This window comes from Homarus americanus, unplaced genomic scaffold (genome assembly GCF_018991925.1).
Source record: "Homarus americanus isolate GMGI-L3 unplaced genomic scaffold, GMGI_Hamer_2.0 scaffold28, whole genome shotgun sequence".
NCBI lineage: Eukaryota > Metazoa > Arthropoda > Malacostraca > Decapoda > Nephropidae > Homarus > Homarus americanus.
Window position 1 is genome coordinate 5,062,435 of NW_024742238.1, and position 126,204 is coordinate 5,188,638.

At 40.8% G+C, this 126,204-nt stretch overlaps 1 protein-coding gene across 1 annotated transcript; it reads left to right on the forward strand.

The window, feature by feature from the left end:
* Nucleotides 1-35,972: 35,972 nt before the first annotated feature.
* On the forward strand, nt 35,973-120,892 carry LOC121876565 (neogenin-like). Its single transcript, XM_042381766.1, has 29 exons — nt 35,973-36,060; nt 67,764-67,926; nt 68,816-68,961; nt 70,957-70,974; nt 73,826-73,987; nt 75,122-75,392; nt 76,088-76,233; nt 76,578-76,726; nt 77,462-77,588; nt 78,472-78,528; nt 82,216-82,435; nt 82,627-82,930; nt 84,968-85,177; nt 85,641-85,826; nt 86,745-86,859; nt 87,284-87,442; nt 88,306-88,508; nt 89,042-89,203; nt 91,230-91,392; nt 91,951-92,136; nt 92,301-92,466; nt 92,953-93,095; nt 97,107-97,196; nt 101,774-101,869; nt 106,239-106,380; nt 108,865-108,987; nt 111,764-111,882; nt 114,537-114,685; nt 114,837-120,892. The coding sequence occupies exons 1-29, from the start codon at nt 35,973-35,975 to the stop codon at nt 114,954-114,956; spliced, it is 4,383 nt and encodes a 1,460-aa protein (XP_042237700.1). The 3' UTR covers nt 114,957-120,892.
* Nucleotides 120,893-126,204: the final 5,312 nt, after the last annotated feature.

The following is a 126,204-nucleotide window of genomic DNA, read 5'->3' on the forward strand; positions in this document are numbered from 1 at the left end:
CTTGTTTACTAAATTCACAACACCTAACGCGTATTGTCTATTAAAACACACATTCCCCTCCTTCTCCCCCTCGGTAAAACTTGTATGAGTGGGCTTTTCCCTCTTTTTTCCCCCACATACCCACGGCTATATTCATCACCTCCTCGCTACGTCTTGGGCGATTTTCACCCCACTCGTCAGCCAGCGTTTCCTGTTAGCGCGCGCGGCGGTCACGGTTGCCTCGCTTCCTATTTTCTTTATCACCCGACACTCGTGGTTCCCTCTGCTTGTTTTTGTTTCGTCTTCTGTCGTACGTCGCCGCTTTTTGTCGTCGTGTGCTGCTCCTAGCGGGACGTCACCCTGCCAGGTCATCAACACACAATGGTAAGATGGTTAAAACTTCAGGAGGATGGTTAAAACTTCAGGAGGATGGTTAAAACTTCGGGAGGATGGTTAAAACTTCAGTCGGGTGGTTAAAACTTCAGTAGGATGGTTAATTTGGGAGTTTAGTACATTTAGCACAGTACACAAGGAGCACATCCAGCTGTGGTGGTGGTGGTGAAGTAGTAGTGATGATGGTGTGAGGGAGGGAGGGAGGGAGGGAGGGAGGGAGAGAGACTACACTACACCCTCAGAATCTTCTTACTCAAAATCCCATCACCAGAGTAATAAAGTGGACAATATTACGTTAGGTTAATCTTTATTGGTGCTGGGATTTTGTCCAAGGAGGTGTTTGGTCCAGGGGGGTGTTTGGTCCAGGGGGGTGTTTGGTACAGAGTGGGTGTTTGGTACAGGAGTGGGTGTTTGGTCCAGGGGGTGTTTGGTCAGGAGTGGGTGTTTGGTCCAGGAGTGGGTGTTTGGTCAGGGGGTGTTTGGTCAGGAGTGGGTGTTTGGTCAGGAGTGGAGTGTTTGGTCCAGGAGTGGGTATTTATTGGTCCCAGGAGTGAGGTATTTGGTCAGGGGGTGTTTGGACCAGTGGAAGACAGGTAGGAGGGTGAGTGTTGGGCGGTAATCCAGAGACCTGTCACGGTGGCCCCTGTACCTCTTTCCGGGTGACCTACACACACACACACTACACACACACACATGCACACACACACACACACCTGGGGAGAGAGCAAGCAGTGTGGTGGCTCCCAATCTGGGGCCTGCAAGAATGTGTGAGGGATGTAGAATTGGTGGGGTGAAGAGGTGGTAATGGGGTGAGAGGTGGTGATAGGGGGTGACAGGTGGTGGGAGATTATGGGAGTGTGAGGTGATGGGATGATGATAGGTGATGGGAAGGTGGTGATGGGGGTGACAGGTGGTGGGAGATGATGGGAGTGTGAGGTGGTGGGATGATGATAGGTGATGGAAGGTGGTGATGGGGGTGACAGGTGGTGGGGGAATGATGGGAGTGTGGTGATGGGATGGTAGTGGTGGAGGAGGAGGGCTGGAAGAGGGAGGAAGGAGGGGAAGGAGGGGGCAGTTAGCGTTTTGTCACGGGTTGTCGTGGTGAAGGAGGGAGAGAGATGCTGCATGGCCCCAGGGGGGGTCATCTCCTTTCACCAGAACCGGTTTTATCTTCACAATGTTGATGGGGAGTGTGTTGGTGTGGGTGGGGTATCTGTCTCCCCCTCTCTCTACACACACACACACACACACACACACACACTATACCGAAAACAGCGTCCAGTTTACTTCGCTACTGTATTCCTCCAGCGATTATAAAATGCCTTTGGGGGGGGGGAGGTAAAGATTCCTCCAGCGATTATAAAATGCCTTTGGGGGGGGGGAGGTAAAGAGAGGGGGGAAGAGGAGAGACGTGGAGGATAAAGAGAAATAAGACAGGGTTGAGAGAGACAGTAGGTAGGTGGAGGAGTAGGTGGAGTTGGAGGAGGAGGTGGACAGGGCCGAGTAAGCTGGTAGAGGCTGGAGAAATTGGACCAGGATGGAGTCGGAGGATTAGAACTGATTAAGAGGGTCATGGCATTAGAGTGGAGACTGGAGAGATTGGGGCAGGATAGAATTAGAGGTGCAGGATAGAGTTAGAAGGGCCAGGATAGAGTTAGAAGGGCCAGGATAGAGTTAGAAGGGCCAGGATAGAGTTAGAAAGGCAGGATAGAGTTACAAGGGCAGGATAGAGATACAGGGGCAGGATAGATCTGGAGTGATTGTATTCAGTGGTGAGAACTCTTAAACATTGTCACAGTAAATAATATAATATTCCGGGTTATGCATCATATCATTAGACACTACAAGGTAACATTGATACTGTATGACCATTGTAAATTTCCCGAAGCTGTGTGTACTCTGTCTTGATCCTGGCTACCACCACATCACATAGGTGTAGGGGTAGGTGCAGGGTAGGGCGAGGGAGTAGGGGTAGGACAGAGCAGGGTAGTAGGGATTAGGTAAGGATCAGGTGTAAAGGAAGGTATTAGGGAGGAGGTGCAGGGTAGACGTGGGTAGGTGTAAGGTTAGAAAGGGTAGCAGGGTCTGATGGTGAGTGGGGCCGGGTAGAGAGAGAGAGAGAGAGCAAACAAGACAGGTTATGTATAGGTTCAGTGAGTGAATGGGTCAAGTAGGTGCAGGTGTGGTCTCTCTCTCTCGTGGTGAGGCTGTTGAATGAGAGACTAATGACTCAACAGCGCTGGGTTGACACGTGGACGAATGCTAATTACAAGACACCTGACACCAGTAGACCAATTAGCGGGGAGATGATTACTCTTGGCAGGGAAATTGACGTTGATATGTGATCGGTTTGAGGCAATACGATAGGGCGGCGGTCACCCTTACTGTCTAGTTAGTAGCGGCAACAAGCGATCTTCTTCACTACACACACACACGCACACACACACACACACACACACACACACACACACACACACACACACACATTTACGGTAGATCTGTAAAAGTTCACTTCAATTTATAAATCATTTTTTTGCCTACTGTGTATTTATCGTATCTAAAGTTATCTAGTTACATAGGTTAGTTACCAAGGTACTCGGTAGTTACATAGATACTCAGTAGTTACATAGGTACTCAGTAGTTACAAAGGTACTCGGTAGTTACATAGATACTCAGTAGTTACATAGGTACTCAGTAGTTACAAAGGTACTCGGTAGTTACATAGGTACTCGGTAGTTACATAGATACTCGGTAGTTACATAGATACTCAGTAGTTACATAGATACTCAGTAGTTACATAGGTACTCAGTAGTTACATAGATACTCAGTAGTTACATAGGTACTCAGGAGTTACAAAGGTACTCGGTAGTTACATAGATACTCAGTAGTTACAAAGGTACTCGGTAGTTACAAAGGTACTCGGTAGTTACATAGATACTCAGTAGTTACATAGATACTCAGTAGTTACATAGATACTCAGTAGTTACATAGATACTCAGTAGTTACATAGGTACTCAGTAGTTACATAGGTACTCAGTAGTTACATAGGTACTCAATAGTTACATAGATACTCAGTAGTTACATAGGTACTCAGTAGTTACATAGATACTCAGTAGTTACATAGGTACTCATTAGTTACATAGGTACTCAGTAGTTACATAGGTACTCAATAGTTACATAGATACTCAGTAGTTACATAGGTACTCAATAGTTACATAGATACTCAGTAGTTACATAGGTACTCAGTAGTTACATAGGTACTCAGTAGTTACATAGGTACTCAATAGTTACATAGATACTCAGTAGTTACATAGGTACTCAGTAGTTACATAGATACTCAGTAGTTACATAGGTACTCATTAGTTACATAGGTACTCAGTAGTTACATAGGTACTCAATAGTTACATAGATACTCAGTAGTTACATAGGTACTCAATAGTTACATAGATACTCAGTAGTTACATAGGTACTCAGTAGTTACATAGGTACTCAGTAGAAGGAATGTCGTCGTACTGGTCACAGGTTTAAGGCGTGGTTTACCGTCATGTAATCAAGGTAAGTGACGTCTAGTCTGGTTTAATCTAAGGATCAACCGTAAGTGTACCTTTGTAAATTAAACCTGGGAGTGTGGGGTTTTTTTGTGGCTCAGGCAGGAATGGCTAATGAGGGTAAGGCATGATGTAATGGCTGGTGAGGGTAAGGCATGATGTAATGTCTGACCAGGAAACCTTCGACCAGGATAGAGACAGGAAAGACGTCAAGATTTCCCCAGTTTTCCTTGAGCTTGCCCCTCCCCCCCACTTCATCTCAGATCATCCCCGGTTGATATCACTTCTTCATCTGAGGAGATCTGATTGGTTGTGGGAAGAGTCACAGGTGTAGGAACAACCCCCCCCCCCTTCTAAGAGTAGCCACCAGGTAGACGCCAGGTAAAGTGTGGACCAGTGAGCCAGCCTGTGATCGCTTCTGCAGTCATCAAAGGGCTATGCCATACTCTTTGGAATTAATTGATCATTGTATTTTCTATTATTGTATTGTATTATTGTATTGCATTTATTGTTATTATCCTCATTTTTATCTTCATTGTTTTATGATCGATTTTATCATCGTTACTCTCTCTCTCTCTCTCTCTCTCTCTCTCTCTCTCTCCGTCAAGTGCTAAAAGACTCCTCCGTGACCCTTGAGAGAGAGAGAGAGAGAGAGAGTCCGTCTGTGCGTGTCTCTCTTGATGCCAGATGTAATTTAACGTGTTATAATCAGTAGAGGTTGTATTTATGTGTCGTAAAATACCATGTACTGATCATACCTGTTAAGTGGTGGCATTGAGCAGTAATGAATACCTGCAACAGGAAAATAATACACTTACCTTGTGGCTAATATGTGTGTGTTTTGTTCCAGGTCAGTGCATGGTGGTGGCGGTGACCTCAGGAGACTAACTGTATACTGTAGGTCAGTGAATCGTCCCAAGGTCTTTCATTGGTCATTGAATCGTCCCTAGGTTATTGGTCATTATTTAATAGAACCTAAAGAGATGCTACATAGGGGTGAGTATCCTTGATTTTCTTCACTGCACTTTTATGATGATTAGTTTAGCGTTGTTTTGTTTTAGAAGTGTTGTTTTGACCTTTGAGCAACACAGCTTATTACCGGGTGTTGTTTGTATCTTAAATTGTAACGTGTTGGGTACTGGCTGAGGAAGGGTGTGAACACTACAGCCATTAATGTAGTCAGACATAACAAACTGTATTCAGACATAACTAACTGTGTTCGGACGTAACTAACTGTATTCAGACATAACTTACTGTATTCAGACATAACTAACTATATTCAGACATAACTAACTGTATTCAGACATAACTAACTGTATTCAGACATAACTAACTGTATTCAGACGTAACTAACTGTATTCAGACATAACTAACTGTATTCAGACATAACTAACTGTATTCAGACATAACTAACTGTATTCAGACATAACTAACTGTATTCAGACATAACTAACTGTATTCAGACATAACTAACTGTATTCAGACATAACTAACTGTATTCAGACATAACTAACTGTATTCAGACATAACTTACTGTATTCAGACATAACTAACTGTATTCAGACGTAACTAACTGTATTCAGACATAACTTACTGTATTCAGACATAACTAACTGTATTCAGACATAACTAACTGTATTCAGACGTAACTAACTGTATTCAGACATAACTGTATTCAGACATAACTAACTGTATTCAGACATAACTAACTGTATTCAGGCATAACTAACTGTATTCAGACATAACTTACTGTATTCAGACATAACTAACTGTATTCAGACATAACTAACTGTATTCAGACATAACTTACTGTATTCAGACATAACTAACTGTATTCAGACATAACTAACTGTATTCAGACATAACTTACTGTATTCAGACATAACTTACTGTATTCAGACATAACTAACTGTATTCAGACATAACTAACTGTATTCAGGCATAACTAACTGTATTCAGACATAACTAACTGTATTCAGACATAACTAACTGTATTCAGACATAACTAACTGTATTCAGACATAACTAACTGTATTCAGACATAACTAACTGTATTCAGACGTAACTAACTGTATTCAGACGTAACAAACTGTATTCAGACGTAACTAACTGTATTCAGATGTAACTAACTGTATTCAGACGTAACTAACTGTATTCAGACATAACTAACTGTATTCAGACATAAATAACTGTATTCAGACATAACTAACTGTATTCAGACATAACTAACTGTATTCAGACATAACTAACTGTATTCAGACATAACTAACTGTATTCAGACATAACTAACTGTATTCAGACATAACTAACTGTATTCAGACATAACTAACTGTATTCAGACGTAACTAACTGTATTCAGACCTAACTAACTGTATTCAGACATAACTAACTGTATTCAGACATAACTAACTGTATTCAGATATAACTAACTGTATTCAGACATAACTAACTGTATTCAGACATAACGGTATACACGGTGCTCAGGTACAGGGTTTCAACGTGTTATAATACCTACTTTATGCTCACCAGGTGCAGGGGTGTGCTCCAGGGTGTACCTCACATCACCTGTAACTTGCTCCTCCCACCCCCCTGGAGAGATGGGTTAATTCCTGAGAGACACACCTGAGAGATACACCTGAGAGATATACTGAGAGCTACACCTGGAAGATACACCTGAGAGATGCTAACGAGAGAAAACACCTGAGAGAGGCACTGAGATACACCTGAGAGATACACCTGAGAGATACACCTGAGAGATACAATCTGAGAGAGACATCTGAGAGAGACACCTGAAAGATACACTCTGAGGAGATTTTGTTAATAATAATAATAATCTGACACACACACCTGGGAATGGCTTAATTTATCTATTTTTTCGATCTTGAGACATAAATACAGCGAGCCTTTATCGTGTATATCTAGATAGTGTACAGCGCCATGTTTAATATATATCTTCAGTGTATTTAAATCGACTTCATTAACCTGGGGATTTTTTTTGGGTCATCCCACCCAACAAACAACAACAGGCATGAAGGTGGGAGGGCTTTAAGACATTCCACCAAGCCAACATTCCACCAACCCAAATTTGTGTATTATCCCCACAGGTCATCAACACTGCCCCCTCTGTGTGTGTGTGTGTGTGTGTGTGTTAGTGTGTTATGTGTGGGTGTGGGTGTGTGTGTGGGTGTGTGTGTGTGTGTGGGTGTGTGTGTGTGTGTGTGTGTGTGTGTGTTATGTGTGGGTGTGTGTGTGTGTGTGTGTGTTAGTGTGTGTGTGTGTGTGTGTGTGTGGGTGTGTGTTAGTGTGTGGGTGTGTGTGTTAGTGTGTGGGTGTGTGTTAGTGCGTGCATATTAGCTATACTAAAGGACGCCACGTTTCCTATACTCAATTACTGAACCATTTATACTAAAAGGGTTAAATAAAGATGTGAATTGGACCCGGGGACGTAAAGCAACAGAGAGATATAATATATATATTTTTTTATTCCTTCCGTAAAAGATCTTATATAACACGAAGCTACAGAGGCGAAATTACACTCGTGAGTTTAGTAGATTTTCGCACAAACGACACAAAAAATATCATTATATCAGGACACACACACACACACACACACACACACACACACACACACACACACCGCCGTGCTTCGCCTTCCGTTTATCACCTCTTTTTGTTTCTTCAGTCTTGCTTGGTGTTGCCTCCTGGTACCTCGTCCTTCCTGGAGATGGTGTGGCTGTCCAAGGGGGTGGTAGAGTGTGTAAGGTCGGGGTATGTGGTGGTGGTAGTGGTAGGGTACTTGGCCGGGGTATGTGGTGGTGGTTCATCACAGGCCATATGGTCCCTCGTCCTCACGCGCCCTCCATATGTTAATGATGCCCGAAATACTCTCCCTGTTACGTACTTCCGTCCCATCACTTCCTCCTCCCGTCCCATAACTTCCTCCTCCCGTCCCATAACTTCCTCCTTCCGTCCCATAACTTCCTCCTCCCGCCCTTCCACCTCCTCCTCCCTTCCTCTCACCTCAATTCCCACCCTCCCCCAATCCCTTCTTCCCCTCTTTCTTGTTCCTCCCCTCCCTTCGTCCAAGCCTTCACTGGTCCTTCCCTCCGTCCCGTCCCACATCCTTCCCCTCGTTCCATTTCCCCTCACGTGCCTCTCCCCTCCTGGTTCACTGGACTGGAGGGAGGGGAGGAGGGAGGTGTTGCAATGTAAGGTTGGGTATGTAAGGTTGGGTATGTAAGGTTGGGTATGGGTCCGGGTAGTTTTGTTGAGTGGGGTGAGGGTGATGGATAAGATGGGGGGTGTTGTCTGCTTGAGGAGAGAAGGATAGGTTAGGGTCCTGGGGGGAAGGGGGGGTAGGGTTTGATGCTGCGGGTAGTTGGGTTAGGGAAGAGGGAGGGGGAGGAGGAGGAGGAGGAGGAGGAGGAGGAGGAGGAGGAGGAGGCAAAGGGAGGTTATTGGAAGAGGGGGGTACCAGAGAGGAGGAGGAGGAAGGAAGAGGGATGGTACCGGAGGAGGAGGAGGAGGAGGAAGGAAGAGGGTATTGAAGGAGGAGGGAGGGTGGGAGGAGGGGAGGGGAGAAGAGAAGGAGAATACCAGAGGAGGAGGGAAGAGAGAGGGTACCAGAAGAGGTGGGAGGCGGGAAGAGAGAGGGTACTAGAAGAGGTGGAGGCGGGAAGAGAGATGAGGGGGGGAGAGGGAAGAGAGGGGTACGGAGGAGAAGGGAAGCGAGAGAGGAGTTAGGACACGCTAGTAATCCCCGGAACAGCGAGTTATCAGCGCGGCTTCTGTTGACCATCTGCAGGGCGCGCGGGCCAGCAGTGTAATCTTCCCTTGTCTAGCTTGTCGGAGGATCCCTTATATACCCGGCCACCCTCCCTCCCTCCCTCTTTCCCTCTACCTGGGCCACTCTCCCTCCCTATACCCGGCCACTCTCCCTCCCTGTACCCGGCCACTCTCCCTCCTTCCCTCCCTAGGCGAAGATAACCAAGTTTCGTAATATATAGATGGAGTTTTACTAATGTTCGCTACTCTTAGATGAAAAAGAATAGTGGTTTTGATCAACATTGTTTTTTCATTGTATTTTAGCGTTTGTTTCGCCAATTATTTTATCCCTCGGCAGATGTGATTATTTCAAACAACACATATGTGGTAATTGACTCTTGAAACATAGGATGAATTGATTGTTGAAGTGTATGTAATTAACGCTGGATTATCTGGATTTTTCACACTCATTTAGGTATATCCTGGACAGTGGTGCGAGGCCAGTGTGTCGGGATCATGTGATTGTTTGATTATAATAGGTATTAGCGATAAGGGTGGTGGGCCTGTGACCTGCTCCCACGTACAGCCTATTCTCTGGGCTTTGTTATTACACTCGAGATCTTGTTCTGTCTAATACCTGCCCCGTCGTTTCTCAGGGGTTATTACGTTTAGAAACTTGACCGCTTGCTGCCTAGATAAGCTGTCGTCTTCGTCTACAAAAATGCACCGGGAACTTGTTTGGTCTGAGCACCAGTCCTGTGCACCAGTCCTGAGCACCAGTCCTGAGCACCAGTCCTGTGCACCTTAAACCTGTGATGAAATAATACGGTTCTGTCTTAACTGAAATTACTGATTATTTGGGCTCTGATTTTCTCGGGCTTCTGATTTCCTGTTGTCTGGGTAAGGCTTTTGATATCCTGTATAGTGTATATAAGGCTTCTGATGCCATCTTCATTCTGTCTGGCGAGGAGAGACGAACCTCACATGGGTTCAGATAGTTAGTTTACCTTAGTTAAACACAGATTTGTTATTTTAAGGTGGAGCCGATTATCAGAGAATTCTCCCCCTCTACTTTAAGGTTGGCGACGGTGATAACACAAGAGGTGGTGGTGGTGGTGGTGGTGGTGTTGGCGATGGTGTTGTTGGTGGTGGTGATGGTGTTGTTGGTGGTGGTGGTGTTGGTGGTGGTGGTGGTGGTGGTGTTGCTGGCAGGTAAACACGACACATGAGTATTGAGTGACACGGCAGGGTGAAGCTTAAGCTGGTCAACCAGGATTATCCCCGACACACACACACACACACACACACACGAGAGTATTCTGTTACGACACTTGTGGATCCAGAGTCTCGTGAGTAGTCGTTACCTCAGTTCACTCTTACGATATACCCAGTCACACTATTTGGTCATGTGTGTGTGTGTTAAAATGTTGCTAGTGGATGATAAATTATATTAGTGGATGTTAGATTGATGTTAGTGGATGTTAGAATGTTGCTAGTGATTGTTAGAATGTCGTTACTTAAAACGTCATTACTGGACGTTAAACTCCCTGGCTGGTGTGTGTGTCTCAGCAACGACAGGCGGAGGAGAGAGAGAGAGAGAGAGAGAGAGAGAGAGAGAGAGAGAGAGAGAGAGAGAGACCCAGTAATACATTCATGTTTTTTTGTTTTGTTTTTTTGTTTTTTTCTCTCGTTAATCTCTCACATTAGCTCCGGGGTCCAGGGCTGAGAGTGAGGCAACTGTAGTGAGAGGTGAGAGACAGCGCCAGTGGTGTGTGTGTATATATATAAACTCAAACTATACACATCGAGCATTTTAGGAATGTCTTGTACGTGTGTGTGACGTGTGGTGAAATGGTGTCCAGTTTTCTGTGATTTGTTATTGTTGCTGTTATTGTTACCTTATTATTATTATCGTTGTTGTTTTTATTATCACATTATTGTTATTGTTATTATTTTTGTTCTTGTTGTTGCTGTTGTTATTACCGTATTATTATTGTTATTATTATTATTATTATTATTATTATTATTATTATTATTATTATTATTATTATTATTATTATTATTATCATCATCGTCTTCGTACATATTCTCTCAAGTATTTTTTTTCCTACATTATCCCCTACGTCAACATACGTCTCCAGTCTGTGTCCAGTACATTAGGAAGGTGTGTGTGTGTGTGTGTGTGTGTGTGTGTGTGTGTGTGTGTGTGTCGCGCGCCACCTGGGAGTTATGAAGTTTCTTCCCCGGACTCACATTACCCGAAACTTTGGCTCTGAACATTCGTCTCGGTCACTGCCTCTGCTCGATGGTGATTTGTGTACAGTAAATTCCCGGTGAGTCCATTAGCTGGTGAGAATTTGATCAACTTTTGCAGGTCAGGTTATGTTGATCATGTGAAGATTAGGCACCCCCCCAGGTTAATTCACCTTGAGATTGACCACACTGATGAAATGTAACCTAACCTTAACCTAACCTCACCTAGCTAAACTTAACTCTAACCTAACCCAACCCAAACCTAATCTCTCGAGGTAGCATTACGGGTATTTAATCATGAGGTGAAATAAGCTGGGTGGAGGGGCTAATCTTCACATGATCCTTTTATTTATGCAGGTAATATAATCTTATCCAACCTTTACCAACCAATCAAGTGGTGGGGTAAAGCGTGTCCTAATGGTGGCGGTGGTCCGGGAAATAATACAGTGAATCATTCAGTATTGTCGACTTGGCCTGAAACGAATTGGTAGCATCTGATTTATTTATTTATTTTTTTTTTTTTACTTTACTCTAAGGAATTATTGATGTAGTTAAGTTTTTAGAATGTGTGTGTGTGTGTGTGTGTGTGTGTGTGTGTGTGTGTGTGTGTGTGTGTGTGTGTGTGTGTGTGTGTGTGTGTGTGTGTGTGTGTGTGTGTGTGTGTGTGTGTGTGTGTGTGTGTGTGTGTGTGTGTGTGTGTGTGTGTGTGTGTGTGTGTGTGTGTGTGTGTGTGTGTGTGTGTGTGTGTGTGTGTGTGTGTGTGTGTGTGTGTGTGTGTGTGTGTGTGTGTGTGTGTGTGTGTGTGTGTGTGTGTGTGTGTGTGTGTGTGTGTGTGTGTGTGTGTGTGTGTGTGTGTGTGTGTGTGTGTGTGTGTGTGTGTGTGTGTGTGTGTGTGTGTGTGTGTGTGTGTGTGTGTGTGTGTGTGTGTGTGTGTGTGTGTGTGTGTGTGTGTGTGTGTGTGTGTGTGTGTGTGTGTGTGTGTGTGTGTGTGTGTGTGTGTGTGTGTGTGTGTGTGTGTGTGTGTGTGTGTGTGTGTGTGTGTGTGTGTGTGTGTGTGTGTGTGTGTGTGTGTGTGTGTGTGTGTGTGTGTGTGTGTGTGTGTGTGTTAAAAGTGAGGTCCCTGGCTCACTTGACTTAGCTTGTCAATATTGTTGTTATTGTTCCCTGCATGTGTGTGTGTGTGTGTGTGTGTGTGTGTGTGTGTGTGTGTGTGTGTGTGTAGTTTTCTGGCTAAATAAAGTGTTTCAATACCAGTCAGAGGTGAGAGAGAGTACCTGTATGTCTCTGGTCGGTTGGTTTAAGGTACATATTGTGTGTTGTTAAGTAAAGAAAGTGAGGAGATTTTATTTTTACATTTTATTTTTTCTGCTGAATTCTTGCGCCGCCTAAGTAGTTCGTGTACTGTCTTGTTGTACTAATGTAATGTATACTTTGAGTGTTATTTCTCTTTCACAAACTACTATTACTACTACTACTACTTCTACTACTACTACTTCTACTACTGCTTCTACTATACTTCTACCACCAGTGTTATCTTCTTTAGTCTCTACAGTACTACATGGTACTTCTAGTATTATTTTGAGGAATACCTTTATAGCGGATAACCTAAAGATTAGACACCCCAGAGAGGAGGATGAGGAAGGGGAGAGGAGGAAGAAGAGGCGAGGAGGAGGAAGAAGGGGAGAGGATGAGGAAGAAGAGGAGGGGGAGAGGAAGAAGAAGAGGAGGAGGAAAGAGGAAGAGGAAGGGGAGAAAAGGAGTAAGAAGTGGAAGAGAAAGAAGAGGAGAAAAGGGAGAAGAAGTGGAAGGGGAGAGAAGGAGGAAGAAGTGGAAGGGGAGAGAAGGAAGTGGAGGAGGAAAAAGGGGAGAGGAGTAGAAAGAAGGGTAGAGAAGACAAGAGAGGGAGAGGAAGAAGATGAAGGAGGAAGAAGGGGAGGAGGGGGGGAATCGTTGACGTGGTTGCCCCCATCGACGTGGTTGTGGTCCTCGCCGTTATTGGCCCTGACAGCAGCGCTCTTCATGACGTCTCTGGCCGCACTTGTTGTGACGTTTCGTTTGGTCTGGTTCTGGGTGTTATTCACTGGGGAACTCACTCAATTTGCTGTGTTTATCTAAGGGTGTGTGTGTGTGTGTGTATGTGTGGAGAGAGAGAGAGAGAGAGATGCCTGAGTTGTTACCTCAGTACCTTAGTCACGTGAGGTTGAGCCTCTGTAACCTGGCGAGATAGACTACACCTCTGGACCCACAAAGATTCCTACGGTTAATAGTCCTCGTAACTGACTAACCTAACCTAAAACACGAAGATTAACCACCCTTGCGCTGCTTGGGGTGTTATATTAGGCCAGGTCAGGTCAGGTCAGTTTGGAGGAATAGCCATGGTACGAACATAACAATCCGGACTCAGAAGATATTGACTCGCTCATGATGATGTCAACATGTGTTCGGGGATTACAGTGTGAAGACCTGGAGCACAAGACAGTGATATACCAAGAGGAAGTTAACTTTTAGGGTATTTTGTTAAACCCTGTTGACCCCACGATGGCTGGGTTATAACTGTGACTAATGCTGATAGGAGTAGAAAGTGTTGTATATGATAGTGATTTACAGTGGTGTGGGCATTCTTTGTTGTTGACGTGAATGTTTGTTTGAGATTAGGAGTTTTTTGTGGTGTGTGTAGTTTGTTGTGGCTGTGGTTCTTGTTTGTAAACACGGCGTGTCTCAGGCGCCTCTGGGGCTACACTGCACCCACTGTCGCCTCCTTATCACCTGCGACCCCGTAATAGAGGAGGTGTTTCCTGTGTTCTACCTGATGTGAGTTTGTAAGGAGTTTCTCGACCCCTGTGGTGCTCGAGTTGCCTCCAGTTCTCCCTATAGTGAGCTTTTGTTCCACCGCGCTTTTGCTTTCGACACTCTACAGGCTCTATATGTTCACTACAGGCGTAATTAACTTTGTAATATAGACTCGTTGAGCTCTCGTTAAAACAGTGAATTCTCTGTCCAATATACTTGATGGTACTTGTGTTCTCTGGGTTGTGTAGAACGACAGGGGTGAAGCAGATAAATATGTAGGGTCTTGTTGAGGGGGACGACCACAATGATGGCTGGCATCTGTTACTGCAGGACGAGTGTTAGAATACATGGAGAGAGAACCTTTGTGTGTGTGTGTGTTGTTGTTCCCGGCCACCCAGCAGTATATCAGGGGGGGGGGGGAGGCTTACAAGGGTGGAAGAATAAAAAAAATGCAGATACAATATTTTAAGAGTATCAGACCTTGGATACTAACACCTTGTAGTGTAGGTGTTGTTGTCCATCACGTCTCTCTGTTGTTCACCGGACCGTTATATTCTACACACAATAAAGTCTCACAACTCTAGTCAAGAATTATTCCCGTATGTAGATTAGGGACCAGAGCTTTCAGTATTTTCATGTTTATATTACGGTATACCGATCGCGGCTCCGTTCAGGTGAATGCAAATCTAGTGCTTGAAGGCGCTGGCTGTGGAGGAGGTGTTTAAAGGGAAGTCATTGGGAGGACAGTAAGTATTGTTTTTACATATTTTCTTGTTGGGGAAATTTCCGCTGCCTTTAAAGGTGATGTTAGAACACAGCAGTAGTGTAGGTGAGAGGCAGCCATTACCTAGTGGAGTTTATTTACCTGAACTGTTGTAAAAGGTCATCCTAGTTACGTGGGCCAACAACAGCGGCGGCAGGGACAGCGTCAGTAGCAGGGATATAAGAATGAGCTGAACACTGTTAACAGCAGCGTCAAGGAAAACATTAGAGATATTGGCAGCGCGAGGAACAGCAACACGGCAACAGCTTTAGTAACATTAACAGTGTGGGGGAACAGCAGTGGTCCAGGTAGTGGGAGGGGGGGGTAGACGAACACCCGGTAGTGAGTGTGACAGCAAGTTATTACTCCCGAGTGTGACCAACCAGGGGTCAGGGACGGGCAAGTCTAAAACCCCTCCCCCTTCCACCCACATCCCCTCTCTCCTCCTTCCACCACCACACACCCCTCTCTCCCTCTACCCCACACACCCTCCCTCTTCCACCCCCACACACCCACCGGGAGGATTCAGTGGTGGGGTTTCCGGCACTCACCACCAGAGAGGGAGGGAGGGAGGGACGCCGGTAAATCACCCTCCCTAACTCTCCCCACCGGCCCGGAATGTCATTATTGATGCATTAACGTAACTTTGGATTAAAACTCCTGAATTTGCATAAGAGGCAGAGCTTTTCCTGCAGTCGCTTTATTGAAGATTGTGCATTTAATTTCCTTGTTTCCTTATTTATATTTTTTTTATGCGCATCTGTCCCTTGATGGTGACTAAGAGTGTATGTATGTATGTATGTATGTATGTATGTATGTATGTATGTATCAAGATTAAATAGCAATTACCATAGGGTTTTGTGTGCTTCAAGGCGTCAACAATTAAGTGTGTGTGTGTGTGTGTGTGTGTGTGTGTGTGTGTGTGTGTGGTTCCGGTCATTTGCTCTCCTCCCATTCCCTTTTCTTTTTCATTTCTCTTTAATATTCTGGTTTTATTAAATTCTCTTGGATTCTCCCTCCTTAAAAAACCCCAAGAGATTGATGTGTCTCTCACGACCCTTAGGATGGGGTGATCTCGTCATGGTACCACGTTATGAAGAGGGGGTCCTTCTCCCCCCCCACGTTATCATTGTCCTTGTTCCGTTATCATTGTCCTTGTTCCGTTACCGTTGTCCTTGTTCCGTTATCATTGTCCTTGTTCCGTCACCGTTGTCCTTGTTCCGTTATCATTGTCCTTGTTCCGTCACCGTTGTCCTTGTTCCGTTATCATTGTCCTTGTTCCGTTACCGTTGTTCTTGTTCCGTTACCGTTGTTCTTGTTCCGTTATCATTGTTCTTGTCCCGCCATCATCATTCTTGTCCCATCACCAGAATTAATCGCCCCATCAATAAGATTCCTCATCCCCATCACTAGAACTCTCTTACCTCCCATCACTAGGAGTCTTACCCCCATCACTAAGACTCCTCTACCCCCCATCACCTCCCATCACAGTTTCACCTTATTGAAAAAAAAGCTTCCCATTACTGAATCATTTAACCAGGCACTCCCATCACCCACCTGCCAATATCATCACTACCACCATCAACCACAATCACTCCCACCCACTACCACCGTCAACCACCATCCACCACCACCAGGGTACACCATATGGTTATCCCTCTTTCCATCAGTTTATCACCAACCACCATCAATCACCATCACTAACCATCATCATGGCAGGGTTCGAATCCCTCTTGGGTCAGATGTGAGATGGGTGGTGTCCAGTATGACCTTCCCTACCACAATGTGACCTTCCCTACCACAATGTGACCCTCCCTACCATAATGTGACCCTCCCTACCATGATGTGACCCTCCCTACCACGGTGTGACCCTCCCTACCACGGTGTGACCCTCCCTACCACGGTGTGACCCTCCCTACCACAGTGTGTGACCTCCACCACGGTGTGACCCTCCCTACCACGGTGTGACCTCCCTACCTACGGTGTGACCCTACCACGGTGTGACCTTTAATGATGTGACCCTCCCTACCATGATGCACCCTCCCTACCATGATGCGACCCTCCTTACCACATGATGCGGCCCTCCCTACCATGATATGACCTTCCCTACCATGATATGACCTTCCCTACACAAAGTGACCTTCCCTACCATGATGTGACCTCCCTACCGAGACAGGTATACCCCAGGTACTATACTGTAACCTTTGAGGGGGGGTGGCCTCACTGAGCCTCCTCTATATTGGGATCCTTTAGTCATAATTGATTGATCTATTCATTAGAGATAAGGTCATCAATCATTCAGTTAGTGACGTGGCTCTCTCTCTCTCTCTCTCTCTCTCTCTCTCTCTCTCTCTCTCTCTCTCTCTCTCTCTCTCTCTCTCTCTCTCTCTCTCTCTCTCTCTCTCTCTCTCTCTCTCTCTCTCTCTCTCTCTCTCTCTCCCCCAATTGATGACTATTCAATATCGCGATCACCAACTATCATCACCACCAACCAGCATCATTAACACCATCACCATCACCACTATCACCACCACCATCATCATCACTACCACCACCATTATGTATCGTACAGTCATTTTCTCTCTATCACCAATTGATCACCTGTCACCATCACCAGGACACACCTTGTGGTCACCCCACCTCTACGTCACCAGTTGATCACCAAGGAATGTCAGCAAGTCACCAGGTTCATCCATCTCACCAGGTCATCAGGCTCATCCATCTCACCAGGTTACAAGGTTCATCCATCTCACCAGGCTCATCCATCTCACCAGGCTCATCCATCTCACCAGGCTCATCCATCTCACCAGGTCACCAGGCTCATCCATCTCACCAGGTCACCAGGCTCATCCATCTCACCAGGTTACAAGGTTCATCCATCTCACCAGGCTCATCCATGGCTCATCCATCTCACCAGGCTCATCCATCTCACCAGGCTCATCCATCTCACCAGGTCACCAGGCATTCCCAATCACCAGGCTCATCCATCTCACCAGGTCACCAGGCTCATCCATCTCACCAGGTCACCAGGCTCATCCATCTCCCAGGTTACAAAGGTTCATCCATCTCACCAGGCTCATCCATCTCACCAGGCTCATCCATCTCACCCACGTCACCAGGCTCATCCATCTCACCACGTCACCAGGTTCATCCATCTCACCAGGTCACCAGGCTCATCCATCTCACCAGGTCACCAGGTTCATCCATCTCACCAGGTCACCAGGTTCATCCATCTCACCAGGTCACCAGGCTCATCCATCTCACCAGGTCAGGCAACAGGTTCATAATCTGGAACTGTGAACTCAATCCTGCGTGTCAATATTTGTGGGGGGTGTGTGTGGGGGGAAGGGAGAGAGAGGAGAGGAGGGGGAGGAACAGGAAAGAGGGAGGTGGGAAAGGGGAGAGGGGGAAAGAGAGAAGGGAAGGAGGGAGAGGGAAAGGAAATGGGAGAATTGAGAGGCCGGGGAGGGAGGAGAGGGAGAAAGAGAAAAGAAAATGAAGGAGGTTGGGAAGGAGGGAGAGAGAAAGGAAGGGGAAAATTGGGTGGGAAGGAAAGGGGGGGTGAGAGGAAGGGGAGGGAGATTAGTGAGGAGAGGGTGAGTCGTGATGATGGTGGTGATGGTCGCCTCTCTGGCCTTTGTGGCTTGACTGGTTGTTGGCCCCAGGCGGAGGAGGGTACACTGACTGCCTAGTTGTCCTCCTCCTCCTCCTCCTCCTCCTTACCAAAAGAGGAAAGGAAGTCTTGATATTATCTCTCTGTCTCTCCCATCCTTCTTTCTCCCTCTCTCTGTCTGTCATCTATTTCTTCTTTCCCTCTGGTTCTCTTTCTCCTTCTGCTCTTCCTCTGTGTCTTTGTCTCTTTCTCCTCTTCCTTTCTTTATTCTATCCCCTTCTCTCCCTCTCTGTCAGTCTGTGTTTGTCTCAAGATTCAATGCGATTCTAATTTAGGGTCAACTGAAGATTAAGCACCCTAACGCTACCTGGTGGGGGGGGGGAGGTGTAACGTTAAGGTGTTTAATCATCAGGTGAAATAAATTGGGGTGTCTACTCTTCAGGTGATCCCATCAGTCTTATCCTTCAGGTGGTACACTTTGTAGGGTCCGCACCTTAAAAAACATAGCGCCAGCGTGAGCAATCAACAGTGCCTGGCGTTTCCTTGACAGACTTGTTTATGGTGAGAGAACGATAGACGATAGCCCACCCCTCCATGCCGGCAGTGGGCGCTCTTTTATGACACAAATCCTGAGTGCTCAAGGTCGATTTTGGCGCTCACATGACTCTCCACCACAGAAGGCAGGGTTGAGTAGGACCCATGTGGAGTACGTGCTCGACCCCCGGGACCAACACCACTCTTAGGAGGAGATCACCATGGAATTTATTTAGAACGAGGACTTGTTCCCGCTGATTTTCCGCTTCACTTGTACCTCATTACCCAGCGAGGATTATTATTATTAGCGTGTACCACCGAACTAGAGAACTTAGTCGTGTTAGACATAATTGCTGGGTCTGTTTTGGGGCGTCGTCTGTGCACTACGAGGTCACACACGGGTATATTTTACTCGTCTCAGAATTAAAACTCATCTGGCCTGTGTGTGTAAAAACCTAAGATTATTATTATTAATTATTAATGGGATGTGTAAGATATTTTTAGGTGATATTACAAGAGCCTGACCAGCTAGGAGCATGGCAACAACATGATGTGGTTCAGTAGGTTGGAAGAAAAAGATCCAACCCAACCTAACCCAATCCAACCCAACCTAACCCAACCCAACCCAACCCAACCCAACCCAACCCAACCCAACCCAACCTCGCCTCACCTCAAGTAGTCTGGCAATGTATCAAGACTTCCGAGAACCGGAGCTCACTGATCGTAGTGTACTTTATAATTTTGGTGGTATAGGGATATTGTCCATTAGCAAATTGTGTGGTGGGATTTTGGCCTCTTTTGGGGCTTAGGAACACGTACCAGTCTGGCCCATAACCTTGAGGGAGGGCGTGGAGTGGTGTGTGTGTGTGTGTGTGTGTGTGTGTGTGTGTGTGTGCCGGGTAGACAGACACATGGCACTAATACCCTGCTTGACGTTACTGCCAGGCGCCAAGACCATATCATCTTCAATAGGGACATTACCCGCCGGGAGCATCAGATAGGGACGAGGTTCACCCAACGTACCCCATCTGCCTATACCTGTTTTTATCCTTATCCTACGTGGCCTGGGTGACGTTACAGGATATAATTAGTCCACATCCTGTCAATCTTAATATAATCCTGACCTTGATGCTCAAAATTTAATGTTTATACTGTTAACTTCTGTCTTTAAATAGTAAGGCCTTCAACTAGCGGCTTTTACTTGATTCCTGGGTTAAATTTAGAGTTGGGGTAAAAAAAGGTAAAATATTATGCAGAACACATGGACGTGTGGACTTGAGGCGTGTTGCGTTCAGTGGCGAACGTTCACATAATTCTCGTTTATTCGACTTCCCAGATACTAAGACGCGACAGTTATTTATGTTGTAAAACTAAATCGGGAATTCATCATGTGGCCAGAAGTTACTGGTGAGCACTCCGATGGGTGAGTCACAGGCGTCAGTTTATAGAGTCGATCCCCCCACCCGCCAAGGTTAGCAGTAGTAGGGGTTAGTGGAAGCTGGGGTTAAGGAAAGCAGGGGTTAGGGGAAGCAGGTGCAAGCAGAAGAAGCTAGTGGGCCACACACACACACACATTCCCCTGAGTCATCGCTAAAGTGTTTCGTAAAGGAGGTTTTGTTGTGGTGAGCTGCTGTAGTCTCCACTCACCCCTTGTTATAATCCATCAGTTCTGACACACTGACTTTCAGCATCAAAACAGGAAAGTCACGACGATCCTTATTTGTGACACACACCCGCGCACCCGGACAGTCTGATGCAGGCGCCCGTCCTCAGCGGGTGTCAACACTCACCACTGCTCCTTCCTCTTGAATATCAAACCGTCTGCAACACGAACGTTTCTTCCCCACGAGTCGATTGTTGCTTCGTAATTGTGAGGAAACTTGTCACCGTGTTGTTTTTCTCGACTCAGAGATCTTGTTAACAACATGAGAGGTTTTGTTTCCCCCTGATGGTGGTGGAGACGTGTGGGTGTTAGTGCCGGGTGGTTGACGGCCGGGGCCCCGCCACCTTAAGCGGCAGTCTGGCTGGTGCCGCTGTCCATCATCTGCTGGCCCCACATAGTGCCTCTACAATTTTCTCTATGGGGAGTCAGGCTTTGTTGTAAGGTGACGTCTAAGGTTGCCGTCCAACTTACATTGTAACATTCTTTGTGTGTGTACTAAAATACAGTACAGTACACCTCCCACACACACACACACACACCTTGACAACATCTACTGCACCTGCCACTAGTGTGTCGTGAGGACCTACCCCCCCCCCCTCACCTAACTCACCCTAATCAATTTGGTCTCCTTGGCAGATTGATTTAAGTTTCATATAATTACACATTCCTCACTATCACGCCGTCCATACCCACACTGTGATTACCCCCACGTGATGCTATACTGTTGTGGTACATTAACATGATTGAAGTACCATTAGATGACAACACAATAAGACTAAACTGCATGATACTATGAGACTCATACGTATAGACATGATACCTTGTTGGTAATAATACTCACAAATCATACTAACAAGATGTCTCAAGTGGCCGCCATAACCGCCTTCCTTCCCTGCATTGGTGACGTCCTGTGTGTGTGTGTGTGTGTGTGTGTGTGTGTGTGTGTGTGTGTGTGTTTTGTTAGACTCGTATGATTTTTATTTATTTTGAAAGGAAATTGATGTGATTATACTTATTATTAGACTCAGGAATTATATATACTACCCGTTGCTTATTTCATATCCCGTATTTTGTATTCTGGTTAGGTGATTTTTTTTTTTATTTCCTGGGTTTTTTTTCAATACTCTTTCATTTTATTCCCTCTTCTTCTTCTCCCCTCTTCTTCTTCCCTCTTCTTCTCCTTTATTCTCGTCTCCTAATCTCATAATCTCCACGTTTCCTATCTTCTTCTCTTCTTTGTCTCCTACCCTCTTTTTCCCCTTCTTCTTCTGTCTTCTTCTCTCCTCTTCGACTCCTACCCTCTTCACCATCTCCTATCTTCTTCCCGTCTCCTACCCTCATCTCCTCCCCATCTCCGCATCTCCCAATATTCAAAGTGTCACTGCCAGAAGACCCTCCCTCCCCCCTCCTTCCTCCTCCCTCCTCCCTGCTTCTTCCCTCCTCACGTAAATCACCCGACCATCAATTTTTTCCCCTTTATTTCAGGTACGACACTTGTTATCCCCGTGCTGGAGTGACGAGCGCCTGGCGTAAGCACACAGAGCGAGTGAGTGCCGGAACGGTAGGAGGGCCAGAACTAAGGTCAACATGTTTAAACTGTGCCATGTTATTTGCTCGCTTTAATATCTCGGTTTGTCTTCACGAGTCGGGTTAAGAGTCTTGGTATTTCGGACTGTCTTCACGGGTATTTCGGACTGTCTTCACTTCACGAGTCGGGTTAAAAGCCTTGGTATTTCGGTTTGTCTTCACGAGTCGGGTTAAAAATAGGAAAATATACGACGTTATACAGTTATATTATAGAAGACAAGACTTAATATAGAGGTGACGTGTGTGTGTGTGTGTGTGTGTGTGTGTGTGTGTGATAATATTTACCTTCAGGACGTTTTAAAATTCACTATTACCCAGGAGGACCAAATTCACTCTTCCTGTCTGTCTGTCTGTCTGTCTGTCTTAGAGGTGGCGTTCGAGTGAGTATGAAATGTTGAGAAAAAGAAGAAATACTGTCTCTATCTGTCATTGTTCACTGTCTATCTCTATCTGTCATTCTTCTGTCTGTCTGTCTGTGAGTGGTAAATGTTGTGAGGAGGATGAAGAAATAAAACAAGACCGCCTCAGTTGATGTTGTTGGTCTGGTCTCTCCCTCTCCTGTTTTTAATCAAGATAAGAGTTGGCGCAGGATAATGTATTGCTGGGTTACATGTTGGTACGAGTTACTGAGTACTGTTTAGATTTGTGTAAAGTAATATGAAGGGATGGTGATGATGATGATGATGATGATGATGATGATGATGATAATAGTAATAATAATGATAATGATGATGATAATAATAGTAATAATAATAATGATGATGATGATGATGATGATGATGATGATAATAGTAATAATAATAATAGTGATGTTAATGATGATGATGATGATAATGTTGATGATAATGATGATATTTGTTCAGTAAAATTGCCATATACAGATTTACAATTGGTTAGATTAGGTCAGATTAGGTCAGGTCAGGTACCAACAGGTGAGTTTGGGCTTCTCTACACTTATCGCTCACTTTGTGTGTTTATTTTCTCACTTGAACGTCACCTGGGCATGGGGGCGTCAAAATCTTGTGGCTATATCTCCCACCTCCTCCACCTCCCCCTCCTCCAACCACACCCCCCACCACTCCCTTCAACAAAAACCACAGAGGGAGAGAGAGTTACTATGGGTTGTTTTTCCTATTTGGGTTTATGTTAATGTTGAGGATGATGGATAAATGAACTGTGAGATTTAGATGTTGTTTTTATAAGGTAGAAATTTGAGAGAGAGAGAGAGAGAGAGAGAGAGAGAGAGAGAGAGAGAGAGAGAGAGAGAGAGAGAGAGAGAGAGAGAGAGAGAGAGAGAGAGAGAGAGAGAGTGTTTGTTTTATAAAAAGCTTCAGATAAGTGGACAAATATAGAAGGCGTGGAGGGAGGAGTGTTTGTTTTATAAAAAGCTTCAGATAAGTGGACAAATATAGAAGGCGTGGAGGGAGGGTGTGGAGGGAGGGCGTGGAGAGAGGGCGTGTGGGGTAGGGGAAGGAAACCCACGAAATCGACGCCAGATAAATTAGAGTTGAGGCCAGGTGATAGAGTGGATGCCAAGGTGTGAGAAGAGTGTGGAGGCGGGCGTGTTGAGGTGAAGGCGTCGGCTGTAAACATATGTGGCTGGCTGGCTGTCTGGCTGACACACGTCGTCCTTGGCTAACCACTCCACCCATCATATGTAGTTTCCCTCAGATATCACATATTTACCATCATTATATATATATACAGGGTCACCAAAAAAGAATACCTCGATTTAATATGGTTATAGGTTAAAATCTGGGCATTCTTTTTCGATCACCCTGTATTTGTTGTGTGTTTTGAGTTGTATTTGTCGCTTATGACGATTTTTTGTGTTTGTCATTGCTCAAAAAAATGTTACATGTTTCCTCTTCTTGGTTGGTGGTGTTAGGAAAATTTAGTCGTTAAGGTGGGTAGCCCGGTCTTAAGGAGAGAGACTATAGGGCAGTTTCCATATATTTCACGGGTGATAAAGAGAATACTGGGGCGGGAGCCTTTCCAAAGTTTGTGTCGTAGTCGCCAAGTGGGCAATTCTAGAGAGAGGTTTTCGGTGTCAGGAAAAACATTAATGGACTCGGAACGTTCTCCTCTCGCTCACCGCCTGACTGAGTAGTGATGAACGTAAATTTCCAAGATGGTTGCAGGCCGCTGAGACGCGCTCTTGGTCTGGGTGTTGATGACCGGATGTGTGAGGACAGGAGGGGGGGGGGCTGTGTGTGTGTGAGGACATGTGTCATGGATGTGTGAGGACAGGAGGGGGGGGGGCTGTGTCATAGTTATGAGGAAGATTTAATTTATTCGTATGATGGCCGTCGTATTCCAGGGTAGTTAAAGGTTAATTACTATGCTTTTGTGTCAGTGTGTAATAGTGTCTTGAACAGCATGAGTGGTCAGACATTCTTAGACCATGCCAAGTGAGTCCTCGTAGTTGAATAATTTGTTAAGAAATTTATATCAGGCCGAGACGGTGCCTTCCTCTGTCGTCGAAATTAAGAAAGAATTTTAAGAAAAGAGAGAATAGCTGTTGTAAATTTATGTGAAAGATTGAGTGAAAACTGCAAAATTGCTTCTCCTGTTATTCCATTGAATAGAATTTACCTTTTCCTGGCCACATCGAGAGCGGAAATGGATTTATCAAAGTGGAAATGCCAGGGAGTCTGCGGATGGGGAGGATGACTCGACTAGTGGGTATTTTTGCACAAACTTCCATGACTGGATATTGAAGGTAATGGAGAGACCCCGGTCAGCCTTTGGTCTTAGAGAAGAAATGGATAAAATGAAAGTTCAACACTGGGATGAACACTACACTCTGTTAAGGACTCCGCTGTACCTGACAGACAAGGTCAAGGTGAGGCGATGGGCGTGACTCGGGTATAGGAGGAACGGGCGGTCTCACAGGGGCGTGCCGTGTATACATCTGTGGGCGTAAAGCTGGATGACAAACAACCTAAGCTGAACAAGTGAGCTTTTATACGACAGTTGAGCAACAGTTAAATGCTTAATGTACCATGAAGGTCAAGCAGCAGACGAGAACACTGGTGCTCTTATAGGCGCGTCTCGGTGTTACGTCTGGTGCTAAATGTTGTATTGTGGTCGTCGACTAGACACGGCTGCCACTCCATCAAAAACTCCACTTAATTATTTGTATTAAACATCGACACCTCCTCCTGCCTCTCCTTCTGCCACTCCTTCTGCCCCACCAGGACCGTCCCTTGTGCTGGATAAGATACGTCGGTCCATTCTACCATTGGACGAGGACATAAACTTGGAGCATAACTTGGTGGGCGAGTTAAGAGCTTCCTGGGGGCGAGAAACGTATGGTAGCTGCCGTAGATCCAGACCTTTGTCACCGAGATCGGCCCAAGGAACCTTAATGAACTGACTCTTGATGATCTGACTCTTGATGATCTGACTCTTGATGATCTGACTCTTGATGATCTGACTCTTGATGATCTGACTCTTGATGATCTGCCTCTTGATGATCTGACTTTTGATGATCTGACTTTTAATAATTGACTCTTAATGATCTGACTTTTAATAATTGACTCTTAATGATCTGACCTAGTGTAAATGTTAGGAGTAAATATTGCTTAATAAACCAAGGCTGAGATAGATAGATAGATAGATAGATATAGATAGATAGATAGATAGATAGATAGATAGATAGATAGATAGATAGACAGACAGACAGACAGACAGACAGATTGTTGTCATGGTTACAGCGAGATGCCTGATGGTGATTGGTGGAAAATACTGGTTGCTAATTGTTTCAAAGAGTCGAGTTATTGAACGGATTTGAGTGACGACGCGTTCTGAGTGAGCGGTGCTTTGAGTGGCAACTGTACTCTGAGTGACAACGATATTGAAGAAATGGAACGATATCTTAACTATTTCACTATTTCTCTATGACAAATAATTGCCATATTTTAGGGAAACCAATTAATATGTTATAATGAATTAGCAAATAATCGTTTATATATAATTTAGAGATTAATGAGAACGAGAGGACGATATAATTTGGTTTTATGAATTAGTGTTTAATATTAGAGTTTACCCTCACAGGCTATCATAGAAAACGACATTATGTGAGGATAAAGGCTTTTATTTATGTCTCGTAAGTTTTAATAAAATATAACCGTGAAGTAATTAATTATCTTGTGGAAGTAATCGTTATTGGTAATTAATTATATTGTTGGATTTCTGTCGTAATCGTAATCGTAATTTCAGAGGGTAATCGATTGTTGGGTTGTGTAATGACGCCTGGCTCTCTCTCTCTCTCGACTGTGTGTGTGTGTGGGGGTAGTGATGCTAAGCAGTGCTCGAAGACCACCATGGAGAGTTCATGAATATGGTAATTCTCTGCGGTTGTTAGGAGGGAGGAGAGGCCTAGGGGAGAGATAGATGGAGGGAGGGAGAGGCCTAGGGGAGAGATAGGTGGAGGGGGGGAGAGGCCTAGGGGAGAGATAGGTGGAGGGAGGGAGAGAGAGTGAGAGACTGGGAAGGAGAGAGGGGGAGAGGGAGTTAATGGGGGGCCTGGGAAGGAGAGTGGGAGAGAAGTGGAGGGAGGGTGAGTTGAGAGGTGAGGAAGGAGAGGGAGGGAGGAAAGGGAGAGTGAGTGAGAGGCGAAGGGAAGAAGGAAGGAAGGAGGGGGAGAGAAGATAGATGTACTGTAGGGGGTGTGGGATAAATGGGACTAGAGAGAGTGTGTGAGGGAAGATGGAGGGAGAGTGAGTGAGGGAGGAGCGGAGGTAGAAGGAAGAGTGAGGGAGTGAGTCAGGAAGGAAGAGGAGAGATAGACCGAATATGGGGAGAGGTACAGGGAAGAAAAGAAAGAGAGTGAGTGAGAGAGAAGGAAAGGGAGAGCAAGCGAGGGAGAGAGTGGCTTACGAAGGAGTGAGAGGCAACGAAAGAAGAAAGAGGAGATGAATCGAAAGAGTAAAAACAAAGGTAGATGTAGAGAGAGAGAGAGAGAGAGAGAGAGAGAGAGAGAGAGAGAGATTTATGATGTATTAGGTAGTAACTGACGTGTTTAGGTTTACACAAACAAATGGTCAGGTTGGTGTAGATACCTTGCTGGTTTACCTTGAGGGTAGTGTATGTGTTTGTGTGTGTGTGTGGGGAGGAGGGATGTGTGTGTGGGCAGAGGATGTGTGTGTGTGGGGGAGGGATGTGTGTGTGGGGAGGTGGGGAGAGGATGTGTGTGTGGGGTGTAGGTGGTTGTTACGCCTGTCAGGTAGCGTGGCCGCTATCGTGTAGGCCAGCATGATCGATGGTTTGGGCAGTAGTGCGTGTGGTAGTGTGTGTGTGGATGGGTGGGTGGTCGGTCAGTAGTGTGTGTGGGTATAGGTGATTGTGTGGTCAGTAGTGTGGGTGGCTGTGGGTGGCTGTGAGGTCAGTTGTGTGTGTGGATGTGGGTGGCTGTGAGGTCAGTAGTGTATGTGGGTGGCTGTGTGGTCAGTAGTGTGTGTGTGTGTGTGTGGTCGTATGAGAGTCGTGTGTGTGGTCGTATGAGAGTCGTGTGTGTGGTAGTCTTGGTCGTCCTGTGGGGTGGAAGATACAGGCAGCTCCCACCATAACACACTGTAGGTCGTGGACAGCTTGATGGGCCGTGGGATGTACTGTACTCACTGGCCGGACCTACGAAGAAAGAGGCTCAAGGTCCCCAGGTTCTCATTGTTGGTAACCGGAAGTTGTGTTATGGCTGAGACAGTCATTTGTTTGAGCTGAGTTGTCGTGCCTCGTGTATTCGGGTTAACCAGTGGCGGATAATCATTCATGTGCTGGACTTAATGGGTTGTTGCACTGTTTAAGGCATTTAGTTGTAAGATGCTTCACACATACGGGTCACTTAATAGATATCTCACTCGGGGACCGGACGTGGCTCGCGGGAACACTGCCAGAGAGACATGTACAATAGTGTGTGGAGGAGGACTGGCAGATCCTCGAGGTATTCACAGTCGAGCTGGGGATTTGTTGGTGTCACCGGGTGAGGCGTTTATGTTGGTGACAAGAATGGTGTGTGTGTGAACCTCGCTGACCCTGGCTGGTGACTGTCTAGTACTGTACCCAGGGGCACTATGTTCTTAGGAGCGAATCCGGGCTACCTGAAGCTGTTGATTACTGTACCGCCACCACTACTCTCTCTCTCTTCTCCTCCTGCTTCTCTTCCTCTGGTGTATAACCCGGTTTTATATAGTTATTTTAACATATTGGGAACTGAAGTGTGTTTTAGATTTTGTTGGTCATGTGATAGTGTACTTCCTACTAGTGGTTGGCTGAAGAAAACACCTTTAATGTGTTACTGACCTGGACGCCGGTATGAAATATCAGCGAGGCTCCACCATCTCCTCCTCGAAGAATATTTCAGAGTCTGTAACTTTCTGAAACTCGGGGCGTCAGGTCGTGATAATTTATGTAGCAAGTGAGAGGAACACGAGGGAGCGAGGGGGTTCTCATACAACATTGATGGCATTGACGGTGCCATTAGTACAGGGGTAATGGGGTGGGGATGAGGAGGTGGGGATGGGGATGAGCCAGGGATCTATGGGATGGGTCATAAAATTCTAAGAGGTTAATAGGTGAGTGGAGGTGGAGGGTACGGCATCAGGTGGGTGGGGGGGGGCAATGACGCTGGTGGTGGGGGAGGGGAGGTAGGATGATGAGGGTAGGTAGGTGGAAGGTGGGGAGAGAAGGTAGGTGAAAGAAGAGGGAGGTAGATGGTAGGAAGAGGAGGAGGGGGGTAATATTTCTGGTCAAGGGAGTGATGGGGACGTTGATGGGGAGGATTAGGTAATGGGGAGGATACGTGGCTCTATGTGTCGGACATTAAGGCGGTGGGACGGTACCTGAGGTAGGGGGAGGAAGATACGCTTACTAGGGGTGATGTATTGAGGGGAGGGTGGGTGGGAGAGGAGAGGTGGGAGAAGAGAGAGGGTGGGTGGTAGAGAAGGGAGAGGAGGGAGGGAGAGGGAGAAAGATGTCGGGAGTAGTCTGGGGGAATGAAAGATAACCTAAGGGTCGTTTGTTCAATCCCGGGGCTCTCCCAGTCCACCCAACTGTAAATGGGTCCCTGACTTTATAGATGAGGGGAAGTGAAGGCAGTCGAGTGCAGTGTCGGTCACTCGTACTCCTTGTGTACTGGAGGCTCTGTATGCTTCGTGATGTATCCTCACTTTCCCTCACCTCTCACCCCCTCCACCACCTCTCACCCACCACACCTCCCTCACCTCCTCCACCACCTCTCACCCCTCCACCACCTCCCTCACCTCATCCACCACCTCTCACCTCCTCCCACCCACCCCACCTCCCTCCTGGCACCACCTCCCTCACCTCCTCCACCACCTCTCACCTTCTCCACCACCTCTCACCCCTCCACCACCTCCTCAACCCCCCCTCCACCACCTCTCACCCCTCCCACCACCTCCTCACCCCCCTCCACCACCTCTCACCTCCTCCACCACCCTCCACCACCTCTCACCTCCCCTCCATCACCTCTCACCCCCCCCTCCACCACCCCTCACCTCCTCCACCACCTCTCACCCCCTCCACCACCTCTCACCCCCTCCACCACCTCTCACCTCCTCCACCACCTCTCACCTCCACTCAAGAACTAAGGTTTCAAATAAGAGGTTTCCAGGGCCCTTCTTCATATCTGTAGGTTTCCAAGTACCAAGGTTTCAGTCGTAGGTTTCCAAGCTCTGTATGCAAATCCTTCGATGTTCTCGGGTTTCTAAGTCCGCCGTGTTAAATTTTCCGGATAGTTGAGTCTTGGAGAGTCAAGTTCAAAAGTCTCACGGCTCCCCATCACCACTGCTGGGGAAATGTGTCGAAACTTTCACCAAAATCAGGATAATTTCCGTTAATATTTTCCTCATAATTACGAAAATCTTATATGAAATTTGCACCATGACTTCAACAACAACAACAACAACAACAACAACAACGAAAAAGAACTAGTGGAAAAATTTCGTCTCAAGTTGGGAAAATCAACAACTGAAATGTCACCACAGCCGTAAAAATTCTGTTGAAAATTTTCCTCGCCGTTATAGGAAAATCCCAAGTGAAAATTTTGTCAGCAGGAGGATGTAATAATGGCTGGACAACGGAATATGGCGGCCGTAAAAGATATATTAAAGCATAAAAATTGAGGTTATTAGACTGGGAAGGGGGGTAGGGAGGGAGAGGAGGTAGGGATGGAAAGGGAGGGTAGGTAGGGAGGGAGAGGGATGAAGGGAGAGCGAGAGGGAGGGAGAGAACCGGCAGTTATTTGTTTGTTTCCCCGTCACTACTTTCTTTTGAGGGAGAGAGGGAGGATGGTAGGTAGGTATACGAAAGTAACATTTATTTATTTAGGAAGGAAGGAAGGAAGGAAGTACTCTTAACTGGGGAAGAAAGTAGCCTGAAAGTTGGAAGATAAATCCCAATCAATGAAATGAAAGTAATCCTATTTGATGGAGAAAGTTAAGTTAGAAGGTTTTAATTTGATTTTTTTTTTAAGGAGGAAATTACATTGATGATTAGATAGTATTGGAAGAACCTCACTTCGTCTTCTTCTTCTTCTTCTTCTTCTGTCTTTACCATTCCTTTCTTCTTACTCCCCGTGTGTGTGTGTGTGTGTGTGTGTGTGTGTTTGTGTGTGTGTGTGTGTGTGTGTGTGTGTGTGTGTGTGTGTGTGTGTGTGTGTGTGTGTGTGTGTGTGTGTGTGTGTGTGTGTGTGTCCCTTTCTGCAGTCTCTATACCCCTCTCATTTTATTCTCCTCAACCTCTCAACCCCACCACCCGACCTCCACCAACCCCACCTCCACCCACCAACCCCACCTCCAACCCCACCTCCAACCCCACCTCCAGCATCAGAGACGGCAGGTGGGACAGACAGGCGGTCACACTCCCAACAAACTTAAAACCATTTTGCCGTGAACGCTGGGAATAGGCGTTACTTAGGACGAGAATAACACAGAGACAGACCAAAATAAACTCCAGGGTGTTTGGCTGTGTGAGTTTAGTGTTCACTGAAGGATTTGTTTGTGTGAGTGTTGTTGTTGTTGCTGCTGTTGTTATTGTCGTTGTTGTTGTTGGTGGTGGTGGTGGTGCTATTGTTGTTGGTGCTGCTGTTGTTGTTGTTGTTGATAATATTGTTATTTTTATTATAATTATTATCATTATCATTATCATCATCATTATTATTATTCCTCTTAGCATCATTGTTCATCTCTCGTACTTACACACCATCGAGTATTATCATCTCCCGGGTCCGTATTATCGTTGTCATTATGAAGGATGAACAACTAAACTGCTTCTGAATGGCGTTTTGCAGAGTCGCGTGCCATCTCTGCCTGCATATCGTTCCGGCGTTCTTTTTGATGGCCTGTGTTCGTTTAAATGGCCCTACATAAAAGGTTTGGGCTCTTGGGAAGGGGTACTCTGTGGGGATTGGTACTCTGTGGGGATTGGTACTCTGGGGGATTGGTATTCTGGAGGATTGGTAGTCAGGGTATTGGTACTAAGGGGGGGTTTGTACTCAGGGGGGATTGGTACTAAGGGGGATTGGTACTCAGATTGGTACTCTGGGATTGGTACTAAGGGGGTTTGTACCAGGGGGATTGGCACTAAGGGGATTGGCACCAGGGATTGGTATTCAGGGGTGTTAATCCAGCCACGTGAGTGTATAGTAAAGTGTGTTAATCCAGCCACGTGAGTGTATAGTAAAGTGTGTTAATCCAGCCACGTGAGTAAAGTGTGTTAATCCAGCCACATGAGTGCATAGTAAAGTGTGTTAATCCAGCCACGTGAGTGTATAGTAAAGTGTTAATCCAGCCACGTGAGTAAAGTGTGTTAATCCAGCCACGTGTCCTTAGTCTTGTCAACAAAACACATCTCTCCCCCGTCACATAACAGCCTGGCGTGTGTCTGTAAACTAAACGTGTATGTCTTGTCTCCCACACAACTTTATACTTTTTTGAGAGACAGAGAGAAATTTGTGACCCTTTTATTTCAGGGAACAAACTCCGTGTCTTCTGTCAAATAATTGTTGTCAGGAAGTGGGTCTCTCTGCCAACAAACTTTGAGTCGTTTTTATGAGTGATTTTTGTGTGAAACTGTTCTCTTTTTTTTGTGAGGTAATTTATGGTCTTCGGTTAGTTAATTATTGCTTGAGACTGTCCTTATGTGAACTGACCTCCTCTCTCACCTCTCTCTCTCGTTCGTTCGTCTGGTGATTAAATGCTGACGGAGATAAAATTCGTCTTGGGTCAAATAAATTAAGTCATTTCTGCTCTCAAACTTTTTTTTTATGAGGTACAAGATTACTATATGTTCCTCTAAAATATATATGTACCTTACTATATGTAATGTGTATATTGAGAACGAATTTGTGTTTATCTTTTGAAATATCTGTTGTTTTGAAACTTTTTTGGGGGGGGGGCGGAGACAAACTTTTGGTGTTGCGTCCAATAACTGTTGTCAGAAGTGTTTGTTTATTTTTCTGGTAACAAACTTAATGTCTTGTGTGTGTGTGTGGAGGTCCCAGCTGGTGTTCCTCCCTAGTTGAGAGAGAGTGAGGCATCTTTGTACCGGGAACTCAGAACACCATCAGGTTTTAATCCCCCAAGATCCAGAGTTGGTAAAGTTTCTGTGCGAACTACTTCAAGGAGTAAATATTAAGGGAGAGGCAGAGTTGTGGTGATGGTGGGGGGTTGTGGTGGGGGAGGAGGGGGTGTAGAGTTGTGGTGGGGGAGGAGGGGTTGTAGGATGGTGGTGGGGGGAGGGGGATATATAGCCTGACACTGCCAAATCCTCTTGTTTAGGATGTTTTTACTTTTGTTTTGTTTTCGTCGCGAAGTAAAACCCACACTGGATATTTTTCTTCCTCTGTGGCTGTACAGTTCCAGTTGGTTGGTTGGGGAAGTTTTGGTGAAGTTATATGTAAAGTTTGATTTTCTTATCACCTGAAGAATAGAAGAAGATTAGTTTTCCCTATGGTGAGTTACCTATGTAGGCAATAGCAGCTTGTAAACCTATAAAGAATTATTTCAGCAGTTCATGGGTGTTCGTGCCCCAGTACAGGAGCCTCTAGTGCAGCCGTGTCAAACTCAAAACCTTTCGAGGGCCAATTTTTATTTTAGTTACCCTCTTCAGGGACAACACAAGTGTTATATCACATATTTGCAGGATTGAAGTTTATAGCTTCACACATTGCCTTACCTGGCTTGCCAGGAGTACCTTTTGGGTTTGTCTGATCTTAAGTATGTCAAATTATTTTACTTAATAAACATGATTAACGATAATAATTAGATAGCAAAAGGCAGATATATATATATATATATATATATATATATATATATATATATATATATATATATATATATATATATATATATATATATATATATATATATATATATATATATATATATATATATATATATATGCATGCATGCATTATTTTGCGGCTACAATTTATTATAAAATTCCATTTGTGTTTTGAAACTTAAGAGCTCATATAAATTCAATTATTGCCACAATGGTGTAAAGATCATTTCTGAATTTACTGACTCAATCTTATCTGCATTTCTTCCTTCATATCTATTTCTATCAAATTTCGCGCGGGCCATGAGTTTGACACCCTGCGAGTCTAGTGGTTCTCCTGATCAGTCAACACATCCCAGTCTCTCATCTATGCTTAATATGGCTCCATTGACCTTTATCCTAAGAGTGATGGGATTTTAGGAAGAACAAGACTAAAAACAAGTCCTCTTCCAGTGTCGGGTTGAAATATTATTCTCTTCACGTTTGACTCGTTACTCATCTCTAGAGGTTGTGTCGATGGGGTGACGTAGGTAATTGTTCACTATGGGAGACTTCATCATACGCGTCTCTAGGGTATAGTGAGTAATTATGCCCAGGGATCTATCAGCCTTAGTCAAGCTTTAGACAGGATCTTGGCTGATATTGTCGGCCTTTGACAGTGCGACTTTAATTTGCCTGCTGGGTGTGAGTATATTATGTAGGTAATTAAGACTTCCGCTCTCATATCGTGGCGTGGTGATGGTGAGCTCTTGGTGTTCTATTGTTTGTTTGTACCGGGAATTTTAAGGGAGGGGGGAGGGGGGGGGGAGGGGGCATAGATAGGTACCCCAGTAATCAATGACATCAACACTACCATCGGGTTGTGACGCTACGGATTGAGGGCTCTTACGTTAGCGCTGGAGGCTGTCCAAGATTGGCTTTAATCCACACACACACACACATCCTCTCCTACCTCCCTTCCTTCCCCCTACTACCTCCTCCCCCCCTTTTCCCTACCTCCACCCTCCTTTCCGTACCTCCACCCCCTTCCCTTACCACTACCCCCCGTCCCCTACCTCCACCCCAGTCCCCTACCCCCTATCCCCTTCCTCCCTCCCCCTTCCCTCCTTTACACCCGACCCTGGCAAAATGGCAGTGCCCTTAAGATACTAATGAGGGAGGGTCCTCTGAGGGTGTAGGAGGGAGAAGAGGGTGTATCTGGCGGAGGGAGAAGAGGGTGTATCTGGCGGAGGGAGAAGAGGGTGTATCTGGCGGAGGGAGAAGAGGGTGTATCTGGCGGAGGGAGAAGAGGGTGTATCTGGCGGAGGGAAATGTTTGGAGTTGGCTCGGGTCCTTGTTATAGAAGACTCCATTAATGATAGTTACCTCGTCACTCTGCCGTTCGTCTTCATGTTGTGTTTTAAGTTAGTTCAGTCGTTGGAGGCTGCAGTCCCCGGGTCAGGCCTACAGGAGCCGTCTGAGGGTGAAAAATACTGGAGGAGGGGGAGGAGGAAGAAATAGAGGAGGAGGTGGAAGAAATAGAGGAGGAAGAAGAGGAAGAGTAAGAATATGAGGGCTGCAGTGCTGGCTGGGAAGAGAGAGTCAAATTAATGCGTATCTTACTTTCTCTCTCTACAATATATATCTTTTTCACTCTTCCATGTTTCCTCTTGCTGTATGGCGCTGTAGGATAGTGGTAGTGGTGGTGGCGGCTGTTCTTAGTGGTGGTAGTGTTGTTGTTGTGGCGGTAATGTGGCTCTTTGTGGTGGTGATGTTCTTAGTGTTAAGGGTGGTGAGGTTTTAATTGTTGTTGGTAATTGTGGTTGGGATGGTAGTGTTGTACTTGCTGGTGGTGGTGGTACTGATTGAGTTGTTGTTGGTGGTAGTGGTGATTGAGTTGTTGTTATTGTTGTTATGATGGTGGTAGTGATGATGGAAAAGGAGAGAGAGAGAGAGAGAGAGAGAGAGAGAGAGAGAGAGAGAGAGAGAGAGAGAGAGAGAGAGAGAGAGAGAGAGAGAGAGAGAGAGAGAGAGAGAGAGAGAGAGAGAGGAGAGAGAGAGAGAGAGAGAGAGAGAGAGAGAGAGAGAGAGAGAGAGAGAGAGAGAGAGAGAGAGAGAGAGAGAGAGAGAGAGAGAGAGAGAGAGAGAGAGAGAGAGAGAGAGAGAGAGAGAGAGAGAGAGAGAGAGAGAGAGAGAGAGAGAGAGAGAGAGAGAGAGAGAGAGAGAGAGAGAGAGAGAGAGAGAGAGAGAGAGCCGTGATCTTCTGGACAAGTTCTAAACTAGGAAACTTCCCATGGGCTGGCCCTCTAAAAGGTGGCCCTCCCTCCATTTTTCATCATGTCCGGCTCTTTGTGAAGTTTCCGGCGTCTGTGAGTCCTCGCGGCCTCCTGCGGCTCTGTACTGCCTCTGGTGGATTCATTATGGAGCTCTGTACTTAGTCTGATGGATCCACTTTGCTACTTGCGGCTACATATTGCCTCCTGCGGCTACATATTGCCTCCTGTGGCTACAAGCTGCTTCCTGCGGCTACATATGGCCTCCTGTGGCTACATGCTACTTCCTACACCGACATACTGCCTCCTACGGCTCTGTATTTCCTCTTATGAATCAATTATGTGGCTCTGTACTTCCTCCTGCACACACACACACACACACACACACACAGACACACACACACACACACACACACACACACACACACGATAAAGAACTGTAGTGAAGTGTAAGGAGCCATGGCTAGAGCAGAGAGCTGTCAACACCAGACTGCTCACGTCACGTCCTTCATCTGAATACTGGGAGGGAAAAATGACGCGTACACTAGACCAATTAGTGGAGGTCCTCTTGAACGATCTTGAAAAGTCCTACGAAGATCACCTGCTGAGGGGAACAACAGGTGCTGCACAGTCTGACAGCTACCAACACCCTCACACAACTGTCTCATGGTGCTGGTTGGGGGCGGTAGTGGTGGTAGTAGTGGTGTTGGGGGTGGTAGTAGTGGTGTTGGGGGCGGTAGTGGTGGTGGGGGTGGTATTAGTAGTCCTGCTGTTCGTGATGGTAGTAGTGGTGGTTGTGGTGATAGTAGTAGTGGTGATGGTGCTAAAAGTCGCTTGATGTTTCTGGTCTTAAGTTTTTCGTTTGCATGTTATGTTATGTTATGTTATGTTATGTTATGTTATGTTATGTTATCAAGTCAAGGACAACAGTACAACCACCGGAACAAGTCGAGGTACTGAGACTTTTAACACAACACAACACGAGTATAATACAGGATAGATGTATTATTTTATACACGTAGGCAACAGTATCAAGCCATGTGTTTATTTTACCATTCTACACATAAAACAGTACCGTGTGTGTGTGTGTGTAGCGGCGGCCTTGTTGGTGCCTGGTGGAGGGGCAGTAGAAGGCCCCGACGACGCTGAGGGGGCCGCCGGGACCCTAGGCATACCAGGAATCAATACTAAGGACGTCACCTACCAGGAAAAGGATAACCGGAGGAAATGGGATGAGGGGGGAAGTAGCAGTAGTAGGGAGGAGAGGGAGGGAGAGAAGAGGGAAGGAGAGAGGGAGGGAGGCGTGGGTGATGGAAGGGATACACGGCCCTAACCCGGTGGTGGGCCTCAGGCGGCGACCATACTCCTGCTGGGGTAATATTCGCCCACCAGAGCCCTCCACCGCACCACCAGGCCCTCCACCACACCACCCAGGCCCTCCACCACACTACCAGGCCTCCATCACACCACCCCCTCCACCACACCACCCCACCTCCACCTCCCCTCCACCACACCACCCTACCCTCCACCACACCACCCTACCCTACCACACCACCCCACCTCCACCACCCCACCCCTCCACCACACCACCACACCACCTACCTCCACCACACCACTCTACCCTCCACCACACCACCCCTAGGCCCTCCACCACACCACCCTACCCTCCACCACACCACCCTACCCTCTACCACACCACCTCAACCCTTCTTACCATACAGAAGCCTCAACTAAAGATGAGACGCAAGATAGAGATTCCAATACCCTAGAAGGAACATGGCTACTGAAATCAGACTCCCTCACTCTAAGATCCCAACGCCTTAAATAACAAATGACTGTCTACGAATGAACTTAACTGCGCTCGGTGTCTGAACTTGGGACGTAGTCTGTTGAAACGGCCACAGAAAATTTTCTCGGCTGGGTTAAAGATCATTTGACGGTCAGCCAAGTTTGAGTTAGATCACTTTAAAACGACTCCCAAGATCCTGCAGTCTGTTAACCGCTGATGAAGAACTATATGGTAATGCGGACGGTCTTACTGCCTTCAGAATCAAAATAAACAATTTTCCAACGCGAACGAGATGGTTTTAAATGAAGACGAGTCACAGTTCACACAAGATGCAGATTAGTGCCCTTGACTTAGGACATTCATAAGGGTGGGCAGCTGGGGGCGGTGGGAGGGAGAGGTGAGAGATGAAACAGTATCACATATCGTTTAAGTCAATTAGGGAGCATAATTCACGTTATGAATGAATACAAGAGACGTACTATACCCAACCACACCCTCACCCAACCACACCCTCATCCAACCACACCCTCACCCAAAGAGATGTGTGGAGCCCTTGAGAGTGTATTGGTGCGGTGCGGTGCTGTGCTGTGCTGTGCTGGAGTAAACCTTCTGTACATATAGTGTGTGTGTGTCTTAACTCATCATATGATTTACTGTTTATTTTGTATCTCATCAAATATTCATCATAGTTTCTGGGACTCATATAAATGTATCTATATGTTGTGTCATATCCAAGTAAAAGAAACGATAATATTTACTAACTGAACACAAGAGAGGACTTTGTTCATATCCTCCAAAAATATACCGTAAATATTCAAGATCAAAGAGTTTATTTTTTTCCGAGGATGGTAGTCGATAGAGTCGTTTTAAGAGTGTGTACATGACTGACTTCACCCTCACTGCGAATGGAAACAACTTAGTGTGAAACAGAGGCACCACGAAGACCTGCCTGCTGGTGGAGTGACTCAGGGGGGGGGGGGCACCGGAGACTATCACGCCATCTTCTACAATCAATTCCGACTTAACTGAGAAGGACAAGTTTAGGAACAAGTTACATAACCTACTCAGAATTCGTCCTATTTTTTGGGTTTTGTTTACAACTCTCGCGCCGAATTAACTCTACAATCTGTAACTCATCCACGACTAATAACAAACATCTTCACCCAACCCAACTAACTCATCTGGCACGGCACAGTTTTTTTCTTTAACTCATTCAGGATCAATTATACATCCTCCAACTAATCCTGGATTAATTATACGTCGTGTAGTGTAGCCGAGAGTTTGGGAGGAGAGGCGAGGAGAGGCGAGGTGAGGTGAGGTGGTGTAACCTAGTTCTCGGTGTTGAGGAGATGGAGGAGGTGTAGGATGAAGAGGAGGTGGGGGAGGAAAGAGGGTATTAGACGAAGAGGAGGTGTAGGAGGAAGAGGTGGTGTAAGAGGGAGAATTGGACAAAGTGGAGGTGTAGGCAAAAGAGGAGGTGTAAGTGGAAGCGAAGGTGAGTGTAGGAGGGATAGAAGGAAGATGGGTGTAGGAAAGAGGGAAGGGAGATATAGAGGAAGGAGGGAAGGTGTAGGGGGATGAGGGAGGGAGGAAAGGAAGGTGTAGGAAGAGAGAGGGAGGGAGGGAGGGGGGAGGGAAAGAAGGAGGGAAGGTGTAGGGAGGGAAAGAAGGAGGGAAGGTGTAGAGAGGGAGGGAGGGAGAGAAAGTGTAGGGAGAGAGGAGTAATTTAACAGTGATCGTAACTTCACACGAGGGAGACTGAGGAGGGCGTCAATATCCCTGGTGCCCACTACACCTTCCCTCTCCCTAGCGCCCAGGAGGTGGCCCGAGAGGTGTGAGAGGGAGAGAAGTGGACGAGGGGAGTGGGAAAGAGAGGGAAGGAGGAGAGGGGAAAGGATGGGAGGAGATGGGAGAGGGAGAAAGAAAGAGGGAAAGAAGGGAGAGGGGAGAAGATGAAAGAAGGAAAAGATGGGGGAAGGGAGAAGATGTGATAGGCAAAAGGTGAGAGAGGGAGAAGAGGGGAGAGGGAAAGAGACAAACGAGGGGAGAGAGAGCAAGGCAGAATGTGAGGATTCGGGAAATGTGAAATGGAATTGGTAAGGGGAAAGATATAGAGAGTGAGAAAGAAATGGGATAGAGAGGGAGGGAAGGGGGAAGAGAGAGAAAGAAATATGTGAAATTATTCAAAGCGACGTAAAAGAAGGAATAGAAGAGGAAGAGGAGTGTGGAAAAGAGGGTGGGTACTGGACACCTGTTTCAGTTATATATTTAATTTAGTCTCCGCTCTCTCTTCCTCCTCCTCCTCCTCCTCTGATCGTTTTCTTTACCGAATCCATTTGAAATCTGTTGTTTTTTGATACTGTATTTTGTTTTTGTTTTTTTGTTACTGTATTTTGTTTCTTGATGCTGTATTTTTTATAATGTATTCTGTATTTGTTTTTTGTTACTGTATATGCTATTATTTTTGTTTTTTGTTAATTTTGAATTGGATTTTTTTTAATATATATAGTTTCTTTACACGACGTTGTATTATTGGCATCTTGAGGGTTAACCTTTGAGTCATGATATTAGAAAATGACGATAAACAGTTGAACATTTTCGACCAGATGAGAAAATATGAATTGGAGAAAATGAAAAATAAAATGAAAATAATAATAAAAATGTTTCGCTTTTTCTTTCTGATAGATGGATAGTAATATTAGGAAGAAGGAGGAGGAAGGCAGTAGGAGAAGGGGGGGACAAGGAAGGTAGAAGCAGAAGTAGGAAGATAGGAGGGGAAGGAGGAGATAAGAGGAGGAAGAAGGAAGGTAGGAGGAGCTTCTACATTCAACACTAAGTTAATACGAGGTTAACTCTCGTCAGGCTGTGTGTGTGTGTGTGTGTGCGCGTGCGCGTGTGTGTGCGTGTGTGTGTGTGTGTGCGTGTGTGCGTGTGTGACGTGTTTAATCATCAGGTGAAATAATCTTGGGTGTCTATTCTTCAGGTGATTGTGTAACTAAAGTGGAAGAAACTATTAGTGATGAGGGAGGGAGAGAGGGAGGGAGGGAGGGAGGGAGAGAGAGAGAGAGAGAGGGAGGGTGGATCACTTGAACTCTGAGCTAAGATGGAGGCAGCCTAACCTGTCACCACCAGCCCTCTACAACCTCCACCAACCACACCCTCCTTCCCCCCCTCTCTATTCCTCTCTCTCTCTCTCTCTCTCTCCACGTTTAAACAATCCTGTCAACATCATTCACGTCTATTTCCATTCTCCCTTTCTTTGGTTTTCCCCTCTTCCCCCTTTTACCTCTCACCATTTGCTTTTATCTTCTCCTCTTCTTCCCTTACCCCTCCTCCTGATATTTGGTTTGTCTATTTTTTGTGTAATTCCCAGCTTTATCCCTCACTTCCCTGTTTTCTCTTCTCACACTCCTTTTCTTTCTATCTCGTATCCTTTCGTTATTTTCGTTTTCTCTTTCTTCATGCCCTTGTTTTCAATATCTTATTCTCTAGTTTCGTCTTACTCTGATTCTCTCACTCTCCGATTCTTTTCCCTCTTATCTCTTCCCCCTTCCTCTTTACTATGACTTCCCACATCTCATTCTCCTGTCCTTCCTTCTTCCTCTTCCTTCCTTCACCCTCCCTCCCTCCCCCTCCCTCCCCTCCCCTCCCTCCTCATCTTCCCTTCCTTCCTTCCGTCCGTCCTTCCTTCCTCCCTCCCTCCTCCCCTCCTCCCCCCTCCCTCCCTCCCTCCCTCCCTCTCCCTCCTCCCTCCCTCCCTTCCTTCCTTCCTTCCTTCCTTCCTTCCTTCCTTCCTTCCCTTCCTTCCTCCCTCCTCCCTCCCTCCTCCTCCCTCCCTCCCTCCCTCCCTCCCTCCCTCCTCCCTCCTCCTCCCTCCTCTTTCCTTCCTTCCTTCCTTCCTTCACCCCCCTCCCTCCCTCCCTCCCTCCCTCTTCCTTCCTTCCTTCCTTCCTTCCTTCCTTCCTTCCTCCCCTTCCTTCCTCCCTCCTCCTTCCTTCCTTCCTTCTTCCTTCCTTCCTTCCTTCCTTCCTCCCCCTTCCGTCCTTCCTTCCTCACTCTCCTTCCTTCCTTCCTCTTCTCCCCCACCCTCCTCACCCCGCCCAGGCTAGGAGGCCCCCAAGGCTTGAACCAATTGAACCTGACATGGACCATAGACACTAAATGGCCTCCAGGTTCCAACTGGTCTTCAATTTAACCTAGTTTGATTCCAGCTCGGTTGTGGAGGGAGGAGGGAGGTTGTGGAGGGAGGAGGGGAGTGTTGTGGTTGTGGAGGGAGGAGGGGTGGGAGGAGGAGGTGTGGTTGTGGGGAGGGTGTGGAAGGAGGGGGGAGGAGGTTAGAGGGAGGAGGAGTGTTAGAGCTGAGGATGACGATCTTGGTGGAAGAGGGTGAAGGAAGAGGAGGCGGTGGTGGAAGAGGATATTGTAGATGGTGATGGAAAAGGGTGTTGTATATGGTGGTGGTGGAGGATGTTGTGTAGATGGTGATGGAAGAGGGTGTTGTGATGGTGGTGGTGGAAGAGGGTGTTGTAGATGGTGGTAGTGGTGAAGAGGGTGGAGATGTAGTGGTAGGTGGAAGAGGGTGGAGATGGTGGTAGTGGTGGAAGAGGGTGGAGATGGTAGTGGTGGAAGAGTGTGGAGATGGTGGTGGTGGAAGAGGGTGTAAATGGTTGTGGTGGTGGTGGAAGAGGCAGGTGGTAATGGTCACACAGGGCAGGAGGCGGGTCATGAATTATCCACCTCTCCAGCGCCACCTTCCCTCCGGACACGAAATATTGGTGGGCCGTTCACCAAATATGTAGACACGCCGTAGAAATTATTTTCCTTTTACACCAGTTACAAGTTTTATACGTGTGTTCAGGGGCTCCATATTTATTTCTTACCTATTACTCCAACAGCCTCCTCCAGCCTCTTCCTCTTCCTCCTCCTCTTCCTCCTTCTCTTCCTGTCCTTTCTCCTCTTCCTCATCCTTCTTCTCTTCCCCCTGTTACTCCTCCCTCCTCCCCCAGCATCAATGGCCCGGTAGAGAGGGAATGAAATTTGGGGGTGGCGGATAAAAATATCGCGACAGAGGAAGTAATTTGGTGGAGGTGGAGCGAGGAGAGAGAGGGAGGCTGTGTGAGCGTCTTGGGATGGGCCCGGACGCTGCTCCATCCGTAGGGGAAGAACCCTGGCCGGGGTTTCCTGCCTCCGTTTCTTACAGATTTTTACGTTACTCCCCACCTCTTCCCCCTTCCCTTCCAGTCCTCCCCCCTCCTTTCCCTTTCCATCCCCTGCCCTCCCGCTTCTTTCCCTCCGCCTCTCCCTCCCACATCCAGTTACGAAAGAGTTTCAGGGTGATTTCGACGCCATATTTTTGTTGTGATTGAGTGGACTAATTAGAGGTAAAATTTCGTCTTGAAAATATTTTGAGAGTTTGTCCCTGGTTGACGCTCCGACACAGTAAAGAAAGGGGTGGGTTTAGGTTAGGTTAGGTTTGGTTTGGTTTGGTTAGGTTGAGTTGGGTTAAATTAGGTTTGGGGTGAAGGGAAAGAAGGTGTTGTGTAGGATGAAAGGGTAAGGGGAGTGTGTGTGGTGGGGCCGCTTGTCAGTTTTGTGTGTGTATTATGGAGTGGTCGACGTGGTGGCTCCATTACCCTGTCACCCTGTCTGTCGTAGTCCAGTGCCGACCTCGCCACCTCCTACCCTGGGCATGGCGTTGCCCACCTCTGTTTGCTACATTGTGTGTGTCTATGTGGGGGTCGTAATAGATGAGGTCAGGCGCTTTGATACGCCTATAGGTGAATATTATAACATCACAGAGGACAATAACCAGTTTATTTGATGTCAGTTGTCAGCATACGATGGCTAGCACTGCTCCCCTCAGTACCTGGTCTATACTTGGCCCTTTTTACACACCAGGTGTTCGTCAGGTGTGTCTGGGTGAGCAGGAGACGACAACCCACAGGAATGGTGGGAATCCCAACCCCTGTAGTAATGTCCCACAGCTGCTGTTACTGCCTCCTGGAGCTTCACCCAGCACGGTCTGTCTGGCCTCTTTTGAGCAGCAAACTGTGAATTACTGAACATATTTATAACGGTAAACGCACTCATACTCCTGGTACTTCTAGAGCACCGCTATGTGTCACAAACCCGGCCTGCTGCTTTATTGATGTGGTCTTAGTTATAAACATTAACCCGGCCCGAGTGAAGATTTCAAGGTTGGCCTGGGGCGGCCGTCGACCTCAGTAAGCACCAAGGGTCACCGGGGGGCGCTACATACATTACTACGCTGACAGTGTCATTTGAATTCCATTAATATCATGTGTCGTGGTTTATTAATAGTTGGTAGACTTGGGTCATTAATATTTTGTGAAGGTCCCGTTAGTTATGATAACTGGCAGTGATCGCGACTGTCGGATCAATGATGTATTGCGAGGTGTGTGTTGTGTCGCTCCCAGCCTGGCGCGACGGTCACCACTGGTGGCACTACACCTGTGTCGCCCATCCTCCTGCCGCGCCGCTACACACACACACACACACACACACACACCCATTGTAAAATGTTACGGTGATAATCTTAGTGTGAAATAAGGTGTGTAGATATAGTTAGGTTAGGGTGGTTAACTTTAAGGTGAATAAAGGTGGGCTAATCTCCAGGTGAGTCACAAAACCCAACGAGGTCACGGCCCCAGGTGTAGGTATGGAGGGTTGTAGTGTAATAACAGCCGGGTGGAGTGAGGGAGAGGGAGAGTAATGTTATGGGTGTAATAATTAGTTCATCTGTTGCCTTCCGTCCAACTGATGACTCGTTATCACTGTGTTTATAATGTGGTAAATATTCTCTCCCACACACACCATCCTCTCTTCCCCCTTAACCATCACCTCTCTCCCCTCCCTACCCCCTCACCACCCACTCTCCTCCCCTCACCATCCTTCCTGCACCCCTCATTATCTCCCCTCTCACCTCTTGGCTCCCTCTCACCCCCCCCCTCCCCTCGATCGCCAAGTGCAGGTTTCCGTGTGCTTTGTCTTAGCCAGTTGGATCGTTAGCCACCGCTCGATATTGTGTACTGGAGGTTGTATACACCTTCAGGAGGGGCGGTGATGAGTCGTGGGGGGAGGAGGGGGTGTCTGGAGGTTGGGGGTCCATGGGGAAGGGATGGGGTCCTTAGTGAGGGGGTTTGAGGTCCTTGGGAGGAGGGCTTGGGGAGGTCCTTGGGGAGGGTGGTGAGAGTCCTTAGGAGAGGGGGGTATCTGGGGTTGGGGTCCTTGGGGGGGTTTGGGGGTCCTTGGGGAGGGGGGTTTGGGGGTCCTTGAGGAGGGGGGTTGAGTTTGAGTAAGGCAGTAACAAGGGTGGGTTACTGGATGGATGGGCTTTGAGTTTTATAAAGGGTGGGTTTGGTGGGTGGGTGGGTTTGGTGGGCCTTGAGTGGTTAACATAGTGGGTTGATGGGTTGGAGGGACAGAGGGGGAGGGGTATCGTGGGTGATGGGTATAATGAGTTGTTTGTGTCCTGCAGGTGTTCAGGCATGGTGGGTGGGGGTGTGAGTACATCTTGGAGGGGGTGAGTACATCAGGGGGAGGTTTGAGTACATCATGTGTGTAGTTAAATGAAGATGTTAAAGTGAGTACAATAGCCTGGTTGATCTTGATAACCTCACCTAAGCTCCCGGAATCGACTCGAGAATGCACAGGTGTGAGAAGGCGCCAGTCCAGCCAGCCAGGTGGTGGTCAGCGACTCGCAGTGGTCTCCTCGTGATCAATGCTCTTAGTCACCTGCCATCCACCATCATTGCTTCAACCTCAACCACCTCTCCTCCTTGATCTCTCCTCTCTCTCCTCTCTCTCTCTCCTCTCTCTCTCTCTCTCTCTCATCTTTGCATTATCCAGTGTTAGTATTTCCTATTTCTTTTGCCATTCTCTTCCTCCTTAGCCATTAACCAGTGATGATATTTTATGTTGGCTCTCTCTCTCTCTCTCTCTCTCTCTCTCTCTCTCTCTCTCTCTCTCTCTCTCTCTCTCTCTCTCCTCTCTCTCTCTCTCTCTCTCTCTCTCTCTCTCTCTCTTCATTATCAGTGTAGCTATTCCTTCCTTTAGTCACCAGGTGGGGGTTGTTGATGGACGTGTGGGCCACGTCACCACACCTATTACGTCACCACACCTGGCCACGTCACCCACACCTGGCCACGTCACCACTCACCTGATTGTTGGGTGTAATATTGGCAGGGGTGGGGTGTATCTTAACCGCGCACTGCATTATGGTGAGCAACATGCCATCGCCCACCTGCCTGCCTACCTCACCACACGCATTATATGTTCTCACTTCAACCTCACCTCACTCCTCACCTCTTCTTTCTTCGTTATCTCCCCTTATCTCCCCCACCTCACCTCACTCCCCTTACCTGTATTAGTTTCCCTCTCCTCCTACCCTCCCCTCCACACTACCCCTTCTCCACTACCCCTCACTACCCCTTCCTCACACTACCCCCTCACTACCCCTTCCCCTCACACTACCCCTTCTCCTCACTACCCCCTCCCCTCACACTACCCCTTCCCCTCACTATTAGTTCCTCCACCCCTCCTCTGTTTGTCCCCACCCCCGTAGGCCCGCCAGTTTTAGCCCACAGTTCACTGCCTATCAGAAGGACAATTCAATTTGGTTTCCCATAACGTTTGTTGGGGGGAGCCGTAGGCCTAATGGGGGAAAGGTTCAGTGATTCTTGCTGCAGTTCTCTGGGTCCTGAGGGGTGTGTGTGTGTGTGTGTGTGTGTGTGTGTGTGTGTGTGTGTGTGTGTGTGTGTGTGCGCGCGCGCGCCTGGGCTTGCTTAAATATTGGAAAGTGTGTGCGTATATACTGTATGTGGGCACTACTCGCACTATGCATTAGTTAACACACACACACACACACACACACACACACATCTTGTAATAGAGACATTATCAGAAAAACACTTGTTAGAAAAGTGAAGACTAGACCGCCTGAGAGATGAAATACATTCTAGTTGGTCAATATTGGTAGACTTATGTGACACTTTATGACTCTTGTGTTAACTACGACATGTACTGAGGTATTTACGTTTATGTGCCAGTATAGTGCAGGACTTTTCACCGGGATGTGTATATGTTAGTTAAGGTTATATGATCAGTGATGACTGTTACCTTTACTTGTACACTACATAATGGACGATCAGCTCAGATGTCTCATTAAATATTTGTTGTGTCGGTTCATCGCCACGACTGTCCGTCCAGCTGAGGAATTCTTGACACTCACTCAGGAATTATATTTTTAAAAGCAGGTGTTTGTGTTGGACTAGTTCCCGTCGACCTTGTTAATGGTAATTGAATCAGCTTGATTCTGGGTGATTCAGCTCGTCTACATTCATGAGGTGTCGCAGCTGGCGGGGCGCCTCGAGCGGTGATTGTTTCACACCCCGTGGCCACGCCCTGTGGAAGATGTTGCGGGGGTTCCTGCGACGCTCATAGAAGATGTTTTAAGGTGGGGGGGGTGGAGCTCCGTGGCCACGCCCTCACAAGACTCAGTGACTCTCCCAAGTAACATGATCTACATCCACCTAACACTATAACAAACATGATTCATTTACCATCTGAGTCACACAGCCACACGCCACCTACCGTGATATCCGTCAGAGTTTGGTGCCGTCTGAGGAGGTCCTGAGAAAGAAATTGTTGGGCCACAGGTTACAATTGGTGATCTACAGCAGGATATTGGTAGGGCCTATGGGGACCCGTAGACTGTGGCCCGGAATGACTTATTTCGATGGAGGAATCAGTAGGAGGGAGGATTGGGCGTGTCAGAAGTCTTCCTCCTCGCTCCCAGTTTGGTTGTGGAGGGTTGTGATTGGCAGTCTTGGTGGTGGCTTGGTTGATGGTTGTGTGTATCAGTGTATTTTGTATTGATGTCATTATTATTATTATTATTATTATTATTATTATTATTATTATTATTATTATTATTATTATTATTATTATTATTATTGTTGGTGGTGGTGGTATTATTATTATTATTATTATTATTATTATTATTATTATTATTATTATTATTATTATTATTATTATTATTATTATTATTATTAGTCATTTCGCCGATTCATTCATTTTTACTATATTTATTGCTTCCATTATTCCCACACAGGAGTTGAGGTAACCGAAGCTCTCACATCTCCGTCTTCAATTCTTTCTTATTCTTTTATTGTATTAAAAAATCGTCCTTCTGCAATGGAAACAATTCAATGTGTTTTTTTCCAATGAGTTTCTTGAGATGGTGTATTGTGCCGGTATGGGGGAGATGCCAGGCTTTTGTATTCTTGGGGGGTTAGGGAGGGGATTGGGGAGGAGGGTGTTGGGAGAGGAGGGGTTGGGGAAGAGATGGGGGAGGATGGGTTAGGGAGGAGGGTTGGGGAGCATAGTGGTGTGAGACTTAGAGCTTAGTGTGAGGAGAATAAGGGGGTAAGGGTGAAACTATAGGCAAGTTTCTTAACGCCATTTGCCTCTGTCTACCCAGCAGTAATTGGGGACCTGGATGTTAATCGATTTGCGGTTCGTGTTCCGGGGTAATGGTTAGCCAGTGCAGTTGGAGAGTTGTCCGGTCTTCTCGGATTATTCCTTGACACTGAGTCATACAGCTCGTTAACTTAGGGTGTGGTTGTTGTGTTGGCGACAGCTTCTACACCTTAAACAAATTCACGCCTAGGTGGCCCTTAGGCCGGCCATCCTCGTTACACGAGGGGCAACCATTATTATTATTTATAGTGTGAGGAGAATAGGGGGTAGTGTAAGGAGTATTAGAGGAGTAGCACTAGAAGGATTAGCTGGACTTGAAGTAACACCCCGACCCCCACCCCACAGGGAGGCAGCGTTGGGTCGAGTATTGTGTTGCCTCACCCCGGGGTTTTATGGCAGCTTAAAGTGTGGTATTTGTCGCGTTATATCCCGTGTTGGCACTTATGTTGCGTCGACCCGTTAGCGACACTTGACTGTACCAGCTGGGCGCATCTCTCTCTCTCTCTCTCTCTCTCTCTCTCTCTCTCTCTCTTTAAAGGGTAGGCGGGTGTTCCTGATATATTTTGCTTATTATTTGGGTTTCTTATCTACACCACATTAGCTACACTATCATCTACACTACATCCACTACACTACCACTACACTATTACTTACAGGTATGGCTCCCGACACTCTTTCTCTTTAGTTCATTTATTTATTTTTATTTTATTTTACCATTTATTTATTTTTTAACCAAATCTAAAAAGGAACACCAAGGAACACCCCCTCCCTCAATCTTGGTGTTAACGGTCTTGAGCTGCTGTGATGACTCATTGATTGATTGATTTGACTCATTGACGACTGATACTAACTGAGGTAGGTGGTGGTAGTGGTGTGTCAAGACGTGGTGAAAATAATGGAACTTGTCTTTCATGTGACGATCGTGTGTGTAACGTTGAATTTTAGTGTTAATTGGTACACACAGCCGCATGTCGTGTTTCTTTTGTTTTTCTCTGTGTGACGTAAACTCTCTGGCTGTCATGGGTGTAGTTAACATCATTTTCAAGTTGAGTATTCCACTTTTCTTTTCTTTAGAGGCGAAAAAAAAATTATTGTATTCGTTTGTTGTTTTAGATTCACCTGAGACGCTTACCTGTACCTTTTGACCATATACACAATGCTGCACTAGGCCAGACAGGCAGAGCTTCAGTGTTTACAATAGGTGGACGATTTTCAGCTTAGGTCGGCCTCTCTCTCTCTCTCTCTCCTTTTGCATTCCCGCTGGAGGATCGCCCCCTAGACCCTGGTGGGGGGCTTAGGCTAACCCCTGACTCGGGATTCCAGCTCTCGTTGAGGAAATAGAACCCTTGTTCACAGTGAGTGTATACATATATATATATATAAAATATTGCCTACACCTCCGACTCTTGTTGTTTGTTACGTGTTTGGAAAAAAAAATAGTGTGTGTGTGTGTGTGTGTGTGTGTGTGTGTGAAATGATTGCTGGGGAGACTTCCTGCCCGTATCGAAAACTCCTCTCTGGGCTTCCTCCTGCCTTCCGTAGCGGCAGCGGGACTTCACCTTCGCCAGAAAGATTTAGACCAGAGTGTACCTTGTCCAGACGGGAAGTTGGGTGCGTGTGTGTGGGGCCAGGTGGTGGAGAAGGAGGGCTGGGAGGGTTGGCTACTCAATCCTTATTCCTCCTCTTGAAATTGTGACGTGTTGGGTGAAAATTTGGCGTTGTTTTATGGATGATTATATTTTAGTAACGAAATATAAGGATTGTTTAAAACCTCTCAAGTCTTTCCTTCACGACTAACCTCTCCCACACGCACCCAACTTCCTGTCCAGGTACGTAGTCAATTTTTCTTATTGTTTATTTTCGTTGTTTAGATGCCCTATTAGAGGTTGTTTCTTGTTTACTTGTTTATTTTGTTGTTTATACACTACAGTGATGCAGTGGGGGATGAAACAGGCAGGGGGAGGAAGGTGGTTGTGGGTGGACATTATGCACGGGGTATTCAGGTTATCAGTAGCGACCTGTAACATGCGCATCCCCTAGGTTGTATTGTGAGCTGTTTTGTATATAATGGAGGGAGGGTGAGGAGGAGGGGTAGGAGGAAGAGGAGGGGTAGGAGGAAATGGAGGGGTAGGAGGAAGAAGAGGAGGAAAGGGTACAGGCTGTGGGGGTAGTAGGAGGAGGAGATAGTGGAGGTGGAAGGAGGAAGAGGAAGACTAGGAGGAGGAAGAAGAGGGTACAAATGGGGGAGGAGGGGGGGGGGTGGGGTTAGTTGCTATATACGGTGTGTGTGATCCCGGCAGATTATATGCCTTCGTCACCAGGAGTCACACAGTGATGGCTCATGGTGGCTCACTAGTCATTGTTGCACACCTCTCATATCTTTCCCTGGACGAGTGTGGGGGTCAGGGTGTGGGTTATGTTATATGGGTCAGGATGTGGGTATGGTGTGTTGTGGTGTGGGTCAGGAGCATATATAGTGGCCAGGGGTGTTGTGATGTGGTCGGAGTGTCAACAAGGTTCTGTGTTGATCAAGAGTGTGGCCGATATGGTGTAGCCGATATGGTGTGGTCTATATGGTGTGGTCTGTATGGTGTGGTATAGTGTAGTGGTGTGGCTTATATGGTGTGATATAGTGTAGTGTTGTGGAAATTTATATAAGGGTGATGTACAGGTATATATGAATTGTTCATTTTTGGGCGGCTTAGTGCAGTAGTATGGCATTGTGTGTGTGTGTGTGTGTGTGTGTGTGTGTGTGTGTGTGTGTGTGTGTGTGTGACTGTCAGTGTGGGGGGAAGGGAGGCTTGATAGTGATCTAAGGGGGTGGTCCTTCCCTGTGGCGTCCTGCTCGAGGTAGATCAAGATAAACCCGGTAATCGACGACTGTACTTTCTCTCAGTACTGTTCATTCTTATGTTCTCCTTTTATCTTGGTATTAGTCGATTATCTCTGTCTCTCTCTCTCATTCTCATATATTTAATTCATACTTCCTCCTCACCCACCACCACACACCACCACCACCACCACCCACACCACACCACCACCCACTACCACCACACGCCAGGTAGGAGTAGCAGCGCCCCACCATCCTCTCAACAACAGCATAAGGGGTTTACAGTGCAGCACAACGACACTGGACACGGCGTGACAGTATTGAGCGGCTCGCCATTACGAGTATTTTATGGGAGAACATTTTTACGGTGCTCGGGTAATGGACACGAGATGTGATATATACCTGGTAATATTCACTCCACTCAATGCATGCCGGGTATAAACAAGACTATTTCACACACCCACACGTATATACCTGAAGGACGTGTCAATATCCTTACTTTGACAACAACAACAACAACAACAACAACAACAACAACAACAACAACAACAACAACAACAACAACAACAACAATAATAATAATAATAATAATAATAATAATAATAGTAATAATAATAATAACGATAATAAATAATAATAATAATAATAATAATAATAATAATAATAATAACAACAACAACAAAATACCGTCAAGACCCTGAAATATATCCTTTTTTTTTCTTCAATAATAATTTTCTGTAACTAGTGTGTAAAATAACAGGAGTAATGAATCATTCTTTACGGCCGGCTCAAAAGAGAGAGAACACTTAGGCTGGATATTTATTTAAGCTGCCGCCGACATAACCACCACACCCTGAGTCAGACGAGGTGTATGACCCCCATGGCAAGGAATAACCCAGGACGATCGGACAACTCCCCCCAACCGCACTGGAATTTGATCCGTCACTTGATCTCGGTTCATGGATGCTGTTGGATAGACTTTGGTATGGTGTGTGGGAAGCTTAGGTAGATGGTGTGATGAAGGAAGCTTGGGTAGATGGTGTGATGAGGGAAGCCTGGGTAGATGGTGTGATGGAGGAAGCTTGGGTAGATGGTGTGATGAAGGAAGCTTGGGTAGATGGTGTGATGGAGGAACTTGGGTAGATGGTGTGATGGAGAAAGCTTGGGTAGATGGTGTGATGGAGGAAGCTTGGGTAGATGGTGTGATGGAGGAAGCTGGGGTAAATGGTGTGATGAAGGAAGCTTAAAACGAAGGAAGCTGAGGTGGTGAAATAACTGACAGACAGACAGACAGACAGAGACAGACAGACAGACAGACAGACAGACCTTTATACAACCTGAATGAATTATACATACCATCATCAATATACAGTGTGTGATATATACTATCTGCTGCATGGTGAGATATTTCCTGTACGTGACTCACTCGTAGATATATTAGACCACGAGGGAATAGTATGAACAAATTTCTTCATTAATTTTCTTCGATATATAAAAAAAAATCAGATTTTTTTTATATATATAAGACGATAGAACCATGGAATAACTGTTAGTCTTTAAATAATAGAATTGGTTGATCTTTTGGGTGTGGGACGCTGCACATGCTTATGGAATTGTGTGTGTATAAATAATGACGACCTTTGTGTGAGGAATCGTCAGGGCCAGAGTCTAAGATGGAGCCCAGAGTGAGGTTGACCTTCTTGTACCTTTCCCTTCCTCCCTTCCCTCTCCCCTTCCTCCCTTCCCTCTCCCCTCCCTCTCTCCCTAATCTTCCTAGCTATAAGGGTGGTTTTTTTATCTGTACTAGGTCGGCTTGTGAGGTTTATGGCGTCGTGTGAATGAGGGAATTCTTGTAGCGAGGAGCGGTGGGTGGGTGACCTTCTGGGGGTGTAGTGGGACAGGTGTGGAGACATGTGGTGGTGCATCATGAAGACACCCCCTCCCGTCCTCACTCACTGTCTCCTTCCTTCCTTCCTTCCTTCCTTCCTTCCTTCCTTCCTTCCTTCCTTCCTTCCTTCCTTCCTTCCTTCCTTCCTTCCTTCCTTCCTTCCTTTCTTTCTTTCTTTCTTTCTTTCTTTCTTTCTTCCCTCATCTTATTATTATTTCTCCTCTTCCTTCTTCCTCCTCGTCATCTTCTCATCGACGTCTTCCTCCTCCTCCTCCTTCTCCTCCTGGCTGATATCTGATGACGGGAGCAATGTCGGCTGTGATAACATGTTGTATACACCAGATACTGACAGTTCTTAACTTAATAAAAAAAATATATAATTTAAAAGATGAGTGGGAGGGCAGACAGGACCCCTGGTTGTGCTGAAAGCGGGGAAAATGATACAATATTGACTCGTAAACTAATTTTCTTGAATATTTTTATACCATGGAATAACTGATATATATATTTTTTTAAATATTGTTTTTCCTGTATCTATTTGTTAACGAAGGCCATTTTAGTTACCATAATCTACCGTTAACAGCCAGACAGTTGACCCAGTTACCGTCCACTAATGAGCAACGTGTGATTTACGTGTTTTCGTGTGAGTAATGTTATGTTTATTGTTGCAGGTGCGTGTGTTGCTGGCTCCCTGTGGCTCCCGGGGTAGGCTACCGTATTGTACTTGTTTCTTATCAACCTCAATGTTCCTGTTGACCTTTTTTTCTTCTCTTTAATGAGGAATGAGTCGTAAATTGGTAGGTGTGTGTGTGTGTGTGTGTGTAATGATATACCACAGTGAGGTTTTAAATATAGTGAATGAGGAATTAACGGGAGGTACAGTAGTTGTGTATGGTGGCTGCCTCTTCCACTACTTCTCTTATCCCTCACAATACCGTGTTTACCTTCCCGCTGTGTCAACTGGCACCGTTTACCAACCACGGAAAGTTGCACAGGAAACCGCAAATGTAATCTATAAAAAGTGTTGTAATTATTTGCCCCCCACTTCCCGCAGGCTTTTCAAGGGCTCGTGTTTACTCGGGTAGCGCTCGAGTGTGCCGATGTTGTCCCCTGGCGGGCTATATTCACAGGTAGTGGTGGTGGTGGTCGCTTCTACTTAACGAACGCTCTTGCCTACCACAACGATTAACGCAGATTATCCCCGGCGCTAAGGAAGAGTGGTGGTCGTTTATATCAGCCGTGTTTGTCTGTAGCTTGGTTTATAAAAGGCACACTGGATAATAATCTAAAAGCCTACATGAGAATCCACGCTTTTGTGTACATTAATTTTAACAAAGGTATTATACGTCATGTGTGTTCTCCACTATTTTTTTTAAGCTTGGCAAATAGGGAGAGGATGGATGACTTGAAGAGTCCCCGCCAGCTTATTTCACCCAACCCAACCTATCCTACCCCAACCCAACCCAACCCATCCTACCCCAACCCAACCCAACCCATCCTATCCTACCCCCAACTCCAACCTCATAATCTCCCCAAAATCATGTTAGGTGAAGTAACTTTTTAGGTGAAATGCCGAGGGGGATTCTAGTAATTACAAAAAAGGTACAGTATTATGAAGCGACATATCTATACACTATATCTGTATTATTGTATGAGGTTAAGCCATAAACAGTTGGTTCTGTTTTTGACATGCTAAATTATTTGCCTTTTAAATATAATTGAACTATGTATTTTGTTTTGTTTAAAGTGTGGTAAGATCAATTGAACTCCGTCAGACCCGACGATAACTGGAGAGAGAGAGAGAGAGAGAGAGAGAGAGAGAGAGAGCCTCCCCCACCCTGGTCTTAACAAGTACTGTACATGCCCGATAATTGGGTCATTTGTATAAATTACCGAATCTTGACGATGTAAGGGAATTGGATTGTAATCTTGACATAATAATGGGGCAGACTGGACGGCTGGATGGGGGGGAGGATGATGGGTTGAAAAAGATGGAAGATAGAAAGAGATAGACAGACAGACAGACAGACAGACAGAAAAAACAAAAGAAATAAAGACCGAGAGAGACAGACAGAACGAGGAAAAAAGAGACAGAATAGAGATAAAGATAGACAGATAGAGCAAGAGAGAAAAACTGACAGACAGAACATGAAAGACACAGACAGATAGACAGACAGAGGGAACGATCGTAAGAAGACTCAGAGAAAAAGAGTAAGACAATAGGGAAGAAAGAAGACAAGAAATAAGAGAGGAGACAGATGTGTAGTGTAGAGGGGAGGGACATGGAGGAGGTAGGTAGAGAGGGGGACATGGAGGAGTGTAGGTAGAGGAGGGGACTATGGAGGGAGTCGTAGGTAGAGAGAGGGACAATGGAGGGAGTCGTAGGTAGAGGGGGAGGGGGGAGGTTGTGGAGGGAGGGTGGAGGGGGGGGGGGGGAGGCAGGGAGGGTCGAGGTAGAGGAGGGACAATGGAGGAGTCGTAGGTGAGGGGAGGGACAGTGGAGGAGTTGGGGGGGGACAGGAGGGAGTCGTAGGTAGAGGAGGGACAGTGGAGGAGTAGGTAGAGGAGGGACAGGGAGGAGGTAGGTGGGAGGGACAGGAGGGGGTAGGGAGGGACAGGGGGGGAGGGGGGGGTGTGAGAGAGGGACAATGGAGGAGTTGTAGGTAGAGGGAGGGACAGGGAGGGAGCGGGGTAGAGGGAGGGACAGTGGAGGGAGTCGTGGGTAGAGGGAGGGACTATGGAGGAGTCGGGTAGAGGGAGGGACAGGGGAGAGGTAGAGGAGGGGAGGTGGGGAGGAGGAGGGGAGGGAGTCGTAGGTAGAGGAGGGACAATGGAGGTAGTGGGTAGAGGGAGGGACAGTGGAGGGTTGTGGGTGGGGAGGGACAGTGGAGGAGTCGTAGGTAGAGGGAGGGACAGTGGAGGAGGACGTGGAGAGTCGTAGGTGAGGGAGGGACAGTGGAGGAGTTGGTGGGAGAGGAGGGACGATGGAGAGTCGTAGGTAGAGGGAGGGACAGTGGAGGGAGTCGTAGGTGGGGGAGGGACTATGGAGTAGGTAGAGGGACAGTGGAGGTCGTGGGTAGAGGAGGGACAGTGGAGGAGTTGTGGGTGAGGGAGGGACAGTGGAGGAGTCGTGGGTAGAGGGAGGGACAGTGGAGGGTCGTGGTAGGGAGGGCAGTGGAGGAGTTGTGGGTAGAGGGAGGGACAGTGGAGGTCGTGGGTAGAGGAGGACGATGGAGAGTCTGTAGAGTGAGGAGGGACAGTGGAGAGTCGTAGGTGGGGAGGGACAGTGGAGGGAGTTGTGGGTAGAGGGAGGGACAGTGGAGAGTTGTGGGTAGAGGGAGGGACAGTGGAGGGAGTCTGGTAGAGGGAGGGACGTGGAGGTCGTGGGTAGAGGGAGGGACAGTGGAGGGAGTTGTGGAGTGAGGGAGGGACAGTGGAGGAGTCGTAGTGTGGGGAGGGACGATGGAGGTCGTAGGTAGAGGGAGGGACAGTGGAGGAGTCGTAGGTAGAGAGAAGGACAGTGGAGGAGGGAGTCTGTGGGTAGAGGGAGGGACAGTGGAGGTCGTGAGTAGAGGGAGGGACAGTGGAGTCGTAGGTAGAGGAGAGGACAGTGGAGGGAGTCGTAGGTAGAGGAGGGACAGTGGAGAGTCGTAGGTAGAGGGAGGGACAGTGGAGGAGTCGTAGGTAGAAGGACAGTGGAGGAGTCGTAGGTAGAGGGAGGGACAGTGGAGAGTCGTGGTAGAGGGAGGGACGTGGAGGTCGTGGGTAGGGGAGGGGGACAGTGGAGGTCGTAGGTAGAGGGAGGGACAGTGGAGGAGTCTGTAGGTAGAGGGAGGACGTTGGAGGGAGTTGTGGGTAGAGGAGGGCGGAGGTCGTGGTAGAGAGGGACGGGGGGAGTTGGTAAGGAGGACGTTGGAGGAGTTGTGGGTAGAGGAGGGACAGTGGAGGGAGGAGAGTCTGGATGGAGGGAGGAGGGGGGAGGGAAGGGAGGGTGTAGGTGGTGGGGAGGGACAGTGGAGGGAGTCGTAGGTAGAGGAAGGGACAGTGGGTGGAGTCGTAGGTAGAGGGTAGAGGGAGTCGTAGGTAGGGTGTGAGAGAGGTACTGACGGCCTCTAGTGGGCTATGCATATCAAGTAGTGTGGTCATAACAAACGACCACTGGTGATACTCTACCTTTTCTCTTATTGTTTATCTCTCTTCAACCTCCTCCCCTTCCTTCCCCTCCTCCACCCCATCCCCACCCCTCCCACCTTCCCTCTCCCTCTCCACCTCAGACTGTCTTCTCAACGAACCCAAGTGATATATCTCCCCGTCCACTATTCCACGTATGGCTGTGACCCTCCCGCTACACATACTTAAAGATACATCCCATTATTTTGTTTTCTCTTCACACACACACACACTGCTCTTGTCACTGTTCATACGGGGTACACGCAGTAGAGCCACCACCACACCACCACCACACACCACAACCACACCACACCACACCACACACCTTCCATCTGCTGTACAGGGGCATCAAGGAAGGATCTATCCTGTCACTGTCGGAATTCCATTATTTTAGAACCCTTTGTCTACCCAAACTCATCTATACCCCCGGATCAGTACTCTATGGGACTCCCTGCCACGGTGCGTTGTTCCTGAGTCATGTATAGTGTATTCTTCACCATTTCAAAACGTTACGATGCAGATATCTTGTGTCTTTGACCTGGAGGGGGAGGAACGAGGGGATTAGATCTCTTCCTGTAGTTTATAATTAGGATAAAAGTCTTTGCTCTATTTCGCACTATTGTATCCTTCCATTTATCCTTCCTAAAGCTAACCTAACCTATCCTAACCTAACGCTAACCTAACCTAACCTAACCTAACCTAACCTAACCTAACCTAACCTAACCTAACCTGGGGGGTGATCCAGGCAGTGCAGCAGCTAGGGGTGGTTGTCCCAGGTGAGCGTAAGAGGAGCTGGGTGAAGGAGGGCGGCTGGCGGTCACAGTTACATCATTTGTCACACAGTTGAGTCCTTGTTTAGTGTACCTGGAGAGAGAGAGAGAGTATAATGAAGAAAAAGTGACTGGAAATTGGTGAAGAATTACACTAAATACGAAAATGTAAATAGGAGGGGTAAAATGGGTGAAGAAGTGAGAAGATAAAAAAAATTGGGAGAAGAAAATGGAGGAAAGGGGAAAAATAGGGAGGTAAAATGGTAAAGAACATCATTGAGGTGTGAGATGGATGGTGAGGGGTGATGGGTGGCCAGTGAGAGTACTCTTGTGTGTTGAGAAGGTGAGGTGACAGTAATCCTTTGAGTCCAGAGAGAGAGGAAGAGCCAACAGACAGACAGACAGACATACACACTCTAAGGAAGCAACAGATGGGTGATAGGGAGTAATCATAACAAGCATATATCCTGGGAGAGGTGTGGATGAAGGTGTGGATGAACTGTATCACAACAGAATATTTACACGATTTCAATAGTTAAATAATTCCTCTTTGTATCGTTTAGAGTTAAGACCTGCACCCCCTGAACTCAGCTATGGCGTGGCAAGAGATCTCCCCGAAGCAGTAGTACCATTATTTATTTTATTTTTTTTTACTGTGGAAGAAATTTAAACCCCATTAACTATTACACTTGACTGTTTATTAGTATTTTGCTTTGGTTATCATACTCCCATAACGTGTTTAATAATCTGTACTGGTAAACTGAAGTACTTAAAGGGAGAGATCATGGGGGTACTCTCAAAGGTTTTTTTTTTTCACCTCCTTCTCAGAGTCGTCCCCAAAGAGTAATCCCAACGTCCCGGCAGCAATTTCATCTGTCTGGCGGACGTTGGGATCTCATTCAAGGCCAGGAATTGTGCAGGTTGGCTATTACTCCCCGGCCCTCCTCTGTGGTGCTGTTACTTCCGGCCCTCCTCTGTGATGGTGCTGTTACTCCCGCCCTCCTGTGATGGTGCTGTTACTCCCAGCCCTCCTCTGTGTGGTGCTGTTACTCCCGCCCTCCTGTGATGGTACTGTTACTCCCCCTCTGTGATGTGCTCCCCGGCCCTCCTGTGATGGTGCTGTTACTCCCCAGCCCTCCTGTGATGGTGCTGTTCTCCCCGGCCCTCCTGTGATGGTGCTGTACTCCCCGGCCCTCCTGTGATGGTACTGTTGCTCCGGCCCTCGGTGTTACCCCTCCTGTGATGGTGCTGTTACTCCCCGCCCTCCTGTGATGGTGCTGTTACTCCCCGCCTCCTGTGATGGTGCTGTTACTCCCCAGCCCTCCTGTGATGGTGCTGTTACTCCTCAGCCCTCCTGTGATGGTGCTGTTACTCCCGGCCCTCCTGTGATGGTGCTGTTACTCCCCTTTCCTTCCGTGTCCTTCTCTCATTCTCCTCTGTGTCTACTTTTCTAAACATCTCCCAACTCTTCTTCGTATCAGGTTATCCACTGTCTCATCTATACTCCCATCATCTGTTTTGCTCGTCTCTTTCTCTCCTCCTTCCCCTCCCTCTCTATCTTCCCCTCCTCCCTCTCCCTCTCCCCCCTACCTCTCCTCTCCCTCCTGACGCCACCTTCCTCAGTCGACGGCACACTTGGTCGTCTTCTGCCGTAACAAGCAACACCACCCAGTCAAAAATCCATCTCAAGTTAGAAAATTGAGAGTCGACGCCCTCCCCATCCCCCGGCGACACCCCCCTCCCAGGCGACCCTCCCTCCCCCATCCAAGTTTGTGCAGCCCCTCTCTACACTCTCGTCTTGCCCATACACCCAGGCTACACTAACCTTCATCTACACCTGCTCTACTGCCTCTCTACTCAATGTACACCACCCTCCCATGTTTACACCTCTCCTCCATGTTTACACCTCACTACACCTCCAGTATTTCTCCATGTTATCAGAACCAGAGATGAATGGTAGTTGTTTATGTATGTATGTATGTATGTATGAATGTATGTATGTATGTATGTATGTATGTATCATCATCATCATCATCATCATCATCATCATCTTCATCATCATCATTATGTGTGTACCCCAAGCTACTGTAGGTCTCTGGCGTTACTCTCTGTTCAAGACACCTCACTTAAGGTATCTTTAGCCCCTTGAGTACGATGGCTAGCCCCTTGAGTACAGTGAATTATCCCCATTGAGTACAATAAATTAACCCCTTGAGTAACCTTAAATTAACGTCTTGTTTAGCACATTTTAATCAACTGGAGTACAATAAATTAACCTCTTGTTTAGTACATTATAACCAACCTGAGTACAATAAATTAGCCCATTGTTTAAGATATTTTAACCCATTGAGTACGAAGATGATTACTAATTGGAAAAGAAATACCAGAGTGGATCAAAAAAATAAATAAAATACAATTACTGTTCATCTCTTCCTGTGTTTTTATCCACGTGTGTGTGTGTGTGTGTGTGTGTGTGTGTGTGTGTGTGTGTGTGTGTGTGTGTGTGTGTGTGTGTGTGGCATAAAGGGGGGGTGAAGGTGTATGGTATAATGGGAGGTAATAATTGTACTATGGTGTGTAGGCTGTTGCTGATAGCGGCCTCTAGCGTCACGCACCCCAACCAACCCGCTCTACCGCTTACACCCGCTATACTCGCCACCCAGTACACTCACCACCCAGTACACTCACCACCCAGTACACTCATTACAGGAGCCGCTTTGTCAGTTAGTATATTTGTATTAGTTTTAAATATTGTTCGTCCGTGTGTGTGTGTGTGTGTGTGTGTGTGTGTGTGTGTGTGTGTGTGTGTGTGTGTGTGTGTGTGTGTGTGTGTGTGTGTGTGTGTGTGTGTGTGTGTGTGTGTGTGTTGTATGCTCGCGTAATTAAAACGGGTCATGATTGTATGTTTATCATTTTTGTTTGAAGGTCGTTACATGGCTGTTAAAGCTGTATGAAGAGAGAGAGAGAGAGAGAGAGAGAGAGAGAGCAGATGATACTTCTATGTAGCCAAATCAAACCCTATATTTTACAACACGTTAAACTCTCTCGTGAGGAAACATCACCATCACAACCTATCACAACCAACCCATCACAACCAGCCCATCACAACCATCCCATCATAACACAAGCCATCACAACCAACCCATCACAACCAGCCCATCACAGCCCTCAAACGCCCATCACAGCCCATCACATCAACATCATTACCCAGAACAAGCTTGTGTCATGTTAGGTCGCACCCTCAGGCCGCCTCATGACCGACGATGAGATATGGCAGATAACAAGCGCCTCAGTGACTCAGTCTGTCATGCTCGTTAACTTGGTGCCAACGCTTCGTTCCTTTGTTCCGTAACTAGGCCGTAGTCCCCCCCCTCCCTTCCCTTCAGAAACTTGAACGACTAGCAGTGGGAAAAGCTATTTGATCTATGGTTGATATTGTTTTGTTTTCTATGAGTTTTTATATTGTTTGATCCTATATAACGTATAGTGATGTACTGTAGTGTGTGATATGGTTCACTAAACTCTGTTGTTTCCATTTTATAGTATTTAGAACGCAAGTTTTTATGTGAGTACAGTACAGCACAGTGCAGTATAGCACAGTACAGTATAGCACAGTACAGTATAGCACAGTACAGTAGAGTACAGCATAGCACAGTATAGCACAGTACAGTCCAGTACAGCACAGTACAGTACAGTACAGTACAGTACAGTACAGTACAGTACAGTACAGCACAGTACAGTACAGTACAGTACAGTACATAGCGCCGCACTGTTTGAACTTTGATCATTGTTCATCTTATACGTCTCCATCTATGACCGTCCCTCCCCTGCGGTGCTGCACGGGCCGATATCAGTGAAATTTGTTGGAAGGTTCACTCAGTTCTTTTTGTCGGGGTGAAGGTCACGGAAACTTTGAATCACGTCAAGATTAGACGTTCCGGCTTATTTTACCTAAAGATTAACAACATCAACTCTATCTAAGGGGGTGGTGAGGTGAAGTTGGTTGGTTAATCTTCAGGTGATCCAAAACTTTTTCCGAAGCATAACTCTTGTATCGATACACGCTGTATAGTTCCACCAAACTTAACACGGTGTGTCGTCCCCTGACGGAGTGTAAGCCACTGAAGTTTAAAGGTTGAGAGCGTGACCTCATTCGCACCATGACCTTTGGATCGAAATAGAGATCCTTATCAGATAACACGTGAACAGTTATCGTCAGTATACACACTGAAGATCATCAAATTCAGTTATCTGTCAAAAGTCAATTTCACAGCTGAAGGTCCAGATAATAGATTTTAATTTTTTTTTTAATTTTGATAAAAGTTTATTAACACTATTTTTTCAGTTCTTCTTACATCCGCTTTATTATCTTCTGTCAGCAGGTAATTCGGTTTACTCAACGTTGGACATTTTCGACCCCAAAAATGCGAACTCCTGTAAAAATTGCGATTGTCTATTTTTTTTTATCCGCGAGTACCTCAGTGGCCAGTGTTCCTCAAATATAGTGAGATGATGTGTAAAGCGTCAACAGTTTGGTCCACGACTTTTACCCTTTTATTTAATTATTTTGTTTAATATATATTTTTAGTTGGATGAGTATTTATTTGTAAACACAATTTCTACAAAAAAGGTAATGATAATGATACTTCTCCACGTGGATAAAAAGTCAATTATATTGCATGGTAGGTATTATTATTATTATTATTATTATTATTATTATTATTATTATTATTATTATTATTATTATTATTATTATTTGATCTAAACCTAACCTTCGCTCTCTCTCTCTCTCCTCAGGTGTGTAAGACGTGAGTGTAGAGACGACCCTCCACCCCCACTACCACCATCAGGGGAAAGAGAAACTTGACTCCACCCCCTCACTCGTGACATCATACCCTCGTTCTCTTGCATAGGGGAGGTTTTGGAGGAGGGGGTGATAAGGGGGGAGGAGGAGATAAAGGAGTTGAAGGAGGGGCAGGGGGGAGATGACGTATTAAAGGCGTTCTTTGTGCATTCTGGAACGTTGGTATTCTGATTGTGGACACCCTACACTCAGGACACCCCACACTCAGGACACCCTACACTCAGGACACCCTCAGGACACCCCACCTCAGGACACCCCCACTCAGGACACCCCACACTCAGGACACCCTACACTCAGGACACCCCACACTCAGGACACCCACACCAGGACACCCCCACCTCAGGACACCCCACACTCAGGACACCCACACTCAGGACACCCTACACTCAGGACACCCCACACTCAGGACACCCCACACTCAGGACACCGTGATGACGTGCGTGTATCAGGTGTCGGGTAGTTAAGTGTGTGTGTGATAGCGTGATCCCTGGCACCCATGGTCATTATCTCCGCTAACGACCATATCCGCCTGCCCGGTTAATACCTCGTTAGCCAGTAACTACCCCATATTGCCTACTCACCGCACTCGCTGATTGGCGCGTGACGACCAGTATTACCAGTCGTATTGTCATTCGGTGATTTGTGAATATATCCCTAGTGACGTCATGGTGTGTGTAGCTCGCCTCCATGCTTGGTTGTATTTAATATCTGATCCTGTATTTATTTTAGTGCTATAGATTAAGCTTAAATTGTTGTATTAAATGTGTTGGTGAAATTGTTTGGCGTAAGTTATCCGGTATGTCTGACGCGCCCTAGTGTGAGTGAGGTGTGTGTGTGTGTTGGGTCATGCAGGGTCGTGCTACATCACAGGGCCGGGCCGTAGAACCGCGGGTCACTAACGTGTTGACGGTCTTTGTCTACCTGGCCAGACGTCCTCCACCTTGAGAGTGAGTGTCATACAGGGTGTTCCAGAAGTCTTGACTCTACGGGCAATAAGACGTTGAGTTTTTACGGTTAATCATATATCTAATATGGGATTTACATATTTCAGGTAAGATAATACCTTCATGGTTTAGTACAGAAGGTAGCACTGGTGTGTTTGGTGACTTAACCAACCTGTCATGAAGGTATTTTGTTTCTTGAACTATGGAGAGTCGATATTAGACATTTTTTTGTTTAACTCATAAATAAAATGTCTATTTTTACTGTCAATGGGAACCTCTGGGCCACCCTGTACAGTAGTAGGGTGTGTGGTGTGGAGTGTTGGTGCAGCAGAGGTCGTGTTCCTGTCCTAGCTGGCAGGATATGGGTTGTACTGTATAGGGAGTCTGGGAGTGTGCAGAAGTGCTTGATGGTGTGGAATACAACCTAGGTGTGGTTGTTGTAGTGTCTGGGGGTGAGATGAAGCAGGAAGGTGGTGATGAGTCCTGCCCTCACCGGCAAGTGAGGCGGGATGGAAACCGTCTAAAAAATGGGTTGTGATAAAATCTACGGACATGACTCATCAAATTTCATTTACTAGTGCTAACTTGTGGTCTATACCGCAGTGTGTTCGTCGCGATACCTGCTACTTAATGTCTCATTGTGTGTGTGTGTATGTAAATTTTGCCGAGTTTGATCATTCTAATGCTAAATTCGTCAATGGAATTATTTGAAAAATATATAGATTCTTTTTTGTTGAGGGCTGTTAAGCATCGTACTAATATAAAAATTAGACTACAGTAATATGATTGTTATGTTGACTAGGGAATGTTGTGTTGTGTTGTTAAGTGTGTGTGAGTCATTGTTGTTGTGGAGTGGGGCGGCCTGGCTCACCTAAGCGAGTATTGTGTACTCTGTTCTCATCTTGTCCCTGCACCACTATTTTCAGTTACGTTTTTTTTTTGCCCTTGTTTTATTTTGGTATTAGTAAACTCTACCTCTCAGCCACCACACCTGATGACACACCCGATGCTGCCTCCCACCCCCCACCACCTTGTCACACCCGTAAATGCTGCCTCCCACGCTATACCTCCCCTCTGTCACACACACCCTGCTTGCAACACCCATTCAGGAAACTACGTTTGAGCTAATTGCCTACTAACTCTGGCACATGACCCACACGGCAAGATACACGACTTTGTTGTCGTGATACATGATACTGTTGCTGTACACGGCACTCCGCTGCACCAATTACTGCCACCACGAATTATGGAAACTTTCTTTTGCTGTCATACAGAGTGTCTGAGGAGACTATTTGACAAAGTTACTTATTTTGTGATGCAGAGTTTTACATTAACTCTAAAAAACGGCCATGAAATGAACCCTCAGCAGCCACTTGAGTAAAAATAAAAAACAGTTACTACAGAAATGTCTGGCGGAAAAGCCACTACTGTATATCACATTTAATTTTAATGAGGAAAAATGCATATTATGGTCCGTGGGTAAGTGTGTGGCTGTAAATGACTGCCGCTACTTGTGCAGTATTGATGGCGCTTCAGCCTGAGAGACGAATTCTCCATGAAATACGGGTCTGTTTTTGATTGCGTTATTTAGTAGGTTTTTTAGAGAAATTTCGTTGTGAGGCAGACTTGTAGGATATATTGTAGGTAGCCCGGCCACCTCTGCTGAGTGAAGGTGAGAGGGCCAGCTGGGTGCTTGTTGACACTGAGCATGGCTATGTTGTGTCTCCAGCCCCTTGACATATACATCAGGAAAATAGTCTCGCATTCCATCTCTTTGGTATTATTTATGGGATAATTCTCAGTGACCTGGTGAAGAAACTTTAAATTATAGTCCATCTATGAATCCGTTAATAATAATACTGCTGCAGGTTTTGGAAGAAGGAGGGCTATGGGAAGTTGTTTACCCATCCGTATATCCGGTTAAAGTTTAGATTCAGCCAGAGAATTAAGATTTCTATGACAATCCCCTTCTGCAGTGTTCGGGAGGGGGGTTAATTCATGAAGATATTACCCAAGTTTGTTGCTTGATTCTGGAAAATGGTAGCACCTACATATATATACTTACAAAAAATGGACCAGAAATAATCTCGTTTTTGGTTCTTGAATTTCAGTTTCAGTAAACACTTTTATTTTTAATTCCTCTGAATATTATTTCTGGTGACATGAATACTTGGTGTAGACTGTAATATAATTTTAAGAGAGGTCATAAGTCACGGCGGTGAGTGCAAGCCCCAAGACTCCCCTGTGACCCCAGGCTCCTCTTAGGTCTTCTTAAATATGATCTTGGAGTTTATTTATTATTCACACAACTCCCTAATAATATATATTTTTTTTTTACTGGAAGTTTGTCTTTTATGGGAGATGACACATTCCATCGTTGAGGTGTGGTGAGGTGGTGGTGTATAATGGAGTGAGTTTAGAAGGAGGTTCAGCAAATGTGTGGGGTGACCTTCTCCAGGTGGTGTGTGGCTGTTACTAGTGAATCATTCCTCCTTCCAGCTCACTTCACCTCATCTCAACCAATCCCACCACCTCATCCATCTCACCCCACCCATCTCATCCAATACAGACGCATGATGGTTTAGTAAGTGCTTTACTATACTGTATATAATATTCAACATTTAGATAATGTACAGTTAGTTGTTCATACAGTACAATACTGTATTTTCTTTGCCACTAAGGCTTTTCATATAAGACCACAGTACAGTAATACAGAACACACCTGTCCCTCACAGTTTGTCATACCAAAATTGTTGTGTGATTCTTCATCAGTCACTGAATCTTAAGATTTTCTCCATACATTAATTTTTTGCACAAATGTTTATTTATGTCAGAAGTATCAGATATTAAAGTACTGGGGCACATACTCAAAACATTTCGGGACTCTATCTCTTTGTTTATCCCGTAACTGGACTTACAGCCTCCGATCGGTATACTGTACTCAAAACAAATATTTGGCAGCGGACTCCGTAAGTGAGCCTGGAATCTAGCCCGCAACTTACAGCACCTAAGGAGATGCTGTAACACGATCAACCCGGATATAGTAGTCGCTATTTCACGATTGCATAACAAAAATTAATAATATATGTTGTAATAATGCTCGTTAAGACTTGTTTTTTTCATAGAATAATGAAGTAAATGTTTTGTATATCAACATACTAAAATATGATATTACAGTTTGTCTTTTTAGTTCATTCTTTTTACGATAAGAAGATGTAAGTGTTTCTATTTCTCACTGAATGGAGGAGATGCAGCTTTTGTAACAAAATAGAAGATTTTTATTGTCTACCCGGTACATTTATGGTACAAATTTTTTTATGACTGAGTAAACTTGCAGATAGACCTTATTAATGTGGTATAGCTGTAAATATCCTTTAGTAATGAAAGCCAATTATGAGGTCAAGTGAACATTTTTGCCTAGACTCCGCCTGTGCTAGGACCAAGTTATAACAAGTTATTCTGCCAAGTATCCAATAAGTACCCATGACTCATAGTTAAATAATATCTAACCCAATCTAAGTTCATCAAACCCAATAAAAATGGAGGGTAAAAATTAAGTGGTAAAGCAATTTTTTCTAAGAAAAATAATTATGTTCACAAGTTTTTTACCCAATACATTCAGTAGTGATTTTTTTTCTATGCAAAATTAGTGAAATGTATTTTACCCAAACAATACCTAACCTTACCTAATCGTACCTTACCTTATCTAACCTAATCTTATGTTACCCTACCTAACCTAACCTAAGAAAGCAAGTAACACATGACAAACAATTACGTTCTCTAGAAAATATTCAATTTCTTTTTAAAAAATACTTTTGCAGAGATAACAAACTTTTTATGATAATTTCTCCAACATATCTATAAATCTGTTGATGATATATAAATGAAACTTAGGATGCCACTATTATGCATTTTAACCTTTATGCATTTTAAATTTTGGTTAGGTTAAGTAAGGCATGTTAAGGTTAGATTAGAGTAAGGTTAGTTTAGGTAAAGGTTAGGTTAGGTGATTAATATGTAGGACTAACCCGCGAACGATTTTAATTGTATTTCTGTATATTTTCTTACTTTATTTTCGTCAGTGAGTTCTGATATGGTATTCATTTCTTGTGTAAATGTCTTGTTTTGTAGATAATTAAGCGCCTAGGCCATTACTTTCGGACAAGAGAACTGAATTTACAGGGTAAACACTAGAGTTACGGACTGCTTTTGGGACTGTAATTAAATTTTGAGTATGAGAAATTTACGGGACTGTAAGGAATCTGTAAGTTACGGTACTGTATCTCTGCTACTGTACGTAACTGATGAGGTGTTTTGAGTATGCGGCCCCTGTACTGTACAGGTGTGAGCTATACAATGTATTTTGAAAATATATCTCATCATCACTGTCTGTACAGTATTTTGATGATTCTCCTGCAATTTAGACTTAAAGAGTATTGGGTGATGTTCTTTTTTTTTTTTTTCTTTTACGGGGAACAGGTCACCGATCCACGGGGCCTAGGGGGTGAAGAAATAAGAGGATATAGAGGTTTTCTTTTGTACTGAATAGATTAAATTTTCCGTTTCAGATGGATTATGGAGCGGATTATCCTTTGCTCTTGAGCCAGTGGACACAGTGGTACGCAAGAGAGGACCAGCGTGGCTACATTGTGTGGCTAATGGATATCCGGAGCCAACACTTACATGGCGAAAAGATAACTCTCCTGTAGATTCCTCGAGTGACTCTCGCATGTAAGTTCTGTCCCTAGGAAGTCAAATACAATACAGCAGAGCCTTACCTGAGTAAATGAGTACAGTAATGATCTTTTGAAAAAGGTAAAGGAAAAAAGGTGGTGGTTTGGTGGAGCTAAACTGAACATTTACATAGTGTACCCTTGATTTTAGAAACCACATTTGCTCTCATTTTTCACAAGGAAATCCTTATGGACTGACATGTTTGACAACTTGACACCTTTTCAGATACACCAAACACTAGTAGGTACCTGTAACATTGTTTGCAGCAGAAAAATTACAGTATAGTTCCGGTACAGTACTGTACACAGAATTTAGTACAGGACATAACCTACGGTTTTAGTGTGAACACCTGATTAAGATTATGGATGTAGGATTGTTTTTGCTGTAATTATGTCCTTTTTCTTAACTTTTAATGTTGAAATCCTTACTGTTCAAGAGTCCATTAAAAATGTAGTGTTTGATGTTGTAATTTTAAGTTTAATGGTTGCCCATACCCACCACACTGTTAAGACCACCAGAACAGGGTCTTGATGTAGACTGTCATACACATGGTACAGTATAGAATTCCCAGTAACATTACATCCACTTGTTTCTTTACTTGAACAACCTGGGGTAAACTTAATTTAAGTTTTTATGTAATTATATGATTTGAGATGTAGCTAGTCTAAATAAAGACAAGTTTTATGAGTTAGTATTTGCCTCAGAGTCAGCACATTGTGGTATTATCCTTGCATTATTAAACTCCTATAACTCGGGTTATTTATTTTTCATTAAAGAATATGCTAAGAGTTGATGACGAGGAAGGAGAAGTTCATTACTCATGTTCCACAAACTTGATTTCCTGATGATTTGAAGATACTGTATTGTACTGTGTACCCCTTCCCAGATCTATCCTTCCCAATGGCACATTACACATCTCCTGGGTGAATGGGCCGAGGACAGAGCAGACTGATGAAGGCATTTATCAGTGTGTGGCATCATCACCTGGTACTGGCACCATTATATCAACGAGGGCCAGGCTTAGTATAGTAGGTGAGTGCCGATATAAAATAAGCAGTTGTTATAATACACACTTATACTAGACTTTTTTATTACCTGTAACAAGAGTATTGAAAACAATAGTCCTCACCTCTAATACCTTGTACAGTATTTCAGAAAGTAAAAAGTTTGTTTTGTGGAAATAAATACTGTACCTAGTGTTTGTTACTAACCAGATTGTATAATTTCCATGAAATCCCATTCCTTGAATAGTAGTGAGTTGACCCTTTTTAAGAAACCAAGTGTAGAATAGTGTTTGATATTCTCTTTTAGTAATCAGTACTTGAAGCATTCACCCGTAGAACACTTTGTAGGAAGCACATTATTTGTTGTTCACACAAATACAAACTTTCTTTGAAAATTTATGTATAATAGAGTAATATAATTTATGACTAAAAAGAAAACCTTTGAGGCTATAAGAAAAATACTAAATGTACTTTATCAGTTACAGTATAAATATTTTTGGACAATATGGTAATTTTGTCCACATAATGTACACTCGGTAAAACAACTACCGTTACAATTCCTGCACGAAATAAACTGACAATACAAACGAAGCGTTTCAAAAAGGCCCCTGAGGCATTCCTCGCTTTGGTAGCCCTCTTGGCGTGTATGGGTTCAGCCACACATGCTCAAAACAAGTGATTGGCACTCTGAAATGAGTCAGACTTAGTGCTGCCACACTAATGCAATTTGAAACTTGATTGGAACTCTATGCCTCATTTCTCCATGTCTAATGCACATTGTGAGCTTGCAGCCTAATATTGTGATTTACGTAATTAGTGGTACCAACATTTCCTGAGATCTTACATAAAGAATGTGTTTGTTATATGAACTGTGGAGCTATTCAGATGTTTCAGAACAGCATGGTATATTTTCCAATACGAATAAAGAATGACATAATGTAGCCTTAGCCCAAAGAGAAGTAGCAATACAAATACTGTACGGATTCGAAATTAGGTTGTAAAATAATCTTATACCTTTACTATATCCACTAATTCTGCCAAACATATAATGCTTTCCTATATGGCAACTCATCCACTTTCATGGTTACTGTAGTCCATTGTGTGTGGAACATTTAATATAACATACAGTTTAATTTATGTAAACATACTGACATTCTCCAGTAATTCAATATTGTCAATGAAATAGCTAATTTCGGCCTACCAAATTAAGTATGAAATGTCTCGCATTCAGGCCTACCAACCCTCGCGAGACAACGGGACTGTTCAGTGGAAAATCATTGGACACCCCCTGTATGGTAGTTTTTTACCAATTGTACATAGTTCTCTGTGTGAAAGATGTCAACACAATTATTCATCAAATTTCGTAGTGCTCAGAATACTGTAGTTACTTATGCCTCTTTAATGTTTTGTCAATAAATTTTTAGTAAATAATCGATATCAATTGATGGTGTTATTACTAATTTTTGTTTCTCTGTACTATACTGTGATTGATTTATAAATGATTAACTTTAATTGAATTTCCTATTGTTTGAAAGTGTATACCTGTACATTTATACTAATATTATGCAGTATATGAATAGTTATGAGGAGCTTCCTGATTGCGAATATGATACTGATACAGTGTATGAGCACAGGATATTCATCGAAGACCTGATGAAGGTTATGCTCTCAGCAGAAATCACTCCTATATACAGTACTGTACTGTAATGCCTTTCAGCACACACTCACTGTGATGAATAATCCCTTTCTGATAAGTTTTGCCATTTTATCTTTAATAGGATTAATTTTATCTCATGGGATTAATTATGTCTCAGCATTAATTATGTCTCCTAGGATTAATCATGTCTCATAGGATTAATTTTGTCTAGGATTAGTCATTTCTCATAGGATTAATTATGACTCATTTTGTACAAGTGTCCTAGACTTATAAAAGATGATTACCGGATATTGGAGAAGCAGGGAATAGGAATTATTGAGCCCATAGTTACACTAACATAACTCACTCTGCTTCTTCTCCAAACAGGCGGCTGGGAAGAGGATGGTAATAACACATTTAAATCTTGTGCATGACTTATACTTTCATATTTTGGTAAAGTCTTGTTGCATCACTTCCATTGATCAACCAAAGCCCACTTGTTGCAAACTTTAGGTTACTGCTGACCTTGTTAATCAGATACTGTACAATCTTCATCACCGGAGTCTACGTGACTGATAACTTCAATAAACTGAACCTTGGTCATTCATAACACCAGAGTCACTTACGGTACTGTGTTAGAAGACTCCGTTTTTCTAAGTCATTATTATCTATTTATGCATAATAACATTTATACACTTTAAGTTAATTTTTCATATTCATACACAGTACACTGTTCTAAATATACATAGACAGTATTAAGACTATTATCCCTACTACGGTATCAATTAGATCTCTCTCTCAGTAGTACACTGGATAATGTGTTGTCCCGGATCACTCTTGTGTGAGATTTGACGTTGTGTCTGATAAAGATGGTGGCTTATTGGTTTTAAAGACTTGGCTTTCATTTGTATTTTAAATGCTGTTAAGTTTATTTGTTTCTGTTTATGGTTAACATTATCATTATAATTATGATTATTATTATGATTATTATTATTTTGCTTATTTTACTCACAGTCTGATATTATTACGTGTATTTTATTTATCATGTTCTCTTTCAGTGTCTTGAGGTATCATTTTCAGTACTGTATATTCTTCAATAAAGTGTTGCTGATGTACTCCACTATCATGTTAGATGTTATGTCTTATTACTTTTTGTAATTTTATCTTGCGATACAACTGCTATGACTCATAATGATCATTGCATTTACTGTAAACTGGTAGATTCATAAAGTACAGTATATATATTGTATGAGTTGCTGTCCTGCCATGTATACTGCATGTACTTTACACCTCTGCTGCATGAGATTACAAATTTTCTGTTGGATTAAAGTACCAGTAACTTTAGATTACATTTTGGTGGTACTTTGAAGCTGTAGATTGTTGACTATTTTATGTGTTTAATTTCAGTCTTAATGTTTATGTAGCTTCTCTTTTGTTATCTGATGAGTTGATGACACTGGTGTTATTTAACAACATGAAGTGCAGCTTATGTGTGTATTGAAGTAGTAACAATATTTGGAAGCAAAGAGTAAAGGAAGTGGTAAAGTTGTAGTACTGTACCTAGTGATTGTCTTGGTGTTCTCTCAAGCTATGTGGCATGCCTGAAGTTTCTCACATGCTTTTTGCCACATTTTGGTCAGATATGATACTGTATTGCATTACAAAATTTCAATGTACCGGGTACTTGTTCTTTTGTGATGTGATACTTCTTATATATGTACTGTACTGTATATAATTTGTCTAAAAAAATTTTTAATGACTTCCACAGGATTCATGCGAAAGTTGCAAATTTTGCATAATAATTTTATTATTAAGCCCACAACCTCCACAAATGATTACAGTACAGTGTATTTCTAAAAATGTGATATTTATCAAAACTACCGATACATCTACCCGGTACTGTATTCAATACAGTATACAGTAATGTGTTTACTCGTACATCTGTATCTCTTACCTCAGATCATAAAGGATCACATTTTTTATTAGATACATTAATTGTGTCTGACATTTAGGCTTGAATTTGTGGTGAGACTCTTCTTCACATTACACCGTTTTGTATAACTCCAGAATTTGTTCAGATTTGCTGCCTCTGTTTATGATCACATTTGTTTCTTTTGATTATGTTCGAACCTGTTGCCTTGAATTAAGTTCTAATGTGACACATCAGGTTAAGTAAAACCAGTTACTGTACAGTACTGTATGTCCATTATATATAATTGTGCAATCTTAATCTCATAAAGACAATTTTTAAGGTTCCTGCAGTTTGTGGTAAATTTCTCAGAATTCTGGCCAGTCACTTGTGTCCACAGTGAAGTAAAAATAAACACAGAGGAGATGAGGAACAGAACCAGTGGAGTAATGAGGAAATTAAAGGGAAGTTGGGTTATATTGATCTGGGAATTTTAAGTTGGATGAATACAGAAAGACATTTTATGGTAAGATTAAAAAAAAAGATACTTGAGCAGAGGAGGAACATAAAGACACTCTGTATGAGAGTTCTCTGAACCTTGAAACTGATTCAGCTGCAACTCAGGAAGACATGAGGAATATGAAAAGTGTTTATGAAGAGAAAATTGTATGTTTTATTTAAGTTGATCCATTATATGAATAATTGAAGCTGCAAGAAGAGGATGGAAAGATTTAATTAAGGCAGAAGCTTTGGTTAGATTACGGTAAATAGTTTATTATGTTCAATATATTTTTTTGCATTTTAAGGAAAAGTTATGATGACAGTTTTTAGAGAGTATTGAAAGTTCTGCTTCCATAAATATTAAGAAGTTGTCCTAAGGTGACCAGTATAATGAAAACAGTACCCTGATGAATGTACTGTATGACAAACTGGAGTGTGATTACTGTACTCTGTTAAGATTATAAATAAGTTACTTGGCAATTACATAATTTCTTATACCAGGAAAAATAGATTATAATATGCCAGGGTTAAAATTACAGGTAATATTTCCATAATATAGTCGTTAGGATTTGATTTTGATTAATCTGCCAATAAATTTCTGTAAAATAAAATAAAAGCAGCTGCCAAGATCGTCAGTCCTTTATGTGATGTACAGCGATTATTTATTGATAGCTAGTACAATACTCTGTACAGTAAATAATACACTTTAACAATTATGTAAGCTATTCCAGTTTTACTTTGAATTAAGATGTACTATACAGTACTGTACATTTATTGATAGTAATGGCAAAGGAATTTTATATCTAAGTGATATATAATCAACAGTAAACTGTTTCTTCCCATCAGCTTTACCTAAGTTCGAGGACCAGCCTCAGGATATGACTGTGTTTGAGGGAGAGCGAGCCAGGTTTCCTTGTGAGATCGATGGTAATCCTTCACCAACCATCAAGTGGTTCAGAAACAGTCATCCCCTGGAGCATGACTCGAGGATGACTCGCCTTCCATCTGGTGAGTACAGTACAGTACAGTACTTTACTCACAATGTCTGAAGACTTAATGTTAAAAATTTATAAATGAAAATGAGGAAAAAGAAAAAACTCACACGTACACACTGTGGTATATATATATATATACAGTATGTATATATTTACAGAACTGTATATCAGTTTCTAAATGTGTCGGTTTCCTGATTGTATAGTATCAACAATGCATCAATTAATTTGTTGTAAATTTTAAGCACTCGTTCGTTCTCATTGAACTGTTTGCTATAATGTTTTGGAATACACTTTCCTTGACACATGGTATTGAGGCCATCTTGAGACTCTTGTTTCTTGATGATATCTTAAACAGTCTTTCAACCTATTTTTCTTCTAATTTGAAACATTGTCGCTCTTTTAATGTACATATTAATTTGCGTAAATACTATGCAGTTGACCAATTTGAGAACTATCGAGCTTCTTTCTGAATAATATAGTATACTGTAGTATCTTAACATCGCTTCAACATATTTATATAAAATATGATACATGTTACCATCATCATAAAATTTGTTAAAGTGTGTGAGGTGTACTGTATGTTGCCCTCTTGAAGCTGTTCTTGATAATTAGTGTTCTACACCAGTTTACTGTACATCATATTTGTGAAACACTTCTTGTTACTGTATATATACAGTATATATATGTATAGAGACCTGTTTTTGTTTTGTTTTTTACTTTACAAGACTTGTGTTTTACCTTTGAATTTACTCTTATGGTGATTTCTTAAAATAAATTTATACATATATCATCTCACAAACAGAAGGCATGTATTCACCTACTGTACATGTACTATACAGTATTGTACAGGTTATTTTGTACACAAACAGTTACTGTATACTTTATACCAAAAACCTTAGTTTGAGGTACATTTACCAGGAAATTTAATATTGCTGCAATATCCATGAAATTTTCTTTATTTGTTTGCTTAAAATAAAATGCTCATTACGTATTTTAAATCTCTTCTTTGATTGTGTTATGAACCAATACTGTTCAGTCAGTGTATTTTGGGGGGGTTTAAATCTATTTTACTTTCGGAGAAAATTTTTAATTCAAGGTATGCAAATGAGCTGGCTTTTCTTTAACAAGAATGGTTTGTGTTTACCAGGTGCCTTAGAAATAGAGAATGTAGCTACAACTGATGATGGTGAATATTACTGCCAAGCCACGAGCCTAGACAAAACCAAGGTATCACAACAAGCCACACTTCAAGTAAAGGAAGCCTTTGCCCTCCGTGATCCACAATCTCCTGTGTTCATAGCTCGACCAAAATCTGTAGTGGGCACAGTAGGGGCAAACATTACATTAGACTGTGCTGCAAATGGCTACCCAGAGCCGACAGTTGTGTGGCTGAAAGATGGTGCAACCATAGATATGGCGTGAGTATTATTAAAACTTATTTATTTGAGGTGCAGGGTATCTCTTAGTTTGGACATGTACATTTACTTGTGATTGCATGTGTATTTTTTAAGTCTCTTTGGGGTTGGTCTCAGTAGGCAATTTTTGCCTCGGCTAATGATTCCTTTTGTTGGATACTGTTATACCTTTTACTAAAATCTTGGTTATTATAAAATGATAAAGAATGAATTTGCCATTCAGAGTTTAATTATGTTCCATACTGCATTAGAGTGCTCAAACACTCATACATTTGTGATTCACCCCTCATCAACCCTGGCTGGCTATGTGTGTGAGACTGAACCCCCCAAAATATCTGGAGGAGTTGAGTGTGCTAGTATGGTGTTATCTCAGTACAGTGTAGGGCCCCAGTGTTATGTATTATTATCTCATGAGTGAAGTACTCCTGTGATATTTTGGTTATATCTCGTGTAAAGGACCCCATTATTATGTGGTATCGGCTGTGTCATGTAGAACCCCTTTACTACCTATGAATTATCTAAAATGTAGGAGATTTTATTCTCTATGTGATTTCTCTATTGTGACCTCTTCATTCTAGATATTCTCCAATTTAGGCATCTCTGTATTATATAGCATTGTCTCTGTAATCTGACATCCTTGTGTAACAGATTCCCCTTTCGTCAGTCAGATATAATATAATGTTACATTACTCTGACAGTGACCTGGATACCCGGTTCTTGTTTTTGGGCACAACAAGAAGCTTACAGATCATAGGACTCAAAGAAGAGGATGGAGGAACTTACATGTGTCGAGCAGAAAACAGAGAAGATTCTGTTGATGCTGTTGCTCATATCCAAGTGCAAGGTGAGGAAGATGAAGCACTGTACCATAATGAGTTATGATAGAATGTAAATTAACAAGGGACACATCAATCCTGGAGTCAAGTTACCAAGCTACATACTGTCTGGCAGAGTTGTTATACAGTACTGTATATCTTAGTTATCTGCCTCTTGTTCAAGTAATGAACCACTTAAGAAATGAATCCTATCACATCTTGGTTCTTTTTGGAAATTAAACAACCACTCACACTCTCTTATTCTTTGCAAATTGCTCTCACTATTGTATATTTTGTAGATATTTGTAGCAAACTGTTTGTATACTTAATATTGTAAAAAAAATTAATAAGATATAACTATTTTTTCTTTCAGTTGCTCCAAAATTTGTGAGGAAACCTGTGAATACTATTGCACATGAAAAAGAAGATGTAGAATTGGGTTGTAAGGTGTATGGCCTGCCAGAACCATCTGTCCATTGGTTGAAAAATGGCGAATTGATAATTGAGACCGAATACTTTCAGGTTTGTGTTGATAATTAGAATTGTATCGAAAAGAACATTTTGGGAAAAGATATACCCCAATAACAAATGCATGAACCTATTATTAATTAGCTGAAAATATATTGAAAATGTGAAATCATCAACTTAAAATGCTTTCACATGAAGACAGAAGTTTTTACTGTTACTTGTAATCTAAGATGAATGTGCTGTATCCTTAGCCATCTTGAACTTGACCATTCTGATGCTGACAGTAAGAGTAAGGAGCGATTTATACTGACAGCAAATACCGCAGTATTTTATTGTCATTTTGTTCTTAAATATGTTATTCAGCAGTTTTGTAGTGGATGTTTATGCTGTACTGTATCTATCAATTAATAAATTCATGATACTCATATTGTAGAACTGAGTTAATACTAAAACTTTATAATTATTTGACCACTGCCTGGCTGCTCATTTGCTCACTCTTCTCTCTTATAGTTTCTTATTCCCCACTGAGAAGTCGTCTTTGCCCCTGCCACCTTGTTTGGGGGTCATTAGACAGTAGACATTCCAACATTATTTTTAGCATTTTATAGTGGATTATATTTATGACTGAAATTAATCAATTAAATTTCAAGCATATTTTAGGAGAATTAAATTTTGTAAACTTAACACAGATTGTGTACCGTATCATAATTTTCTTCTGTATAGTGTGTTTCTTGTGTGTACTGGTAGATTTCTGTTGCTAGATAATTGATGCTGATTACCTCTCACCAGATTGTTAGTGGTAATAACTTGAAAATTCTTGGTCTGGTGGAGGGAGACTCTGGGATGTACCAGTGTGTGGCCTACAATTCTGCCGGGGACACACAAGCTGTGGCTCGGCTCAATGTCCTAAAATCAGGTAAGTAGTTTATGTGGACTTAATTTGGGGTAAATTTCCAACAAATAATTTTTTCGAATGTATTTTAATTGTTGTTCTTTACATAATACTTTAAATACATTTTTAAATACCATTGCATTTATTTAGAATTTGCATTATTGTTATTTTAATTGGAATGTGAAATGCAGAATGAAGTATAGTTGCATTTAAAAATATGTATGTGTTGTAATATAACCTGCCTCTGTTTTTTGACAAAATTGGCAATGTGTATGATGATAAAATTATTTTGTGTAATATGCTTCTTGTATAATATTTTGCTACAACTTTCTTCAATAATCAGTTTTATTTTAAAGTTTTCTAATATATTTGCAAAGGTTTTGACTAAATAGCTGTTTACTAACTTGTTATATAAAGCTTGTTGATAATTTAGTGCATAATGCACCAAATGACCAATACAGACAGTGTTCATTAGAATAAATGGGATGACCCATTTGTCAACTTATAATAATGAAGGACCTGTGAATATCATAGGCATTGGAATGTCTCTTTTTTTTTATTTTGAAACTTTATTATTATCCATATGTGTAGACCTGTCTGCATGAGCTTTGTTGCATGTTTGGGAATCACAGGCACTCGAAGGTGTATGGAATCTTGCTATCTTCTCGAACTTGGTCAAAATTTTTATCTCATTCCTTGAGTAAATCACATTTATAAGATGGAAAAATAGGACTTGTTTGGCTTTCATTCATTAATACAGTAGATTCAGTTCTCGAAAGTGGTTTGAATATAAAAATTATTCCCGTAAAATGTGATTTACTCGTGCTGAAGAAAAGAATTTTATTCTTTGATACTGATGGGTGAATGGTGTTTTGATAATGAGGTGTACGTATTGGGTCACCCTCAGGAAGGAGCATGCCATCATCCCCCACAGCCACCACAACCATCACCAGCATCCTTGAAGGTTGGTCACACTGGTTAATGAGTGAGTCAGTGCTTGGAATATGCAAGTGATTGGGTGTTGGGTTGGTTGTTGGTTCAGTATGAATAATTGATAATGCTAGAGCTGATCATATGTGCAAGTAAAGTTATATATTTAAGCAAGTCTGGTGTTTGTGTGAGTCACATCTTAGTCAGTGATTTATGTGAACTAATTCTTGATCAATATATATAAACTTTTTGTTGAATGTACAGTCGTGCATAGATATTTCAAAAAGTCACTCCCAGCCACAGAATTATATGAAAGTGAGTACTAACATACCCAACTTAACATGATACCTACATGTGTACGGTACCTGTAAAACACATCAAGCAAAGCACGTTTTCCTTTTGAAATGCATAAATTTTCTAAAGGTGCATTCTTAACCTAAGATTTTTGGCTGTGTACAGTAACCCCAACAAAAAATACAAATTGTTACTTGCATTGTGGCATCTTGAATTATTGATTTTCATTTCCAAACTAATGGGTTTTATGTGACTTTTGGGAGTAGCATAGCTTTTGTCTCTGTCACTTGATTCATGTTTGTTGACCATCTTACAAAGTTTATGATATAGTTTGAAATATTGATTAAATACTAAGCAGCAAAAACTCCATGAACAAAATACTGTACTGTTCAGTGCATGAAATCTGTGGGAAAACTGATGCAGATGGATGCCTGTAGGATATAACAACTATATGTAGCTAGTCTCAATCTATAAGAGCATCATAAGACACCTTCCTTGGTCCTTGCAAAACATTAAACAGTATACCTCCCTTGTATATTACAGTAAGAAAACATACCATGTTAAGCAAAGAATGGTAGTACTGTATGTAATTTGTAAGTTATGTTATAGTGATTTTTTATTCCGCAATAGATATTCAGATCAGATTACCTATTTTACTTTAGAGTTAATGCTGGAGAACAACTGGTCTACCAAATAAAAAAAAATTAACTTGTGGTTCTCATTCCACCAGAGAAAACAAAATTATAATGTTCTTTCAGTCTCTTGTTTCTCGGTCCTGATTTTTTTTTTGCAGTATTTACTCTATGAATTTATAATTAACTCTGGAAATATCTTATTTTTCTCTAAGTAATTCATAACCTTTATTGTAAGATGAGGGCAAATGCTTCAATTATCAAGGAGCTAAAGCAGAATGCTCAGTTTTGTAAAGATGTGTTGTTATTGATACATTGATTTAGAAGTCTATGGAAATATATTGAATAAATTGAAGGAAGTAGCAAGAAGCAAGCATTGATGAATAGGAAAGTACAGGTACTCCTTGGCTTCCTTAATTAGTGTTGAGGATTATATACATTAATTAAAAGAATGCAAGAGTTAATATAAGAAACAGATATTTGCATGGCTTAGTCATGAGATATGTACAATCTCAATCAATGTGTACCAGTAAAAAGGCTCAGATGTACTTATCTCTTGATACAGTCCTCTACTCATTCCATCTCTCTTAAATTTGTATAAATTTGGGATATTAGGTGATTCAAGGGTATGGGTTTAATATCTAGCAGTACCATCTGTATATATAACTAGCTTTTGAGTTTTTTTGTAAGCTATTACCAGAATAATAAAAAGGAATTGATGTTTGGAATAAGGGGAAAATGCCATGGAAAAATAAATAACTAAACTCCAAAGTGACTGCAAATGAGACATATTGAAATACAAAATAGAAAAAACCCATAAAGAGCATGTGCTAGTATTTGTGAACATTAATTCTTTTTTAAAGACATTAATAGCTTGCATTGTATATATATATATATATATATATATATATATATATATATATATATATATATATATATATATATATATATATATATATATATATATATATATATATATATATATATATATATATATATATATATATATATATATATATATATATATATATATATATATATATATATATATATATATATATATATATATATATATACATATACACAGTATATATACTGTATATATATATACACCAGTTATGTAAAAATGGTTTGGGGATTGTACAGTGTACATAACAAAGGGTCACATTGATAATGCAGGACACAGGTGTATAGTTTACATGGCAGGTGTGTGTTACTGTGGAGGATGCTAGACAGATGAGTACAGGTTGTGTTTATGTGTCAATTGAGCACTAGCATACAGTTGTCAGGCCACAACTTGTGTGGTTTTGCAGAAGTACTGGACAGGTGAAACTCTAATTCAGACACCTGGATTCTGGTCCATACTTGCTTGAATGAACAAATGAAAGCCTTGCTAAGCAGTACACTGTGTGTGGGTGGATGCTTACATGTGTGCATGGATGTATGTGTGCATGTGTTTGAATACTCAATACAGGTTTTTGTATTTCTTAATATTTGCCCATATTTCTCTCTCTTTCCGTAGAAAACATATCTTAAAATTAGTTTGCAAGTTTGGATGAACCTTGATACTAGGTTACATGTTGACAAAGAAAGAATTCAATGAGTTTTGGAAAAGAATCTGCCTTGTATTATTATCAAAACATATGTAATTAAAACGTTTTATTTTGCACTCCAAGGATTTTAGAGTCAAATAAGATTAAAGAATATATTGTATTTGACTCTTTACAATTTAGTTTGAGATGGAAGGAAATATGGAATTCGTAATGAGAACCAGTCCATCTTGAATTAATAAAACAACCAAACAAAATTCCATTTAGTGTGTTCATAAGCAAACAAAAACAAGGACTTTCAAGCCTTGCTAAGGGTCAAAACACAAGTTAACATTACTGCAAAACTACCCTTTTCATACAAATTTAGGCAAAACTGCAAATCTGCCATGACCTCAGTAGAACTACAAAATACAAATGAATGATGTGTGTGGATAAGTGTACAGACCACATATCAAATGAATAAAAAGGCATAATAACTAGGAAAAGTGGGTTCAGATATATAGTTTGTGGGTAAAATTTTACAGCAGTCATATGAAGTAGGCACAGGTGTATACTATAGTTTACAAATAAAAGTGCACAAGAGAAGTGGTCACCAGTACATGATGCACATAGGAAGCTGATGTGCATCCCTGCATGGCATTAAGGGAGATGGGTCTTATGTTGGAAAACTTTGCCTTCTTTTCATGATTATTCCATTTGTTCTTATGTAGTTACTGTATTAATGTAAATGTAGTTATGAACTGTAGCTGTACTAAGGTCAGGATTTCAGGCTAAAAAATTTTCATGCAACTGCCAATATCCAACCAAAATAAATAAGTATGAAAGTACAGTATATAATTTTTTTTTCTGAAATCCTTTCCTTATCAAGATGTTATTTACTTGTGCAGCAGTACTTTCATTCCACCTAAATTATGTCTCCCAATGTTGCAAGGTAAGTTATCTTTTTAAATTATGTACAATATACAAGAGTAGTTATTATACTTATTCTGTTTGTTGTTTTACATCAGAAAAATTATATTTTTTTGCCTTATTGATATTTCTTATAATTTATTCATTAATTGTCTGCTTATTAAAATTAAAAGTAGTTTTGTCAAAACCATACTGTATTCTTTTTGACATAAGAGACCTGAAACAAAAGCCAGAACTCTATTGTTAATGTGTAATTTTTGTGAAGAAACTTTATGGCTCAGGAACTGTAATGTAGAAACAAAAAATATAATATATTGTTTATATGATATCTAACAGGTGTCCCCAAGAGTGGGTCAACACCAGATGATGGTAGTGGTGCTGATGACTCCATGGATATTATTGGTGGAGGTCATGCCATGGCTCCATCAGCCCCCAGACACCTCCAGGCTATAATTGCGAGTAATAGGTTCATCACTCTAGCCTGGCATGAACCTAAGAAAAACAATGATCATATTGTCGGATATTCAGTATTTTATAGGCAGGAGGGCTCCCCTAGGTAATGTATAATATGTTTTGTCCTTATCACCATTGATTTAGTGAAAAAAATATATTTTCTAATAAAATTTTTCTCAATCTCCAGAAATGTGATTTTGGTGTATTAAATATACAGTGTGTGTCCATATAACCTGAAGTTAATATAAAAATTGGTTTCTTAAAATCACATAATTTTTTTGGTATCAACAACAGGGAGCGAGTTCAGAATGTTAGTGCCAGCTCCTCCAGTGAGGGCTTAGATGAATACAAAACACAAATTAGTCACCTCATCCCTGGGAGCAACTACTTGGTGCGGGTGGTGGCCCATACCTCAAATGATATAGTTGGAGCATCTAGTGACGAGGTGCCTGTATACACAAAGCCTGATCTTGACCTACCATCAGCACCAGAAGATCTGAAAGTTATTCCTACCTCACCAACAAGTTTACAGGTCATCTGGTCATATCCACGAGCAATTAAGACACCCATTACTGGATTCACAATGTATTATATGCAGGTATGTATCATGTGTTTGAAATGTAAATTTAAATATGATGTTTCAAGGACTTTTTTAATAATTGTATTACAGTAAAACACCAGAGTACATGTTTCCGTAATACTGTACATGACCCCGCTTATATGTGTCTGACCCCCTGAACCGCTCTTGCTTTCACGCTAGTCAGCCCACCCAGCATCTCTCGCTAGCTCAGAGTGTTTATCACTTGTCCTTATTTGTTTGTGGAAAAAATTATAATAAATAATCACAATACTCTGATGTGGTTTAGGAACAAAGAAAATATAATATAAAACTATAAAATAAGAAAAACGAAGAGCATGGGTATGTATGGGTGTGAAGTGAACGTATGTACTGAGGCAGTGAGCTGTAACTGTGTTGCTGACTCGCCACGCAACAGCACTCTCCCTTCTTCTATGTGACCTCGCAGCATACACACAGCACAGCATGGCAACTGCCACACATGTCTCTGACTGAGTGACTGCCTGTCTGAACTGTGTCACATTGCCTAGAGGATGGTTTGAGTGTTTTTTTGTACAGTAGCTAAAACAACTATCTGCGCAGGTGGGGGTCGATATGCTCCAAAATTTTACGTGTGACTAGTGATAACCCTCATATACCAAAATTTATCATCCATGGTCTCATATTGTTTCCCACAAAGTGTGCACAGATAGTTGTTTTAGCTACTGTACATTTAAAGTGTTTGCATGGTACATTAGGTTTAATGTTTGTGTTCATTTGGTACTTAAGGTTAAATTATTGCCAAGGCATCCATCTCTCTCACACATTTGTTCCATGAACATCTCTTAGGTGTTTGTGTTTGGTGAATTTTACTGCAATCATGGCCTTTAAGAGGAAAATTGGTGGCAGTGCTCGTGGTGGTGAGTGAGAAAAAGAAAAAAGCACATACCTGTACTGTGATAACTTTTGAAGAGAAATTCAAGATAGTATTGGACTTACTGAGGAGTGGCGTATTGAACTCTGAAGTTGTATGTCGGTTACCACAGTACTGTATAAAAAAGAGGTTATACATACAGTATATACAAGGGGGACCCAAATATACATGAATTCACACTTATGCGGGATCCCAGGAATGTAACCCTCACGTACTCTGAGACCCTACTGTATTTTAAAATGGGTTGTCAAGGGCTACTTTGAAATAATTTTCCCACTTTTACAAGACTTAACCCACTGTAATTTAGGTTAACCAGATCCAAGATCAAACACTATTTTCTTGACATTGGAAGTTACTCATTCCCTCACACATGTAACAGATGTGTTCTGCTTCGGTGATCCTCTTTTACATCAAGGTCCCAAGGTGTTTTATCTGGTTTATTCCCATTGCATCCAAAACTCAGCGTCACCTATCAGCAGCTTGTCCATCCCAAAAATTCTCTAATCATTATTGCACACTGGTAGTTTCTGGGTGCCAGCACCTTCATCCGATCCTTGTGTCACCTTCTTGGTCTTTTCCTCTTCTCCCAATTATTCCCCTCTGAACTACTCTACAATATTTTTTTTATTTCCTTTTCCATTTTCTCAGTATGATCAGAAGACCTGCTCTCTGCCTAAAACATCTTCATTGCACAGTACACTTTCCTTCTGATTTATTTATGTTTTATTCTTATTTTTTACATTAACAAAACAACTGATCATAGCAGGCTAGCAGAGGCACAGCCATGAACAATGTTTTCCTTTTAATCATTGTATTATTATTTAACAAAGCAAGTTGAACAAAGCCATGTTTATGCATGAAAATACATGTACAGCATAATAGAAATTAAATCCCCTTTGCTACATCTATTAATTCCAGGATAATTAATTGGGGGTGTTTTGTAAATAATTATGAAGATTAATGTTAAAATTAAACATTTGACTGACATGTTATCAGAGTTTTACTTCATCACTGAACCATCGAGAAGTTCCATTTACTTCTCAGTTTTCTTTGTCTTCCACAGCATCTTCATTTTAATAAATGATCTGTTTAAATTTGCCAAATTTAGATTTAAATATTTTCTTATACAGTAATTTTTATTTTAGGTGGGCTCGGCTGAAGAACATGAAATAGAGGTCACCGGTACATCTTATGATCTCCAAGGACTCAATCAGTTTACTGAGTACAGTGTGTGGCTTGTTGCTGTTAATGCTAATGGTGCTGGGGATGCCACCCACGAGGTTACTGCCAGAACATATTCTGATATGCCTTCAAGAGAACCTCAAAATGTGACTGTTGAGGCAGCTAGCTCAAGAGTAAGCTGAAATCTGCTTTGTTCTATAGAATGACTTCTTTACTGTGTTGGGGTAACAATGATACAGTTTTGAAGGCCATAATTATCCTATAAACTTGTATATAAGTTGTGTTTTATTGTGTTTATTGTTCTCAGTAGATTGAGTAAGTTACATCTCGTATCTTCCTTATTTTTCTTCATGCATACAACCCTTTTACTGCTATGATGCTGATGACTGGACAAGTGCTGAATCCTTAATTCTTAATATTTTGGAACTATTGGGTTTACACATCCTCTTTGGGAGGATGCTTGTCCACCTTTTTAGGTGTGCCAGCTAATGGCAGAATAACCTTTTGGTGGACCCACTAAAAATAAGGGATTAGCATATATAAAGTTTGTAAGCATTGGAGAAAAAATAAATAAATAATATATAGTATATATATATATATATATATTGAAAAGTATAATGATTCCACTTTCTTCAGAGTCTTATCATAAGGTGGGAGCCACCCCCAACTGAGCACCAGAATGGTGTTATAACAGGTTATAAGATCCGTTATAAGGAGAAAGGGAAAAGTGGCTCCATCAAGACCAAGACCAAGACCACAGATGGAAACAGAAGACTCTTTGCTCTGACAGACTTGAAGAAGAGCACTCAATACTTTATTAAGGTATGTGTAATACTTGTGTTTATACAAAGATTATTTGTTAATGAGTTAAGTAGTAGGCAGCTACCAAACAGGGAGGTACTATCGCCTGGGAAGATATTGGAAGCATAATGTGTTGCCTAATGGTAGACCCTGCTGCCATATGACATCACAAAAATTGTGACCAAGTTCCAATTTGCTGATCTGACTTTCTGCCTCATTTACACACAATTGCAGGGTCTCAATTGTTTCTCTTTGACAACACAACATACCCCTGTACAATACACATATTATTTCTCGCTCTTGATATTTTTTTTATGGCTCTTTTTGTTATTATTACTTTTATTAATTTTTATTAGTATTATTATTTTCTTCTATTATAATTGTTATTTATTTGTATTATTATTATAATAATAATAATAATAATAATAATAATAATAATAATAATAATAATAATAATAATAATATAATAATATTTTCGTCCCCAGGCCTTGATATTGATCATTATAAAATGACATGTGCCTGGGTGGGCTAATGCCCGGAAAAAAAAAAAAGTGAAATATTGGATATTGATACAATACTGTCCCGCCATCCTCCTCCTCACCCACCCTCATCCTCCACTCCACTACCCACCACACACTCACTTCACCAACTCTCCCCATCAGTGAGTACCAATACTATTTTCTATAAAAAATGCCATTGAATTTCTCTATATGTAATGTATTTCATGGGGAAAAGAGAGGCTCAGGAACGTAACTCCCGTATTTTATCTATTTCTTATGGGGAAAATTGATTTGCTTAACGTTGTTTCGTATAATGTCGCATTTTCAGGAACGTAACCTCGACGTTAAGCGAGGACTTACTCTACCTTATATTTCAGTAATTATGTCTTATCCTGCTCTATTTATAATACTAACAGTAGCTGTTTTTGTGGTTTTACAGTTGGCAGCCCTCACAGTGAATGGTACAGGGCCATACACACATTGGAATCAAGCTGAGACATTTGCCAATGACCTAGATGAAAATCGTGTGCCAGAGAAACCTATCAATCTGAGGGGTAAGAGACTATATCCATCTTCTTTATATGTTGCCTTAAAATAGAACATTAAAATGTTGTGTGATATATTGCTCTATTTAACTCAAGAGTCATTTATACAAACATTAGTTATAGAGAGACATTTCCTGTAATATCTGCTTGTTTTGATATGGATAATTATTTAATTTGAGACAAATAAGATATTATTTTGTACATTTATGAATAAAACAGTATAACAGGGAAATGTTCAGTGGTAAATGATTATTCACATTGTATTATTATAAAAGGACTCAATAGTTCTGAATAGAACAGATATCCAGTAGCTTCTGCTGCAATTTGTATTTCCTTTCAGTAGTGAAAAGAAATTAACTGTGATACAATTTGAGTCAGTAAATCAGATAAGACTAATAGAATTATTAAAACAAAAATTAAATTTTTCTTACAGCTGTTGCCCTGACAGACCAAATAAGGGTTCGGTGGCAGCCCCCAGCTCTTCATAATGTGATGCTGCGGGGATACACAATTGGATGGGGACGTGGAATACCTGATGTTTACTCCAAGATTGTGGACAACAAACAAAGAAGTTATGTGATAGAAGGACTAGGTAAAGGAAATGTACTTTCATTAACAAAGGTTTTTTTGCAGTTTATGAATTCTCAAAATAGTATCCAGTTCTCTAGATTGCTTTAGTCCTCACAGTTGCCCAGTGTAACCCCTCTTATGTCTATACTATATTTCTCTCTCTTTAGTAAGATTATATTAATTTTAACATTAAACCTAGCTTGCCATGTTTAGATATTGTATTTTTCATTCTGTTTGATTATAGTAATGCTTCATAGTTCAGTGGGTAGTGTTCAGCTTATTAATGAGGGGTAACTGACTTGATTCCCAATCAGAGGGAAGGATTTGGTTTCTTTGTAACACACCAACCCTTGCACAGTTAGCAGCAGAAGATTGAGTACACTGTCATTTGAACTTGTCAATGATGGAACAATCCTTTTTTGGATTAGCTGTCTGCCAGGGAAATAGAATAACCCTCTTGCTACTGAATACCAATAGTTAGAACAGCACTTTCACATCCCTATTTCACTGTACAGTACTGCAGTAGGAAAAGGCTTGTATAATTTAAAAAAAATCTATATAGACTGTCTAATAAGTGAGGAACTCAATAAGTTTAAATGTACGGTAGTTTGTAATTTTCATTATAGCTTGGAACAAATGGATTGATGTTGAGGAGATTAGGTTAAAGGATAAAATTATAAGTCTGGTCTAAATGCAGTACTTTATTGTGCCCAGTATAAAAAATACTGTGCATGCAAGTGTTTTATTGTACATACTTCCTCAGTATAATTTCTTTAGTTATTCCTCACAACAAAAAGTATTTAAGAATCTTAGAGATTATCTAAAGAACAACTCGCTGTAAACCTTTGGCACAAAAACCTATAACTGGAGATTACCTTATTGCAGAACCAAATGCTGAATATGTTATCAGTCTTCGTGCTTTTAACAACGTTGGAGATGGACAGCCAGTGTATGAACAGGTTCGAACACGACCTCCTGATGAGGCTGTTGCTGCAACACTGACACCACCCGTAGGTTTAAAGGCTGTAGTCCTCACTCCTTTTACAGTGGCACTCCAGTGGACAGATACCACACTTAATCGTAATCAGGTTTGTAATTACTATTTCCAATAATTTACAGGATTTAATTTTGAAACAAAGGTTTTTATTTGTTTTATTTTCTTTGTTAATTAAAGGTACTTCAGTGATGCTAATTAGTGAAAAATTTGCCTGTTTATTGTATCTTAGCTCTAGTAGTTTATCAGAACTTTCCAGGTCTTTGTTTGACATGTTGTACCACCTCAGGTTTTGTGGCCACCTTTATTACTTTAAATGATTGACTTTACAATAAATTAATACCTATTATGCAAACTACTAACACATTTTTGTTTTTGAGTATTAGCTATAATAGTGCATTTCTAGCTACAGTGATCTCCTTTGTCAACAGTTACGTTTAATAGGTAGATTCTAACTCAGTGTCTTACTTAGTGGCCACATGTTCAGGAGTTAATGACTAGTAGCAGCACCCAAGAGTCATATGCCAGTTGCTTAGTATTTGTCCACATCAGATGAAGATTTTTTGTATCATAAGATATTAGGTTGTGATCTATGCTGCAAATTAATATATATATATATATTTTCAGTATATAAGTGACACAAGATACTACACAGTTCGATACACAACATTTGCTTCGGCTTCATCATCCAGCCCTCGATTTCGATATGTTAATGCCACAGATGTTACCTGCCTTATTGACAATCTCAAGCCTTCCACAATATACGAGTTTGCAGTTAAAACTACAAAGGTAAGGATTATTTGTCAGTCAGAAAATAGGCTTTATTTGCATCTAATGACTACTTACAGTGTATTTGGAGTTGTTGCCGGAACTATATTTTAACTCTTGCAGCTTGACCTGTGAGTCAGCATCCTGCTTGATTACTTTATGAGCTCATCTGTTACTGTTTACTGTATGCAAGTCACTATACCCTTGTATAGATTTATTTATATACCCCCTCAGACGGGGGCATGAAGTGTCACCCCTGTCTACCTGCCTGTCCATCTATTCAAACATATGGTCATACCAGATTTAGGGCTGTAGTCGACTTCAGCTTTTGTCAGCTTCAAAACTTTTTAAAAGTTTCAGTTATGGCTTCGAAACCACAGGCCTGGCTTCAAATTTTCTTCTTTACACAGACATACTGACCAAATTGTGATGTCACAGCTGACCTGATCTCTGACTTTCCTGTTCTCACAATGACCTGACCTAAGAGAACTCAGGTGCATGCTACAGCATCAGTGATGTCACAGCTGAACCTTGGACAAGTACTACCACCTCTGTCTCCCTGTCTTCTCAGCCCCAGATGCTGTTGACTGACCGACAGCACCTTTGAAAATCTAAAGATAATTTGTTACTATGAATGAAAGAATAAAATTAATGGTGATGAATAATGAATAAAATAAAACAACAAAGAAACTAACACTTATAAAGATAAATAATTGTTACTACATGCAACCTTTGTCAATCTAAAGAGAGAGTCAGAACTTACCCCAATAACATTCATCTTACCTTAAAGCCTTACTGCAACTTAGAATGTCATATGTATTCACATCAACATGTAAAGTAATACAGTACAGTATATTTTATGGTAACATGTCATTTTGTCTACTTCCCATTGTGTCTATTCCCACTGCATCTACTCTTGAAATGGCTACTATTCTCATTTGGTCTACATTCCATTCAAATTATATTTACTCTGTAGGTATTATGCCCGTTGTTCTTCAGACAAAACACTAAAAAACTAAAAAGGAGAATATAACTGTTATATGATATATTGTAACATTGAGGCACAGTAACAATAATTGTGTAAAGTGATTTTCAGAGATCATTAACTGGTTGTAGATACTCTGGGAATAACGGGTACCCGGTATGTGACATTTTCAGAGTAGACAAAATGAATGTAGATGAAGTGGGTATAAACCTATTATATAAATAATGGTGATAAAGTTTCATGTAGTCTTGAAAAGCCTTGGCTTCAGCTTCATGACTTTAAATTGTTGACTTTGGCTTTGTGACTTTCCAATGGCTTTGGCTTCAAAGCTGGAGGCTTAGCTTCAACCCCCATGTCTAGTTCATACATCTCATAAAGATTGTTAACATAACTAGTCCTACAGTTTCTGTCAGGTTGATCTCAAACTTGAAATATATTCTATACATAATGTACTGTATAGTTGGCCGTATTGCCTGTATATTTTGAGTCATTGATTTTAAATTCAGTTACAGTATGCCCCATTGACAAATTACAAATTATGGTAGGTGTTCAAAGAAAACATCTGTCATCAAACACATCTCAAGCTTTCTTCTTATTTCCACAGTATATTAATATTGCTCAACAAATATTCTGCAGACTTTGATTATACACACTTTGGTATCTTAAAGTGCATCCTCTTGTTTATGAATGAATTAGAATTTGCAGTCCTATAGCTTTGTGTAAGTGGAGTAGCTTATATCTTACAAAGTGTTTCTATAGATTCTTTTAACCACACTTAATATTACACATACACTGCAATCATGTGTTGCATATATTGGATACCTGTAAAAGGTGGATAGATGAAACTTTTTCCAGCCTTAATTTTGACCTTTGACTTATATTTTAGTTTTAGTTCATCTGTATCTTATTTCAGTATTATTTAAAGGTTTGATCCATTTATTTACCTCTATAGTTTTTATACCCCAGCCCTTTATAAACTTAGCTCATTACAAACCAGTAGGCACCATCCTCATATAGAGTAAATAGGTCTCGTGGTTGAAGCCTGATTTTATTTTTCAACAGGGACGACGTGAATCTCCGTGGAGTCTTGTAGTTTCCAACAAAACCTTGGAGGCACGGCCATCTTCTCCACCAAGAGATGTTACTGTTGTCACTATCCCTGATGAGCCTTCTACAACCATATTCAATTGGCAGCCACCAAAACAAAATAATGGCAAAATTACTGGTAAGAAAGAGGGAATGTATATTATACAGTACTTACAGGTCAAGAGTAGGAAGGAGCTTGCCTCATTGTACGTGCGTGCTTGCATGCGTGTTATTGTGACTGGGGTTTTATAGGAACCTCTCTAATCATTAAACTATAAGGATAATTTAACTGCCACTACAAAAATGTGACTTTTGAAAGATAAAAGATAAATTAGGTTTGTTATTGTTACTTCTACTTTTTAATATTCTTTTGATCAAAGTCATATTTGAGTACTGAGCTGAGCTTCGACTTGTTAAAGTCTTCATACCCAAGAAAACTAAAAAAAAATTATTGTATAACAGTCTGGTAGTTATTATTTTTATGGATTGGCAGTTACTACAGAATATTTAGTGTCATCTGGTCAGTTAAAATTTTAATTTTATTTTATAATTTTGTTTTACTCGGGAAATATTTTGGTTTCATTATTTTGTATAAATATGAGTACAACAAGTATTTTTATTTTACATAGATACCGGGTAGGTTGAAATTTTTTGGAGTGATTATTTCCTCTTCTAACATTTTTATGAACATTTCCAGGATACTTGATATTCTACACAACAGATGCAGCAGGTGATTGGGTAATGGAAGAAGTACTTGGTGATCGGATGACTTTCACAGTTCATGGATTGACTCCATCAACTCTTTACTATTATAAAATGCAGGCACGAAATGTGAAAGGTTTTGGTCCCTTCTCTTCTGTGGGCAACTTCACCACACTTCCTGGTATGACCTATTTTCTCTAGTACATGTATTTGATGTTCTACCATATAATTTTATATCATAATCTTACTTTACCAATACAGTATACAATATTGTTATTTAGCAGTCAGCATAGTAGAGTTTCCTCATTTGTACTATTGTTAAGTATTAGTATCTTATATTTTCAGCAGTGGGAAAAAGTGTTGGTGAACCACCAGGCTGGTTTGTGGACCGAGGGAGTTTGATTGTGCTAGTAATTGCAGGAGTGGCTGGAGCCATTACTCTTATAGGGGCTCTTGTAGCTGCAGCAATCTACTGTCGAAGAGTCAAGCCTCAGCCACGACCCAGTAATGTGTAAGTATTTAGGTTTTATATATACTGTACTGTATCAGTGTTAACAGGTGCCTCTGACTTTAGTGGTGCATTTCCAGTAATGAATTTTGCTCTGAAACTTAGGTTTTACATTCAAGTTTTATTAGGCTTATTGTAGCCGATTGAGTTGTACTTTACACCTTGTGTAGAGCAACAGATGGTTAAGAAGTTAACAAATAGGTTAGGAAGGAACTTGATGATTAGGAAAGGAACTTATTTTAAAATAACAGTACTGTATATGTAAAAGAGCTTTATGAAAAATAAGAAATGTGTGTGTGCTTGTGTGGAACAGATGTTAACTGAACACGAACGTTAGATGGAAATACTGACCAAAGGTAAATGGGTGTTTAGGAGTTCTTTTAACTCTTGTTACAATTCCAGTATTTACTAAATTTCACACATGTATTCTTACCTTTACTAATCAACAACTCTTCTTTCACTTGTCACTGTTGTGTAATACATTTACAGAGTTGGCAGCTGCAGCAAGAGTAATAAACCTGAGGTGCAGCCTCCAGACCTGTGGATTCATCATGATCATCTTGAACTTAAGAATTTTGACAAGGGTGAACGCAGCAGCTCGCCAAATCATGCAGCCATTATTAACCATACAGGTTAGGACAAAGTTGGTAACCGTATAACATTTTTTTTTTTTATAAGAAAATCCTCTCACAGACGTGAGAAAAACACCACAACGTGTATTTGTCATCTGTTGATTTGTCAGTGTTAATTTCTATTTTAGGAAAATTGTTACTCATGGATGTGTTTTTAACTAAAGCCTCTGAAATATTTTTGTTTCGCAAGTTAATTTCTATCAGTACGTGTACAGTCTCCAGTTCATACACTGGCACTCTCACAGGTGAGAAAGGTAAACTGTACCAAATATAAGGTGTGTATGATATAAGTGAACTCTAGTAAGACCTTAGTAAGTAGCACCCAAACAAATCTGCTGGGCCCATGGATGTAAACTGAACTGTAAGTAATTTTGACTAATCTGTAGGAGTGCATTTACTGTCTAAAGTTTTATTGAGGGATAAACTACCATTTGTTAAGCCAAAAATTATAGTACATCTGCAACTTCCAATTCATCTCTTTATTTTCTTATGTATGAATTTTCTTTGTATTTTAATTTTTTTCAATTGCTCATACAATTTTGCTTGTCTTACATTATCTCTCATCTCCAGCTGCCTCATTCACGGATGATTCACATTCTAACTACCTTCCTATGTATACTAATGCAACTTAGACACAGTTTTTGCCTCTTCCGTCTTCTTAATCTATACTGTGTTAATGATCTGCCCACCATTCCTTACAGCAGTACACTCCTGCATTGATAATACTAATATACTTTAAAACTATCGTACTGTTCTAATACTCGCACCTATTTTAGTCTCGTATTAAATCATCTAAATTCTAAAACTTCCTTAAACAGATCTTGGGTCCAGAGTATAGTGGAATATAAGTATCAGTTACATTCAGTACCACCAAAACACATGCTCATTTTGTCTCACCAGTATAACCATTAATAATATCCATTTTTATTCAGTAACATCCCCTTTTTCTGAGTCATCAATGCCAATATCATTGGTCTTACTCTAATCAGTAACCTCTCCTGCAACCACCATACATCCAACATTAGAAAGATTGTATCAGAATAATAGGCATCCTCTTCATGGCTTGTATAGAGTGTACTTACCTTTACAAAACTTCTTACCCATTACAACAGTCGTACTCTCACAAAGAATGTTGCTCTCTCTAGTGGGATGGTATGGGCCTCCACTACACAAATTATATTAAAAAAAAAAATTACAGAATGTTATCCAAAGCTATTCATATCATCAACAGCCAGTCCCCAATGTCTTCCTGCCATCCCCTATACACCAGATGATCCATTTCTTCACTTTATCTTTTCTTCTAATAATTTCTTGGTATGTGTGCCATTAGAATTCAATCCATCATCATCCATTGATGAATAGGAGCACAATATAGCCCAAGTTCATATCCTTCTCTTCTTGTGAACTCCTTCTCTCATACAGTAATGAACTCCAGGAATTGTAATTATTTTAATGGAATTTGGTTTTATTGTTAAATTTCAGAGTAATGTCTTTGTGGATGATTCATGAACCCTAAATTCTGCTAGAGGGAACTGAGAGTACATTTTCTTCAAAGATAATTTTCTTTCATTTGAATTTTCAGAATGTAATACCTACCAATCATATTAAATTTTCAGGATGATGTACAGTATGGGTCCTTCAATCTTACAATCACACATCAGACATTGAATTATATATTTTCTTTCTCAGTCATTTCTCTGTCTCATTGTCAATCCCTTAAAAAAACATTCAGGGTAGAGAATCTTAAGAAAAGTAAGGTTGTAATATACATGATGAATGAAGATCTAATGTGTGATGGATGTCATAAAAAAAAAAAAATTTTCTGCCAGATATCCTAATGGTCCCCATAAAAGTGTACCGTACATATGAGGCCACTGCAATAGTAAGGGCACAAGTGAAATTTTTTAAAAATAGAGAAAAAGGCAACTCGTGAAACACCCATCAGCACATTGGGGGCCTACCTGCCTTGCTGGTCATACCTTCATTATGAAACCTTTATGCAACATAATCTTCCCCGTGTGAGGCCTGCACGGGCGTTTACAGCCTCATGACGGCCCAGCCTCGGGTTCACTCGCCTCACTTTCACTCACAACAGGTGCTGGGTCATCTACATATGACACACTTTGTGATGAAGAAAACCATGTTGAAACTTGCTGTGGTGGTAACTTGATTTTGGCAGCTTGTGCCCTTACTATGGCAGTGGCCTCATATGAAATGAGTATTAAACACCCCAGAATTCCTCCTAGTACTCTTAGCAATTGAATGAGAAGAAAATCTTTTTTTAGCCATCTATCATACAATTGAACTTCATAACTTTCATGCTCTTAAAGTATAAAGTAATAGGATATTTATCTCATAATATCATATTAGAGTGCAATTAACAGTCTAAATATCAAGACGTCTTGGTGTTCTTACGTGACCAGTTTTGAGGCCTTAACTGACTCCATCATGAAGATGGTGAAATTACCTCAGTAATAGAGCACCCAAAGTGTTCTGTCACTTGTGTCTCTTCTAGTGAGATAGTTACCTGTACTGGGAATGATGAGGAGGTATTTTACAAATGCTTGGGGGTCAGTTTGAATACTCTTCCATTTGTTTCCATCTCCTATTTTTTTTTCTATTTGATGAATGATGATAATTTGAACAGGTATATCCTCTGTGACAGATGACAGGTGTCTTTCATGACTGGAACACTTTATGCAAGGAAGGGCAAATCCTTTATTTCTCAGCACTGTGTTGTATATAATTTTTTCCTGATTTCATATAAAAAAGTTTATTTAAAAATTTACAGTACATATTACTGTAATCTGTTTAATAGTTTTCTTTGGGTTGTGGTTACTTACAGTGATTGGAAATTGTGATGTGCATTGCATGTCACTAGCGTCCATGTGTCTGTGGCTTAAACTAAAATCTTGTGTTTGGAGCATTTGAAATTTGTAGCTTTAACACAACAGTAAGTTACTATGTTTAATTGCTTAACACAATACCAGATCCTCATACTGAATTGTACTTACTTTACCTTGTTGTTGAAGTTTAACGTTATTGTACACATGATAAGCTCCAGTATGATTCTTGATTATAATATCACTAGAAAAAGTGGCCATAAAAAATATTGGTTAACTTTTTTGTATATTAATTTGCAAATTTTATATAACAAGTTAAGAAATTGCTTAATGAAATAATGTGGCATAAAATCACAAAAACAAGATGTCATATATCACTGATAGTTTTTATGTTGTACTTGAAAACAAAAGTTAAATGTTAAGTTTAGCTCCATCTTCTTCCTTCTTGATATTTTTGACAGGAATTCCACAGATTTGTGAAGGTTGATCTAGATAATATAATCTGATGGGTAAAGACAAAAACTGGCAGTAAAACCATTTTTGATGGAGACAACACGAACCAGCTAAAGCCAAGCTAGCATGTAGCCTGATAGCCACAGAGTACATTTGGTTAGCTTTGATTAGAGTAAGTTAGGTTTAGTTGGTTCTTGTGGTCTGCTTCATCAATAGTTTTAATTTAGTGCTACTCATGTTCCTTCCAGTGTATTTTCAGTCCTTGAAACAAATATGTCAGTGGAGATCCTGACAAAATATAACAAGAATAGAATAGCAGAACAAAACTTGGCATGTACAATGCAAATACTGTATAATAATGGAATGATATTTAATTTTTAACGTTAAAGCAATAATATATTCAAGAAACTTGAGCTTCTTATTGTGATTTTCAAATGTTCCACATTTTGCTTACTAGCAGTTGGCCACTCTGTCTCTGTGGGTGTAGTTAAAAGCTTGGAGTGTTATCCCCATCAAGGTGCTCTCACAGTGGTGGTGGTGTCAACTTTTTCAAGATTTAGTTTCAATGATGAAATTATGATTTGAAATCATTGATGATGGACTTCACTTTTGAAATTCCAGAACTCTATAGAACAGAAAGATAGATTTTAAGTTATGTAGACACCACAACCTATATTGCTTGAGTAGATAATGTTGAGTGCGCAAACCCCTACAGGACCCGAGTATGAACCCGATGACAAGAACACGACTTACACTTCCACCTCCACCCTCGACCGCCGTACTCCTTACCAGTCAACCTATCTCCGTAAGTTACTTCCTATCCTGCTGCAACTTACTGTCCCTCTCTGCTTATTATTTTATCTTTCTACATATAGTTAATAGCTACTCCACAAGACTAGTAGTCTCCACAAAAAAGGTATACAGTACAAGTAAAGTCACCATCTCAAGCCACCAGTTGGAAGGAACATAAGAAGGAACAAGAAAATATTTTGTCTTGGTATAATTGTCAAATGTACCGGAACTGTGGTGAGGAGGAAAATGCTTTATGAATAACACCATTATAGCTTGATTTTATATACTGTATACAAGTATATTGTCTCACTCTGTCATATATACCCTGTATATGATACTGTATATGCATGTGTGTCTGTGTAAAAAAAATTAGTCATGTGTAGTTTGTAAAATGCAAGATAAGGATAAAAAAAATTTTTTTTTTTTGTGTATTCATTTAATGGGGTTTAACATGTGTACTGCATCTAAAAAATTGGGAGCAGTTTTAGTGCTAACTCCACCTCAAGTATTTGTCTCATTTGGATCATTAATATAGTATAGTAAAATAAGATAAAAAATAGTTTCTCTTGTAATTATTTGTAGTTGATATGTTTATGCTGGTTACTCTGTAAAAGGGAATCTTGTAGATAATGTAGTGGCTGTGTACTGCTTGGTGTTCTTTTGTAGTAAGTAATCAGGCCTTCTGTACAAGTTTCAGTAAAATAGTTTGGTTGCCTGTTAGATGCATTAGTTAGATAGTGTATATAAGATTTGAATAGGATGAAGCTTCAATATGGTTGTGTGCTTAAGGGAGGAGTTGTGTGAGAGGGACCATGTTTGGGTGTGTGAGTGCTGTACACATCAATAGTAACATGGATGTTTATACATATACTGTACAAGTCTTCCCTTGTTTTTGTTTGTTTTATAAATTATCATTTTCTGGGTTGAATCACACTATCTGACTTAGGCAGTCATAGGGCATAAGAGACCAGTGCCATCGCTGTGTACACACACACACACACAAAGTGGTGTGTATGTATGTCCAGCCAATGATTTCAACATCATCCCCTCCCTAACACACATACACACGAGCTCACCCCCATATCAGTCATCATACCATTTTCTTTTATTAAATACTTTTATTTTACAGGTGACTTATTTTTTATATACCGTACTGTATTCTTATAACATATATATTCTTTGTCTTATTGTTATTCATTTAATAGTGCAGGTAGTTTTCATATATTGCCAGGGTTCTGATCGTGGAAACCCTTGGGAGGCCATCTGTGAAATTGTATTGCACAACTAATTTTTTTTCAAAAGAAACAATGTATTATGAGGGGATATGTTCCTGGCAAGGAATCCTGGGGATTCTTTAGCCGATTGTTCATCCCAAAAGACGGATAAAATACTATTGAGAGATGTGTGCATGTACTTGGTCTTTATTGACTAACCACCTGCCACCACTACAGCAGTGAGGCACCACCACTGTGCATGCCCATTTTTACTACTCTAATGACATTAAAACAAATAAAAAGTATGTAATAAAAGTAAAAATGCATAAATCACTATTGTAAGTTGTGGAAATGAGTTTCACTGAGAGGTACTGGATGTACTTGTTCTTCCTGACACAACTGTGAATCTCTGTGCATGTAGAAGGGTCTTGTTGATGGTTGCTCTGGTAAAAGAAACTTACTCACACAGTTTGAATTTTGTTTATACAATAACATTGCAAAAAAACAACACATTGTTTTGATATAATATTTTGGTTATAATATTAAATTGTAATACAGGTGCACATGAATTTGCAATAAACAGGGATTACCTCTCCACATTTACAGTAGTTACCAATTCTGCTGGTCCCACCACCCAAGGGCTGTCGCCACATCAAAAAAATAAATAAATAAATATATATATATATATATATATATATATATATATATATATATATATATATATATATATATATATATATATATATATATATATATATATATATATACAGCTGATTGTCCAAATCTTCCAGTGAATGTACTAAATGCATAAAAGCGATAAATAATGATTTAAAAAACACCAAAAATACAGTACATAAAATCCTGACCACTTGAGTTACTTAAGTTTTTCGCTTATAAAATGTCACTGATTCGACTTAGCAGAATATAACTTGCATTGCTGGAATTCTCGCTTAACGTCGGGGTTACGTTCATGAAAATGCAACGTTATGAGAAACAAATTTAAAGCGGATCAATTTTCCCCATAAGAAATAGATAAAATACGGGAGTTACGTTCCCTGGCCTCCCTTTGCCCCGTGAAAAACATTACATTTACAGAAAACCATTGCCATTTCTATAGAAAATAGTTTATATACAGAATATAGAACTACAGTACTAAGTTTGTATTGGTACTCACCGATGGGTGGAGGTGGTAGAGTGAGTGTGTGGTGGGTAGTGGAGTGAAGGAGGAGGAGGGCGGGAGCGGAGGAGGGTGGCGAGTCACTGAGACCCTGCGGCCGCTTCCTCCTGTTGCTCTGACTGGGGTTCCTCTGCCGCTGCTTGTTCCTCCTCCATTGATGTTTGCTCCTCCTCGGTTGCCGGCTATTGTGAAGAAGTTGCTTCTGCCGTCCTGCGACGGAAAAATGAATCCAGTGTTGACTGCTTGGTGCTACGCATCTTCTTATAGATCTCGGTGTAACAACCAAGACTGTCCTCAATGCTGCATTGAACCTTTGAGCTACGTTCTCTGTTTGGGTCGTCATCTAGAAGGATTCGCAGTGCTTGCTGGAACATGTTCAACGATTCTGCCATCCTCTTGGAAGTTAGCGTTCGTTGAGGTTCTTTGTCGTTGTCGTCTTCAACGGGACTGTGTTCTGTTAGTTGTTGCAGATCTTCGTTGGTGAATTCTTCTGCATGGGATGCCAGGACATCCTCAATATCCTCTGATTCCAGCTCATCAAAGCCTGCCTGTCTAGCCAAGCTGAGGATATCCCTATTCACAGCTGGGACTAAGTCCGTGAATCCCATAAAACTGTTGACACACTCGGACCACAGTTTGCGCCACACACCATTCAGGCAACTTTCTGAAACCTCTTTCCATGCCTTGCCAATGTTGTCAATAATTGCATGAAGAATGTTGAAGCTGTGCCAATATTCTCGTATCGTTGGTTTATTTTCTCTGTCTGTAGCCTTGAGCAGCTGGGCCATGGTACGGCGTAAATAATACGCCTTGAATGCGGCGATGACGCCTTGGTCCATAGGCTGCATCGGTGCTGTCGTGTTGGGAAGCAGGAATACAACTTTTACACTGTTATGCAAGTCGTCGAGATTGGGAGGATGAGCTGGAGCATTGTCAAGGATCAGAACTTTGAAGTTAAGGTTCTCCTTGGCACAGTATTCCTTCAGTGCAGGGATGACGTAAACGTTCAACCACTGGCTAAATATGGCGCCGGTTATCCATGCCTTCTTATTTGCCTTGTAGATGACAGGAAGGTAATTCTTAGAGTAACCTTTCAGGGCCCGTAGATTGGCAGCGTGAGAAATCAGCATAGGCTTCAGCTTGAAGTCACCGGCAGTGACGGTCACACCCGGCACAGTGATAAACAAATTATATAAACCATGCACTTACTTACCATAACATAATAAGAAACCTTGTATCATTACTAAAGTGAATGAAATATTCCCACAAACAACAATTGACACCTGTTTATGTTTCCCACCTCCTTGGGCACCTGTGTCCAGCATGACCGACCGGTCAACCAGCATCCTTGGGCCTAAAATGTTCTTTGCTCTATTTTGGGAATGCTTCATAGGGAGGCTTCTCGGAGGCCCCTTCGCCCAAAACCCCCAAAATTTTTGTCCGAGTTTTCTAAAATCCGGATTTACTGGGTCTGGATCTTCGAGGCTTCACTGTGCAGTACAATAGTAATTTCATTTGCTGCTTTTTTCTGTTTGACAGTTTATTATGATTTCCAACTCACAGTGTTGTATTTTATTATTATTATTTTTTTAAGAATTTCCAACTTACAATGTTGTAATTTATATAAATATTATGATTCAAACATTTATACTGCTTTACATATGTTTTTATAAATGAAAAAATTTTGTACTGTATCACATAATACATGTGTTTTGGATTTGTACCATCTGTAAATATTAAAATCAATAATCCTACATTAGTTGCTATGGATAATCGATCCAAAAATACTAAATATACAGGAATATTTGGGAGTTTAATGTATGCAGTAGTTGGGAGATGTAGGTGTGATGTAAAAGGCTCACACGTTTCTTACAACTCATATGTTGGATATAATTTTGATGTTAATGTTTATATGCCACTCTTATGGTAGTGCCAGTTTGTTACTGAAGTTGTTCATTTTTATATTGATGTGTTGATGAAACATTACTGAAAGAAGTGGGTGAATTGAAAGAGAATGTAGGGTTTTTAAGTGTATTTGCAAGTGTACTCATGTACTGTATTTGTTGTTTAGGTGTATGATAATACCTTTTATGTTTTATTTTTTTTATTTATGTAGCATGAGTTTTACCGTAGCCCCTTCGTATTGCTTTTATATCCCCACCTTTTTCTTTATTTTTTGTTCTCAATATATCCCTGTAGGTGATCAGCTGAGTGAAGATGAAACGGATAAATTGTTGAACCGTCGCTCTTTCAAACCCAAACCTCTCATTATGTCTTTGGATGTTTCTAATGACCGTAAGTAATGCCCTTTTCTCTGCATGTTTTGTACAGTCTCCAACCTTCCTCTGCTTGATGTAGGTAAAAGCATGTGTGTGTTGTCTTTGGTGGAAAATTAATAATTATCCTTGTCCCATGTGGCCACAACTTTAACTTTACAGCTACAAAAGAAAACTTCATTAGAAAATTATGTTTGAGCATCTTCTGAAAGAGAAAACTTTGTGCTTAATGTTTATATTCCTTACATGTAAAGCTTAATATTCTTGTCAGTGAAGTATACTGTACTGTACGGTACAGTACTGTAGTTCCATGGGTTCAATTTGCTGTACTGTATGTGTATAATGTATTATTGTAAAGTTACCATAAATGTCTTAATGTTTGCAGTGTATAATTATCAGATAGGTATACAGTAGTTGCAGTTATTTATTTTTTTATTTTTTGACAACAGGACTTTAGAGGTACATTTAAGTATTTGTATATATTTTTGTGTGTGTGTGTGTGTGTGTATGTGTGTGTATAATAATAATAATAATAATAATAATAATAATAATAATAATAATAATAATAATAATAATAATATTAATAAGTAATGGTTTATTGAAAGAACATGACAACATGACAGCCAAAAGGCTGAAAATATGGAATATACAGAGATGATAAAAGTTAAAAATTTTTAGAGTAGAATCCTGGTTATCCAGCACCTATGAAGAGTAAAAGGTGCCATATAAAGAAATTTTCCAGTTAATTGAACTTCAATCCTAGAAGCCCCAACAACAATGCAAAGTACTACAGGCTGACCTCACAAATTCGTGTCTCAGAAGTCCGTGTCTCCATAAATCTGTGCATTTTCATGATTGTTCCCCATTTACCAGTTTTTCACTTTCCACGTATGTTTGACAAAAAATTTAATTGTTTTGAAATTTAAGCTCTCATGAAAATAAACAAATTTGTGGAAAAATGGATTTCTTGAACTCTTATGTCACTATATAAACAATGTGGGTTAGAAATAAAGAAAATGTAATATAAAATTACAAAATAAAAGAGGTGAAGAGCATGGATGTGAATGCGTGGAAAGTGAACGTGTGTGGAGGTGGTGGGCTGTAACTGCGTGACCGCGCCCCTTCCCCCAATGTGATGTCATGGCATACACACAGTGCAGCAGCCACATTTCTGTAAGTCAGCTGCCTGTCTGAACTGGGTCATATCACCCTAAAGATGGTTTGAGTGTGGAAGGTGCTATTTTTGGTACATAAAATATATGCTATTGTATTTTATGAAATGCTGTGTATCAATTTTATTGTTTATCAATAACAATTTTAGTTAATTTTTTACATGCAATTTGATTATTTTTTTTAAATTAGGCTAACCTTTTGCTCACTACGGTAAATCTTTCAACTCTGAACCACATCATTTATATAAAGTGTAATACGTGTTTAAGAACTGTCCCATAAATATGGCGGCTCATCCCAATTGTGTGTGGTATTCAAGCATATGATTTTAGCTGATTTGGGAGAGATTTTGATTATAATTTCATTTTGGTGCCGGTTGGTTGAATCTGCTGGTTGCCCAGACTCCGGATAACCGGGATTCTACTGTATTATGTAAGTGATATTAGTGGTACAAATATAATACTGTGTTTTTTATGTGTGTCAGGAGGCTTTAAGAACATAATAGATTCTCATATACAGTAATTGTTTATTATATGTAATATAATATATTCAAAAGTATTAATAAGGTACCGGGTAGACTTTTTTTAGAGGAACCTAATTTGGTCTGTGTGTTGAGAATGATGGGGAAAATACAGTATTGTCAGCTTTAGCAAGTTTGTTGAAAGGATTAGTGCAATCCAGTCCAGTCCAGTGTATAGTATTGAGATATACAGTCATTACACTAGAATGGCTCTATAGAATACAAGCTGTTGTAATGGTGTCTCCTGAAAGCATATGGGGAATTAGAAAAATTTACTAAAGGAATGATATCAAAGGAGGGAAATACTAGAATAATAAAAAAAAATGATATATAATAAATAGGTACAGTATATAATGAGTGAATATGATATAACTGAAGGATGAATGTTGTGTGAGATGATAGAGAATGAATTGAAGGTAAGGTAGGAGGGTTATATATTGAAGGGATGTATTTCCAAATACAGGTACTGTACATTATATGCAAAAACCCTTGTGTTGTGAAGAGGCTCTGCACAAACTGTACTGCTGTATGTATTGTAAACACAGCCATAAATGTACAGAGAGCAGTAAATATAGTTATTTAACATGTATATAAAACAGCAGTGTTAAGCTCACACAAAACTGAGGCCTAATATAGTGATATTACTTGCAGACTATAATGAAGCTAATATTATAATTGCTTATTGATGTTGTCAACTAATCTTAGTTATTGTACTGAGTTCAAATGTAAAATAGTCTCAAATTTTATAGTATATACAGATTGAAATTTTGCTTAGCTAACCATGAAAATTATACAGTAGTAATTATTGTTGTCATAAGCCATAAATATGTGAATTACTAACCTAATGACCCTACAGGGGTGCTGGTGCCCATGTCATTATGCCATCCATTCTAACCCCTTAATATAGCAGCTTTTCACTTGACCAAAACTGTAAGAAAAATTTCTGTGGTGAGAAAAATGTCATTATTCAAGGAAGAAGACTACTGGGTCATTGCCACATGAAATTTATGGTCACATTTTTGTAGACTGTATTGTGAGGGTAATTTGGTTTAGCTCTGTAATGCTGTATACATGAGTCAGACACTCATGCTAAGTTTGTCCATTAAGCCAGGTGAAGATCAGGTCATTCAGAATGTGTGTTATCATAATATACTGTATATATTGGGCATTAGAAAGTTGTAATCCAGAAAATTTTAAATTGTGTCAGGTTCCTTGACAGCATTGTAGGTAAAGGTGTAAACTTTAGTGGCTGCCCTGATCTATTTTTTATGGTTTACTCTTGTACCAAGGGATTTACTCTAATGTGGCAAGTTAAGTAAAGCTCTTAGACCACTTTGTGATTCTTGGACCCAGGACACAAGGTACCCATCTGTTGGCTCCCAGGGTATTAGGTAGAAGACATCTGTTAGTGATGGTATCTCCCTTTTGGAATAAGTACAGAAAGTTGGCATCTAAGAATGTCCAGGCAGTCACAATTAATGGTGTTCTGTGAGTAATAGCTCTCAAATACTTTCTTCATCTGGACAAGGTGATAAAAAAGATGGAGCTTGAAGTTAACTTGTGGAGGCAAGACAACCACAAGAAAATCGTTTTTAAATTCTTAATAAAGGAAAATATTTAATTCTCAAAAAAAATGCTTCTAGTCTGTTAGAACAGACTAGAAAAAAGGTGGTTGAAACTCCAAAGGGTTGAACCTTGTAGTGTTTGGTACCCTCCTTGCTATTTCATGTTTAGATTGAAGTTTGGATTTTTTCTTTTTGATTTTGAATATGACCAAAACAGGAGCATGGTCTTTGGCCAAGATTTTTATTAGTTATTATTTATACGAGAATCTCAAGCTTTCCAACTGTGTAATCGCGGGAAGTATGTAGCATTCAGTTTATGCCAGTTTAACTTCTTAAGGGTGACAGTGTTTAGTACATAGAATTTTAATTGAATTTTGCCGCAGACAGCAGCTGGTTTATTGTGCACCCCATACTCATCCTGTGAGTGGTAGCAGTGGGAACCTTTCCTGGTTTCTCTTCCTTCCTCTGACAGCTAATATAATATGATATGGGTCCTGCAGGATGATTGTTAGGTTAGGTTAGGCAGACTTATATGTCAATGACCAAACAGCCTTTTACTTTGAAAGGTGGCTCTTATGCCCAAAGAACCTCTCAATAGGGTTCTAGTTATTACAGGAAAATAAAGATATATTTCAAAGTCCCCAGTCAGTAGTTTTTGGAGTTAGATTGGCTATTCACCCCTTACTCTTATATGGTGTAATGACACAGGCCCATCAGCCTGGTCTCTGTTAGATAAACAGATTTCAGGATTAATCCATCATTTATACTGTAAGGTCATAGGTTGTGAAAAGTTGTACAGTATTATGATATAATTTTGGATTATTTAAGTACCCTACTTTTACTGTATAATCCAGTATATATATATATATATATATATATATATATATATATATATATATATATATATATATATATATATATATATATATATATATATATATATATATATATATATATATATATATATATATATATATATATATATATATATATATATATATATATATATATATATATATATATATATATATATATATATATATATATATATATATATATATATATATATATATATATATATATATATATATATATATATATACAGTATATATTTTTTTTTACTTGCCTTTCAGTTGTTGGTGGTAGTACATCTAGTAGTGTTTACAGTGATGGTACTCTTGGTAGACCAGGTTACTCCATGCCACAGTTCTCATCTGCTGCCAGCCAAGGATACAACTCGCCTGCAGAAAATCCATACAGCCCCAATCCCACCAGGTATTTTTATATGGACTGTATATGTAATGTGAATCCTGCCTCGTCTGTGGATTTTAAATTTGCATATTGATGATCTGTTGCCCATAGAATTATGGTACAAAATATGTGTAATGCACAAAATCTACCCCTTGCATGATATGGAGCCATAGGATATTCTCAGGAATTTTTCTTGTCACTGAACATAAATTAATGTACAGTATACAGTACTTGGTTTCTAGGTATAGTTTTAGAATCACCAAATTGGCCACAATTGCTTTTCCAACCAGGCCACCACAAGCTATGCTTCAGTTTGAAACAGTAAACCCTTGTTAACATGTGAATCTTAGATGCAATCTGCTACCAAGGCAACTGAGCCTGAGTCCATGAACGATGGATTGTAAAATGGTGTTTGATGGTAATTTGTAGTGGAAGTGTGTGTTGTGTCCTTTACACTGGTTGCTAGCTTGGCAGTCAAAATTTCTTGTCAGTTGGTTCTAACTTAATCTGTACAGTATTAAAAATGTACACTACAGCATAAAAGCTTACAGTATTGTATAGTCTATACTGTACTATAGACATGTCTATACACACACACACACTCATATAAGTCCAAACAATATTATATACAGTACATAAATATATCCCACATATTGGGATATTGCAAAATCTTATTGGGCTTATGTAATCCTTGGACTAAAACTTGTGGAATCATTCAGGTTTTCAGATACTTGTACAGGTTGTACCTCTCTAGTCCGGTAACCTCGGGACCTGACCGGTGCCGGACCATGGAAATTCACCCTTTTCCTGGATAGATACGCCTGTAGTGACTTGTGCTTATTCTTGGAAGCACTAGCACCACTTTCTCTGCATCATAGTCTCTTTGAAGACATATTGAAGGGTTAAATGTCGTAAAGTACCTTCTCAAATTTCGCGAGTTTTTAATTCTTAACTTATTTTATTGCAACACAAAAAAAAATAAATAAAAATTTTGACGGCGGAAACTTGGATTTCGACGGGTTTGAACGGCCTGCCAACGTGCAGACGACGTGCATAATCGTGTAGACAGCGTCATTTCTCTTGTGTACAAAAGATTCATTATTGTTTATTACTGAATGTCTTTTTTTATTGAATTAATGTTTATGTGTGCAAAATGAGCAGTACAATTCATTAATAATACGTAGAATATTAAAACACACGAGGAAATGACACAGCATTGTTTTCGTTGATTACAAAACCAGTGACTGACTGGTTCTACATATAAAACTGAAGAAAATAAGGCCTTGGGTGTAGCTGTAGTAAAATTAATATGGTTGTTTTAAGTAATGTTATTTAATGTTAATAAATGGAACAATAGAAGTAGCTAACGATAATGGTAAAGAAAAAGAGAGATCGCATATGTAAGTGCGCATGCGCACACGTGAAAACATATCGTCATTACTTTACATAAGAATATGAAAGCAACACTTATTTACTGTTCATATATATTTTAATTAATGTTTCTGAATTTGTTTTTATTGAATTAATGTTTGTGTGTGCAAAATTAACAATACAATTTATTAATAATACGTGGAATATTAGAGGAGACTAGACAGCTGCCGGCTTTGTTTATGTTAAAGCTTACAAAACCAGTGACTGATTGGTTCTACATATAAAACTGAAGAAAATAAGACCCTGATTTTAGCTGTAGTAAAATTAATGTAAAAAAAATTAATATGGGTGTTTGAAGTACCTGTAATGTTATTTAATGTTAATAAATGGAACAATATAAGTAGCTAACCATTAATGGTAAGAAAAAAAGTGAGATTGTGCGTATGTAAGTGCGCACATGTGAAAACATATCGTCATTACTCTACATAAGAATATGAAAGCAACACTTATTTACTGCTCATATATATTGAAGGGTTAAATGTTGTACTCTGTATAGTCAAGGAGAAAGAGAGAGAGCAGCCGAACTGCCGGATGTAAACAAACCTTAATTTCCCGGGGCTTTGTTTTTTTTTTTAAGGGGATTAGACCACCCGGGCATAGGTCACTGACCCACATTGGGGCCTGAAGGGCAAAAATTTAATACTCCTGTAATAATAATAATAATAATAATAATAATAATGTAAATAATAATAATAATTCAGATAAAAAAAAAAACCTGCCTATCTACCTATTGGACAAACTAAAATCGTTCCGGACCACAGAATGCCGGATTAGAGAGGTACAACCTGTACTCTAATTTTAATATTTTTAATATGTGGAAGATATTCAATTTTGGTTTTTCCAAAGTACCAGGTTTTGTATCTTCAGGCCTATTGCTCCCTTGATACTTAAGCTGACTTTTGTTTTTGCCAACATTGAAGGAATTATTTCACTCAACAATTGGCAATGTCAGTTGTAACCAAGATATGGCGAGCTGATCTCCCAGTACAGTACTTAAATTTGTGACTTCACACTACTTGATGTTGGTCACACAAAGTCATAAAAGGGGCCTTTTCAATATTGTGTTTCCTCTTTCAGTAGTGGTATGTCTTCAGTGCTCGGGCCAGGTAATATGCCTCTTGAGGGGATGCCTCTGCCACCTCAGCCTGCACAGCCTCTTCTAGGTGGTCTTGGGGGACCTCCTGGTACTTCACAATACAGGTGAATACAAACAAGGTTAATTCAGATCAAGGTCAAACTTCTTAGGTAAAATAGTTTGAGAATTTCAGTTCTCCTAAACTATAAAATATTGAGAAATTTCATTTGTGACACGAGTGGTTAAGGCTTAATGATTAAAGGTGTTGGAATATCACTTCTGTTTTACAAGTTTTACTGAAAACTGCACATTATAGATTAGATAACGGTGAACAGACCATGTTGTATGACTGTATGTATGAGCAGTTTTAAAACCTTAGCCTTGACCATTTTGGAAATGCAGACATATCATTTTGATTACCATTGTAATGGCTAAAGGGGAACTATCAAAGAATTTGATAGTTTTTATACATTTGCCAAGAATTTTCTTCAGGATTTGGTTGGGGGCCAAAGTAACCTATGCAGCTGATGCTTGAGCCAGTTTGAATTGTTCTTGAATCAAAATTTTCTTTTACCTGATATTAGAAAAATTAAAATTTATTTCATCATTCTTCAAATTAGGAGTATCATATTTGTATTTTTGTATGTTCAGTAAGTCCTCACTTAACATTGTGGTTACGTTCTTGGAAACCTCATCGTTCATGGAATAAAGTTTTCCCGTAAGAAAGAAATGAAATACACTAGTTTCGTTCCCCAGCCTCCTTTCGCCCCATAAAATACATTACATATTCATAAATTTAATAGAATTTTTATAGGAAATGTATATTATACATCTAAAAAGATAAATGGAAACTAAATATATGTTTAATTAAAAGATAAAACAATCATTTTGTATTGTACTCACTGATCGGGAGAGGTGGAGCGAGTGTGTGGTGGGTGGCAGACAAAAGGAGAGTGGTGGAAGAGTCACTGTGACATGTATGGGCGCTCCCCTTCACCCTTAGCAAAATGGATTCAGACTTCCATTTTCTTAATAAGGCAAATGGTCATTCATTTCTTGATCACAGCACTAGCTTCACTACCATTTGTTGAGTGCTTTGAACTCATTTTGATGGGTTACAGTATACATAGTGTATTTGCAGCCAAAACACTTAAACTCATCTGTATACTGTGGAAGCTTAAGAAAGACTGGGAAGATGATGCTTGGGGATGCTGTGATGCTCCATGAGAGAGAGAGAGAGAGAGAGAGTAGTGCAGCATGACATGAGAGAACATTCTGCACACCTTACAAAGTAGTCAGTGCTGGGTGACAACAATATAATAAATCAGGCGGGTCATAAAACAGTGTTGTCAGAATCAGAATCATGGGTTTCGAAAAAATAGCAATGTATAACAAGACAACGTTGTCTGGGATATCATTAAGAGAGTACTTACTGTATTGTTAGAGTCTATCTACTAATTCTTGTCATAAAACTTAAATGTGTTTTCATGCAGTAATGTAAACAGTTCAGTATCCACACCTTAAGGAAAATATAGCCTACAGTGAAAACAAGTCCCATAGGTATGACTGCCCATTAGGTGGTCAGGCAAAATTTTGGCAGATATTAAGGTGTGCATTTTAACCAGATGTACAGAATAAAAGAATATTATTTGTTGAACAGGAATTCTGCAGTTGTTTTATGAATCATAATCTATAGTTGTGATTCAATATGCTCCAAGGAATTCTTTCTGGTGCATGTTAGTGTTTTCTTGTATAATGTTGTTGTTTTAATTACAGGGGGTTCCCGACTTATGAACGCCCACCAATATGAATGGGGCTAAACTTGAAATTCACAGTTATTTTATTTACCTGATGACATATTTTTGTTTATTTTCATTTACTGTATTTTATCATTCTATTTCTTCTTTTGTCTTAAATTAAGTGATTTTAGATGTATATAAGGACTTAGGCTATGATATAGTGGGATTTTAAACATTGTTCTGTAAGTACGGTATGCACATAGCATGTGTTCCGACTTACGTACAAATCCGACTTAAGAATATCCTCAGGAACGGAACCCACTCGTAACCCAGGGACCCCCTATATACCTGTAGTTTTACCCCAAAACACAATATGACTGATAGAAAGCTTGAAGATTGGAATGTGTGTGTGTGTGTGTGTGTGTGTGTAAGAAGATTATAAATTTGCAGCCTGATATATCTTGTTATTCTTGTCACATCTAGAATTAGAGACTATTCAATACTGTAGATGAATATCCCATCCAGATTGGTTGTACAGGGAAAACATCTGAAAGATTAACCCCTAGGCCCCGGGTGACGTTCCAGAACGTCCGACTAGCGCGCCCCGGGTGATGTTCCAGAACATCCGCCTATTTTCCCCCCATTTTTTTTATTTTTATTTATAATTATTTTTGGAAAAGTTGATTTTTTCTCGATTTAACGGGGGTTACTGCCAGCAGCACCCTAACCCAGGGCTTAAAGGTTAAGATTACAATTTTTTTTAGTTTAAAATTTTTAGGGATAAGTAGTCAAAAGGCTTTAGTGTGAGACTAAAAAGGATTGCGTGCCAATAGGGTTTGAACATTTATAAAACAGATATGGAGACAAAGATGAAAGAGCTTGATGAGACATACAGTATACCACAAGTTAAGAAAGAACAACTGTTGATTAATACTGTGGTATGTTGGAGGGATAATTTATGTTAGGATGTGATTTTTTTCTATGAAGTATTAGTACAGTAGTTTATTTTTCCACCATAGCATCAGAAATTTGGAAACTGTGCAATAAATATTAATCAAAGATATTTAAATATGTGATTTTTTTTAAAGATTAATTTAGAGAAATGCTTTAAGGCATAAACTGTGTGTAATATGGTAGTGTGATACAATTTAAAAAATTTCAGTTCTGTGAATGGTGAAGGGAGCAACACACTGGGCAAGCGGTCTGGCAATCCCTTACGTAGTTTCAGTGTCCCGGCACCGCCTCAGTCTGCTCCCACCACACCTCAGCCCAAACACATTGGTAAGTTCCATTCCTATTATGTATTCTATCCTTATATTAAGTTGAATAAAATTTAATTACAATACCAAGTAAACATAATAAAGAAAAAATAGTTGGCAAGGTGATATTTATAGAACAGCAAAAAAAACCCCCAGAGAACAAAGGTAACAGTACAGTAAAACTTACGTCTTGGAGCCATGTGGAATGCACGTAGGAGGACAAACAGAAGAGGTAATCACAGTAGCGTTCACAGTACGGTAGGTACGTGTGGACTGAGGCTTTTCGGAGCAGCGAGTGTCTGAGGCGGCAAAGGGTGGCGTCTGTTTGCAGCACCTCACAGGGCAATATCAAAAATGGCGCATATATATATTATATATATATATATATATATATATATATATATATATATATATATATATATATATATATATATATATATATATATATATATATATATATATATATATATATATATATATATATATATATATATATATATATATATATATATATATATATATATATATATATATATATATATATATATATATATATATATATATATATATATATATATATATATATATAATTTAGGGGTAAAAAACAAAAGCGAATGGTCAAAACCGCGAAAAAAAAAAAAACGCGAAAACACGGGATAACTGTATTACCACTAAAAAGGAAAAGAAAATGCTGCATTCCCATTTGGCAATTGCTTCACTACACACTGAACACAGGAGACAGCGAGCAGTTGAGATCTCTCATGAAGCTTTCCCCCACTCCCCCACTCTCCTTGCTAACTCCAGTGTAAGAAGAAATGTTTATTCCCTATTTTTTTTTTGACCTTATGATAATTATTTCTTAATTTTTGTCACATCCTGTATGAACTAAATGTGTGCATTTGAGGAAAAAAAATGAAGAAAATTACATATACACCTGATATCTACCTGAAATTATGAGTTGAAAAATACAGTAACCATAACATAGGTCAGAGACTGCATTAAGATTTTTTTATAGGGAACCCTAAATAATTCCCGTAACTTAAAAAGTATATCAGTTAGGAACCTAATATTTTTGCATAAATGTAGCGACAAACTTGAATATAGTGAACGTCATGGTGTGACTGAGTGAAAATGGTTAAACGCCACTGACGGGTCACATGATACCTGATAACTCTCAGGATCATGTCGTGTCTTTCAGTAACATTAAGCTACATTTACGCAAAATTTTAGGTTCCTAACTGACATAGCTTTTAGTGTATGGGTATTATTCAGGGTTCTCGAATAAAAAAAATCACCCCGTATATACCCAAAATTACAAGTTGTAAAATAACCATAACATAACTCTGGCGTCCTTTCTCTCTCTCGGATTGGTTCCATGAACATCTCTCGGGTATTGGCACTTGTACGGTTTCTCTTTATGGTGAATTTTACTGCAATCGTGGCCCCGAAGAGGGTAATTAGTGGCAGTGCTTGTGATGGTGAGTAAGAAAAAGAAAAAACTGGTCTTTTCTTTCTCAAAAGTTTCAGTTCTTCAAAATAATTCACGAGCGCCCGAAGCACTACAAAGTCAAAGATTCGAAAAAAAATAAAATAAATAAATAAATAAATACTGTACTACAATAAAATATCACAAAATGTGACTTTCAACTTTTATCATTCATATACCCTTAAGTCTTAATACTTCCTAAACCCTGTAATTCTCTATCACTGTATAGTGGTCCCCCTATTAACGAGCGGTTCAATTTATGAGATTTCAGTTAACGAGTTAGCTCCCATAAGGATTTTTAGTTCTATTAACGTGTACAAATTCTATGAACGACAGCCTTATCAGAAACACGTTTTAGTGCTCGCATCAACTGATCAACTCGTCTGTCAATAATCGGTTCTATGTTTACCTTTGTTTCCAGTGGAGTAAACATCGACAAAGTTGTGCGCTTGAATATTTTTGCATTTTTACCTTAAAATTATTGGTCATTCTGAAATTTAGTTAACATGTTGATAATATACAGTGCAGAAATTATTAAGAAATACTGTATGAAGAAGGCATTAGAACCAATGCACTCTCATACACACCTCAAATTAAGTATTAAAATATTTTATTGTTTTTTATTTATTATTGTACAGTATACTGTACAGTACTGTATTTTGTTTACATTTAATGTTTTGTTAATTCTATTACCGGTATACAGTACTTTGTATGTACTTTTTAATTAATTTTAAGGGAATTCTGTGAGTTGGAACCAATTACCCAATATCCTATTGAAATAATAGATTCAGTTAATGAGATTTTCAGTTAACGGCTGACTCTGTGGAACCAATTGTGCTAGTTAATGGAGGGACCACAGGATCATAAGCTTTCAAAAAAAGAAAGGTCTTAAGTTGTTCCTTAAAGGCCTCCACAGAAGTTAGCAGCTTCATGGATGCAGGCAACCGATAGTACAGTCTGGGTGCTCTAGGCTCCTCAAGGCATTAAGAATCATCGCTCTTACACAAAAACATTTCAGAATGTGTAGTCAGTGGAATTAGTAGATTGGCCAAATACAGTAGGCTGACATACAAACCCTCTCACGCCTCCCTTAACCTCTCTCTCACTTTTCACTTACCCTTTGTTATCCCCACTTGTTCATTACGTTTTTCTGTTGAAAGTTACATTTGCAAGTTTCTCTGACTTCACAGTTGCAGTGCGACCTCAAGGAGTAACAAGTCCTTTCAAGAAGTCTTTAGTTCCTGGATCATCTGGTATGGCCAGCAGTGCTGGTCCAGGTGGACCATCAGGGCGCTGGGCTGGTCCCACTATGCGTGTTGACTCTTTACCAGAGCATGAGGCAAGTTAGCTGATTTACTGTATTTCTTTCCACTCTTGATTTTCATTATGCAATCAATCACTGATAGATTTGGACTCTAAGAAAATTTTGGTATAGAAAAAGTTATGTTCATTATATTAAATGTGTTTTAAGTACCTCCTTATTTTTACAGGAAGCTAATGAAGCCCTTCTGCATGGTTATTCAACTGAAGAATTATCTCAGGAAATGGCCAATCTTGAGGGACTAATGAAGGATCTTTCAGCAATCACAGCAAACCAGTTTAACTGCTGAGGTCCACCCTCATCATCACTGCCTATCTTGTACTATTATCCATTTGGCCCTGAAAGTGAAATTCTCAGTGTAATTTTGTTGAACAAAATATACCTTAGTGTGTAATTTGGATACATGTGAAATTATGGATTCCTTATAGAAGTTCAAAGAATGAAAATACTCTATACACTGTATTACATTTTTTACTTCAGACATTAGAAGCATTGCTTTTTATTTGATTTGTGAATAATGGAGACCTTAAATAAAATGCTTCGTATGTATTGGATGTTAATCAAATATTTCTGGGCAGAATTAAGAAAGGAATGGCTTGAACTTTATATCTGTAGTTTTCCTTATATACAAAATTTACCTGTATGTGTTTGTGCAACTTTTGGAGTGCAAAAGAAAGAAAATGGGTTGAATTTAGGAATGCAGCCTCCAGAAATGCTGAACTGTGGTGCTTCCAATTCTCCTCAGTTATCAGTTGTCTTCAGCTCTTGTTAAGTCAGTATTACACTGGGCAACTTCAGAAAAATTAATTGAGACTGTTAAATGTGACTCAATAAATTTACCATAAGACTTTTTACAAAAGAATTGGGAAAACTAAGGGGCAGGTCCTTAGTATTGACTCTTGTTCTTTTTAATATTTAAAAAAAAATAATCTAGATTAATTTATTCATAAGTTTAATTTCATCTTTTTGTAATTAGTAACAAAATTATTTGATATGCTGTTACTGAATAATATATAGTACAAAGTTTTGATATGGACATATGATTAGAATTGCAGTGTAACCCATTTCCATTTGACTGTCATGAAAGTGTGTGGCCAGTCTACCAGTGTCAAAATACTCAAAAATCCTCCATAATTTGTCAAAATTTTGCTATTTTGAAAATTCCAGTCCTCAAACCTTATTTCAACCTTTTCTGAATCATAACAATAACTTTACACTTTTGGGTTAAGATAGGCGCTCACCTCACGAGATGATAATTATACATAATGAGTCATAGCAAGCTTGCTATTTGAGATAAAAAGGTGGGATTTATTGCATTAGCATTATCTACAAACAGTTTTATGTGAGTAATCAGTAACTAATCTCCATAAAATTATTACAGTATTTCTATATGTAAGGGCGAGTAGAAAGCATCAGGAGGCACCCCGCAATCACCACACGGTGCAATCTCCTTGCACTTTCTACATTTTCCCATCCCTCCGCCCTCACCAACAACACAAGATATGGTTCAAAACTCTCACAACACTGTTTTGAATAAATTAAAATATTTTGATGAACGGGAAATCAGCACAAACCGCTAGAAAATGTGTGGGAAATGTGGGTCAAGGTTATATCCTGCATCATAGAACACAAAGGGAGGGCAGTCTACATAGTTCCCAGATCACGCCGACGTCAAATGAGCATCTTGCATATCTAGCGTTCATAGGCAGATGTAAATAAATGTTTTATTTAAAATTTTTAATTCATACGCAACTTTGCAGATGACAACCCTAGAGCGATAATTTATATCATACGCAATTTTGCGCAGGGAAACCCCAAGAGTGTTAGGAAATGGCTGTGTGACATGTATTGACTCCATCAGTTAGCAGATGTACATTCTGTAACTCCAACATACTTTTTGAGTTCTACATTTTGAAAGCCTAAAGTGTTTCATAATGTCTTCCAGTGAAGGTCTTGGCAGTTCTACAGGAGCTGTTAAGGAAACTTTGTTGAATACAAGAACAAAATACAAAAGTTTGTTGATTGCTTTTAAGTTGAGGGTATTGGATATGATTGAATGGCATATCCATCACACAGGTTTATGGGGAGTTCAAGATAAGCACAAGTACAGTACATTTTATGGTTATACTAATGAAACTTAAGGATACAGAAGTCTCAGTGAAGAAAGTGTTTAGTATCACCACTGTTTTGTTCCAATATCATAAAAGCCTGCGGGTTATGAGGTATAATGTATTCTTTTAAAATTTCGAGTTGGCTTTAAGATATTTTTTATCTTTTCCCTTATTGTGCCAATAATATTTAATTTGATTTTGTGCATCTTATACCGTACACTTGGTGTAAATATATTTATATATTTTTTTTATTTTACAAAAGTTTTGGAACATCTAATTTGTATAATTAATTATTTTACACAATTAGCTTGGGTTAGGTAAGTTATGTTAGGATTGGTTGACTCATGTCATCTTTAATAATGGCTTAGTGTCATATTCGAAAGGCTGCCATTTGAAAAATGTAAACTTAAAAAACTTTTATTTTCCAATTTTTATTATGTATTTCGGGAATACGTAATTATAAATTAAAATCAAACAATACTGTATGGAAAAAAATTGCAAAATTAACAATGTCTATGAAATTGAATTACAGCTATTAAAAAAATTTCTGAATTTGAATTATAGCTTTTAAGAATTGAGAAAAATATTAATAACTGACAATTGCATAACTTATAATCGTTCAATTAGTGGCAATGTTCAACACTGTTCATTGAGTTCATTTGAAAATCATTTACTTCCAAATATTAGTTTTTCAATTTACAACCCATCACTTGTAATACTCCTGTACTGTGTTGAGAACATAACAAAAACCTTTATTTGTTACAAAGGAGGTTAAATATTATATGTATGTACCTTGAACCTAACCTACCTTATTTACTGAGCTAAATCACTGTTTTATCTCATTAACAATTACTAAAAAATAGAGCGTCAACTTAATTGGTGGTGGCGTATACAATTCATGGTTAACCTTGAGTTTGAATTTTTCTTATCTCAGCAAGGTTAGAGCTTCTGTTATTATGGATTATGAAGGCTTTATTCTTACCATTGTTCCTCTCTCTTGGTTAACATTGACTAAAGTGAAAGGTTCATGATATTTTAGTACCGGTACAAACACTTGAGCTTAAAATAAACAGAAATGTGACAAGTATGGCAGAATAGGAGGATATAAGTTGTCTTCAAGAAGGATGGTATTTTGTACCACAGAAGTTTACTGAAAGTGTTCTTAACTTTGACTATATATTTTTCTTAATTGTAAACTTTATTCATTTGCATAGAATCTGAAATTACTGTACAAAACATTTGAAATGTAGCTTTTGTGGTGTTTCAAAGAAAATTTAAATGCTGAGTTGAGGAAAATGATGTTCATTTTCCTGTATATAGTAACTAAAAAAAAATTTTAAGAAATTTTTAGGCATCTGAAGGCAATTGGATTTCTATTTTTCAGTTAGTTGCTCAGTGTGATAACTCCTGTACACTACAGACTTAGGAAATATTTAATTGTAAATTGTACAATTAGGGTGACCTAAGGTTGAGATGCAACAAGAGTATAGTGGTGGGATATGCTATAATTAATCACTCCACCCAGGTGATAGTTTTAATTTTTCGATGTTAGATTTTTTATTCATTTGGATTTGAATGAAATATGTGATGAAGATGAATGACTCATTATTTTATACTGTGAGGGTGGCTGAGTGTTGCCTAGTCAGTGTTGTCATGATGAACTCAGCATGTAAACTGTGGTCATAAACAGTGAATAATTAGTACAGCTTTGCAGTGCTTCTTTCCAGGAAAAAGACAAGAGAAGTAAATTTATTGCTTCACGAAAATGAACTTAAAAAAAAATGAGTAAATGAAAGAGGTAATCTTACAGTCAATGACTTAAACTGATACATTGCCAGCTTGATGTTAATGGAAAGTTACTTGCTGTAGCAGTTCAGGTCTCTGTGCTCAATCACACTGAATCTATTTGATTTGGTCAGCAATTGACGAGTTACGGAGCTTTCTCCGTAGTCTAGTGTTTCTAGGAAGTGGGGGAAATGCCTCATATTATGGAGTTGTACTCATTGAAGTAAATAAATGCATTTTAACAGTAGCAATCAGTGCACTTCAGTATTCTAAATTTGCTCTCCTCATATGCTTTTAATCTCAAATGATTGCATACTGTATTTGGATTGTCAACAAAGAATGAACCTTTCAAATAGGGTGCAAGTCTTGAAATCTCCAAGACTCGTTTCTTGCTGGTCTCTTCACATGTGTTCTTGTCTGTGCACTGTGTGTGTGTACAGACTAGATGTGCATTTATTGTTTAGAGTAATTTTAAGAACTTTTGTAATGCAAATTCCCCCACTACACCCAGGTTTCCTTCCAAATTTTACTTATTATTTAGTGACAGTAAATAGAGGTCCTCTTATAATGGGAGTAGATTGTTAGTTTTATATGACACTATTTTTTCTCTGTGACAATTACAATAATTGTTAAAGAGAAAATTATATGTCTACAGCAGAGGTTACTTTTGTATAATTAGAAGTTTTTATTTGAGGGGACATTTCACTGAAATTTTGTAGATGGAATGTTAATTTATTGAACTAAAGCTTGGAATATTTCCAAACTAATTTTGTAATTTTTTTATTCAATGTGGTATGGAGTTTTCTGGTAAACAACAGAAATTACTCCCGACTGGATTATGATAGCTCTAGTTGCACAAAATTGTCATGAACAATTGTGCAATGAAACTTTATACAGTACTTGTATCTATCATCATGGATCTATGTTATAATTTATCATTGTCATGCCCATTCTCATATCATAATGATCATTTTCATATCTTATCATTCCCATAACTTACAAATCCATGCATTTAATTTGTATTTTTACTTTACTAAATGTAATGTGAAATAACAACTGTCAATACATGACTGAAGTACAGCATTGAGACTTGTTGAACTTAACTGAAATAGTCTAGTAGATTACATGATAAATTGTTCATCATTGTATTCTTAATGTAGTATAGTATATATTACCTGATTTCCAATATAGTAGTCATAATTAACAAATGCATTGGCTGTTATTTGGCAAATATTAAGTGAATTCCAGTTGTTGAGAATTCATTTTATAATAAATAATAATTTTTTTCACGTGGATGTCATATTTGATATTTATGTGACTCCATTATAAACAAATCACAATTCCTGAAAGTTATAATATTGCATTAAGTTGATTTCATTAAATGTTTATCCCAAATTTTGAATCATGAACGAGAAGCTGAAGATAATATTTCACTATCATACAAGTTTGCAATATCTGTTCTCAGTCATTTCATCATATGGAGGAATTCCCATAAACACGTTTAACATGATAGAATATGCATTTTATATAAATGCTCAAGTAACTACTGATTTTAATCTTTGTAAGATCAAATTTTTAATACCACTTGCCATGTAAATAAAATTTAATTTTCAATAACTTTATAAATGATTGATAGAATTCAATGCTCATTTTGTACAGTTGTGTTGTCAGGTGTGTGGTTTGTAGGGTTAAGTGGCTGGGGTATAATTTTTTTTTTAATATAATAATAGGGATCATTTATAGGGGAAATTTATAAATTAATGATACAGTACATGCTCCGTGTTACACAACACTTATATTTTCAAATTCAGGTAAATAAATTGGGGAACATGAAAAGCTAATGCACAGTAATTCATTTTGGACAACTACAAGAGAGCTAGACATGCAGAATCAGTTGTAAACACTGCAATTATATGTATCTTTGTACAGTAGCTAAACAAACTATCTGTGCATACTTTGTGGGAAACAATATGAGACCACAAACGATAAATTTTGGTATATGAGGGCTGTCACTAGTCACACGTAAAATTTCGGAGCATATTGACCCCCACTTGCACAGATACTGTAGTTGTTTTAGCTATTGTACATACTGTACTGAATTCACCCAACACTATTGCAACAGAACTTTCTTTTTTAAACTTTCCACTTTAGTTTACTATGTCTCAAGATCAATGAATATGAGAGTAAGGAACATTACTTAAATTGGTAAAGTATTATCATCAATTATTGTATTTCTCAGCCACTGAATCCTGACAAACAAATTCCTTCCAAGAATTCTCTTGTAAAAATAGTCACTCAAAATGTTCTCAATAAACTGAGATGTATTTGTGTTCATATTTTCAATCTAGCTTCCCCCTCAACTAATATTACATTCCTAGAACCATTACATAACTAAAATTTTACTCAGTAACCTTAAGTGGGTAGCCTACCTACTGAATGTGATATACAGGTACTACACAATTCCTAGAAGAGGCAGACCAGGCACGGTTCAGGGGCCATACCTATTTCACCCGACTATAAACTGACAGTTAGGGCCTATTCCACCCCATTAGCACTGACAGTAGGGCCCATTCCATCCCACTAGCTCTGACAGTTGGGGCCCATTCCACCCCACTAGCAATAGACCACCGGTTTGTAGGCCAAATGCAAAGTTAAATTGGCTGTAACTTTTTTCCTATTAATTCCTGATAATTTTATGTTATATATCTGAAAGAGGAGGTAGAACTACCCTAAAACAAACTATAAAAAAGGGCTTACTCGATGGGACTTAAATTGTAATTTAACCAATCATTTGAAAGCACATATCCATGTGCATTTATGATAAAATTAGGTTATAGTTATAGGCCTGTCACTCAATACCAATTTGGAACCAAATACATTTTTAACCCTTGCATTTTCCTTTTGTATGACTTAGTAGTAATCGGTATCGTGCATGAGCAGTTGCTTCATGTTTGTATACATTTTCAACTGCAGTTGCGACACAATTTAAAGATACCCGCGAGTAAAACAAAGTCTTGGCAATTATTGGTACTTTAAAGGTCCTTTTCATTCAGCCACCTTTAAATTTAATTTCCTTTGATAGTTGATGCTCTTATTTATCATTACAGATGTATAGACTGGCTAAGTAGGCTGAAAATAGCCTACTTACTTACATCACAAGTTTCTTCAGGGTACACCAGTTTCCTCCTGTACTAACAATGGACAACGAACACACACACCTGAATGGCTAATAAGATAGTAAGTGGTGAAATGATAAATAATGAAAATAATAATGAATGCCAATGGTAGAGAAAGTAATATTAACGGTAAATACTAGAGTTACTATTAACAAAATAGAAATTTTCTCGAAAACACAAATGACCATTTTCTCTGGATTTTGGCTTGTCCAATAGATGGAACCATTGATGGGGATCAAAGGAAATATACAAGTTTTAGTTCCTATCATAATCCTTGGTAAAATACCTCTGCTCCCCACCCACCAAGTTTTCCTGTGTTTTAGCTACTCAAAAACACCCGCAATTACGTAAAGTATTGCTGCATTACCCCTATGTAAACCACGAATTTCATTAGTGATAATATAGAAAAATCCAATACTTTTTCTTTAATGTAGTATTGTACTGAGGCGTTTTTGCACAGTAAAATTAATGACTTCAGAATATCTCCTAATATCAAGTGCACATGGCCTCAAATGCCCATTAGTCCGATTTCAAAATTTTTTCTGGGTGGCTTAAAGCAATCCCCACGAAAAAAAAAAAAAGTTGAGTAGGCTCGCTATGCTCGCCACGGTCCCCCACTCACAATTTCTTGGCCCTTCCCTTTTGATATTTCTGGCTCCGCCCCTGAAAAGATGGGGTGTGTGGGTTCCTCGAGAAACACTAGTAGTGGAATTCTCCCCTACAAACGCTGTTTGTCGCTGCCTAGCCGACCCCACCAATTCCCCAGTGTATGCCTCGTGGTCTAGGTCAACCAGCGCCGCCATACATCACGGAGCGGGGGTCAACTGCTAAGCCACGCCTACCCCCGCTATTTAAGACCTGACCTCGTGGTGATCGCTCTTTCTACCCACACCAACCAGCCAGCAACACCTCTGCCTGCCTGGCGGTCCTCTCTCCCGCTGGCGAGCATGGCGACCCACAAGCTGTCCTTCTCTGAGCGTCCTCACCAACCAGCTCTCTCTACATCACGCTTGTAACCATGCTGCCTTCCCAGCACCAAGCTGCATTGTACATCCAATACAACATGTATATAGAGAGCACATTGTGAGTTTCCTTTCTCCAACCCATCCTGAGTGTGAACCAAACATCCTGAACCCCACAAATGGTGACTCCCGGAGATTCGCACTCACACAGGATGGAGGAGAAACTGATCACGCTCCCAGTCTTCAAGCAACATGGAAGACTGGCTTATCCACCCAGAAGCAGCTCTCATCGGCTCTACAGCTACTGTCTCTACACCGCAGGTCAGACACCCTAGAGCAGCTCTGCTACTCTAAGCAGACAGTCGCTCCTCTTCCGACCCCAGCACACCCGTCCTGCCTCAGACGCCGACCCCGGCCCAGCAGTAACCCCTGCCGCCCCTGATGCGGCCTCTGTTCCTGAGTGCGGACCCACACACCCCTCTTTTCTCCCTCAGGTACTCCCTGCTAATGTCCTGCACCCTGCTGCTGTCGTGGACCCAGCTGCTGTCACGAGCCCTCATCCGCTTCTGCTGACGCAGCCCCTGCTCCTGACCCAGGCCCACACACCCCAGCAGGCGCATCTGACGACTCTGTACCTGCCGTGAGGGAAGCACAACATTCATCGCCTCCACACACCCTTATTCTCCCTCTCTACTCCCACAGATATTGTGTATCTAGACAGTTGTCCCCAGCGACCGGCTCATCCACGCCATCGCCGTTGTCTCACATGAGGCACGCACCGCCCGTTCTGCCTCACATGTGCTAAGCAACTCTGCAGACAACAAGTCTCCTACACCGCCTGGAGGGAAGGGGGAGTATTGTAGTGGAATTCTCCCCTACAAACGCTGTTTGTCGCTGCCTAGCCGACCCCACCAATTCCCCAGTGTATGCCTCGTGGTCTAGGTCAACCAGCGCCGCCATACATCACGGAGCGGGGGTCAACTGCTAAGCCACGCCTACCCCCGCTATTTAAGACCTGACCTCGTGGTGATCGCTCTTTCTACCCACACCAACCAGCCAGCAACACCTCTGCCTGCCTGGCGGTCCTCTCTCCCGCTGGCGAGCATGGCGACCCACAAGCTGTCCTTCTCTGAGCGTCCTCACCAACCAGCTCTCTCTACATCACGCTTGTAACCATGCTGCCTTCCCAGCACCAAGCTGCATTGTACATCCAATACAACATGTATATAGAGAGCACATTGTGAGTTTCCTTTCTCCAACCCATCCTGAGTGTGAACCAAACATCTCATACCCCACACTAGCGTAGGTGCAGTTGGAGGGGAGAGTAACCACTACAACACTAGTAACTCGGTGCCCCGCTCATTCTTACACATTTTTATTTTATTATTTTTTAAAGAGATTAGCCCACCCGGGCACAGGTCACTGACCCACATCGGGGCCTGGGGGGCAAAAATGTAATAATAATAATAATTAATTCAAGTAAATAAAATTTAAAATAAAAACCTAAACATTTAAAATTAAATAACTGATAATAATAATAATAATAATAATAAAGAACCATAAAGAAAAACAATTAAAAAAGATCAAAAGTAAGAACCGATACATGTATGTTGTGTTGTCAAAGAGAAACAATCGAGCCCCAACAATTGTGTGTAAACGAGGCAGCAAGTCAGATCAGCAACCTGGGACTTGGTCACTATTTTCGTGATGTCTGGCAGCAGGGTCCACCATTAGACAATACATTATGCTTCTCATTTGGATACTTTTTGACAGGCGTACCTTTATACGACGCTGACCAAAATGATACGAAATGGCAGAAATTGGGTACTATTTTACTATTTTTTTGAGAAATTGGATACGTTTTATATATTTTGTTTATTCCATATATTATTCCTTTTTCATATTCTTTATTACTTATATTTTTCCGGATGATTTTGACCCATTATGATACTGAAGTTAAAAACATTACCTTTCTCAGACATGCATATAAGCAAAGGTAACGTGAAAGGGGATTTTGACTTTATAGCTCTCCACAACACGGTGACTTTTGTTTGTTATCTTCTGCCAACAGAAGTTACCCCGTTGTTGTAGTTGGAACCTCCACACAACCAACTAAATTGGTGGGCTTTGATTAGAAAAAGTTTTTTTTCTATTTCCCTCCCTCTGTCATGGTTATGCAAAACAAACTAAGTATATTACAGTATGGAATGTCGAGGAAGGAAAATTTACAGATGGAATCCCTTTAAAAGGGGAATTCTCTCGATTCAACGAACACGTTACGTTCCTGTCTATGTTCCCAAAACTTTCAAAATTTGTTGAATTTATTAGCTTTTCCACACTTCTGCTGCAGTTGAGAGAATATTCTCCCACGTAAAACTCATGAAGACGGATGTTAGGAACAGGCTGATCACAGAGTCGTTAAATGGCCTTTTGTTAGCAAAAGGGAATGGGGGTGATATTGCTACGAATGGGAGCCTAGTGATTCGATGATTCACTCAGCTCAAGCTGCGTTCAAAGATAAGTAGGGGAGGAAAAGAGCAAATCATGAATATTGAAGTTGGTAATATTTATAATCTAGAATCATCATATCTATTATTTCAGTATATCAATTCATTATTGTAACTGTTTGTAATCAGTGAAACTTTTCGTAATCAATGAACATTTTCAGTGCCTTTTCTATTATGCAAATTTCATCTATAAACTGTATGTTAGGAAAGCCTTAAAATTTTTAGTCATAATAGGGTTTAAACCCCCAATTTAATATTACATCATTTTAAAAGCAGTAAAATTATTGATGACGCCATTATATTTCAGTTTAACTTTGTTGTCATACTAGATCTAGAAATATGCACAAAAAAAACTCAGTCTGTATGCTACTATATAAATTTAATGTTGACTGGTTGTGTTCATCACGATACAATTAATAATTAATAAAATTACTACAGGGGGGTATAGTGATAAAATGCACTATTTAACCATCCGTTTTTGTGGTTTACTCTTAATCACCTACATGATCTTGAGGTGAACCAAGAAATGTGAAATACAAAACGACACATAGAATCAATAGAATCACTCTTCTATTCTTATAATAGAATTCTTGAAGTCGGAATTTTTTCGTAAAATGGCAGGTCAATGGGTAAAGAAAACGCTTAAATTCACTATGGTAATGACATTTTTAAATAAATTGGGCCAAAGTGTAAAACAAATATAAGGGCTAAAGTTGCTAAAACGTCACGTGACTGCCAAAAAGCTGATTGGTTGTGACGTCACTGGTTGGGGGTGACCTCCCAGCAGGGTTGCCCAATGGCCGTTTCCATGGCCAAATTCTCTAATAAGGCCGTAAAAAAAAAAAAAAAAAAAACTTCGCCTGGCCGTGAAAAAATGGATGGTCACGGCCAAAGTATTTGGCCGAATTTTGTAAGACACGTATTAATTTCTCATTTAGTGGACTGTGAAGAAAAATCTAGCAGATTTTCAAATTTCACAATGAATATGCTGGCTCA

Coding starts and splice junctions, on each gene's coding strand:
- LOC121876565 (XM_042381766.1), top strand. CDS start 35,973: ATGACGCGTACACTAGACCAATTAGTGGAGGTCCTCTTGAACGATCTT. Junction 82,436..82,626: donor AGGCAGGAGGGCTCCCCTAG/GTAATGTATAAT, acceptor TATCAACAACAG/GGAGCGAGTTCAGAATGTTA. Junction 114,686..114,836: donor ACTCTTTACCAGAGCATGAG/GCAAGTTAGCTG, acceptor TTATTTTTACAG/GAAGCTAATGAAGCCCTTCT.